Source organism: Grus americana, chromosome 11 (genome assembly GCF_028858705.1).
Source record: "Grus americana isolate bGruAme1 chromosome 11, bGruAme1.mat, whole genome shotgun sequence".
Lineage (NCBI taxonomy): Eukaryota > Metazoa > Chordata > Aves > Gruiformes > Gruidae > Grus > Grus americana.
In genome coordinates, this window is record NC_072862.1 from 10459514 (window position 1) to 10585655 (window position 126142).

A 126142-nucleotide genomic window follows, 5' to 3' on the forward strand; every position below is an offset into this window, starting at 1 on the left:
GGGCTCCCATGCCAGCACCAGCACGTGGGCTGTGCCGCAGCCGTGTCCCACGAGCAACGTGCACGGCTCCCCGTCCTTTCCCGGGGTTTCAGGGAAACATCTTGGATGAAATGTGCTCTTGCAAAAAGCAGAAGCATTTCACGCAAGGTTTCTTCATTGGCATGACGAGGCCTCCAGCCCCACTGATGGTTTTTGCTTGTTTCCTCTGTAAGCAGCAGCAACGCCTACATCTCCATAGAGGACCCGGGGGGGCCTCAGGACCCTTGAAGCAGGAGGAGAAATTCATGGCAAAACAGGCATCCCCCAGTGTGCTACAAGCCCCACGCCGTGGGCCAGCTCCTGCACGGGCGGGAAGAGGTGGGGACGGAGCAGAGACGCATGCTGCGGCACACCAGGGCTTGGGGCGCTTTGTTATTGAGCCGAGCCAGTTATTGCCAGCAGCTAAACAAACTAATAGGAAGGATATTTCCCCGGAGAGGGAGGAGGTTTCTGATTTAGACTGTGCTGTTTAAGCCCAGGCTCTTACCGCAGCTAAAATTTCCTTCCGAGGGCAATAATTATCCCAGTGCAAAGCCCAGGCCCATGTTTGCTTTTCTGCTCCCTTTCTGTAAGGTTTCGGTGTAGCAGCTGTGATTTCCTCCGGTGCACAGCCCAGCACCCCCTGCACCCGGGCTACATTCTGCACCTCTTGCCCAGCACTGGGGACCAGCACCGTGGGGGGGAGGCAAAGAAAAGCTCAGTGCAGAGTTTTCTGCAGAGAGCACCCTCGGGTATTAAACTAATTACCAGGGAGTAGCGTCGATCCCGTGGGGGCTCCGCTCCAGCCCTTCGCAAGCTGCAGTCCCAAAGGCAGTGCTGCCGCTGCTGGCCCCGTGTCTCCTCCGCTGGTTCTTGGATGGAAATTGCTTTAAAAGGTCCAAGAGAAGCTGTTCGGTTCTTCTAAGTGATGGGAATGGAAAAGAAAAAGGAAAAAGGAATGGGAACGCTTTTGTTCTTGGCTGCCAGGTAAACGAGGTTCAGCCTTGGAAAATGTATAGGGCTCTAGTGCTAACTGCAGAGCTGGAGTCTCCAAGGAGTGATTTCTTCCTTCAGAAACATAATAATAACAATAAATTATTAAAAAGAAAAAGGCCTAAATCCATATCTACAGTTAACTCAGGACTCCTTCAGAGTTCAGGACTGTTGCTGGATAAATAAATGCATATTTGGAAAGGGAACCTCCAGCCTCTTGCAAATGAGAGGCAGCGAAGCGGCACTCGAGGCCAGCCCACACGTGCAGCTCAGCCAGGGGGGAAAAAACCTGCCGGATCGGGTTATTCCGGATTTATCCCATGCAGGGGCACACTAGTCCTGGCTTCGTGCCCACCCACGCCCATCACCGTGCCCTCCACCGGCCCCACTGCCCCAGCAAACACGATGCGCTGGTTCAGTGCAAGTGCAGAGGGTCAGGCTGGTGCCCACCCTGGGAGAGGTTTTCCTCTTCTGGTACGGCAAAAAAGCAAGTGCCAAAGTGGAGAAAGCCTCCAAAGGAAATGCATGAGTTCACAGCCACAGGAATGACTTCCCCCCCGCCCCCCGCCCCCGCCATGGGACAGCTGCTCCCAACCGCTGCCGGCCACTGTGCCCCATGGGGCGGCACGCTGGGCAGCCAGATAAGGCTGGGGAGGTGCCGTGAGTCACGGAGGGCAGGGCCGGGCTGGGCAACCGCACCGCCGCGCTGCCGAGCGCAGGATGCCCCAGCTCCCCGGGATGCCCCGGCACCCACGCTGCCTGCGGAGAGGGACGGCGCGCCCGGGACACTGACCGGTACGTAGGCTTGTCCCGTCCCCCCTGCCTCACGGAAATGGGGTTTCTGGAGCATGACTGAAATAACGCATTTCTGCAGCACTTTTCTTTTGACTTGCTGGCAGGTTAAAGGGCTGCTCAGGGAAGGTTTTAGTTGTTCCTCCCTCTCGTAGCACGGAGGTGAAGGGGAAACCCCGCGCGTTGGCATACTTTCTGCAGGGTGCAGCTGTGCCGACTTCATAGACGGAATTAATGAAGTACTTGTGTTAACGGCTAGGGTTTCCGCCCTTTACGGGATATGTGGTAGAATCAGCTGTGTGATGTATGGTCCAGGTCAAACCCCTTTATCCCTCATGGCTTTGGGTGAACTTGCAGGGTGCTCACTATGCACTGTTCCAGCACACAACCCCGACTGCTGGGACACCTCCCAGGCGCCAACCGAGTGCCCTCGGGGTGCTGGCACCCAGGGCTTTGCTAGCTGCCAAAACTGCATTTCGGGTCCCCCCATATGTGCAATTACTAAAAACCAGAGCCCTTTGCCCTGGCTGCCCGGTGGAGGGACAGCCGCGTGGCCCACACTTACCCCGTGCGGTCAGCCCCGAGCAGCGCCTCTTCCCAGCAAACAGCTTGCTGCCCGCCCTGAGCACCGACACGCGTGTCCCTCCTCGTGCCCTGGGGTTTTGGCACAGGCCACTCTGGTATAACCTGCAATCCACGGCATGGGGATGCCCACGGAGCTGCCGGCCACCATTCCCACGCTGGGAGGGATGCGATCGCTCCCCTCCGTCTCTCACCACTGTCACAGCCCTTGAGTCAGTGCTTGGGAAAACCTCACCGGAGAGGCGAGTTCACAGCGACGTAGCTTTGGGCTCGGTGATGTGTACAGAGACCTGGACAAGCGGCCACCGATGGCAAATAAAAGAACAAGAGACCGAATCAGTAGCAGCCATGGATGGGTGATGCTCCTCCGGCAGCTGCAGGCAGCCAAGTGCTGGACGGGGCCATGCCTGCCCCGTAGCAGGCAGCGGGCAGCGATATACCTGCGGCAGGCACCGAAACCCACCTGCGCCCTTTGCACCGGCCCCATGGCCCGGCTTCCCCGGCGGCACGTCCAGGTGTCACGTCCCACCTTGGCTGCAGTCCTGCTCTCAGACGGGGCTCGGCCCCCAACCCCGCACCCCTACCCGCCACCATGTGCATCCTGTTTGCCTTCTGTTTCAGGATCAGGGCCTCACCCCGGTTAACTATTGACTTATGCTGGGGGCAGTTTCGCCATAAGATGTCCTCTCCAGCCATGTGGTGGGTGCAACAGCTGGCCAAGCATTTTTATGAGCTGAGGAATTTATAAGCCCTATGGCAAATAGCGTTCTCCTATTGAGTAACTCGGCAAAACTCAGTCGGCTTGACTCCTTTTGAGACTAAAAACGGCACTGTAGTATCTATCCTCCATTCTCCTGTGGTGGGACCAGCCCTGAACACATGGTGGATGTGCACCCACCCCGCACCAGGCCCTTTCTGTGTCCCCGTGTTTAGTTTTGCAGGAAAACCCTGACTTTGGAGGGGTGACTCAGTACGTGTGGGCAGGGGTGACATCTGGCAGCCACCTTCTTTGGAGCCACATCCCCACCCCACACCAAAATGATGTCTCATTCATGGTCAGGGACCTGCTGGGACAGGGATGTGTGGGGCTCAAAAGCAGCAAGAAAAACCCAAAACCAACAATGCCAGAAGTTTCTGGGGAAAAGAAGTGAAATTTTCCTCTGGTTCTGGGAGAAGACGGGAACATTCACTTGCCACATCCTGGAAAACCTCCCTGTGAGGGCAAGGATCTGCCCGGGTTTCTTCTTGGCAGCAAGAACTCAGCGCTGCCAAGTGGCACTTCAGCCCTGAGCAGGCTCAGGGTGCAGCCTTTGCCTTACAACGCCACAGAGTTCTTTAGCAATATTTGTCTGAGAACCTTTTTGTTCCTGGAATGGTTTTTAAGCAAATAAGTTTCAGGTTTATTAGACAAACAACTCTGTTTATCACCCACCACAGTTCCTTCCTTTCTCCCTCTCCTGCGAGCGGCACTCTGGCAGATGCCGGAGTACAGCCGTCTTTTTTTCCGGCACAATCTTGGCAACGACGACAACAACAAAAAAAATCAATTCAAACAATTAAAAGATAATATAATGGAAGTCCCAGGACAGGGCTACCCCTTTGTAATGCAATCAGGTTCCAGGAATTTCACCACCCAGGGAGTTCACCCAATAAATTTTACCTGGTATTAAGGTGAAGATAAATAGTCCAAATAAATAAATGACTTCCCTAAAGCGGTAGGGGTTATCGGTTTATATTTCCATTTCCCTCCCTCTGCAGCAAAATCAGTATGTGCATAGAAAAAACACAAATTTGGCAAAGGAGAGCACTGTGCGACAGGCCCCGGTGAGGCCAGTGTCCCCTGCATCGGCAGGGACCAGCCGGGGATGTTTTCCAAACCCAGGGCAGTTTTGCTCCACTCACTGTGTCCGAATCGTGGCGCGGGTCCGAATCCTCACCAGCCCCAGGCTCCGCTCATGGCATTTGGAGGGAAGCTCAACAGGCTCCAAAAAGCAAACCGATACCAATTTTGAAGACTTGGCAAGGGGAATTTTAAGGACTGCTCTTCTGCGCCATCACACCCGTCACCAGATCAGGCACTGGGCTGAAGAGCCAGGCGTGGGAGAGGCTCCCTGCATTTGAAAAGCAAAATTTCATGCAGAAAGGAGCAAAAGGCAACAGCCCAGTGCAGCATTTGTCCTCCAAAACCTTTAAACTCTCCATTTTCAGGTCTGTGGCTCTTCCACCAGCTCGGTGAAACAGGCTTGTTCGTGCCAGACGTGAGTTTAAAACCCATTTCAGGGATACGAGCTGGACTGGGCCAGGACAAGGTGGCACGGGGAGGGGCTGCGGGCGCTGCGGACCCCCGTGCCACCTCCTGCAGAGACGGATTCCTGCTCACGGCCACTCGCCCCTGGGAGGAATAGCTGCAGAGAGAAGTGAGATGCTGCGGGGAAGCAAGCGTGCTTAGCTGATACCCTATCAAAACCACACCGCCACGATACACCAGGGTACACAAATACCTTCCAAGGCTTCCTTTAAAATGCAGATAAGCCATGAGGCCGCTCTCCCACGGGAAGCCACTAGGTCCCACTGGAGCCTCTTCGGCAGCTCCTCCTTGCCATGGCCTCGTGGCAGACGGGGCGCAATGGAGGGGCCTCGTGGGCAGCAGTGCCGGGCTCCAGCTTCGGACAGCTGAAACGTCACTGCGGGGCTGCCCCTCCAGCCGGGCATTGGCCACCCTGGCCGGCTGCAAACTCCCTCTGGAGTCACAGGCCAAGCAGGAAAGCAGCAGCTTGCGTCCTGCAGTGCAGATCGGCTTGCTCCTTGTTTTTAAGGCTGCCTAAAAGCCCCTCACAGTGCTGCTGCAACGTGCCCCAGGGTGCAGGAGAAGCAAAGGGGGAGCATCCCACCAGGGCGCTGGGGGGGGGATGCCAGGTGCATCCCACCACAGTGTCGAGGGGAAGATGCCGGGTGCATCCCGCGAAGGGTGCTGAGGGGGGGACGCTGCACCACGGCCACGGTCAATCACGTGCCCACGGGCACTTTCCCTGAACTCAAGCCCTGGGAGGGGACCCAGAGCAGGGCTGGGCAGGAGACAAAGCTCTTCTCTCCTTCCTTGTGACGCAGCAGCCTGAAATCAACGTTCAGCCCAGCCCTGCTACAACCCCGTTGCTTTTTATTTACCTTTCAAACAGGAAAAGGAACCCTCAGCATAGCTCTTTTACAGATCTTCTATGCCAAGCCTCACTAAAGGGCTGCTTTAATTAACATTAGGCTCGTTAACTCTGAGCACACATCTCCCAGGTGACAAGTTGCCTTAGGACTCTGGGGTGGTTTCCAGGACGGACCTTCACCAGGCTGCATCCCCAAATTTCAAAGGTAGGAGTGGGTCCCCAGCCCCCAGGAGCCCTGTGCATGGGGCTGTCCCATCCGCCGGGGCTGGCAGCAGGAGGGAGGGAGGCAGATGGACTTGCTCGGGTAGGAAATAGTTCACTCTAAATTACAACCACTCCCCGTTCACATGGGTGAAGATGCTGCAGGATTTGGACAACTGGAAACATTTCTGTTCTTAAGTCGAGTGTCCCCAAACCTGGCTGCTCTGCCCAGATCAGCAGCGCTATCCTTCTTCCCTTCTCTTTCTGGTTTTCAGGAGGACAAGCGTGTTCCCACAGATTCCTCTGATGGGGCAAGGCCAAATCGCGGCTTGTCCTCAGCATTTTGCAGCCCCTGATATTTGAAACCTGGCTTTGCATAATCCCAGAAGGAAAGCAGAAGGAAATGCAGCAAAGTTATGATTGAAAATGTGCTCCTTGAGCTCATCACGATAGAAAAGCGTGATCCATTACTGAGAAAAGGACGTGAAACAGGATCGCACAGGGCAGCAGACAGTCACAGTGAAGAGGTCAGAGGCTTAAAAATTAAACAAGCTCAATCAGTGCAGCCTGCCACCACCGTACGGGAGCCAAGAGCTTGAGATCAGGGTGGGACCGAGCACACGTGCCTGACAGGAATTTACACATCTTTGGTGACTTCTTAGTTATTGCAAATATGCCTAAACGTAGCAATTATTTTTTAATCTAATATCTGCCTGGCTTTCGTGAGTTACAGGTATGCTTTATGGTATTTCCTTCTTTGTCCGCAGGGTGATTCGTGAGCGTTGGCCACCCCCTTGGTTGTGCTCTCTCTCATCATCACCATGCGGGTGACAGGTAAGGAGAAAGACAGAGATTTCCTTTGCCCATTTTTCTACAGTTCTTTATGCCTCCTCCTTGTTTACATGACCCCTTCCAAGCCCAGCTACCCTGACCTTCCCCTGCCAGTGCCATGGGAAAGAGCCTTTGTATAAGCATCAGGTTTTTAAAAGATTTGTGTAGATTTACGTCTGTTGTATTTTTCCCAGTGAAACCCTCTGTGGTTGAGAAGAGATGGCTATTGAGACGTTCCTAGTTCCATAAGAGCCATTCAGCCGCAATATAAGTATATTTTTCCATTCTTTCCATGCAGGACTGGAACGTTTTGCTCCGACGAGCGCTGCTTTAAAGCCAAATGCCAATCACATTTGTATTAGCAGCTGCTCGGCTGTAGCTAGTGACTAATTGGGGGATAACAGCCTTCCCAGTGCTGGGAACATAGGAAATATTTGGATTTACATAACTTTCTGACTAATTATCAGATTCACTTTAATGCAGACAGAAATATGAATAGTGCCTCCCAGTAGAAGGGTAATGCCTGTCTGAGCATCACCACATGCTCTAGAGATATTAATTAAGAGATCAGAGTCCTTTTGGAGGATGAAGAAAGGAGTGTTAGCTGCCTTCCCACCCCACGCAAGCGCTGGCTGTGCCTGGTAACCCTGGGATACATGGACCAAGTCCCCAAGAAGCCAGAGGGATGACCTAGTCCCCAGCCCACGCTGCTGCTGCTGCTCTCACTTGGCTCCTCTCCCACCCCTCACAGGCGTGATCCGGTATGTGGCACTGCTCATCACACTGCTGGGCACATGGTTCATCGTGCAGACGTACTTTGATCACAGATGGAAAGTCATCAGCCTGCGGAGCTGGCTCGGTGAGGTGCTGGTGGGGCTCCGGACGGGTCCGAAGGGAGGGTGCGGGCAGCCCCATTGCTAGCCAGACCCCAGAGCTGCGTATAGCTGCCACAAACATTTGCACTTGCAGTCCCTGGCCAAGGCTATAGCCACCAGCTCTGACCATCAGGGCAGGGAGGGGACAGCGCAGTGGGAAGCTGCCCCGGGGCATATGGCTCCAGGGTGCTTGCAGCCACGGGGAGCAATTTTGGCGAGCCGGTGCCTGAACAGCTGCTCCTGGCTCGGGGAAAAGCCAGCAGCTCTCCAGGATGTCTAACCCTCCCGCTTCTTACCCACAGGTACCACCAACAAGCTCAGCAGTGAGTACCGCTCTCGACTCCATCTTCATCACACAACACCATGCCAGGGCTGAGGGTGATGGTGGAAGCGTGATAGCTGCCCTCAAGAGCCCCTTTCCCAAGGCAAAAATCCCACCCTCCCAAACGCAGGGGAGTTTCATTATTGCACACAGAAGCAGTGTCTTTGGCGGGCTCTGCAAGTGCACAAACCTCCATGTGATCCCCCTGCCCCAGCAGAAACACCCCCAGGCCACAGGCTACAGCGGGTTGCTGGCCCCGTTGGGACAGTGTGGCACCGGTCCCTGCCCTGGCCAAGAATGGGGAAGCTCTGAGCAGAAAAGCCCTCAGGCGCTGGCCTTGAACGAGCGCCAGCTCCGAACGCTCCCTGGCACACACCCCGCTGCAATCCCCACGGCATCAGCCGCGCCGTCCCGCTGCTCCCACCCAGAGCGGCACCCAGGCCACCCCGTCCCACCCCACCTCAAGCCTCCGCACCATAAACCTCAAACAAGAAGCTGGTCCCAGCCACAGGACAAGACTCTTTCGTGCAAGTAACTGGTCCACGTGTTGCCCCCTTATTGGGCAACTGTGGCCCAGTGCCAGCCCTGCTCAGCCCCACAGGGACACGGCCGGTGTCCCCCCGTGGGGCCAACGCCATGGCTTCCAGCTCCGCTCCTCCCTCGCAGGTGAGCAGCTGCCCCGGCACAAGTGTGGGAACCAGAAGAGCTGCCCCCAGAACTATTTTGCCTTCAAGATCATCAGCGGCGCCGCAAACGTGGTGGGACCCTCCATCTGCTTCGACAACGTGGTGTAAGCAGCACACAGCGGGGATGGGGCAGCCGTAGCTCACCCGGGCTTGAACAAGGCGAGTTTGGCCTCTGCCGAGCACGTCTATAGCCATCACAGTGCATTTGTGGTTAAAAAAGCTTGGAAATAGTTTTCTTTGCTGCCGCTTCTGGGGATATTTTGCTGTCTGCACCTGCTTTACCCCATCACAGTTTCACTGGCACCAGCATCTCCAGGGCATCCCGGTGCTCTCTGCTTTCTTTTCCAGCCTCATGAGCAGCGTGAAAAACAACATTGGCAGAGGCCTGAACATCGCGCTGGTGAATGGTGAGTCGGGCGGGCACTAACCCCCCTGTCCCCACAGCCGGGGTCCCTCCCTGCCCCCCCCAGGAGGGAACAGGCCACCAGGGACCCCACCCCAGGCACCGTAGCTGAGCCAAAAGCAGTCCAGTGTTGTGTGGGGCGCACAGCCACAATTATGGTTGCAAGCACTGCCAGGAAGATGGGAACAAACTCACTTGGGTCATGCATGATGGTTCCATGAACAACACCAATCAACACATTGGCCATCGCAGCAAATACAACACACGGAGGGAAAAGCAAAGCATTTTGCAGCAGGAACCCCAAACTGGTGACCAGGCAAAGCCTAGAGCCACCCTAATGCAAACTCACTGTGCTCTGTTTTGAATTTTAACCTCTTAGGAACAAGCGGGCAGCTCCTGAAAGCTGACATATTCGACATGTACTCCGGAGGTAAGCGTGGTCACTTTGCTGCTTGGCGGCTTCCAGCCAGGGCTCACACCAGCACTGCTGGCTGCCGGCTATTTGGGCTGCTCCTCTGTCGTGTACTTAATGATAAAGTCTAGTGGACTTTGACCAGGACTGCCAGCTTGTGTGGCAAAATCTCGGCTTTCCCTGAGGCCATTGAGCCTGGAGTCCTCCTAATGCATCCGCATCCGAGGTTGGCTTCTTACTCCTTTTACATGCACCTAATAGCCTGAAAAGCATAATTCCACTAAAACGAATAAATGAGGGCACGTGGGACCTGAGAAAGGCTACTTTCTGACATCAGGTAGTTACACTAATCCCGAGATTTTGCAACTTTCAACTCAGTTTTTGAATGCTGGTGGTGGCTGAGCAGCACTCATTTCCCTGCCCTTCACAGGAGGATAAATGAGGAGGTCAGGGCATGGCAGGCAAGATGTGGCCCCCAGCAAGGTTGGGCACATGGAGCAGAACCTGGTGGCAGCAAAGACCACATCCCTGTGCCTTCCAGCTTCAAACAATCTTCCTAACAGCAAGATGCCGCCCTGAGCCGAGGCAGCACCCACTCACAGCCCGGCTGGCGCTCACTTGCAGGATGCTGTAAATCCCACCGTTGTTGCAAAGCTGTAACAAAAACCCTCCAGAGTTTTGGCAGGACTCCTCAAAAATCATATGTTAAAACCACCCCTACGGTGCTTTTGATTTACACTTTGCTCTTTGAGCCTTTTCAGGGATCCATCACCCTTTCTGCTTTTTGGTTTTGCAGCCTATTCTTAGTAACTCTGGAGTTTTAAGGAGAAACACCAATATCATGAGATTTCAGGCTGAGTTTGTGAGCGAGACACAAAGTGGGAGAGGCACTGGGAAGGAGACAGCAGTCGGCTCCTGTGCCACTAGATGGGGCATTGGACTCAAGCATCCCACGGATACGGGATGAGGAATAATTCCTGAAACGCCACCGAAGGCAGGATCACAGGGCAGGCAGCTCTGCAGCTCAACAAGCTCATTTCTGGTGTTGGGAAGTAAATTCAAGTAACAAGATTTCACAGGTAGTAAGCAAATTTTAGACACAAATTCTCCCCTGCAGTTGTTCTGCTGGCAGGAGGAAAGCGCCAGCCCAGGTGGGAACACAAGATGGGGAACGCAGCATCTGGGAGCCCATCCTTGCCCAGGCCCATGACCCCAAATCCTGGCCAGCACCAGCACAGCCAGGTTACTTCCCGCCGACCCGGAGGAGACTCTCCCATCTGCTACGCAGCAGTTCCTGCTCAATCCCTTTTTCTTTTCCTAATTCTCTTCTCTCCCAGACATTAACAAACTGGATACCTTCCTCCAAGACATCAAGCGTGGCACCATCGTGCTGGTGGCCAGCTACGATGACCCTGCTACAAAGTGAGTTTGGCCCCAGGAGCAACACCTGGCTCCCCAAAAGCCCGCAGCTGCGGGGAGCTGGAGGTGCTGAGAAGGGGACACCCACCTGGCACCACACTAACACCTTCTTACCCTCTTTCAGGATGAATGACAAAGTACGGGCACAGTTTGTGGAGCTGGGCAGCAGCCACGTGAACAACCTGGGCTTTCGGGACAACTGGGTCTTCTTGGGAGCGAAAGGGCTGAAGAACAAGAGCCCCTTTGAAGAGGTACGTGGCCCTTCCCTGCCACCAGCTCCAGAGGCTCCCATCCTCTTCACACCTCCTGAGCCACATCTCACTCACCTTTCTGCAGAAGATGTGGGCCAGCGGTGTTATCCCCCACCTCAAGCCAAGCTGCAAGTTTTGCCATGCTGCAAACTTGCACTGTTCCACCAACCTCCTCATTCATTTCTTTCTCTCTCTTTTTTTTTCCTGCAGCTCATCAAAAATGATAGGAAGACTAATAAATATGATGGCTGGCCTGAGATGCTGGAGCTGGAGGGCTGTGCCCCCAGGAAGATGGATTAGCATCAAGCCCCAGCCTGCTACAGAGGCAAGACCAGTCTTGCGGGGACACCAGCCCCGTCGCAGGGACACCAGCCCCACCACACCAACCCCAGCCCCCCACCGCCCGGTCACACAGCCCAGCAGCGGCTGCCCGCTCCCAGGGACTGGCCGTTTCACAGCAGGAGCTGTGCAGGGCTTGGAGAAGAGCTGTACAAGTGCCTGCAGAGCCTGAGCAAATGCCTGGCCAGGTTTCAGCTGTGTTGTTCTCATCTATGTGTCAATTTGGGGTATTTTATTTTTCTGTCTTTAAACCAAAAGCTTTTTAGAAGGTTTTTCAGATTTCTTAAATAAGGTATCTAATTATAAAACACTATAAAACTTCTCAGTTCCATTTTCAAGCATAATCCATGCTTTTCCCTGCAGGCACAGACACCACGTCCTCTGCCACCAGCCAGGCATGACCATCACCCTTCCCACAGCACTGCACATGGGTGCTCCCCCTCCCCACACAGCACAGGGCAAAGCCATCCCTGGGGATGCTCAGGCCTTGGTGGTTTCCCCCTGGAGCTCCTGCCAACCCTCTGCTGTCTCCTACAGCCCCAACAAGGCCAGAAGGCCACAGGGGTGGCTGGCAGCAATGTAGGTTAATATTTGCAGACCAAAGCATTTCCCCTACCCAGTTGCATCTTTCCTGGGTTAAATCCAAGCTAAAGCCTCCATGGCACATCCCCATCAAAGGTCAGGATAATGCCAGGGATGCCCCAACCCAACTTTGCCCTCAAAGAGGGAGGGAGGGATGTGCAAGTCTCTCAGGCAGCTGAAGTTTTGCAGCATAACCAATAGGTGGGAGCCTTTTACCAGGAGACCCAGAGCCAGCATCAGTCTGGAGAGATTCAACACACCTGAGCTGGCACCCCGCTGCAGGCACCCACGCACCCGCTTTGCTCCGGGAGCTGCACCCCAACCCGGGGCCAACCGACACCGCCGGGAGAGGAGAGATCCCTGCCCAAAGGCCAGCAAAGCCCCGCAGACCTCCTTCCAGGGTGGTTCCCATGCTGCTGCCCAACGCTGGGGGGGTCCTGGGGGAGTATCTACCCCCGGCTCGTGTCCGGGTGCATTCACGGACGCACCGTCTGTACCCAAAACCTCCCTGAGTGCAAGCACTGCTGAGATCAGATAAGCTTCATGGGTGATGGCCCAGGCTTATCTGTTATCACGGACACGGACAAATTTGCATCATATACAGACTTTAATTTCCTATGATTGTATCTGGGTTTTCCCTATTCTTTAAAGCAGACCAGGAGTTTTGCAGAACGTGAGGGTGGAGCACTGCTGCTGGAGGGCTTGGAGGTGCGCAGGGTAGCAGGTTGTCCTGCCCAGCCTGGCTGCCTCTAACAGCAGGGTTTGCCCCAGCACAGCTTCTGACAGGGAGTTCACATCGGTTATCTGAGCCCTCAGGTCACCCCAGGGGAGCAGAAGTGAGGAACATTGGCAGGATAAGACCAGGAAGAGACACAGCTTGTCCTGAGCCGGCCACCTTAGGGATGAAGCCCTGGATCCAAAACCCAGCACCACCACCTAAAACCAACAAGGCAACTGGTTTTCCCTAACGAAGGAAAAATCCCAAAATAAATTGTGTAACACCAGTAAGAACTTCCAAAGGCAAAACTGAAATAAAACCCCCAAACAGCCACTACCAAGGAATTCCCCAGTAGCTGTAGTATTTTATCCCAGCTTACCCTCCTGCGCTCTTCACGTGCACCTGACCGCACCGAGGGAAGCCTCCGCCATAAATCGATCCCCAAATCTGCTGCAGCAGCAGCAGTTAATCCCAAGCGCTGAATCATCCCTACCTATGGCAGCAGCGAGAAATAACACAACTTAACAGACACAACAGCCCTCACATCACGCAGCCCTGCCGCACTGCCAGCATAAATATGCCAACTATTTTAAGCCCCCTCAAAGGATCTAGAGTCGCTCGTAAGCCAAACTGAAAACAGCCTAAGAGCTGTACAGGCGGCTGCATGGGGTAAACCAGCGCACAGCATCAGCTGCAGCCCAGAAAACAACCAGCCCGTTTTTCAGCCACAGGAAAGTCTTCCTAGCCCTTTGCAATGCACATTAGAAATCTGGTTTAAAGCCAAAATAAAGGACATTTATGTTTCAGCATGCTACAGACAGTTAAAACCAGGTTTAAATCTATCGCTGAGTGGTTACTGAGGTACACCACTATTTTCAATAAATAGGGAGAGCTGAAAGTGCAAATCCTGTGCAGGGACCTTAACCAGCAGCCAGTGTGTTGAAGAGACATTCCTGCCAAAGTTACTGCGTCCTGATAAATAAATGGGAGCTTTTCAAAAGTCCAGAAGTCTGGGTGTTGGGCGCAGAAATATGGCTTCAGGAACCAAATTTAACTTGCTCATTTTTTAAAAAGATCTGGAAAGTGCAGTGGGTGCAGGGCCAGCAGTATCCAAATGAGTTTTTTATAGTGCCTTGGCGTTTTAAAAGCTGTATTCCTGCAGAGACAGGCACCTACCTGGCTGGTTTTCACCGTGCCGCATCCCCCAGAGACTTTGCCAAAAACAAGCCCTGACCTGCCCGGCCCCCCCAGGACACAGCTCCAGGTAACCTGGGCTCACCCGGGGGCCGCGGTGGGCTCCAGCAGCAAACAGGCAGCCCGGGGCATTCGCAGAAGCAAAGTTTGCAAAATCCAGTGCTGCAACAGGAACCAAGGGCCAGGATACAGACGGGAGGCAGAGCAATAATCCTGACTTGCTTTTGGGGTACGGATTTATTTTGGCAAAGCACCAAAGCAGCAGCTAGGAAGGATGCCACAGGCGAAGACCGATGGGTGCCGGGGCCCCGCAGCCGGGCGAATCCGCGTCCTGTGACATCTTGCCCTGTCAAGAGCAATTACTGTAATCTTCCACAGCCTCTCAAAATGCGGATCCCGGCTTAGAAACCGGGCATCCGCAGCATGAAAGCTGCCTTTGTGCTGGGGCAGAGCCTGGGCGCGAGCCAGCTGTTAGGTGCACGAAGAAAATGAGTTCTCCACGTGCTGGGAGAAGGGAGGAAAAGCAAGCTTTCCCGCCCGACCCCGCTGCAGACAGGCTGGATTTCACCCACGTCTCCCCACAGCGGCCACCGAGGAGCCGGGAGCTGCACAGCTGCGCATCCCCCCGGGAGTAACGGGGACAGCGACCACGGGGAGCCAGCCGGTCCCGCACCCCCGGTGAGCAGGGCACAGCCGACACATCGGACCATGGGGACGGCTCACGGGAAAAAGGTAACAGGGCAGTTTTATTCAGGGCTGCTGAAGTGGTGGCGGGATGATGGAGAAGGCACCATCTGCTCACGTGTTGCTTGTTTCGCCCTGCGTGTGCTGAGGCAGCTGACGGCAGCGAGGGATTAGAGGGAAGGGACCCGCTCCCGGGTGTGGTGTCACCCGTCAGGGCCAGATTAAGTAATTCCACCTGATGGGCTCAGCATCAGGGGCTGCCGGCACTCTCAGGACAGCGAGGAGGGGATCAGAGCATTGCATTAGGACAGGAAAAGTTTGGCTTTTAGGGAGAAGTGTCAGGCTTGCTCCAAGTGCATCCAGCAGCCCGCGAGCTGTCTCCCACAGATGCGGCGCAGAGCGAGCCCCAAGGATTTCTTGGCCTGTGAATTGCTGCCAGCTCCCTCCCGGGACAGGGAGGAGCCAGGCCAGGTCCCACCACACCCACGTGCATCTGCCTCTCCTCCAAAGCCCCCAGGAGAGCACCCACAACAGCTCCGAAAGGAAACAGGGCTTTAAGGAGTCAGAGCCACGTGGAGACAGCTAGAGATGGTTGTGCTGAGGATGCCGTTAGATGTCATTTTGCTTTCATGTCTGATGACACCAGTGCCTAGAGATACATCACCACTATTCGGTTGTGATGCCCTGATCCAGTATTAGGCTTCTGGAACTTGTCTCCCAGCTCTAAGACAGAGGCGTTCGTGCAGCACACTAGGTCAGTAACTTCTGTTGCAGTAGGGACAGTTGTGACCCTCTGCCCCAGGAGGGACCCTGCGTGCTCAGCTGAGCACGGTCTCTGTGGCTCACAGAGGTGTGGGCACATCCAAACCAGGTGCCTTGCAGAAGTTTGCAAATCTGCTGGGCTTTATTCCAAAACCAGAGCTAGACACTGTTGCAGGGGAAACATGCATAAAAGCAAGCCACTGGCCAGTGCTACCAAAACCCAGAAGGAAAATTGGGGCCGATGTGGGATGAGCAAACATTTACCTATCTTCCCCTCAGAGAAGTGCCGGGTACAGAAGGTGCTGCTCCCAGCCAGCCCTCTGTTTCTCCGGCACCCATCCGAGGTGCCGATGCCGCGCTGGCTCCCGCACACAGGGGAACCACGGTCAGGCTGGTGGGACGCAGCTCATGGCTGCGACGGCACACCCGGGAGGAGCCGCGCTCTGCCTGCAGCTAATCCCCAGACCTTTGCTCACGTGGCCGTGACCTTCAGGCCTTGGTGCGTTTGTTACGGGCATTACTGAAAGCAGGGAAATAAGCTGGTTAGGTCAGGTTTGGCTCAGCGCCATGCAGTTCAGCCCTGCTGCATTCAGAGTGATCTGCGCCAGCCTCCCGGCCCCCAGACTGCATGGCTTTGGGACGGCTTTCCCCATTGCTCCCTCTTTCCAAAACACCACAATCCCACCGCAGCCCAGCACTGAATGGTCTGGCTTTGAAATGCTCCCAGGAGCTCGGGCTTTCCCATCACACCAGCTTGCCCTCAGCTTGCTGGTAGCCCCCAAAACGCTCTGAGACAGTTTTACTTTCACAGGTGCCAAAAGGTCAGAGATTTACTCCCATTTCAGCCTCCCAAACATTGCCCAGGTTAACAAAAGCCTGTGGCACTGGCACGGCTGGCACCAAGTGGGGACGTGTGTGGTGGCTCCCGGGTCAGTGCTTTACCCTTGGGCTGAAGCTGCTGGGGGATGGAAGAGAGACAGCTCCTTCTGCTGCAGTTCCAGGGTGGGCATGAACAGCAGGCTCCAGCCCTCCAAGGAGCAGGTTGGGTCCAGATGATGGGCAGGAAAACTCCTTCCCCCAGCCCGTGAAGAACCAGCCCAGCTCAGGGGCTCTGCCAGGCACAACCCCATCCACCAGCTACATCCCAGAGGGGACCCACACGGGAGCACAGAGCAGGAGGAAGGCTCAGCACCCCTCGCCAGCACTGCCTGCATTAGCAGTCTCAGCTGCACCCCTTTTAAGCTCAGACCAGAGCAGCACTCCAAGGGGATTACAGTAGTGGATTGTGGAGCACAAGGCAATCCCCAGTTCCACAACAAAAGGGACCGGAAAGGCTGCCAGCGTGGCTCCAAGGACATTTCTACTTTCAAAGGCTGCAGCTGCTCCCAAAAAACCTGTTCTGGTATCACCACTGTCCCGTGGGTACAAACCAACAGCAGGGCTCCAGCAGGATGTAGTCCCCTGCCAGGGTACCCTTCACTTCAAGGCAAGGACTTGGATGGGGCCGGCTCAGGGGTGCTGTGGAGCTGGGGCCAATTCCCCACCGATTCCTCTGCTCTGCAGAGCACCAGCTCCACCAGGCACAGGAATGCGGCTAACATCCCTCTCACCACAGCAAACCACGTTCAAATCATCCTGCAAGCGCAGCCTCCCCGGCAGCAGGCTCCCCAAGGTGCCTGGGCGGATGCTCCCAGCCCCCCAGGCAGCAGACGGGGTTGTTTCCAGGCACCTGCACCTCTCCGTTGCTTTTCTCAAGGCAGGGTTTGCATAGCGGCTGTTTCCCCAGGGAAAGTTTTCTGTCCCCAAATTCCCAAGAGCGTCAGTTTACACTAATGTCAGATGAGCAGAGATTAGCCTTGCCGAGCAGGGAGCTTTGCTCTGCGGCTGGTTTAAAACAACAAAAGGCGGCACACCAGCGCCAGGGAGAGAGGCTCTGCTTGTTCTGGCCAGCCACGGTACCTGGCTGCCCATGCTGAAAACTAGGGCTTCGAGAGCATCCTTTAAAACTCCTCCGAGTGTTGCAGAAAGACAGGACCAGCATTTCTGGGAGCTGCTGGTGGGATTTCCCCATGAACACAACTCACCTTGCTGGTAGGTTATCACACAGCCTGGCCAGAGAAGTGCTTTCACCTGTGTCCCACTCTCTGGTCTTTCATCCACCCTTCTCTTCAGGGCACAAGGGAGGTGGCCCAGGACATTCACCATGTTCCCCAGCTGTCCCAGCACAGCTTGCCCAGAGCAGAGTCCCATTTCAGATAGACTTTGGCTTCCGCCAACCTCCTCCACCGACACACTTAGCTGCACTTCATGGAGTTTTCTCACCAAACACACACGTTATTCACACAATAGCAGAGGCGAAGGCTACAAAAATCAACGCTTCAGCCTTACAGAATGAAAAGCAAGTCCTAAAAAAATTCCTCTGCAAAAGGGTGGAAGGGGGAATAATTCTTTTGCTCTGCCCCCCGTTAGCAGGAGGAGGCTCTCAAACAAGTAGATAAGTGCCACTGCCCTTCCACCAGCTCTGGGGTCATAACAGAGTCATGTTCCTACTAAGCATCTCTGTAGAAGTCAGTTATCTTGGCTGTCAAGAGAATGGTCTCATTTTTAAAGAGGCATTTGTTTGCTGCTTACAGGACAGGGAGAGAATAAGAGCTAGAATTTGTGATTTTCGGAATTTTCCACCCATCCTGAAGGAGGCGGGAAGCAGCAGTCATTTTCCCAGCATCACTTAACACTGAGCAAGGGACTCCCTTCCCCAGATGCCCCCACACAGGTGAACCCCTGCAAGCAGGCATCCCTCCCATGGGACTAACCCTGACAGTTCAGCACCACATGCACATATCCTGCTTGGCATCACCCCAGCACCAAGTCCACACATGCAGGGTAACTCCAGCTATGGCAGTGTCCACCACGCTCAGCACCATCACTTTTCTTGACTAGGACCAGCTGCAAAAGCCATGGTCCAACGGGGAGCAGAGGTCCAAAATGCCAAGGTGACATTTAAAGAAAAATTTTAAGAAGTCTATATTATTAAATGAAAGCCGTAGATTGACCAAGAAGCTGGTTCTTGCCATTCAAGAGCTTAGAAACTCTTATCCCGACTACAAAATCCTGGACCCTTGTTTTGGAAAGCACAGGAACGAGTAAGGCAAACAAGAGGAGCTGTGTCTGTGGCTGGCAGAGGAGAGGTTTATAATGAGAAAGAAAAGGGCTGTTTCATGCTGGTGCAGCAGAGCACAGGGAAGAAGCTGCCATGAAGGGACCGGCATGGTGGCTGTCCTGGTACAGGGACACCGATCACACGATGCCAAAGGAGGCAGCCCCAGGACTTGTCATCACCAGCATCTTCCCTTCAGCTACCGGCACAAGCAGCAGCTGGAATTGAAACCACTTCAAAACAAGATGAGGAATAAGGCTGAAATTTCTCCCAGAAGGGATGGAAGAGTTCGACCACAGAAGGAGAAAGAGGGATGAAACAGCTTGTGACACCCAGGAGAGGCTCCGTGGTCCAGCAGCCCCTCTCACATGAGGGGGAACACCATAGGGATGCAGCAGGCTGGGACACCGCTGCCCCATCATGCTCCACAGACCGGCAGGCACAGCGGGATTTTCCTGGCTCTCCCTGACAGCTATTTCAGAAAGCCGGTAGCCGGTGTCCCTGCCAGCTCTTTCAAAGCATCCCCGTGCCCAGGCAGCACAAGAGCCCCCCAGGGGACCCCGCCTGCTCTGCTGCTGGAGCAGCAGACGTCCCCTCTCACCGGCCAGGGCTGCCGCTCTGCTTTCAGCAAGAGGGGCTGCGGGTGCCAAGGCCCATGAGCAGAACAAGTCCCACTGACAGTCACTGAATGCCACCAGTTGTTTGGTGGCACTGGCCCCGGGAGCAAATCCAAAAATCAGATGATGACCGGGAACCACAACGTTTCAGTGTCCTGGAGCACTGCGTGGCTCAGGAAAAAGGGTTTGCTGTGCACTACCTGCAACAAGCATCAGTTCAGTGGGACAGGAACAAGAACTGATTACTTTGCATACAAGAAAAGTCCTAAGTGCCTCAAGAGAGTGAGATCATTGATGAAAAGCCCATTTCTGGGCAAAAGTAACATACACCAAGAAAATAACAGCTCAGGCTGATGAGATGGCAAACACCTGTAAGTCCTGTCATCTGTCTGACACAGCACAGCCCAGAATGGGAGAGGTCCCAAAACCTCCACAGAAGCCTTCTGAGGTGACTTTATCCTGCCTCTTCTTGCCTTCCTCTTCTTCAACCCTTTAAAATCCCACACATAATGACATCTGGGGACTCTGATTAAGCAGAGACACTGCTCCAGACTTTTGTAGCTTTCAAAGAAAGTAAAATAAAATGGTGTAGCACTCCAGCCCCTAGAAGCCAAACTCATTACAGTGGGTTGTTCTAGATCCCAGAAAGAGATCACAGCTTTATTTCTTACCTCTTCATCATAAGTACCCAGGCAGAACAAGTAAACCAGCTCTAACACCCAACATAACCCACTCCCTGCCTCCAGAGAGGGTGGTGGTTTGGTCCTGAGAAGGCTTATATGGGCTCAGTGCAGGCAGGGAACTAATTTGGACACAGCTGCCCCAGTTTAAGGCTCTGCCTTCCCCAGCCTGTACTGCTGCTTCTGCAGCCTATGTGCTGTACCCTTCATCATGGTGCAAAACCAGCTGCCGTGATACCCATGCCGACTCTCTAGACAGCTGACTTGGCCCTGAAGCAGCACAGGGGTGTGCACACAAGCACAGGACGTACAGCCCCCCATGCCAGTAAGGCAACCGAGCACATCTCACCAATTCGTGTACGAGAAGCTGTGATACAGGGGTGTGATCTGTGGTTGAAGATGCCGGGCATGGGCATGATGCAGAGGAGCATGCTGCCAGCGCCTCCCGAGGAAGGGCAGAGGCTGGCCAGCACCGGTACACGCTGCCTGCAGCATCTGGGGCTGCGAGGGAGCCGTGGGGGAGGGCTCGGACTGAAGGGAGGTGCACGATGCACTTGTGGGGAGACCAGGAAGATTACCGCATGGGAAATGCAGCAGCTGCCAGGTCTGGGATGGCTCAGCAGTCCTCAAATAAAAATGGATTAAAGCAATTAAAGACTTCGCTGCTTTGGTCTGCTCCAGGGGCGCTTATTTGTGCGGCGCCTGCTGCCTCCTCATGAACCCTGCGACAACAGGGACGTTTCACCTCTTCCTCCGCTGCCTCCTCCGGTTGCAGCCTGTGGTGGTGGGCAGCCTGGCGAGTGGCATCTCATCCCAGATAACAGCCAAACCTCCTCCTTTTTGGCCCCTTCCCTTGGGGTGCCCCCACATGGGACCCGGCTGACTGCCACTGGCACACACTGCCCACAGGGAACAGACGACCGACCCCGCTCTGCCTTGCCAGCCTGCTACCGGCAGTGCCTGGGGCTGCAGGGCCATTCCTGCCATTATTTTTCCCAAACCCCATTTCTCCAAACCAAGGACCAATTCTAGTGACCCTGGCCAGGTAAAGAGCACAACAAGGTGTCATTAGACAAGCAGATTTCTGATGGCAGCACCGTCCTTGGCGCCTAACAGATAGTCCCTAACTGTGAAATGGAGTAATGATGCCGCTGCAGCCTGGTGGCTGTAGGACAGCATGGCACAGGGCCAGAAATAAGTATTGTCCCTATTATTCATGTGGCATAAGACTCCATTTTTGCAAAACACCATTCTTCAAGGCACTATAGAGTATCTTAATGGTCTCTCTGCAGCATGACAGCAATTCTCTCCAAAACTGCTGGAGCCTTTTTGTGCCAGTGACTGATGCTCTTCCCATGCAGTCAGCAGCTTCCCCAGAAATAGTGGAGCAGTCTTTCACATCGTCAGTGGTACCATACCTACAGCACAGGGCAAAAATAAGCTCCTGAAACAGGTAAAAATTGGTTTATCCATAGCAAAAGCTTAACTGCTGCTAACAACATTGAGGTAGGCAATTCAGGTATTGCCAACAGATAGCGGGGCGAGAATTTGGCTCTGTCCTGGCATGCAACAGCGTTATGTGTTCTGCACGTAGCATGAGAGCAAATTAAAAAGCAGTGAACTGCAGGTGAGGATTTCCTTAGGACCAAGGGAGAACAGCAGGTCCATTGGCATCACGCTGATGGACGCGGTGCTCTGATTTGTGCTGGGGAGCTGCCGAGAGCCTCCCCGTGCCCTTCACAGGGGGACGTCAGGCTTCGCAGTCAGCTTGAATGCTGACAAACGAGCCTTGCACGCTGGCTGCTGTAGAGCTGAGCCCTGGCACTGATGGATCTCATTGATCTGCAGGAAATTTTCAGCTGAGGTCTGGCACGTCGTGCTCCATCTCCCCAGCCGCGGGGCACCGTGCAGCTGGGGAGCAGCATTTGCTCGGGCCTCGGCAGGGAGTTCAGCGGAGGTCCCTGTCCTGGGGCTGGTAGCTACAGTGAGCTCCTGTCCCCATGCTGCTGCTTCCCTGCTTTTGCTCTTTTTTGCACTTTTTTCTGGGCAGTCTGTGAAATTGGATTCAATTTGCCAGTTTTCCTGGCTGCAGGAGGGCTGTGCTTGCCTTCTGAGGCCAGCCCCACCGTGAGGATTTGAGAAAGGAGCGGGCAAAGACAGGCAGAGGTCAGCGCAGCACTCATCTGTGTCAAATTGTGGTTTGTTTATGAATAAAATAACACACAGCGCTATTCGAAGCATTTGCAATTTTCCACTCGACCAGGCAGCAAAGTGGCCACCTGGCTGGTGCTCCCCGAGAGCGGCACGGGAGCTGCGGTAACATGAGCCTGACCCCGTACCCTGACCAAGAGCCCAACCTCCTTCTGCAAGCCTAAATTTACAAATGGCTTTTGTCAGTATATCCCCGACGCTGCTGGTCACCCTCGTGACGGTGGCTGTAAGCATCCGCCCTGAGCTCCGCTTTAGCCGAAAAAATGCTGCAGATTTGTAGAGGTTAAAAGACCAGACATGAAATGTTACACCAATAACTTGATATTTCTTAAAGCCCTTTGCAATATGATAGCGAAATCAGCTATGGTTGTGGCCAGGGACCAGGAGTAATACAAGCTCACAGCTTCGCTTGAAACACCTGCTCAGCCCCGGGCAGGTGTGTACGGAGGGCTGGACAAGGGGAGCAGAGCGGCGGGCAGCCCGGCACAGGGAGCGATGGGGCTGGGTGCTGGGCTGGATGCCGTGGTGGTTCGGAGGGGTCGATGCGGGGTTTGGCCAGGTGCCACCCTCTGCTCCCCCCCTGCTAAGACCCCTTCCTGTGACAAAGGCAGCGCGGCGGCAGCAGATTTCATAGCTGCTGGCTCAGTAGCGCCGGGATGTGCCTGGACACCGAATCCTGGGTGCCTGCCAGTCCCGATTGCAAAACCTGCCAAAATAACAGTGTCCCATAATGAGCTGGGAGCAGAGGAATGTGCACGGTCAAGCTCCCTGCCGGGGAGTAACCCTCCCAAACCCAGCATTGCTCTGCCCCTGCAAGAGAGAGAAACCCACCGTTTCTCGCAACAGCCCTGACAGCAGCTACGTCGTGACGACCACCGGGAAGGCAGAGCCCAGTCTGCCAGCTCCGGAGGGAGGGTGGTGTTGTACTGCCTTTCCTAGCCCTCAAGAAATTCTGGAAATTCATCCAAACTGCAGCACTCCCTCTGGCCAAGGCCAGCAAGGAATTAGGAGTGATATTAGGGACATGCTGCTGATTTTCTCTGTGTTTCTCCTTAGCAAGAAAATGGTGTCATCTCAGCAAACATGTGCACCGGCTTGCTGAGTCAAATAAGCCTCAGTACCTTACAAGGCAAGACTTTGCAGCAAAACAATCGAGCTGACAGATTTTTGTGCATTGACATCACAGATGGGAAAAAGTCTTACTAATCCTCCAAAGTTTCTTCCAGTGGATGATTTCACTGAGGTCTCTGGATCAGTCCCAGCTGCTGCAAATGAGCACAGATAGCCCAGAATTCAGCAATACCACAGGCAATTTAGGCAACAGCTTAGATGGTATCTCAGCATCCAGGATCATGTAAGAGATGTTTTCACACAGAGCACTGGGAGCAGCAAGAGGGTATTTGGGGCTAATTGAGAGCAGTGGTAAAGTACAATTTGGCTAACCTCTAAATCACATGTTTTGTGGCTTCGTCACACACGGAAATGCTGGCTTCGATCTGCCAGCCGTCAATGCCTTGTTCCAGGTCATGACAACTTCTTTTAAAGCCTCTGGGTTAAGAAATAAGACTATTTTACTCAATGGCTACGTTCATTCACTGAACACTGGTGTCAGCAGCTGCTACGGCAACTTATAGACAAAGTACCTTTCTCTGAGCACATCTACGCCCAAATAGGTTGGGCAACTTCCAGCCCTGCTAATGGTGCCTCCCTCCCAAAACCAGGTCTGCGAGAGGTTCACATCGGTTCTCAGCCTGGGTGGCATTTTGCCCGCTTTAATACCTCTTTATCACCATTATCTGATTGCAGCAATTTCTTGCCTCATTTATTAGCTCAGGCTTTGGCTGTAATGCATTATAGATGCTACGATACTGCACCTTAATGGCACCTGCATTGATCTGAACCTGCCTGAAGCCATTCTCCTCGCCCTTTCCGTGGCTCACACTCTGACCGCCCTGACGGCTCATTTCCCTAACTGCTTTCATCAAAGCACAAACATAGTCCCAAATTACTGGCTATCAATTTTGCTGCAAGTAAATATTAGAGCGCCCACGTGTAGGACAAGTAACACTGATTAATGGTTTATACAGGGAGGCTGGCTTTAAGCTGGAGGAGGAGCATTGCACTCCATGAGTGGGGAGCCGTGGAGGAGGATGCTTGCTTAGAGCTGGTGGTTCAAAGCAGCCTAAACCTGCAAAACTGCCTCCAGACATTTGCTGCAGGAACTCTTCACGGTGCATCAGAGCTGGGGCCAGGAACAGTCCTGCTGGGATATAATGATGCCCAGGATGTTTTGGAGTAACGTAGAACACCGAAAGTACAACATGAGACTACTTACTATTTATACTTTATGTTCCTTCATTGCGTTTAACCCCAAATAATAGCCAGGCTAATTCCAGCTAAAGTGGTAGGTGTCCTCACTGACATGGCCGAAGCAGGCTGGGGATCCCAGGCAGGAGCTGGCCTGCAGGTTGGAAGTGGTACCTGCTCCATCAGCAGTGTCTCCAGGATCCTCCCTCTCTTGCTGGGGAAATCCCTGGCCAGGGCCATTGCGGGCTGGCGCTGCTGCCATGGTGGAAGCACCGGGTGGGCTTGGGGCAGCTCCTCCTTCACCCCGCTGGCACACTTGCATCTGTCCCACTCACCTGCAGAGGGGCACGGTGTTACTGTCCGATGCCAGATTGTATTTCTACTGTTTATTCCTGGCAAGATGCAGTCACACTGCATGCAGAAGTGATTTTCACATGGAAATAGGAGGTTTTGGGAAAGAGCAGGCATTTTCTACGCATTGACTGTGATACATCCTCTCTGTCTGAGCCGTCACTGCGACAAACAAAGCCCTCCGATTTCTGGAGTGCCCATCCCCGTGCCCAGCCGTGTTAGGGACAGAGTCCCGTCCCCTGCTTTGTGCTGTGGGGAGCAGGCGAAAGTCTTTATCATCTGGGCAATCATTAACTCCCCCCTGTGAGCCAGGGAGGCGCGAGCAGCCGTCCTGCTCTGCAAACACACTAATGGCTCGAGCGGAGATTAGCAGGACTGTGTTTCTACCACAGAGGTGACGGGGTATCAGGGACCAGCCAACACGTCCCCTGCCCTTGGCTTTGCCACCACCAAGGTCACTGTCACAGTGCAACCAGCACGACTTCTTAGGTTGTAGGAGGATTACATGAAGTTTGTGCTGGGGGCCAGGGCACATGGAGCAGAAGGGAGGGCTGGGCTGCCCGGCCGGTCCCCGCCATTGCAGGCAGCACCTCAGCCAATGTCTAGCATTAACCCAGCGGAGGAAATGTTTAACCAGGCTCCAAGACGTCCCTGCAGCAGACAGTGAAACAGTGTCTGCCTTCAATTCCCAGCCCCGGGTGACTTCAGCAGGGCCAGAATTTTGTCTGCAGATCGGGAGCCCGGCCACGACTGGCAGAGATGCTGCACTCCCAACCCTGTGCTGAGAGCGGAGATTTAATAAAGATACAGGCAGGCAGGGCTAGGCAGAGCTGTCTGCTCTGTAATTCACAGCTTGCATCAAGGCTCCTCAGCTCTGTGGCCAGACGGACAGCAAGCCTGTCTCGGCGGCGGCGTTATCTCACTGTCATTGCATTCATGTCGGGCTGGCTGTATTACACAACCACGGAGAAGCCAGTATTTGTGTTGGGTACTCACTTGACATGTGGGGGGGGGTTTAATACACAGGAGACGTGTCCACACAAGAAAGCTCCTGGTGCCGCAGCAATTGGTGAGAGAAATGACAGCCAGCATCACTAGCAAAGTAACTCAGCAGCTAAAAGTCAATCTAATGCACCGCACTAGGAAGGAGGACCTGGCTGTGGGCTCCCCCAGAGCCATCTTCCCCTTCCCAGCATTCATTAATTAACCGTACAGCCACCCATCAGTGACACATCCAGCACGGTGTCATTTTCTGTTTACGTGCACCTTGAATAAAAATACCATGTCACTTCCTCAGCAGGGCAGAGTCCAAGTCCCAAGAAATGAGCCCTCTGTGGCCACACGTGCCCGTGAGCTGTGCCAGAGCTGTGCCAGAACCGTGCCAGAGCCATGCCAGAGCCACCCGGCTCTTCTGCCGGTTCCTGGCACAGGGACTCCCCTGGGCTCGCTCCCCTGGGGTGACACCTCCAAACAAGACCCCCACCTCCAAAACCCCCGCAGCATTCGCAGCAGCACGGGGCCGTGCGGGGCACAGGAGACGCAATGAGTGACACCGGGATGAGCTCCCCATGTCACCTTCTCCTGGGACGTGAAAGCCACTTCATAAGAAACAGTTGGTGAATGACGCAACTCCTTGTCTGCAGGAGCCACTCCAGATAAATATCACCCAGCAATCAACCGCCTTCACACAATAACCTTCAGGGAGCTGCAGGGGGAACACAAAGGCTTTTTGTTAATCCCAGATACTTGGGAGCACAGGGCAAGATTGCTTACTAATTTAGATAGCAAAGAGAATTGTTGTGCAAGGAACTCCTGGAAAAACAGTTTGGCCATGAAAAGTCCTTTGGTTCAGGATGGGAGGCCCTAAGCACCCCACAAACTCACCTGCCTGCAGACAGGAGCCCAGATGTGCAGCTGGTCAGGCACAAGGGCGCATCGGACAGAAATACGTCCAGAAAATTTAGCTGTCCTTTTTCCAATTTGTTTTACTTAGTCAAAAGCAGGTGCTGGTGGATCACAGCCCTTTTCCACTCCCGCATCTACCAGCCATAACCACACTTACTCAGGAGCTCAAAGCAGACTCAAGCTGATGCTCCTTCCCCCCTTCGACACCTCTCCAGTGAACTCACAGCCTGTTCAAAGGCGACCCAAGAGGAGTAGTACAGACGTGCATCCATCTCTTTTTCAGTTCGAAATTGAGACAAATGGTTTTTTGGAGTGTGCAATGAGCAGCCAGGCTATGGGGCAATGGGCAGTGTGAGAGCAATCTGCACGGCCACGAAAAGCTCATGGGGCACATGTGGGCTGCAAGGCAGGTTGCAGTTTGAGCAGACAAACTGTACAGCCTCCTGACTTAAAGCCCTCTCCTCTGCCACAGCCTTGGCCTAGGGGAAAGAGCTGTACAGGACCTTCAAAACCTTTCCATGTCTAACCCACAGCTGGTTGGGCCAGGCTGACCATGCACACACAAACACACGTACACACATACCACACACAGGGGAATGCAGACCAGCCTGCCTCTCATCTCCTGCTCTTGAGGCTCCACATCAATTAAATGTAACAGCTCCTGGTCAGGAGGTTAAAAAAAAAAAAAAAAAATTAATGGCAACTCTTCCTACGTTTCATCTCCTGTAACAGAGCAATATCTGTGGAATCCTTTTCCATTTCTCGCTCTTTTCTTCCAGAAAGAATATTCCCTTCAGCCCAAGTGTGCGAGTGGAAGCAAGAAGCCTGGGAGCAGCGGCTCGGGTGAGTGCCAGCATCCCGTGCTGCCCTACGGAGGCTTTGCGGGGCGAGCTGGGAGAGGCTGGGGCTTCTGCTCACACCCAGCACTGCTGAGCCCTTGGCTGGAAAACGTGGCTGGGATGGGGGATACAATGCTGGGATGTGGAGAGGAGCTAAATGTGGACAGGTGAAAATAAGTGAATAAGCAGCCTCATGCCTGCAGCAGCCTGGCCCCTTTCTCCAGTCCTTCAGGGGGACGGGAGCATCAGGCCAAGACATGGCTGTGCCTGTATGTGCACCCATGGGTGCAGGGGCATGGGAATGTGGCTGGGACCTGCACCTCAGGGGTGCCCCCCAGCTTACCTTACCCCCTTTCTCTGGGTGGAAATGGTTTTGCCCCATCCCTGCCCACCTCCTGGGACTGAAACAATGGGCATCTGCAGGCTGGCACAGGGTGACCTGGACAGAGCTGGACCACAGTGCCCATCTAAGAGCCAAAGGAGCTGCCAGGGTGGTTTAACTCCTTCTCCTCCCTCAGCTTTGCAGCCTCTGGTTTCCCAGGCCGTGACAATTCAGGGATGGCCAACACGGTACCTCCAGGCACAGCGAGGATGGGGATGAGGCGTCCAATCCAGGCAGGGGCTGCATCTCAGCTGGATGAGACCTGGGGCAGCGGGAGCCCAGGGCAGCGATGCAGCAGCATCACACAGCCCTGGTGCCACCAGGATGCCCGGTGGCCCCCGTGCAGGGGCTGCCTCTCCCTCCTGCAGCCCTTACCCACAGGGTGCAGCAGCTGCTCCCCCAGGACCGTGCAGCAGTTGGTAGATGACGGGGTGTTGCAACACGCCGGGGAATAATCACGATAACTCGAGCGGTTGCCCTGGTGCCGGGCTTGGCTGTTGCAGTGGTTGCTAAAGAGAGTGGGCGTGCGGCTTCCTCTGGGGCGATCTGATTTCTCCGAGAGAATGGTTAAGGCACGCTTAGGAGAAATAGTCCTCCGTGGAGCAGGGACGCGACCTCTCTGCCGGCAGCAGCGGCCGTGCTGAGTGGGATGCTCGGGCGCCCGGGCATGCACAGAGCTGTTTGCTTTGGGGGGTAAAAACAATCAGCTTGTTCCTCTGTCCTGGGAAAATATCATCTGGCAACGAAGAGCAAAGGCAGCAAGTTTGCAGGGCGGCAGAGAGACCTTTGAGACCAGCACTGAGGAGTGGGCAAGGCCACTGGCTGCAGCTGGCCAAGCTCCGTCCCTCGGTGGGGTCCCCGTGGGGTGACAAGAGCGACAGGGAGGGAGCGCCAGTGCGGCAGCCGCCTCCACGTGACACTCCATCCCCGCTCCCGTCAGAGAGACCTGGCAGGAGCCAGGCAGCTTCGTCGGACCCGGCCAAAAAGTCATGCAGGCACGAGCGCAGCCGGGCAGAAGCGGCAACCTCAGCCCCCACAGCCCCATGTCGTGGGGCGCGGGGCAGCACCTGCCCCCCGGGCTCCCCAGGGCCACTCTGCGGAAATCAGGTAAGCCCAGGGCCCCCGAGCTGCCCCGGGGGTCCCCGCGTCTCTGCCGGCTCCCCCTGCGGGGACGGGCTGCTGAGCCCCCGTGGGATTAGTCTGCACTGCATACCTGTTTACGCACAGGTGACTTTGGACCCTGTTTTAAATTTTGTTTGAGCTATCATGTTACTTTAATACTTTAGTAGCTGGTTTAGAAGCTGCCCTTCAGCTTCTGCCTTTCAAAACGACCCGTGTCCCACAAGAAATTCCCCAAGCAAACCCAGGCTGCGATTCAAACCTTCTTGGAGAGGCTTTGGGCTGGACAGGGGGCACTTGCTAATACAATCCCTGCAAATCAATCTGGGAGGATTTCCTCTCTATTCAACAAAATACCTTTGAGCTACCTTAAAACATTCATTAATGATTGATGCGCGTCTCCATCGTAGGCAGGCAAAAGCACAGATACAATATTTGATGAGATATTAAAACTAAGTTTGGGATTACTGAGAAAGACTGCTAAGCGTCTGTCGCTGCTTAACAAAACTAAACAAGCCACTCCACTTGCCACTTGTAAAAGGCACGGGGCTGACGTCCCTTGGGAATTAAGAGAGTGGGATCCCAGCCTTGTTATCTTTGCTTATCACAGTCCAAGGTAATTAAATGAAATGATTAACCATCACACCCAATCCTGCCTGCCTGCAGGCAGAGGGGAGCTTGCTGCTGCCTGACTGTACAAGCATTTCCAGCATTAGGGTACCGGTAACTTCTACACACCAGACAGCTCAGCTAGCCCCAAACCTGCCGGGATTTCTCTCTTCCAAATACGTGTGCATGGGTGCAAAGCTCAGCAGGTGACTGTGGTGACATCCAGGGTCCTTTACTTTTGGGGTGATGGCAGCTGGTGGCATGTGAGCAGCCCGGGCTCAGCCCAGTGCCCGCTCTGTGCCTCCCCTTCGGCGGCTGCCGGTGCTGGTGTAAAGGGGGGTCCTGGCCCCACGGGCTGCAGTGCCAGCACGGCGCTCAGCAAGGGTGGGCAGGACTGGGGGCACTGGTTGGACTGGGGAGGCTGGGTATGGTGGTGGGCAGCACAGGTTATACTGGTCAGAGAACACTGGCTGTATTGGTGAGGAGCAGTGGTGGGGAGCACTTGCTGTACTAGAGGAGAGCAGTGGCTGCACTGGTGAGGAGCACTGGGTGTACTGGTGGGGAGCACTGCCTGTACTGGTGGGAGCCCCATCCCCTGCATGTGCTCAGCAGAGAGGCAGAGGCAGGAACGGTGACTTGTGGCAGTGGGGCTGGGAGCTGCAGGGCCATGTCCCCCTGCCCTGTTCTACATTTCCATTAGGGTTTTCTTTCCCTTTCCAACCCCGCGACCTCATGGGGTTTATTCCTGAACGTCAGGGCTGAGCGAAGGCGAGAGGACCTGGGGCGTACGCGCCTGCTGCCCCAGGCAGCCACTCGATAGCTGGGAACTGCTTTGACAGTGGCCACATCGAGTTACATTCACCCTATTGCATTATAAATACCAGAATTAGCCTTGCTTAATTATTTAAAACTATAGATTAAAAGCAGACAAAGGCTCTTTGCCTCCTTTCTGGAGCACGTGTATCATTTATCAGTGATACGGTCGCCTGGTGACAAGCAAGGGGGAATGTGCCAGATCCATCGGTACAAGATGCTCCCGAGCTGCCGGCACAGCAGAAACCAGAGGAGAGGAAAATCATGGTGAGGATGGGAGCTGGTACCATCTTGCCCAGGGAGGGTAACAATTAGCATCTGCTAATCTTTGGCTTGTGTTATTATTATTATTATTATTATTATTATTATCATCATCATCATCATCATCATCATCATCATTAAAATCATCCATCACCAAGGCAGTAAGCCACAACAGTCATGAAGCTAATGTGAAGGAATGACAGGTATTTTGTTGTGTGCTCGGCTGCATAGCAGCCACACGCAGATTAGTTGGGGTGTTCGGGTGCATTTTGTGGGCTCAGCTGCAGGGACTTGCTTGCCAATGGGCTTCCAGTCACTGCGAGCCCAAAGCTTCACCCCCGCATTGGGCAGCACCCGCGTCTCACCCTCTAAAGCCAGCACCTGGGTGCCTTGTTCTGCCCTGAACCTACCGACCACGCAGAAAGTGGCTTCCGAAAGCAAGTGCCCAGCTTCGCTCATGCTCCTGGCGCAGGTCCTCCCCAACGTGGTCACACACCCAAAAGCTGCTCTTGCCATGCAAAGCTTCGGAGCTCACGGAGACTGACACGCAATTGTTTCCCTGCCCCATGATGCCAACTCCAGCTATTCTGTGTTCCTAAAATACAATTCATTAATGTTAGGAAAATTGTGCAAATTAGCAAATGCCATGAATTCAAGAATCCAGAACAAAAGACAAACTTTCAGCTTAATTCTTTGTAGGACTTAACAAACAGCATGACCGCTTCTGCCATTACAGTCTCATGGGAGAAGCTGTAGGGCCAAGCTCCAGCACCAGTTCAGACAGTGGAAGTGCATTGACTGAAAGTTCATGCTCTAAAATGAAAAAAAAAAAAAAAAGTTAATTTCTGTTTAAGAGGTAGAAGTGTGCATGTACCGGTGCTTAAAAGGAACTCAGGCTAGTTTAAAGATCCCATGCATCTCCACCTGCACGTGCAAACCCTTGCAGGGGGGTGAAGACAGGCTCGCTCCTCTCAGCCTTCCCGAGGAGGAGGAGGGTGAGGGATGGTACCCTCATCCTGGGGAAAGGAGGGCTCCCTGGGGAGTGGATGCCATCAGGGGCTGTAGCCCAGAAAAGCCAACATTCCCTGCCATGACTGCAGTTAAATATGTCAGAAACATTATTTCCCAGGCTCGGGTTACTGGTGTAAATAGCTTTAAACTAGCTGTGCTGACCCGGGCTGAGTGTGTTGGTTTTGCAGCCACCTTACTTGCAGGATGTGTATGACCAGCTTCTTTCAGCAGCCTTTCATTTATCTGTTGGTTTCTTAAAAATGACATGTTCATGAATAAACCCCAGGCATCCAGAAAACCAGAGGTTCTTCTCCGTAGCCACAGTTTTAAGTGGTCACTTCTGCCCAGGAAACGGTCCCTTGGGTCAGTGGTTTTACAAACCCAGATCCAGGGCTCTGACTCTGGGCATCTTCAGGTTTTTGCCCAGTCTCATCCCTTCTACCAAGTAACAGGGTTTCCTCACAGAATTACAAATAACAATGTCCTCTGAGTTCGGATCCCATTCCCAGAATAATGCCTTCTGCCTGTTTTTACATGGATGGCATTTCAAAGAGGCTCATTCTCTGCTCAGAAAGTGATTCCCATACAATATTTTTAACAAGAGTGGTTTGGTCATCATCTGCCCCTATTGACAAACCTCTCCCGAGATGCTCTAGTCGGTAAATCAGTTCTCAAATGACACAGCAGAAATAAAAGACTGCAAATTATGTTCGCTTTATAGATTTCAGCTAAAGCTAAACACTGACCTGTGCTGCAGAAGACTGTATCGAGAGCTTTGCGAGTTAAGGATGCTGAGAACCAACGGGGCAGCGTTGCACGGGGCAGGGCACGCTGCGGAGCGGGGCTGCCGCAGTGCTGAAGGAAGAGAAACTGGGTTTGCAGCTGGCGTGGAAAAGGGCCGAGGGATGTGGAGGGAAAGGTGAGCGGGTCGCAGAGGGGCAGGACATCGAAGAGAGCTTGGCAAAACAAAAATCAAGGGGGAGGAGGTGTTTCACGTGAAATCCTGCAAAAAGCAGCTGAACACTGGTGTCCTGCTGCACCCTCCGTTCTCCCATACAGTCACAAGTCGAGAGGTGCTGGGTAGGAGCCCAGACCTCCATCCCGCACCTTTCTAAACTCAACAGCTATGGATGAATTTTCTTTTCAATCTCTTTTATTTTTTTCCCCTTGTGAAGAACGGCTGGAGCCAGGCAGGCAGCTGTAAGCAAAGCTGCATCCTCGGGTTACCTGCCCTTTCCAGGGCTGTTAATCCCCTTAACATTCCTGGGGATTATTTCCATCCCGACAGGACGGTGAAGCAGGCTGCCAGTGGCGGCACAAGGAGCAGCAGGCAGCACGCGGTCCCGATGCAGAGGAGCTCACAGGGCAACCCACCACGGAGAGACAAGTCGCTTCATCCTAAATAAATGCTCTGTGAAGGACATCTCCTCCGAGCAGGGGAAAACCAAAAAGCAGCAGCAGCAGCAAAGGGAAGCGTAGCTCAGCTCTGGCCACGGCTGAGCCCCCGTGCCCGATGCCTGTGCCAGGGCATGAGCCAGTCTTCCTCCTCCTCCTCCTCTCCAGGAGCAGGCTAAAACCTTTCTCCTTGCCCTGGGGTGCACAAAAGCCACTCAGCACCCCAAGCAGCACACCATGTTTTACACTCCTGGTCGGGTATATTTCACCTATTATTTACAACATTCAGGCTTTCAAAGGTGTTTGATGTTGCACCAAAACTGCCTGATATCCTGCTCCCCAAAAGATTGGGGCTGAGCATAATCAGGAGTGGAAACAATTTCCCCCAGGACTGCAGGCTGATGATTTTATCAGAAGTCTCCCAGGAACTGGGGGATTTATAAGCATTTCCAGGCGGTCTGAGCAGGAATTTGGGTCTTGCAGAACAGACCAAGATATTAAAATGTCGTTTTTCTCCTCCAGCCAGTCCCACACCCTGGGGCAGGAGGGTGGTCTGTCTCTGGGCCATCTCAAAGACGTTGAATGTTCTCTGTGGGATCTCCTAGAAAACTAATCAAGACTGGGAGCTGGTTTCACAGCTGTGGTTGGGAGAGAAGAGAATGCCACGCGTGAAGTCCAAGTATCTGCCAGTGGCCCTGGCCTCCTCATCCAGGCAATCTTACTTTTTACTTATAGGAAAGTCACTCGGAAACATACCTTTCCTAGAAAGCCTCAGGCTTCTAGAAATGAGGAAAGGGAAAATATTTAAAAACAAGCAAAAGACTGAGTATGCCGAAGCAAACGCAGCTACTTTTTCTAAGCAACATTCCAGATCTATTTAAAAGGTCACACTGTCTTTCTGAGTACAGCAGAAGGTATTAAAATGCACATGTATTTTTGTGTTTATATCTTGCCAAGAACAATATAAAAATGTCTAACACCTTTTGCTGATTTATGATGGTGGCCAAGGAGGTGCCAGAGCAGAGCCTTGTTCATTGATCTACGGCTGAATCATGCAAAAACAGACATCCTGCTGTAAATCCACTGCAGAGACCTGCCTTGATTTATACCACCAGCACTATAAATAATGACAAAAAGCAGCCTGATAGCAGTCTGTCTCCCCTTACATGGACATGAATTACATCAGGTCTTGAAGATGATAGATCTACTCCACGAGAAACATTTTGCACTGGGTCCCTATCTGCCAACCTGCAGGAGACAGGATGCCCTGTCCTTACTCCCAGCATAACCCCAAGCTTTGTTTCAGGCGCACCAATATTTTTATATTCTCATTTTTTCTTTTTCTGCTCAATGCAAATAGACATTCCTTGAATTGTTCCAGACTAAGGTGTTCCGAAGATTTAAAGTGCTGTTCTTGTAGTGAGGTTCAAGGCTTCTTCCAGTTCTGGTCAGGGACAAGGTGAGGGCTTTGACTTTGCCCTGGGGCAGTAGTTTGGACACCCACTGGAAGCCAAACCCTCGAGGTCGGTGTCTGCACACCCCTAGGCACATCTAGCCCAGTGAAAACCAAGCTCAGAGCGACCTGCTGTGTCCTGGCCCCTGCAGTACTGTTCAGGCAAATTGAACTCATTGTGAGGACTTTTGCATGCTGATTTAACAGCTGCCTGGCCAGAAACGCTTCCAGTCAGCTTCAGTTCCTCCCACTCCTTCCTTCTCAGTAATTTCTTCATTTCTACTAGTTTCAGGGCAAAGATTCCCATCTGCCTTCAAGTAAATAGGTTGATAAATTGCTGCTTCTTTGCAAGCCTCAGCCATGCAACGTTAGATTGCTGCAATCTGGAAATAACCACATTAAGCGATTCAAAACCTTCAGGCTCCCCATGGCGCTCCCCAAAATACTGCATAAGCAGGGTGTCCCCCAAGGCAGGGAGGGACCCTTCTCTGATCATCCTGGGTGTCTGGGGGGTGGAAACGCCACAAGACCAAACTGAAGGGCCGGATGACACCATGCAATAGCCTTGTACGCTGCTGGGCGTTATTAGCTCTATGCAGATGTGGGGACAGCCTGCCCCAAGTGAACCTCCTGGGATCTGGGTCTTGGAGGGAGGGAAGAAGGGACTCCCACTCCTGAGATGTGAAAGGAAACCCATACATCATGGAGCCAGGGGGAAAACAGTACTTTATAAGTAACAGTGCTGCACCAGTGCCCCAAGAGCTAGTACAGCATAGCAGCAGGGCTCAAGAGCTACTTGGTACAGCAAAAACCCACCAAAGTCACGCCTTACAGCCATTTACAGCATCCAGGTTGGTCATTGAGACTTGGCTGGCCATGTAATCCTTCCACGCTCACTGCTCGCTGCATTATCCCCTAGCAGAGCACAAGAGGTGGATTAAACACGGACAAATCCAAGATCAATGCGCCCCAGCCCTTCTCCTGCCATGCGACAGGGTTTGGTACCCAGCACACAAGCAAGCAGCTCTGGTCTAAATGACGGCAGAGGAAGAGTGGGAGAAGGGTGACAGGATAACGCAGTGACACTGAGGCTGTTAGTATCACTGTCCAAAACTGGTGTTTCCATTAAAAACACTTGGCATTTTATTTAAGTTACTCCATGGAGAGACTTTTTTGTTTGAAGAATGAAGACATTGCTTTGCCATTTGAAATGGGAATTCATCCATTTCATTCATGCCAAAACAAACCTTTGCTTTTGTACCTTCCTTCCTCAACTTTTGTCTGCCTCTTCTCCTGTGAAAAAAGACCAAAAAAGGGAAGAAGTAGAAGAAGAAAAAAACCAAAGCAATTTTATCCCAGTGAAAACCTGACATGTTTTCTCATTGTTCAAAACCTGGCTTTCATTTAACAAAAATTAGCCATGAAATTGTGCTGCCTTAACCCTTGGCTGTTCTTCACTCCCTGCATCTCTCTGGAAGGCAGCATTGAGCCCATAGTTACAACCCTGTGGAGTCCGGCCCCGCAGCGCTTTGAGTCAGCCTGGCACTCGCCATCAAACCACACCACCTTCCCTTCTGCCAGCAGTGATGTATGATCCTAGAGGAAAATAATTTGATACAAGAAATCACTGGTTCCAGCTTCCAAGTGCCCTTTAAATATGTACTGAACTATTTACCACAATTACACTTATGTAATGGGCTCTGATTTGTTTTTCTTTGTTCCCAAAGCAGTAGGGCACTGGCCACATTAACATTCAATGAGAAGTTGTTTGATATTGAATCATTTCTTCAGCAGTATTATTTCTTACACAATTCTGTTTGATTGCAATCCACTTTACATTTGGTAAGTACTTACTATGAAAGAATGACCTAGCCTGCTTTCTCTTGCCTTTTTTTATTGATTTCTCTTTTAAAAGGGTTTTATTCCTTTTTATACATGAGATTGCAATGAGAGAGAGAGGCAACATTACCGAACAACTGTTTTCCTTGCTGCTCCACCAACCCAAATAACTTCACACTAGGCCCACAAAAATACCGTAATAACGAGACTCTTGCAGACATGGAGCTGCCTACACCCTTTTCCTGGGACTTTTTGTTCCTACTGGTAAAATTCCAAATTGTTCAAGTGAATAGCCAGGAATAAAGTGCTCCTTCTGAGCCCTTGATTAGACCATACACTGAATAATTGTAGGCAGCCCCACTGTGCTCCGCATTTAAAGACACAGCCCGCCGCATGCAGTTTGTCTTATAACTTGTGCTTTGCACTCACTTTGTATAGGGGTTTTTGTAAAGGAGAAATGCAGAGCACTTAGAAAATACCAACAGTGAACATGCCCTGTGGTTTGCCTGAAAGCCAAGCTGCCATCACTTCTAAAACAGTGGGCTCTTGTTCTTACATCCAGAACATACAAATTATTACAGCATGATCACATACTGCATGGGCAAATTACGCTTTTCTTGGCATTGGGCTCAATCTTGATCATTGCGCCAGCAGGATATCAGCAAAATCTTTCCTTGACAAGACGTTTCAGATGCAGCAGCACTTCCTCAGGCTTGTGTTTCGGAAGCCCCTCAAATCCCACAGCATCCCCTTGTGCTAAGGGACCGACATCCTCAGGCAGGACGACCGAAGCAGCAGCTCAGCACAGTCCACAACCATGGCTGTTTCCAGTTTTAGTTAGACCTATCTTGCATTAATTAATCCTTGGCACTAAATGCTGCAGCCGCTGAAGCGAGCGGCTGGCGAGTAATTTAAGTGATCTAATTAATATGTGTCTCATCAACGCAAATTTTTTTAAAACCTCTAAAAAGCCTGCACCAGCACGTGGAAGCACGTGCACGCAGACGCTGACACGAGTGTCGAGCAGCTGGGGCAGGCACCATCTCTTCCCCTCTGTTCCCACACCACAGCCGGGTGAGACTTCTCATGCAAACACCTCTCTCTTCTTCCAGCATCGATGTACACTGAAATACAGCGGGAGCGACCCGATGGTGGGAATATCCTGACTCACCCAGACTACATAGATGGAAACCCAGACCTCATCAAACCTAAAAAGCTCCTAAATCCTGTAAAAGCCTCGAAGAGCCACCAAGAGCTGCACAGAGAGCTGCTGATGAACCACAAAAGGTAAGAGGAGGTCGCAGCCTGCTGCTGGCATGGTCCGAGAGGAGCTGAGCCATCGGAGCTCAGCAGCTGAGGCACAAGTGCCAGCGACAGCCTGCGAGTTGGAAGGGCATGATAAATCCCTCCACTTGCAAACAAACCCAGAGTAAAACTTGCTGTAGCCCTTTCCTCTTTTCTCTGACGTGACATTTTCTTTTAAAACAAAAGCAGAACGAAAAGCCCCCTGCTCTGCCACCCCGAAGCATCGGCTAGCACTTTTCGGAGCTGCTCGCTATTGCCACCCACCTCAAGCCACAAGCACTGGAAGATGCGAGGCATCCCTACAGCCCCTTTCTCGGTGTGCCATGTGTGTTTTCTCCCTGGTCCTGTTTTTTCTATCTCCACTGCTGACTTGCCAAATCCCCAGCACCGTACAGCATTCCTGTGTGCTTTAAGATCAACCCAGAGGCAGTAAGAGGTGCAGGCTGGACGGAGCCATTGAAAGCTGGGATAGCATCAGTGTGAGATCTTCTGTACAAGGAAAAGGCTAATCACTGTCTCCCTAGCAATCAAATGAGTAAAGATAGGCTAGAATTCACATTCCTGATTTCCTACCCTATCACCCCAGTCTAACTCTTTGGGGGTACAGATACAACATCAGGATAATGACACCAGGGACTGAGAACCGATAACCACATCATTCCTTTGCGGCAGCTGTCTGAACGTCGGTGCAATAAAAGCATATTCAGTTCAGAGCTTTTTTAGAACAGCAAGAAATCTGCTGGCTTTATATTGACATTTTCTGAATACCCTGAAATATTCTGTCATGATAGCACTTTGACCATCTAATTAAAAGGAGCACAGCCTCTGTTCAAGAGGACTACAGTCATTACAAGAACCAGACACATATATTAATTCGGCAAACAATCGAGCCTGCCGGCAGGGTGCATTAATCAATACTGGCACTGGCTGGGCTTGGGTTTGATTTGATTTTTCACAGAATCAGAAGAATTACAGGGACCGTGCCCAGGCCATTCTCCAGCATCGAGGCAGGGGTAACTATACCAGCCAGATACTTTTAAAACTCGCTGGTTTGAGAGTGACCATATCCTGCCTAGCGACACTGCTCAGTCTAAAGGCTCCCCCACCAGCATTGGCTTTGATCTCGCAGAACGTTAATCCAGCCTAACCATGATGGACCAGAGCATCAAGAAATTCCTGCAATGGATGTAGCAGAGACAAACGGTGGCAGACAGGGTACAGACCCCATGGCACCAGGTTCAGCTGAATTTCGAACTGGCAAATACAAAGTGCATCATCACTTTGTACTCAAGCCCTATGCCTGCCACGGTGATATATCCACATGTGCCATCAGATATCGTCGGGGGCAGCCCCATTGTAGCCATTCTCCAACTCCTGACCACTCTCATTTTAGTTCTGTACATCTCGGGCATCAATTTAAACCTGCTTCGGCTCTGGCCTCCCAAATATTTTTCAGCAAATCTGTGAAACAAACCCTACTGCAAACAGTAATCTATCGCTGCTGGTTTCTTGTCACTCAAATCCACCAGTTTTGCTTCCTGCTACATTACTCTAGGGTGAGAGAGGGGAGAGGGGAAGCGAGAAGGATCTACAGCTTGCTCCTGTTTCTGCTTTGCTGTTGGTTTTTTCCCTGAAGCAGCAGGGCGAAGCAACTCAAATCAGCAGCTTGTGTAACAAAACCCTTACCTTAGTCAACACCTCTGGGTACTAACAACACAGGCTGATTAAATCAAAGAGTAGTAACAAATCCACAGGCAACATTGCAAGCTGTGTCTCCAGCAAGCCAAGGCAGGTTTTCTCTCTCTCAAGCCTTGGGAAAAGCATCTCTACAACATCTGAGTTCTTCCTGACTTGAAAAAACATCATGAAAGCTCTGGGGCTAATGCTACGGCTACTTTGTCCCATCATAAAGCAAAAAAACAGAAAAAACCAACAGCAATCATCATGAAAAGTGGCACTGGAAGGATGCAAGCACTGGTCCCCAGCCATTTTGTGATAGCACAGAGGTTTGCTGCATCTGGAGACCATTTCCCTCTCCTGCCTGCCAGTTCGATTTCTGATGATGTGGGATACCACCTCAGTGTCCGCCACCCTGCCAAAGAAGCTCGGTAGTCCACAGGGTTTGATGTCTCTGCTTTCAAACAACCTTAGCGAGCAGAAACCAACCAGCCTTTGGTCAACAGAACCCTCCCGGTGCTGAGCATGAGCTTTGCATTAACAGCACACGACAACCTGCCATGCCCTGGGCAAGCCCTTAGCACAGATGTGGGGAGGTCCCCTCCTCGCCTCAAAACAGACCTTCACTCAGAGAAACACCAAACACTCCACGTTTTACAATGAGACTTGTAAATACTCTCAGCCCATTGATTTACATGAGTGTTAAACCCAGCCCACAAAAGTGGTCAGGCCCCACTCCTTCCCGTGTGTGACAGCTATGAGGTCTTCAACTCGTTCTCCTCAAAAATACAACTTCCGTCAACTACTTCTAGTTCTGCATTTTCTTGCAAGATGACTTACATTCCAGCTCCTATTGCAGAAGACAGCTTGCGTAAATGTGGCCTCAACCTCTTCTTCATAATCTGTTCTTCAGTGACATGGAACTCTGTGCGGTTGCAATGAAGTCTCCCGAAATTCAGCAAATGTTTAACTTCTCAGGAGCTTCAGGTTTTTGCCTCTCTCTGACAAAGACTCAGTGGGACAAAGAGTGACTTAGTGATTTAAGTCAGGAAGCTGATGGATTTTATGAAGGCAGATTTCTTTTGACACAGAGGAGATGAGTTGGTCAGACCACTATCCTGGAAGGGCAGGAACCATCCCACGACCACACAGGAGCACATCTGGACTTGTTCCACATTCAAGGGAAGGTGGCTGGGGTCAGCTGCAGGAGGTAAATCTTAGTGTCTAAATTCAGGCATGGCATGGCAAGTGTTAGGTTTCTGAATTTTGTTTGGAGAACTTCTTTCATCTCTTTACCACATATTTATGCCTTGCCTACACATCCTTGCCATGTCCCCTTTCCTGTCAACCCACCCCTCGCAGAACAGGGCTCAGAGCAGCCCCACGTCACCTGAGATGCTTTGGGCAGCTGAAGGGGAGCCGGGCGCCTGCGCTCTGACTTCCAGGAAAAAGGACATTTCATTTTGGCCTCTTGACCCAAACTCTCCATGTCAAAAGGGGGATCGCTAGCCCTCAGCTCTGAAGCAAAGCTGGGATGCAACTGGGAGGAAAGGAACTGCCAGGACAATTATTGCAGATCAATGACTACCCCTGCTGGTGGAAAAAAAATCGTCATTATTTAAAATGCCCTCAACGCAGCTGAATCTGTCACTGACATAATTCAAACTAGTAACAGCAGGAGCCAGCCGAAGGTCCCATATCCATACCCAGCCCAGAATGTTGCAGCACCTCAATGTAACGGGATTAGCAAAACCTCCAGCATCACAAGCCCCACACACGGACAGCAAATGCTGTGCCCAGCCGAGGTCAGCAGCCTGAGGCACCATCCCAGCAGTAAGGTGCTCCCAGTAACACCCTCAAAGCCTTGTGGATGGGTTTGTGGACCAGGTCTCCCATGTTTCCATTTAGGACTGAGAAGAGTTTTGGGGTTGCCAGGCTGGCAGTGGTTACACCCCAGGGTGCAGGTGCTCCAGCCCTGATTTATCTGCTTTTTTACAGAGGCTTGGGTGTGGAGAGCAAGCCAGAGCTGCAGCGGGTACTTGAGCACCGGCGGCGAAACCAGCTCATCAGACAGAAGAAGGAAGAGGAAGAGGCAAAGAAATTGCAGTCTCCTTTTGAAAAAGAGCTGTTAAAGAGGCACCAGAGGCTGGATCAGGTAGAACCGAGTTTTGGGTCATCCCCGGGTTATCCTAACCACCTTGCACGAGGCACAGACCACAGGGGAGATGGGTGGGCTGAGGCTCAACCCAAGGTATAATGTTGCTGCCCCTTCACAAAACAGGAGCCACAGTACATCCCTCTCTGCTGCCCCATGCAGCTGCAGCACCCTCATCCTCACAGTGGGATTCACCTCGTTCATACCACCTCGCCCAGGACCCCTGCCACGCACCACTGGCCCTGGGTCTCCTCCAGGTCCCACGTGGTGTCCTTGGGGCGTGCTTTCCAGTTCAGAGCGCCCCAAATTGCATCGGGGCTGTTGCAGCACCCACCCCAGGGGTGCTCAGGACCCTGGGGTGCAGGGTGAGAGGATGCAGAAGTGCTGGAAGGTGCAAACCCTGCTGCAATCACACCCAGGCTGCTTTTAGGAGCAGTTACTGGAATGCACTCCGGCCAAAAATATGCCTGGGGAGAGCAATATTCAGCATGAGCACTTGTCAGCGGCACAGCCGTGCCCCAGGTGCTGTCTGCACCTGCCCTCTTACCCAAACCAGTGCAAGCAGGATGCCAGCTTGTTGTCGCTGAAAAGAAAGTCATTCCCCATCCTACTTGCCAGTAATTGCACTGCAAATGGATGAAACTAGCTTATTTAATTAATGACACAACTCTTCCCTTGCAATAGTACCAGCCAAGCCAAGATTACTTGAAAATCAAAGCCCAGCACTGTCAGAGAAGAACAAGGAATATGAAATAAGGTGGTTTAGGGACAGATCCATAAAGAGTTCACGTATAAAAGTGAGGCAGTACAGCGACTTACCCTCCCTTAGATGATAACCTTATGCTGAGAGCTTTTCCCAGGCTCACAGGCCTCCTTCGCCAGGAAGGATTTAAATCTCCTCCTCCCTCCTCCATGCCAGGTCTGAAGTGAAGCACTCCCCTGCTTTTTTTGCTGGAGATGTTCCTCCCTGGAGGAAAAGAAATAAATAGTGTTTCAGTTGGCCAGAAGAAAAAGAGACTCGGGGTGAACGTGGCTCTGGCGTAATGGTTTGGAAAAAGAGAGCACCAACATGTACACTGCACACTCATTCAGCTTTGGCAATAATAAGTGGACACCCAGCAATAATGAAGCCCACTGTTTTAATGTTGCTAACACACTTTGGTCCTTTAGCATGCACAGATAACAGTGACTCGTCTTTCTTACAGTTGGAGAAAGAGCAGGAGAAGCAGGAAGACCATGCACCAGAATTCATTAAAGTCAAGGAAAACCTGAGAAGAACATCGACGGTGACTGGGGACGAGAAAGCAGCGTAGCTTCTGCCAAAACCCAACAGGGATCCTACCAAGGCCGGCGCTAACATATACACGCTGACATCTCTGTACATGGTGGACACTGCGTCGTTGGGGCTACTCACAGTTATTAACACTTGCTCCAGCAGAAGGCACAAAAAAGGTTTTCCCAGCCCAGGAAGTTATCACTGCGGAAAAGGTGCAGTATTCACCGAAGAAGTACTCACACGAGGAGATGCAGAAAGAAATTGTTATTTTTCCCCCCGGACTGTGGGTTCACGCTAACCTCCAGCTAACTCTCAGTTAACCCTTGAGACACAGCGACCTTTTAAGCCAGGGAAGTCTGCAGAGGGATGGTTTGGGGGACCCCTGCTTTGTCCTGGAGGCAGGCTCACCAGGCAGGGGGTGACAGGAGGGCAGCTGCAGCTCTGGGAACCTCCTGGAAACCTGGCACGTAACTAAAAGGGACAATCTGTGTATTACTGAGAACAGCCCAGGTGACCGTAATGGCTTTCCCAAGGGTCACTGGTATTGCACCAGTGTGCGAGCCGAGCCTGGCTGAGGCTGTGTGTGTCCCAGCAGCTCACCCATACTATTAGAAAAATCAGCCTCTGTGTGCCCATACCAATGCAGCACAGGCGGGTGCAACTGTTCTTCATGAGCACCTTTAAACTGCATTTCAAACCCGTTCGAAATAGCTATTTAGGCACTTCTGCACTCAGGCAGAAAATACATCGGACCATACCATGAACACCCCAAGTGGGAGGCAAACGCTCCGTGCAGAAAGCAATGGCTGGGTGTTTTCAGCGTGGGTGTTCATGGAAGCGTGCAGTGACCAGACGGCAGATCCCTGTGGATGTAACAGACAGACAAACTGCTCCTTGCCCCTGGACTACTGAGCTTCAGCCCATGTGGTAATGGGGTAATGTCATACTGGTGTCAGGCTGCTGCCCTGTTCGCCCCGCACACAGCTGACGTCTGTAGGCACCAGGGGCTACGGGGCATGTAGGTAGCGATGTAAAACTATTTGTCAGTAGTTCTCATCCCCTTTTCCAGAGGTCAGAGCTGCCTCATTTCAGTTGCCACCTTGCAAAGCTAAAGATCTTCCTGTTGCTGGTATAGCAAAGCCGAGACAGATGGTGCATTTGCACCATGCGTGGACAGAGCCTACTACATTTATGGGGCACCTGTGCCCTGAGGTGGCCACATCCAGAGCTACAATTGCTCCTTCAGGAAGATCTCAGCTTCTTGCTCTCACATCAGCCCTGATACAAAGCCTAAACAGCATAACTCACCAACTGCCTTGGAACACTGGCTCGAGTGGCAAGCTTCCACGGACCCAGTCAGCTGGGAAGGTAATACCTGGTTAAACAATACCTACTGTCCACATCTTCAGTGGATCCATACATAAATTAAGGGAAACTGGGCATTTATCACATATTTATTAAAAAGTTACTAATCTATTCCCTACTGTCCCTGGTCCAGTGGGATGTTCCATTTCAGAGGGCTGTTGCTCAACCTGGCAGCTTGAGTAAAACCTCTGAGCCACAGCACGCATCAAGAGCAGTGACACAGCTATGGGACTTCTGTGACAGATTGGACTATAAAAGCACCTAACTCAGTTTCAGTCCTTCAGCCCCATCTCACAGCGCTGTCTCTGTGGTAGTTTTTAAGCCCCTTGTTCATCATGCTTATCCTAAACAAGTTTTTACTTCAGAAATCCAGTGCATATGGTCACTATGGGTCAAACAAGATCTGAAAGGATCTATTATGTCCTTTCTAACTGAAACTTTTCACATAGGTTGTGATTAAAGCCATGAGGAAGAAGCAGCATCGACCATTTTTTCAGGGGGGGGGGGAAAAAAGCCCAATTTCTCCAAGAAAAAAAGTGTTGCTAAGGATGCTTGTACACAGCTGTAAAGCATGCTGTATGATACTCTATAGATAACATCGTTTAAATAACAAGCCAGAATTACTGTGCTGGGTTTCGTGAGGGGTTACAGCACAGATTAAGTAACCTTGATCAAAGAGCTCAAAAAAAGATTCAGCAAATTAATTTGCAGTTTTGCCACAGATGGAAACACACTCCAGGAGAGGCAATCTGTCACTCCATATGCACCAGTGAAATCAGTGTTACCAGCTCACCCGGGCTGGGACAGGGGCATTTATGCAAGTCCTTGGGTGGGAGCCTCCGGTGAGGTCGGGGTAAGCTGAGTGCTCACATCAGCAATGAAAAGGTTGAAAATATTTTGCTGCAGTCTTCTTGAGTATGCAAATATTATCTGGGGAGGGAAAAAAAAATCAAGGTGTCTCCCTTTGATGTGGTGTCCACCAAGCACAGAGTGGGGCTGCACACCGATGCGGTCCGTGATTGCTTAGGGGTGTCTGGATCATTTTCAGCAGGTGTCCAGAAGGGAGACAGAGGGCCAGGTCATACTGTCCTAACTCGGGCTGAGCTAACAGAGCCACAAGAAACCCTTCCAGCAGTGGAGACACAGCAGAAAGCCCTGACCCGGCTGCCCACCGGCACCCCGTGGGCTGTGAGCCGGGACCCAGCCGCACATCGGCACACCAACCCACCAAACCGGCCGCAGCAGCCGGCACCAGGAGCTGCCACAGGGCCGGGACGGGCTGTAGCAGCCCCATGGCACGCAGCGGGGCACACGGCGCTTCGTCCCCGGAAAGAGCTGCAGGCTCCAGCCCTCCGTGACAGCACATGGGAAACGATGCTTTTACTGTTCAAGCCTTGGCTTAAAAATCACAGGGTTTTCCAACACAGCTCTTCTCACCCCTGCGAACTGATAACCACCTCCCTGGCTGGGCTCAGACCGAGAGCCCGTACAACTTCACCAATGCTCTTCTGCTTCATGGCGCAGCAGCATGGAGGTGGCACCTGAAAAAAAACATCAGTGTAAGCATCACCAGGAAGATTTTGGGGTATCTTTGTGTCTCTTTTTCTTTGAAATTAATTCCTCCCTATGACCCTAAAATACATTCCCGAATAAACGTGGTATATCCAGAAGATACAGATTATCAGAGTGTTGATGGAAGACGATTTTTTGCACTGTGTATGTTGCCTGTGTGGTGTATAGTCTATATTCTGTGTTGGTGTTTATACATTTTTACAAAAATATATGTTATGCAACTCTACTTAATTAACTCACACTGTTTAATGTGGACACTGCTGAAGAAATAAGCTAAACGATGATTGTATATTTTGCTCTTTTCCACAAGGAACTGAAAAAGCTCCGAGGATACAAGCAGACAACAGCCAAATAAACTGAGTGAACATAAAAATCAGTGAAGTCTGACAGCAAGTCCTTTGTTAGTGCTGTGTTAACTTACTCACCAACGAGCTGTTTTCATCATCCGTACTCACTGCTGCATCCATTGCTTATTCCTAGACTTCATCACAATTTCCTGAAAGTTTAAGGGCACAAAAATCGTAGAATCAGGCTTTGTGCACTGAAACTTCCCATATGTTCGATTTCTACCTGGTCACAGGTGCCCACCTGCCTGGCAGGGTAAGACCCACAAAGCCAAGGAAACAAATTGCCCTTGGATTGAATTTTGAACTGAAAGGCAATCCCCACGCTAGTGAGCTCACTTGGTTATTTTTAAACATTTTTAAAGTGTTTTAGCAGCAACTAAAGACCACAGATGGAGTAGATAAAAAGAGAGGATGCTTCACACGTGCAGGCCACACACACCGTGCTCCCCAAGAGCCAGGACTGCAACTGAATGCAGCAGAGCAAACGGGAAGGACTTCTCTGTCTCACTAGAGATATCCTTAACTGCAGAGACACCAACTCCCCGCTCAGAACAAGGCAGAGACGGTGCTCGGGTGCGTTTCTCTGGCACCGGGTATCTGCCGGGGTTGCCACACCGGGAGGTACACGGCGTTCCTGACCCTCCGCACCCTGCAGCACTGATGTGGGCAGTCAGCTCATCATTTGGGATGAGGGTTCGTTGACTAAACCTGTTCATCAGGTCAGGTTTCCAAAAGGTTTTCCCACCTTGTTGCCGCTTATAATAATGGCTCGCTTGTTATCCCACCATGGTGGGTCACGTACTTCATTTCCTGGCACAAACCACACAAAGGGAAACGTCTTTGCCGGAGAGCATGGCCTTTGGTGAGACACGAGACCAGGGAACTCAGGCAGGACTTTGTACAATGCTTTATCACCCTTTCACAGCCCCAGCCAGCGAGGTTTTGATGGGCTGTGCCCAAAGACTGCTTACACTAATCCCACACCTCAGCAATTATCAGCAACATAACAATTGTGGTGTGGTCCAACACACCATGACCAGGTGATCTTGTGGATTTTGTCGGTTCCCACCATAGCCCACGAGCTCTCTGGGCACCGTGCAGGCACGAGGAGCTGAGGTGCACAGGAACGCTGCTGGGCGTGCAGCTCCAGTGGCACTCCAGCTCACACTTCCCAAACACAGACCGGCAATGACCCACCCGGGCAGCACCTGAGCCTGCCCGAACGTGAGCCTGCATGAACATCAGGTTGCAAACAGGTTCGGGGACAGGCTTCTTCGAACCTCTCCTCCCTCACTCTTCCTTCAGGAGACCCAAACCCACTAGCTGAACCACAAGCAGCACTCGGGAAGCACAAGGGTGAGCGGTTCTGACTCCAGCAGAAGGAAACAGCAGAGCATATAGAGAAAGCCCGTGGATCACCTCAGAAAGATTCTGCTGCCTCCTAAGCGCTGGCAACCCAGAGTCACCGTAGGATGTGATGCTGTGCAGTACGGAACGGGATGCCAAGCAGCACGTCCATAGGACACCCTATTGCTCTGGGAGGGCGACAGAGCCACACAGCATCTTTAATCTGCCAGACTCATCCCTAACACACCATCCACTGCCCATAAGCACACTCATTGCATCACAGTCAGCTGTTTTGACTTATTGCTGTTCCTCGTGACTGCTGGGCTTGGTTCACTCAGGCTTAAGCTTAGAATTATAGTTTTGCAAAACTACATCTGATTTCCCATCCTTTGTTTAACTTCCCGTGTTAAAGCAACTCCATGGTCCGGTGAAGCCCACCTGCTTCACCTCCTTCCCTCACAAAGCAATTTCCAGTGCGAGACAAGCAGGTCTGAAGCAGCAGCAAAGAGACATCGATGAACTGCGGGCAGGAGGGACTCCTCTCCCGCCTGGCTCATACCAATGTAGCCAGGGAGTGTGAGGTGCCAGCTCCCGCTCGCTGGACACCGGCACAGACTGCAGCAGGGACAGACTCGGGCCGGCCAGAGATGAAGGCAGCACGCACCCCCCCGGCAACCTCCTCCCCCCCAGCACAGCACAGCCTGCGAGGCACACCCCAGGTCTCCTGGCTTGCACCCCAAACTGCAGAAAGGGCTGAGGGCAGTGTCGTGACCAAGCTGGGAAAACCTTGAGCAAGTCAAATCTGCAGGCAAAGAGTAGTGAGAGCCCAAGGGGTGCTCTGCTCCATTCTGAGCAGACACACACACAAAAAAAAAAAAAAAAAAAAAAAAAAATACTGGGACAAGGGCATGGTGCCACTTTGGTGATAGAAGTGGAAGTGCAGCCTCCAACACACAAATAGCCTGAAGTGAGATCAGAAAAATGACATATTTTTTTAAATGCAGAGGACGCTCCCACCCTTTTGGCACTGGGAGCTGCAGGGTTTTATGCCTAGCAGGCGCCGAGGCCGCTGCCAGCGGAGGCCAGCTCCAGCACGCTGCTGCGCACACGCAGAAACACCCACGGGCCGAGTCAAGCTCCATTGGCCCCGGGGACAAGGTCCATGCAGCGGGGACACCGGGAGCACAGCCCAGGCAGGTAGGCAGCAGCCAGACAGCTCCTGAAGGACGCCTGGGACAAGGTACGTGGGGACTTGCATTTGCACGTAGCGGACAGACAGATTTTTCTTACACAGCCTCACAGAAGAGGGAGCTGGCGGCTGAGCCATCCCCGCGCTCCAGCGCAGAGTCCAGCACTTCCCGGGACAGCTGAAGGGCAGGTCTGGGTTACTCCAAAACACGCTGCTTTGAGGCTTTTCTCCTTCCCAAAACAGTAAGACGCCCTGAACTAAAGGTCTGAGTATCAGAAAAACAAGAAAAAAACCCACCATATTTACAAGAGTTTCCAGAGTTTACATTTCTTAGAGTATTAAAAAAAGTTCAGGAAGTCAGGCAGCCCCTTCAAGGGAAAAATCTGCTTTATTTCTGCTTTATTTTCCACATACCATTCTTTTTTTTTTTAATTAGTATCCTGCGACAAATCCTGCTAACACAGGAATTACAAGGTTAGGAGTTAATGTAAAGCCGAGCCCCGTGGGAAGCAGGACGGAGGCAGCGCGGGCAGAGCTGCTGCGAGCGCGGGTCCGGGAGCCTCTGAGCCGGCACCCGTGGGGTAGGCAGCAGCACCCAGCGGGGGGGGGGGGGGCAGGGCCAGAAACTCCCTTAAACATTAACACACACTTGTGGGATATTCCAGCAGTAACTTCTCATAAAATATTGGGGACAGACTGGTCAAAGAAAAATATTTTGTGGTTAAAAAAAAAAAATAATCATAAAACCTGCATTTTGAGCTCTTAAGAGTGCCCTAAATTTTCATTGTCCGTATCATTCCAATAAGGACAAGACAGTGCCTAAACATTCACGCAACCCCTGTTTGTGTGGTGGTTTTTTTTTTAAACTAACATGGGGATGTGCCTATGTACGTACAAAGTACAGTCCTACAGCTGTTCTGCTGAGCACAGTGCCCTGCAACAGCTGCGGCGCAGGGAGCCATGCCCCAGACTGCCCGTGCCGGCACATCTTGGCCAACCTACTGAACCTAACCGTTCCTCGCTGTGCCCAACACCTTCACCAACCACCCACTGAAGGGGTGGCCAGCACCTAATGAGCCCCATCCCTTCCCAGAGCAGCTCAGCCTCCAGCATGGCTCTGCTAGAGACCGGCAAGTACTCGCAGGGCTCGGTCCTCGGCAGTGTGAATCCCGACCTCGCTAGCGAGAGGCAAATGGCCTCCTTCAGCGTGGAAAAGCTCACAGCCTGGCTGGACGGCGGTGCGGAGCACACTCGGATGCGCAGGGCGGTGGGTGAGTGAGGCTTCGAGGTCCGTGGCTGCGGGCTGGTATGGGGCACGCCTGCGTCCCCGCTGCTTCTGCCCCTCCTTTGCATGGTGGGTTTTGTGCTCCCCAGGTATTTGCTTATCGCCCATCTCTCAAAAAAATGGGTGTGTGGAGTTGGAGTCTCTGCTAGCGTAAATCAACACGACTCCTCCGCAGCCACTCCCGCTGTCTGAAGCTTTTCCCCTTCCCTGCTCCAATCCCCAGTCTCGCTGGCAAGACTGGTTAAACTGGAACACAAGGGTGACAGGGGTGGGCATCTCTGTGCGAGGGGGATGCGCGCCGGGGCCAGCGCTGCTGCGTGGCGACGCTCGCCATGCGTGAACCACAGCCAACGACCCTCCTCGGCACATCAGGCTCGTCCAGGTGGGGAATTCCTCGTGTGGGTTGGCTCGGCCAGGCTGAGCTGCTCCTACTTGTGATGGGTGTGGTGAGAAATGACTGCGTACTCAGAAGGAACAGATTTTTTTTAAAAAAAAAAAAAAAAAAAAAAAAAAAGCAAGTTCTTTTGCCTCTGTAACTATTCCCATATGATAACCTTACCAAATGAAAACGGCACAGGCCACTGGGATTGCACGCTGCAGAGTGCAACTGGAGTTCAGTAAAACCTTAAATATGCACAGACTTAAAGGTTTCAAGGCAAAAAGGGAGCAGCGAAAGCGTTCAGGCTGACACAGAAAGAGCAAACCCCAGAGTCGCTTTGCAACTCTGCGAAAGACTGGTGAAGTCCCGAGCCGAAGTGCTGGTGCTGAGTGGGACGCCCGGCAGCTCCGGCTGTTAACCACCCTCTGGGCAAAACCTGGCTAACCTCGGCTCTTGCTGCCGTCACAGCCCGGGAACAGCCATCGGAGACAGAGGGATCCACGGCATTTTCTGTCAGAGGCACAAAGTCACCTCCGACGCCCTGACCAGGGACGGTGCCTGACCCCGCAGGGTCACTATTCCCAGTTAACAGACCCCTCTCAGCCCACTCGCCTCCCCTCTCCTCCTCCTTCCCCACACCCACCGCTTCTCAGAGTTAGGCACTGGCAAAATAAAACCTGCCTGCAGTCACCCTAAAAAGTCACAGCATCGGTACGCACGCCCCCAGACCTGCCCGTGCCGTCGGAGCGGGGCTCGAGGCACCGCCTGCACCTCCCCAGCCCCAGGAGAACCAACTCCTCTGTGTTGCGTTGCAGTCGAAGCCATCGAACGTGACCCTGTATTTAGCAGAGAAAACCAGTACTTCCAGAGCCAGAATGAGAGGTACGAAGCGGCAGTCAGAAAGGCTGTTCATCTCCAGGAAAAGATGCACGAGATGGGATGGACTGAGAATGGACCTGAATTTAAGTACATTTACAGGTGATTTTTATTTCTTTTTTTTTTTTAACGTATAACTAATTTTGTTAAAAGTTTTGTATACCAACAAGAATCGTTTTTAGCAAAGGCTGGGAGAGGCCAACAGTTTCCCAGAAAAGGTTTTGATACAAACGTGCTGCAGGTTTTTACTTTAGCAGCATGCTCAGGCAAAGGGAAAACAATGATAAACGGCAGGGAACTTCTCAAAGAGCAGCACATGGATACAGAGCGATAGATCACAGCAGTTCACATCCCCAACGTGCTATTTCCACTTCAGCAAGCTCCTGACTTGTGCTACAGCTCTCATACCACCCCTCAGACATTTTTAAATGTATAACCAGAATTAAGAGTGGTGCTGTTTCAGTTATGCTACTGACTTCCAGAGAGAGAAAATGTCATTTTTAATTTATCTAGAAAATCCATATTGTATGTTAAAAAAGAAAAAGAAAAAAAATAGTTTGTAGGTAAATGGAATAAAATATTTTTCACAATCCTTTCCTTAAAAAAAATTTCTTAACACTTTGCATGGGGTTAAGCTCCACATTTGAATTTTAATTGCTTATCCTTCTTTCGTTCCCCCTTTGCTAACTAAAAGTACCAGTTTGCTGTTGGCCGGTGCACACTGTTAGCTTGGTGGGGTTACATACCTAGTAAGGAGTGCAAGTTCAAAAGGGCGATGCCTGAACCTTACAAATCACTGCTGACACGCAAAGTCACTTTCCAATATTTAATCATATGAAGGGTTATAATTTTTATGCTAAGCTTTTCACCACCTACAGTGAGCAGGACTGATAAAGGGGGAAATCTTCCATCAGGAGCTCTTGGACCCAATCATTATATTTGCAATAAAAAAGCAACTCTCCACTCCTCCCTCAGAAGAAAAAAAGAAATCCCAGGGGATTTTTAAAAACCTGACAAAACTCAACCGCCTCTCCCACCTAGGTTTGCTTTCACCAGCCCCCCCGCCCGATGCCAAGCGCTGCGGCAGGGCCAGCCCTGTGCTGCCAGGTTTTGCTGGATTGAGAGCAGGACAGCTCTCCTCTGATGAAACACCAGGTGAGCACCAAGCTCGTACTGACAAAGCCCTGGTGCCTCCTGGTGCCAGACACAGTGAATCACTTGCACAGATTTAAAAGCCAGCTTTTTTCAATCGCTGTTAAGGTAACATTATTTCTGGATGGGCTGCCAAGGGTTCATTAAGTCTTTTCTCTGTTAATCAAAGCAATTTCCCTTTAACGTCTTTGTTCGTATTATTCCCCCCACTTTTTCAGCATGACTGATTCTCTCTCAGGGCCACTATAAAAGAAAGGGCACAGTCATTTGTTAAAAATAAAAGCTATCTATCTGGAATGAGATGCTCACTAGAGCACTGCAGTAAAGCAACGCACTAACAGCCATACAAAGCTACCGAGAACAGCGCAGCCACTTATTTCTAGGTGTACTTATATCTGTGAGGTGATTCAACCATGTTCTGAGGAATCCCAGAAAGAGGGGCTATATTCCTCATATTTTCTTGGGATTTCTTGCACACACACACACACGAAAAACCCCCCAACCTTAAAAGAAATGAGTTTCTGATTTGCACCATACTTACTGTAACTAGTCCCCATACACAGCTTCTGGAGTAGTGCTTTTTAGGATGTATGAGGAGATGGAGATGCCGAAGGACCTGACCAGACAATAAACCAGAGGTTACAAGGATGTATTTAAATTTTTCCACAGGAAAAAACATCCAAACATCTGAAGTCAGGTCAAATCTCCACAAACCCCAGTATGGTTCACTGACAGTGAGTGACAGCAAACACCCAGGGAATAGTACAGCAACAAACCCAACGTGCTGAGGTATCTCCCCAGAATGGGGAGGGGAGGGTTCAGGAAATCCAGGTCTCAGGTGCCTACTTACGTAATTCAGTCTACACAGCGAATTGCCAGGGTCTGGGGGTTTTAGGGTAGGGTGGTGGGGTTTTTTTTTAGCTCAGCCTTAAAATGTGACTTAAATAATCAGGAAAAAAGAATCCTATGAAGCAAAATAAAGATACAAAGGGCTCACAGGCTATCAGAGCCACAGGAGCTTTGGAGCTGGGCTGTGTTTTTAGGAGCTCAGCATCTGCTATTCAGAACAGATCACTCCTCCAACAGCAAGTGAAATAATGAGCTAGCAACATTTCATAACTATGTTATGAAAGAAGGAACAAAAGCAGCTTGGAAGAGCATTTACCCTGCAATACTGTCTGGGTGCTGGACATTGGGTAAGGTATGACGACGTAGAAATCAAAAGGCAGCAGGTGGTACTGTCTGGTGACCACTGCGGCATCACTGCCTCGTTCGTCGCATCCCAGGAACTTCATCCATGTAAAAATACCCCTTGTGCCTTCTCCACAGGGCAGTGTCAGGAGACATTGCATTTCTCCTTCACCGCATCTTCATGAGAAGTATTTCAGTGCTGGGCTCCGACAAACAGATCGCCAAATGGATGCCTCTCGCCACTCAGTATCAGCTCATTGGAAGTTATGCCCAGACCGAACTGGGGCACGGTAAGGCTGCAAAGAAAACTCAGCGTTTCTGTAGGACAAAAGGCTCTGGCCCAGGTTCTCGGGGGAACTTGAGTTGAAGCTGCCCGTGCTTCACCGGGGCACAGGGGGAAAATGCCCCCTGCATGTTAGAGGTTGATGTCCTCAGCGTTCCTCTGCAGGCTGGAGATGCGCTGGCTTTGGTTTTGCCAGTGTGGAAAAAATAATGAGCGAGGGTGAAAGCTCATGGTTAGATACCAGGCTGTCACCATCGGTGGAGGGGATCAGCCAAGCAGCTTGTCCAGGTTGATGGTTGTCACCATGAACCAGGCAGCTTGCCCGAGTACCATGTGGCTCAAGAGATCTTTGCAGGAGATGGTGTGGGGTTGGTGCAGGCATCGTCCCACAGTTCTCATCAGGAAGGTAAACCACAAAACCCTGGTAGTACCCACACCAGCCTTGAGGGGTCCTCCATTCTCTCCATCCTTGTGATACTCCAGGAGATTGTATTAATTTTTTTTTTCTTTAAGGAACTTATCTTCAGGGTTTGGAAACAACAGCAGTCTTTGATATTACTACGCAGGAGTTTATACTGAACACACCAAAGATCTCTGCCATGAAGTGGTGGCCTGGAGACAGTAAGTACCACACACAATATTTTGGTTTTCCTCATTTGCCTCCTTCAGTTACTCAGTCTGCCCTGCTCAAGCTCTGTGTTTGAGGGCCCGGGTGCTAGCAGAGGACTTCAGTAAGAGATGCACACATGGAGAGGAAAGTGAGAGACCAAAGGGGTTTGTACAAGTTCAAAGGCCAGAACAGTGCCACCATCATCTATCGAAAGCCCTTGGGCAGCAGGGCTGGAGAACTTTGCCCAGGGAAACTCCTGCCTCTGCAGGAATCAATCTTCTCTTCTTTGTAATTAATATTCAGATGACCAAAAACTGCAGGGAGGTCATCAACGTAAAGGATCAGCATAAAGGATTCAAGTCATCAGCCAGCCTCAGCATAAAGGATTCAAGTGTGCAATTCATGGCTCCCTTCAGGAAGGTATTTCACAGAAAATAGCTGGCGTTACTCTCTCAGCCACAGCACATCCCACTCTCTCAGCACAGCAAGAACTTTAGCTACTTATTTTTTCTCATCTGCTGATGCAAACTGTTCATCCAAGCCTCACGGGCAGCAACAGAGGCAGAAGGATAACACAACTTCTGAGAGCCAAGAGCAAGCTCAGAGCACAGATTTAGGCAGTCTCCAGCTTCCAGCATCTGTGGATCACGCCTACGCTGACCCGTACGTCAGCGAGACCTAACGCACAATTAGCACCAACTGCTATTAACTGGGGAAGTCTTTGTACTGTACGTTGTCTTAAGGGAACAGGGCTGTTTTTCTTCTCGCAGTGGGAAGGTCAGCGACCCACACAGTGGTCTTTGCTCAGCTGTACGTCCACGGGAAGTGCTACGGTGTGCATCCCTTCATCGTGCAGATACGCAGCCTTCAGGACCATTCACTCTGCCCAGGTAAATGACTCCAGACATCACAGCACTCGTGCAGGTGCTTTGCCTATTTTGTCTTTAAATGTTTTCTAAAGCATTGGGCCCAGGGAGAGTGAGCACCAAGGCAAATACCCAAGGCATAGCTATCATTAACCCCAACCTGTTCATCTAAAGGAAGATTTATTGCATGCTAAGCCCTCTTCTTAACCAGAACCCCGGGCTACTCTGATCACCTCTACATTAACACCTCAGTTCTGACCCAGCCAACGCCAGTAACAGACGGATCACAGAAAAACCATGAGGCATTCAAATGCCTGTTTCATCCCTCAGGCAAGATCACCCATGCTGGGGTAGAAGCAGAGCTGAACGCACCCTTCTTTGAGATCCCCAGCCTGCTGCAAAATGGGGAGAAAAAAGTTGAAGTGGAAGTAAGCAGGCCATGTTTTCTCCCGCTGCAGGCATAACTGCAGGAGACATTGGTCCCAAGATGAATTTTGAGCACATTGACAATGGGTACCTCATGCTGCAGAATGTGCGCGTCCCCAGGGAGAACATGCTGAACAAGTTTTGCGAGGTACGTACACACTCACATCACAGGAGCGCCCATCAGACTCTCATTGCCCAGCCAGAGAGATGACAGGGACCTGCTTAAATTTAGGACAAAAAATCTTCCTTTGAGGTGTCTGCGAGTCTCTGCAGTTTTAGCAAGGGCAGAAGTTACCTGAATCCGAAATGAAACTTGGTGTCAGGAATTCCACGTTCAGAGGATGGGGATCACGGGGCAGGCAGAACCTATCTGAGCCAGGAGCAATAAGAGTTTGTCTCTTCAGATGGATGTTTGATCCATCATACATAAAAATACTTAGTTTTGCATTCAATTAAGGATTTCAATGTCCATTTTTTATTCTATGCATAGAGATTACACAGCCATCCTAGTACTAAAGTATCGAAGAATCTAACATCCTCTCTGTACTCCAGGTTCAACCAGACGGCACCTATGTAAGATGGGGATCACAGAAGATTAATTATTTCACAATGACTACAGTGCGCATTTCCCTCATTTCAGACGAAGTTGTAATACCTCTCATGAAAGCTTGCACCATTGCCATCCGATACTCTGCGGTTCGCCGGCAGTCCAAGTTAAAGCCTGGGTAATGCCACGCAAGTCCGCAGCGGTGGGAAGGGGACCGTACACCATCTTCCCCCACGCCAGTCTGTATTTCTGCTCTTCATCTTATCTTTCAGCACATCACCGGCTTATTTCCTGGCCCAGATAGGGTATTACAAACATGCTCCCCCGTTATTTACATTAATGAACGTCAAAGTACAAGAGAATGTTTACAGTTCTTTCTGAGATAAGTTTCACAGTTTGAATAGCTCAGTGGTTCATACAGGCAACTTATTTTTCTTAAAACTGGCCTTCCCGTGTAATCCCATAACTCAGCAGAATCCAGACGAAGCAGACAAGTTGCTGAATTCCATTGCATCCTACTAGCAGGCATGACACTAAAATACCTTCCAACATCCCCAATTCCAATATCCACACTTTACAACACTGAATTTTATTACTCTGGTAAGAATCCCTGTAATTTTTAAATAGGTATTTTAATTTGAATGGATTTCAAAAATTTCTGCTTAAATATCCTTTCAAAAGCAAGAAGATCCTAATGAGAAGGCGGTTTGGTTCAAACACAAACCAAACACAAGAGCACAGCATGCTGAACTGCTGTAATAACCAATTCCATCATTCGAAGTCCTGGGTGTACTAACCACAGCAAAAGCAATGAAGAGCATCTTAAAAAAGCTCAGAAAGCTTAAAATAATTTAGACTCAAAGATCCAGCTTGAAAAGCAAAAGCTTTTCAGAGTGCAGTGCCACCGCCCCCCCTACAACACCAAACAACTTGCTGTCCTCAAAGGCTTCATCCTCTTCCTCTCCTGCAGTCCCCGTTCCCCCTCTGCACGGACGGATCACACAGAGACTTTTCCACTCTGGTAGGCTGGTTCACCAACAGGGCAGAAAAATCACTTTTTTTTTTTTTTTTCCTAGTCAGGCTTGCTTCTCTAACAGCTTAGCAAGCTGGGCAGGTTTGCTGCCACAACATCAGCTCAGTCCTGTTCACATACTGCTTCTTGGTAATGAAAAATGCCGGTTTTCATTATGCAACAGGTAAACTAACAGTAGCTATGTCTGTGTCTGCACTTTCCCTACTTCATCAGCTGTCTTCCAACAGGGAACAAGAAGCAAAAATCCTTGACTACCAGACCCAGCAAGAGAAATTGTTGCCCCAGTTGGCAGCAGCCTATGCCTTTCATCTCACCAACAACTACCTGCAGGAGCTATTCAAAAAGGGGTACAGCGAGATCCAGAAGAACAACTTCGACAGGCTGCCAGAGGTGAGCTGCAGCAGGATTCGCTCCTACAGCTGGTTTGCACCTAGGTTGCGCTTCTCGTCTCTGAATACCAAAGTATTTTAGCAAACTGGACAAGCATTCCTCTCACCACCAGGTAACTGGAGAAAGAGGGAGCACTAAGAGATCAAATGGCTTGCCCTAGGTCCACAGCCAGTCAGCAATAGCATTTGCTTTACTGTCCCAAATTTTTGGCTTTGGGAACTATTGCAGAGTGAAAAGTCCTTGAAAAGCATGTGTGTTTATAAAAACCTTGTTCCAAGTAGCTGGTGGTGCAAAGCGTTATTTCACAACTTCACCTACAAATGCACATGCAAATATTCACTTCTGAGCCAAAACAAAAATGTGACTTTTTAGATAGACCATAAGATTTTGCAACTGGAGGCCTGAAATGAAAACACGCTCTGAAACAAGGGCAGCCAAAGCCACTGCTGGTTGAGAGAAACCCAAAAATGCATAAACTGACCACAGTGTGCCCAGCACGAGGGTGTGCAGCATCCCAGCAGAAACCAAAGGCCAGGTTCAGGGAGCAGCTGGGTGATGCACCAGCACACAAAGGAGGATCCAACAGGGATTTCATGCCCAGAAATTGCACAAAATTAAGAAAGGAAACTTACTGGAGAATTGCTTTAGAACACTTTCACCATTAACCCTGCCTTTTATTTTTAAACAGCTCCACGCACTTTCTTCGGGCTTTAAAGCCACCATTACTCAGTACTGCACTGCAGCAGTGGAGATCTGCCTCCGGGCATGCGGGGGACACGGCTACTCCTTGCTGAGTGGACTCCCTTCCTTGTATACAAAAATACTTGCCTCTTGTATTTACGAAGGGGAAAACACCATTTTGCTCCTGCAAACTGCCAGGTAACAATTCAAATTTGTTCATCTAAAAGCCTGCTCCCTCATTTACTCAACCTCTACCAGTTCTTCTCCAAAACCAGTAAAACCAGCTACTCCTTTCTCACAGCACCTTCTAAAAATACAACTCAGGACATAAACTATTCATGTCTTCTGTCTAACAGGCATGGAGGTGTGTGGGAATCGGATTATCTCTTCTATTTTTGGTTTGGGGATGTACGCAGGTGCTGTTCTGCATAACCTCATTTTCCTCTTTGTCTAGTAGCACAGCAATATCATTGCTATACAAGTTTTGCTTTTTTTTTTTTTAAGCAACCGATGTAACGTGATATTGGTAAAGAGAGGTTGATTCAGAGTAGGCAAAGTTGTTGGATACTGAAAGCGGATGAGTCATGCTCCAAGAACACCGCTGTCCTCTGAACACACAGACTGGTGATTATCTGGAGTAGATGAAATACAAGAGAAAGAAACCACAGCTGCTTGAACTTTTAATAACGTGCTTTTACTAGAAGGAGAAAACCAGTGCACTTCCCAGGGACAGAGGTGCTACCACAAAGCTCTGTGCTTGCATGCACAAATTTCTGCACTCGTGACTGCCCCTTCTTGCAAGATCAATAGCAAGGTCACGAGAAACGCTGTAACCTTTTACTTCCAGACCTGGTCAGTCTAGGTGAGGTCATAACAAAGGTGCCAAAACCAGTAAGTGAGCAGGGAACGCTCTTTGGACACATGTTTAGCTCCAAGAAAGGCTCTCATGTTTGTTAACATAAGGTGACCGTGTGTTGGGGATCACAGGGTAAGACCAGACCACCATTAAGACTCCCGGAGCATTAAGACTCAGGCTGCAAAGTTGATAACGTATCTTATCACCGTGCTGCTGAGACTGCTAATAGCCACAGCAAGTTTCTTCCTAAAAATTCATTGCTTCAGATTGCTGTAGTATTAAATATGGTAGACAGGCTACCTCTGAGACTCATCACTGATGAGGTTATTGTGCATAACACGCAAAACAAACGGTCATTACTTGTTCAAGTCCATTCTGGACCACCGCTGGATGGGTCACACCTTGCTGCTCCTCACCCAAGCCCACTTTACTTTTTGCACGACCATTTGCTGTGCGGGGATCACAACCATAGCCTGCTCTGACTGCTACCCTCTTCCCAGGTTCCTGATCAAATGTTTCATGGCAGCCAGCGCTGGCCAGCCCGTTCCACCATCTGTCACTTATCTGGCTGCAGCGAAACCCGGGAAGTGTCCAGCCAAGAACAAGTTGGATTTTCTCAGTCCAGATATTTACACTGAGGCCTATCAACACACGGCATTCAGGTCAGTACGGAGGACGGGAGACAGAGTTTCTCTCTCTGACATCAGAAATGTGTTAAGAGCTCAGCTTCTGCCTTGCTTTAAAGGGAGGTAAAATAACATGAGTTACACAAGAACTGACACCATCTGCTCCCAAAAGAGAAAAGGAAGACTCACACAGGACTAACAGCCATGTCAAATGTTCAATAGGAAGCTTTCATATTCAGAACATCAGAAGTTTTTAAGCCACGTGCTACCTAACAGCTATATTCCATAGAGCTGATTCTATACCGAGCTGATGGCACTATTTAAGTGTATCCCAGACCACATCACTATGTTGCCATCCAGTAAAACCTGTAGGCAACTGGACCCCATGCCATTCTATCCAAAAAGTTAAAATTTCACATACCTGAGAAACTGATGTTTGTTTTCAATTAACACCACAGCAAACACAGCCTCTCACTCTGTCTGTAGCCTTTCAACTACACACTCAACTACTCAACACAGATAAAGAGTGTCATGAGTGGTCTCATTAGTGTAATGTGCACGTTTATGGGCCATATAGGAGTCACCGCTGAAAACCAGGTAAACAGATGGACAGCCCTGCTGTCATTCCAATCAGTGTAAAACCAGAGCCGTTCTTCCAAAAGCTTTGGTGTCGATGGGGGCAGGATTTGGATCCCTGTGTAGAAAAATAGAAACATAATGTAATATCCATCTGATATTACCACTGCTTTATTTTGCTTTGCAAACTCTCCTTACACACAACCCAAGAAAAATTCAGCAGACCCCCTGGTAAACTACCCTGGAAGCTGAGAAGGCAGAAATCCTTCAGTACCGGGGTGGTCTGGCTGCTTTTCCCAATTTGTACTTAGATTTTGCATTACCCAAGTTCACTCATACTGAGTGTAGATAAATTCAAATGTCAGAAATGCCATTTTGCCATACAATGACACATGAGCCCGAGTATGAAATGAGTGCGTGTGGGCTGTTATATTCATATGCAATATGCTTTTTCAATTTTCCAGACTCATAAGCAGCACAGCGGTGAAACTACAGGACTTGATTCAGTCAGGAGTCAAAAAGCACGACGCGTGGAACCAGTGCACAGTGCAGCTGGTGCAGGCTGCAAAGGTTAGTAAAATTTATCTGCTTATTTGATGTTTGTCTTTATGATACAATATGCAACAGAAACAGCACGATTAGCTTGAAGTCTCAGTGCTCTTTATTGTTTTCTGTGAGCATCTAAGGGACACCACAGAGATCAGGGCATCGCTGTGGCCTGCGTGGTAGAAAAATCATAGTAAGAAGCAACTCCTGATCTGAAGAACTTGCTGTCTGAATAGGCCAGGTAGAAAAAGAGTAGAGGGACTAGAAATGAAAGGGAGGGGAAAAAAAAACCCCAAACCGAAGAAACATTCATGGTTATGCTGCCACTACCAGCAGAATCAGACTTCCCATCCCCTCCCAACTAGATGCCACCATCTCCAGCTAACGCTCATTTTTTGGTAAGAATCCAGCGTTTCTGGCTCCCAGATGAAAGCCTCCCCAAAGCCACCCTACTCAAAGCTGGTGGAGTCACAGCAAGGGTTAAGCGCGCCTGGTATTTCTTACATCCACCACTCCCACAAGGAAAGGTAACTGCAGGGGAAAAAAAGGGATAAGTGCAATGTTAATTACTGCTGAAAGAAAAATCAAATCAGCAAAGTCAAATTAATAGCAGACACAAAACCAACTCCGAATTCATATGGATTAGGCAACCAGCATGCCTTCAGCTGAAATAGGATCAGGACAGCAGCATTTGCTCCCCAAAACAGGGGTTAATACAGAACTAAGCAGAAAAGAAAGCAAGAGGGGAGAAAAGCCCTAAATTTAAATGAAAACCAGAACCACTAATACACTTCAGTATCTCCAAAAAACAAAATCCTTTTTTTAATATGCAATTAAGCACAATTCCTCTACAATTATGGTGAAGTCCTTCTTTCCTTCCTTCCTAAACTGAGGGAAGGAAGACTTTGAAACAGATCCATGGCTTATTTTAACTTCATTCAGTTGCTAATGGAAAACATCTTGCTGTAATCTACAGTTCAGCCAGAGCCAACCCAAACCAAAACGGACTTAGCAAGAAGCCCCTGACAGGGAAAAAGGAACGCTGCACGCACCTAACTGTGGCGATACCATCTCGGTGATTTCATAGTAGGGAACAGCCCCCTTGTAGTCAGTCAATTAGGTGAAGTCCTTGATGAGTCAAACGCTTTCTCAGCAACAGCCAAGATCCTTCCAAAACCATTGGAAGCGTTGATCCGCTCATACTGGTAAGCGCGGTTATAATCCTTCAAAACAAGAACTCTCTGAGTAAGGGAGCAAACACTTGATCTCAGCAGCAGCATGCTTTGGTGTCACCTCTCTGCCGTGCGTCACCCCCCATTTTCAATTACACAGACTCAGTGGAAGCAGCAAGGATTCAAAGCTGTAAGCTTGAAAGAGCAGAGAAACTGTAATTGCCTCAAAAATAAAGGAGAGCTCCTATAAACAAAGTGACATTTTTAAAAAAAAAATTACTTTCCCAATAATTGTTTAAATGCAAATATATTTTTAGTGGAATGAAACTGAAGCAAAATGTTCCTATTCAGAGATTACCTCTAGAACAGGCTCTGACCGGCACTACCCACGCACAAACCTGAACAAGCTGTTCCGTCCTGCACCCACTCAAAGGGGTGGCCAAGGTCTCTGGACCAAAGAGCAGGGAAGACCACGTGTCAGAGGAGGAGCTGGAATCCAGCTCTCTCTGACAGGTGAGGAGGAGCACCTAGACACGGGACTAGTCAGAAATAAACTGTTTCCGAAGAGCTTAACATATGCAGGGGGCTGGCTGTGGTATTGTCAGTGGCAATTGTGCTTCTAGACTCTTCAGAAAATGGGATCTGGGTCCCCAACGCTTCTTAGGTACTTCAGGGAGAGGAAGAGTCACCCAAAACCCTCGAGTTTCCCCCATAAATTTAAAACCTTGATAGCCTGCTGCCTTCTTGGGGCACCTCTGTATTTACTTCTTATTCCACGCCTTCCCTGGAGACTCACCCAGACAACTGGCACGGCAGCTATGTGCACTGACACCCGCCAGCTCTCAGCTGAGTGGCTCAGACGCTGCGTACAGACTCCACACAGGTTAATTGCTTGAGTAGACACCCAGCTTCTCAGGCAGGTTCTGCAGTCCACGCTGGCCTCCACGCTGCTCAACTGTGCCGGCAGGAAGAGCTGCAGCGCAGGTGTGCCGCGCTTACACCCACAGCCGGGAGGAGAACTGTACCACAGGGGAGTGAACCCATGCACATGCCAACACCACCAACCACCCGCAGTAACGTCAGCATAGCCAGAGTCACCCCCACGAACAGGCAGAGTCAGTCTGCTTCGTTTGCTCTGGACCTCAGCTAATATTTCTGTAACTTGTGAGACACTCTACCGCTGTCTGAGCCAGAAATTATCAGTTTACCTAAAACCACAAAAGCGAGAGGTACGTTTGGTTGTTCTGTGACAACAGATGTTTTCAGAGCCGAAGCCCTATAGACACTGAGCCCAACGTACCATGAGCCCAAGGTCTTCAACAAAAGAGTTTTCTCCTGTTGGTGTATAACCAAGATTCACACAAGCACATTCCAATGTGTTTCCATCACACAAACTCTTTGGGGCATTCATCAGAAATATTTAGAATAAGTACTACCATGATTTCTGAAGCGGTTTTCTAGAGTTTACAAATACCGCAGTGTTGACTGTTTACACCCCCAATTCTCTCTGTACTGTTGCTGTAGGACATGAATGCAAAAGGCTTGGTCAACCAGCAAACAAAGAATACAGACTGGAAAAGTGCCAGGGAAATGAAAAGGATTTATATTCTTTGCAAGAATGTTTGAGTCATTTGGCCTACTAAAAGTGTTTTGAGGTGCATTCACTGTTGATTGCGTTTGTTTCCCAGGCTCACTGCCACTACATCACTGTGAAAAACTTTGCAGAAACTGTGGAAAAACTTGAGACCAAGGCTGGCATCCAGAAGATTATGAAACATCTTTGTGACCTGTTTGCATTACACGGGATCTTCTCGAACACAGGAGTCTTCTTGCATGACGGATACATATCCGGAGCTCAAATGGACATGGTCACGGCATTGTACCTGGACCTCCTGGCTGTCATTCGGTAAGCTGCTCAAGCGTGAGAGGAAACACACAGCTATTCAGTTTGTCCCTGCGATAGATACAAACCGGTGCTGCTGTACCTATGGCAACATCTCCAAAGTCAATTCACCTCACTCAGTTTCTATTTTCGTTGCCTGGCAGCACTAGAAATTGATTGAAACATCTACACAGAGCTTGTTTTCACAGCAAAACAGACCTAAGTGTCCAGCTCCTCTGCAATCTCTAAATTAAGGTTCTGTAATATGAAATCTTAAATTATAAATCAAAACCTCCCATTTGCAGTAGAGCAAATGCAGGAAAATAGGTAGTCAGAGCAGCAGTGGCAGGAGGCAGCCACAGAAACTGATCATACGCTGCAGAATCTGCTTAAGCCGCAGCTAATACAGCCTACTCTGTTGCCACGGCTGACTTGCAACTGGTACCCAAACAATCCTGCCTACAGTTAGTTCAGATGCATCTGCTTGACACCGTTTATTACTAAGTGACTTCTGAGATATGCTAAGTTTTTAACTTACCACAACACTCACAAAGGTTTTTTAGAAAGGGTTCATCTTTCCATACTCAGCGTTGTTGGTGCAGAGAAGCAAGTTACTACTGTGTGTAAAATTCTACTTAAGTCACCTAGAGAGAAGCAAGGATACACCGTGACCAAGAACTGAACAGGACTGAGCCAAACAGCAAGCATTTTCAGAACTGATCACAGAATTCAAGTTAAACAATAAGCTTAACATAATGTTTTCAAAAAGCCTACCACATTGTTGTCTCTGGAATTCATTGCAGCTTCTCTGGGTTAACCCAAGCCTAGTTAACAGGATTCAAGAATGGAGTGGGTGTTTATCTGGGTAAAGTCAGTTATTTACAATTAGGAGAAAGCATACCAACACCTCCCGGTCTGTAACAAAACCCCAGCCTTTCCCAAACCCCCAAACAGTCCTTCCTTCCCCAAAACAAACTGGTAGATGCAAATGCCAACATCTGAGCAAACCACTCACACCTCAGGTGTGGGGGAAGGACAGCACGACTTCCTATACTCAGGACAATGGGAGGACGAGGAAAAAGAAACCATCTCCTGCTTAGGAGAAGACGCTGTCATTACAGACTTGTCCTTATGCTCTAGCTATCTCCTGCTGACTGCTCTCAGACTGGCCGCTGGACTAGATGGACCCTTGGTGTGGTTCAGGGTTGCTTTGTTCTTACAGACACAAAGAGAGTAGAAAACCTTGACACTCCATGATGAGGTAATGGAAATACTCAAGAGTAGATGAAGGTTGGAGATCAGCAAAGATTTCACATCAATCTAATAGCAACCTTATTCCTTATTCTATTTTGTAAGACAAACACATAAGAAAAGCAAAACACACACAAAAAAAAAAAACCCCAAAGCAAGAACTGGCAGAGTTTGCTGAGAAAAAATCTGACATGAGATTGAGTCCTAAATTAGGGAATTACAGGTGGACACCAGGTGATTACAAGACCCTGCATATAGCCATTCAGTAGTACAGACTGCTCAGGGCATTAGTAGAACATGCCTCTGAGGAATCAACACAAGCAGGATCTTCCCCACAGCGTGTGCAAGGGGAAAAACTGGCACAAGCATTTTAGACTGAGGAACCTGGACAACTGACTTTCAAGTTTTCCTCTGACTTATTTTCCTCCCTTACAAAGCAATACCTGCTTCAGTAATATCCACGTCATTCATCTACTCCTTAGGAAGGATGCCGTTCCGTTAGTGGACGCATTTGACTTCACAGATAAGAACCTGAATTCTGCGCTCGGCAGTTACGACGGGCAGGTTTACCAACGGCTTTACGAGTGGGCTCAGAAGTCACCGACGAACAAGCAGGTATGGGCGCTGGATTACAGCCAGGCAGCTTCTGCATTAGCCAGAGCAGAAATTGTCTGCTTTTCTTCTAATAAAAGCAATACAGATAAAAAGTGGAGTAAGAACCTTTAACTCTTAGTATCTCACTTTGAACAATGACCTGTGATACTCCAATTATGCCGCCTATAGTCTTAGCTCCGACATTTAACCTAACGACGAGTTACAGCCCCCAGAGTAGTGGAGCTTGTACCAGGAAGCCAGACTGCCACGTGCCACCAACATGGTTTTGGCAATATTGTACAAAATAAGCTAAAACAAAAATCTGTTTTCATAGTTTACCTAATTGCAGCATATTTTGCATACACTGCTACTTTTACTAGTGTGATACTTAATTTTTTTAATAATATGTTTAACCAGAAAGAGTATAAACGTTAAACAAGGCAATTTCATCCTTCATGGTCTTTAGCACTTTACTTTCACTTCTTAATTCATCCATATTGTGGAGTAATGTGAAATTCTGCACGATGTAAATAGCTATTGCTCTGTTTGAAAACTCATTTTGCCTTAAGTGAGATTTTTACTGTGGTAATCAGCAACCCTTTGAAATTCTACAGCTGAACACAAAATTTGCCTTCAGCAAACATTCAAGTTCAAGCATTTTTTTAATTTTTTTTTTAAGTTAAATAGTATGCTGTTCCATTTGGGATGAATATTGTGTGCTGGTTATGAAGGACAGCACATACTGTAGGGAAAGAGATCTTGCACATAGCTGAAGTAGCTGGCTGTTTGGTTTCGTTTTGGGTGGGTTTTTTTTAAACAGTCTAGCTTTCCATATTTCAGAGATCATTCTTCAGAAAAAAATTATAGCCTTTTTCTTCTTCTTAATTACCATTAATTCCCTTCCATCTTCTTCTGAACAGATGAGCCCAGCCTATGAGAGGTATTTGAAGCCACTTCTTCACAACACACTATCAAAATTATGAAGACCGTGATTTAAGTGAAGGCCACATATTTCCTCCTGTTCTTTGTGCAGCAGTACATTTATGAAGCATCAGTAATGACTAATCAGAATTAATAATCAGTTGCTTACTTGAAGTTGAAACAAGTACGAAACAAGATTCTTAGCCAGCCATTTGCATTTAATCAGCCCAACAATGCTGAGTAGTACCCGCTGCTACGAGGCGATAGTCAGAAACAGCTTAGGGTTTGCTGGTTTCTAACTTGAATTGTCCTGATAGCATCAAACTATGCCAGTTGGCTTTCCTATTCTTTTTCTAAATCCACTGTATGATGATTAAGGAAAAAAAAAAAAAATCACATTATGAGCTCCCTCTCAGTGTGTTATAACTGTACAGTGCCTTCAAAAAAAACCCCACAAACCAAAACAAACATCTTACTGATACACCCAAGGGAGGTAAAATGATGCTCCTTGGTTTCTAGGAACAACTTGTTCTCTTAGATCAAGAGGTATATTAGAAAGTACATCTGCTTGGACAATTAAAACACTTGCTCAGCAGTGGAGTATTCCTGGCTAATGGAGATTCAGACAAAGCCAATACCAACTCCAGTCTGCAGAATTTACTTTCCCATTAATAGAGCCGCTCGTACTGTCTTCCTATAAATCTTGGGCTCCAATAAAGTATATTATTTGGAATACTGCTTCTCTAATTATTATACTTCATAATTATGGAAAGGGCAGACTGATCCAGGCCAGTCATTAGTTTGCTAGCAAATGAAGTGTTGCAAAGAACATCTTGTGATTATAATTCAATGCCAGTTAACACAGATATTTCTTACCACATGTTGCAGGAAAGAAACAACCACTTTTCCTGAGCTTTATCAGTTCAGCTTTTCTTTCCCCCCTTACAGGAAGAATAAAGCTTTACTACCTCTATTACAAAAGTCAAAACCCCTACAATGTATGACGAGGGGGAGACAAAATATGACAAATACATGAGAGAGATGAGATGGAGAGTTCCCGCCTTCCAGAACCCCATAGAAATCCAGACCCCTCTTACATCCCAAAGAGCAAAGCAGCTGTGGTAAGAAATACTTGTGACAAGAACTTCACGGGAGAACATGATCCATTCATCAAAACGGCTATCAACCCTCTTATTCCCAACAGCACTCAAGTTAGATCATAACCAGAAATTCTATTAATAACTATGAAAAGTGCCCACGATAAGCAGAAATGGCTAATCAAAATTGAGTAAAACCACAGAACTTGAGTGCCTTGACTCAAACATCATCAGAAACAGCACTCCGCAGTTAAAATTATATATATAGTCACTAGATAAATCGCTGACAAACGAGACAACGCTATTTAGCAGCTACAAGTATCTAGACTCTGTGTTCCCTCCATCCCTATCCCTTTAGCCGGTACAAATACTTGCCATCCTTCTGTTAGTCACAATGCAGTTTTGAAAACACAAGCTTTTTCTATAATGAGGACAGTTGAATCAACTGATTAAGACAAAAAAGGAAAAAAGTACATCTGATTAAGACAAAAAAGGAAAAAAGTACATCAGTAATGGAGGAGAATGGAGCCCTACCAGTGCATCTGAACTACTCTGCAGAACAGCAAAACAGGTTTGGGGTGGGTTTTTTGTTTGGTTGGTTTGGGGTTTTTTAAGTATTAGAATTCTAGAAGACAAAACAACTACAAAATAATATTCTGTATTTCACATTTTTATTAGCTTCTTGCTGGCAGGCATTACACTTGGGAATAATATTGCACCAGGCATTAAAAATATGAATTCTACCACAGGGACATTTTGCCTTTAGAATCCAATATAAATATTTCTAATCATATTTCCATGGCTACAGATAATATTTGGTTGCTTGATTTATATGCATAGAAAGAAACAGTTGTCATAACTGTAAGAAACTGTACTTATCAAGTACTTTTAAAGGGTGGGATTTGTTTTCCTAGAATATTACAATACTGTTTATTGATTTAGAAACTAAATTAGTCTACATGATAGCAGCTTTTTGCCAACTGCATCTTAATTTTTTTGTTTCTTGCTCCCAGTATCATAGCATTAGATGGATTAGAAACCATTTAAACGGAGGTAATTTTAGCACTTTAAGTTCCATCAGAGAATTGTGTTAATGACACAAAATACCCTATTGTACTAATTTCTTCGGACTCCCTCTTTCAAACAAAAAGGTGTCTTGACTGAACAGGCACATGCATTTTTTTTCTGAACAGGACAAAAGGACAGAGCTGCTAGAGAACGAAACTCCTCCAGTCCTTACTGATAAACAATAAATAGTCGTATAAAAAAAAAAGCGCACGTTGTTGCTTTAGTCAAAATCCAGACTCTTTCGGGTTTACTGTCCAATTAAGTTCCTAATCACTGAAGTGGCTCCTGTGGAGTCAGAATCAGTCATCTGTTTTTCGCGCCAGTCTACAGAAAGTCCAGTTATGCTCCACTGTGTTTTCATTGGCACGCTCGCTCATATGATGAACTCTGGTATTCCTGATCGTGAAGCCTTGCTTTGTGATGTACTCCATCAGATGGACTCTGAGCGACACTTCCTGGTGGTAATCGCATGGCCCAAAAGTGAAGGAAACCTGGCAGTCCCTGGTGTCCATCATATGCTTATTCCACTTTGTGAAGTGGTTTGAAATGCCTTCCAGTAAGGAATGGACTTTCGTCGTGATAGTGAGCTGCGTGATGATTACGGCCACCGGGTTGGAGTACTTGGAAAGCTTCCGGGTGCTGGACAGCTCCACCACCTCCTCAAAGGTATCCACGGGATACAGCGGCTTGGGGTCATTAAGACACTGAATTAACGGTTCAATCTGATAGAAGTCCGCTTCCTTCCGCAGTAGGTCGAACTCCTTGAAGTCCAGTGGCAAAGTGAGCTCTGAGGTCCTTAAAAAGTTAAGAACATAACGGAAAAGTGGTCCATCTCTGTCAATAAAATAATTGCCCTGAGAGTCCCTGGCAGTGGGGAAGTCTCCCCTGAACATGGCCCCAAGCATCGAGTCAGGATATCTCGTTAGAGTTGTGAGGGATGTCGTGTACATGTGTCCACCCACATTTAGCGTGACTGGATCAGTCATCTAGAAAGAGAGAAATTGCAGAGTTTATCAAGCCACCATAAGAAGATTCAATCACCTCACCGACACACGTGGCAAATACTGGTTGAAAATTGCAGGCTCTGGAGAGAATCACGCTTCTCCCATTCGAAGCCTTTAAGCGGTGTTTAAACCCAAACAAATCCAAGCCACCTAGCAACAAGGCACAACTGGCAACTAGACAGGATGATACTTAACATTCAGAACGCACATTTCCAGAATGCTTTAGAAATCTGAACAACCGAGCTACTGTCACAGAAGCAAGTTTTGCATTTGGGCAACAAGGTTTTTCCTATTCTACAGATGGGCAAATGAGAACAGAGAGATTTCCTGAAGAACAAGTTAGTCTGAATGAGGCCCATCAGTGTTCCTTGCTTTCACAATCTGTCTCTCATTCTAGAACAAACAAACAAAAAAACCAAAAAAATCAGCTGAACAAGTCTTAAGACCCTCTCTCTCCCTCAAAAGAGGATAAGAGTGCAAGTTTAGACACAAGACCAAGAGCTCACCATCAAAATAATCCATGCACTGGTTAAGAGGCATCATTAAGACAAGCAAACAAAAAAGAACTTTCAGCTTTTACCTCTAAAAAGAAATATTTATTAGCAAATTAGCATGCCGCATAGAAGAGGAGCAGCAGAGCACAAACCAGTCTGCATCAGCTTCCAGATAGCACATGAGGAAGCAAGAGAGAAAGGAACATAAATCCCATCTGGCCACCAACCCTACCAACCAGGACTGAGGCCAGCCAGAGAAAAGAGACATATGCACGGCAGCAGAATGTTTAGCAGAAGAGGAGAGGAGAAAAATAAGATGCATTTGTCTAGTTTGAAACAGGGTTTGCAAGGAAAAATATTTTTCTTTATAAATAAAATTATAAAGTCCTTGAAATTATATGTAGGGAGCACTTTCAGCCTTTGTGTGTTAGGAAAACAGTAACAGTGAGCTTAAGGCGTCAATTAAGCACTCACTGATTGTACCTAGAAAATACGAGTCTGTGCTCTCCCCACAAATAGCATGTGAGGTGAAGCACTCCACAGAATCTAAGTAAGTTGTCATAACACGCACAGGTTTTCTTTTCACATGACTGAAGCTCTGGATCTACACAAGACAGATCTGGAAGGATTCTTACTGCAGGATCTTGAAAGCCCAGTTGTACCACACAGCGCACACTCACACAGGCTCACTTACCATATATCCCCAGTCTCCATTATCCATCTGTTCAATCGCTTGAACCGTGGTATTCCAAGTTTAACAGAAGGCTGCTGAAAGGATACGCAATTTACCTCTTATTATCTCCCTGCAGGAGAAAGCACACACAAAAACACAAAGAACAAAACATGGCAGGCCATCAGTACCTACAAGAACAACTGAAAGGAATGCTTTCTAATCAAAGGCAGGCTCTCTGCCAGGAGAGCATTCAGTTACAAAACCACATTAGCAGGAGAATCTACAAACGAGCTTTTCCCTCCTCCCTTCACGCTACCCACAGGACTGCCTCCAGAGCACACGGGTAATCACTCCGCTAGCTGTCTGACCATCCCAGTTGTGTTAAAAAACAAGCAATGTGCCTCTGAGGATAACGTACATTCACAAATGGGCTACCTTTCACCTGGGAAACTGTGAGTACTTTGAGATGTGCTTTTCCGAATTAAAAAAAGTTTATTTAGCCACCATTGAAGTTATGCACGTGATCCATTAATATTAGTCAAAATTCCCATGCTCCAGTTTCAAACTGCACAGATGAATAAATGAAGCATGAAAGTCAATGAAGAGTAAGAAGGAAAAAAAAAAATCTCACTGCGGAATTAATAATTCAGTAGTAGAGAACTGGAACTGATAGCAAGAACATTAATCTACAGACAAAGAGCACGAATGGACTTCACAGACACACACTCTCAAATCTCTTTAGGGACAAGCCAGAGGACATCAAACATGTTTTGAACAATGCTCTAACAAAAGCAATTGGAGAAGTGGTTCATGCCATAACTTCCCAGAAGATGCTGAGCTGCTGACTTGCATAATAAGGGGACTCTTTCCACATGAGTACAGCAAGGGAAACCCACAGCCCGGGTTGTGCAACCCGAAGAGGGGGAAGTAATGACCCCAGACACCATTGGAGATTTTCCAAAAGTGGCCCATTGACCATGTCAAGCGATGCCTGGACAGGGAAGCCAGTCGTCAGAAAGCCTTTATCCCTACCCAAAGCCTGCCGCTCTGCTAGAACTGCTGAAAATTTAGGTCAGTCTGTTTTAAGTAGGGTACAGCTTCTCAGCTTTGTTTATTTTTACATCTCAAAGACCACACAGTTACCAAGATTTCTGCTCCCATCCTTTTTACTACCAAATTTCAACACGCACTCACCCAGCTAGAAGCAGCATGAAGATTTAGCTGAGCCAGAGCCCTACATTCTAAAACAGACAAACGTTCACAGTTAATTCCCAACCAAAAGGATTACTCGCCCCTCTCGTTCCTAGCAAAGGAGGTCGGTCTCATTCACCACAGAACAAGGCAGCACATCCCACCTCTCTGGGCTCTGCTACCCTGCCCAAAGCCACAGCCTGGGCACAACAGCATCCAGTGTCAGGCCTTCAGGGGCCAGCAGCACAAGCACAGCCTCAGCTGCATCTCAGATGTACTACAGAGTAGAAGAAATAAAATCAGTATACAAAAATCATAAGGTCAGACAAGAGAAGATTAAAGAATACTAAAATACAGAACTAGTCATACCAGGATCCTATTTTTACAAATTAGAGACAGAGTATGCCTCAAGAAAGTACATTAAAGCACACCCCTCCGACAGCAGATAAACCTGGAATGCCAGCTCTTTTGCCAACTTCTGTAATTATTATTTTAACTGCTCACAAATCAAGAAGTGAATTCATTCAAGTTTTCTTTATTTGGAATTGTCATTCAAATACAGCTCACTAACTTTTATTGACAGCCCAGACCTTTGAAATTCCAGCCCTTATAGGTGTTACTCTGGTCAAGTACAACAGCAATATTACATGCAGATGCATTAACACCATAGAGAGAGACTGGTGCAGGGTTCTGATATTCAAGGAAAACATTCACTTAAAAATGAAATGGTGCAGCCAGACAGAAACTTCACTGGTAATCAGGGTAGAAGAGATCTGCAGTCTTAATCAAACTAACTGGAATTATACATTCAGAATATTTCAAAGACAGACAGCTGTCCATCAGAGTTATTTAAACTGATGGACAGATACTATGTAATTCTGGCCAGTACCTAAGTCCACACTACAGACGAATCAAGACTTCCTTTATCAGGAAAAGAAACAGATGACACCGCCTGTCTGTACGGGGGCATGGACTAATCTTTGATCACTGCACTACTATGTAACACCAGAGTGAATAATTTACAAGAGCAATTAGCTGAAACAAACCCAGCCCTCAACATATAAGTGGCATCGAGAAGTCTCACTGACCTTTGTGTAAGGACCCAGAATCACTAGGCATGCACAAACCTCCCTGGCAAAGCCAGTGCTGCAGCAAGATGCACAACGCGACGGGATGATTCCAGGAGGCCATCCTAAAATGCCTGAGCGTGACCACAACTACCCGCTGCTTCCCTCATCAGCCTGAGAGCTCTGAATTTCTAGACAACTTCACAGGCAAAAATAGCTCTGTTCAGGTACAACCTGCGATAAGGACTAGCAAAACCACATCACAACAAGGGTGGGGACACACACCTTTCATGACATACACCCTTTCAACGATGCTTTAAATTCTTCCTCAATGAAATACAGTGATGCATTGGTGGGGGTAGGCAGACACTCATGCCATCCATACCTCGGGATGGGCAGCCTCAAGCCAGCTCTCGTCCCTGTGTCACACAATTACCACCGCACCCAGGGACAGCATCGCTAACGTGGCTCCTTGCATCCAGACAGCAGATAACAGATGACATGCAGCCGCATCCCAAGACAGCCTGCCTTTAATAACCATAAGAAATACTCATTTAAGATGAAATTCAGCCAGACAAACTGCTGACACCATTTAAGCCAAACAGGATATCATTCTGTGGTGACAGCAGAAGTCCACTGATTGTGTCAGACCACAGTCCTGCTTTCATTAAGCTGCTTCTGCGAATGGGGAGAAGATACACAGCATTAATGCGGTCATCACGGCTGCTGCCACCGCAGCCCAACACCAAGCACATCCAAAACTAGAAAGGCACAATGAGAAGCGAGTACCTTTGAAGAAAAGCACTCAAGTCATCATTTTATATTTAATACACTAAATGGGATATCTGCATTTATAAAACGCTCACTCTTACTTCATATATTACAACTCAGCGGATTACAAGGCTATTTACCAGAAACACTACTGCAACAGGTAGTCCCATCAACTTCAGCAGGACTTCTGCCAGAACAGAGCAGCTAACGCGCAACCATTTTGCAAGCTGAAATTAAGAGAAAACGAATGACAGTCAGCTGAACATCTGCGTCTGTGAACACACACACACACGTGGGCTCAGGATGGGCCAGGGGATGCCAGCAGCGCTGCCAAGTGTCCGCACTGCTGGGACCACACGTGCAGCATTTGGTCACAGCCACAGGCTACACTCTGCACCTGAAGAAAACCACTGCCCCAGTGTCATGCAGTTACTTGAAGGAGGAGCAGAAATACACCTAACGGTTAAAAGAGGCACACACCACCTGATTTGATGTTTTTCACCTAGTTTTTCCAATAAAAGAATTAAATGATTTACTCATGGCACTAGCCTTTAATGGACAGTTTGGTATCAACATTACAACACAAGCTGTTAAACTCCACACAAACTGTTTAACCTCAATAGTTACCTTCGATTTCTAGGTCAATACAGGAATTCTACAAATGGCAACTTAGAAATTAGAAAGAGCAAAGCTAGAACTCTACTTATACAGATAAATATACTTGGTATTTCAAGCTACTCACCCACTTAGTGAGCTCCCTGCCTCTCACTTTCAGATCTCCAAAGATGAGAAAAAGAAACTTCTGCCCTCAGCACCGCTACACTGTACATGCACAACCTCTCTACTCCCCAGCCAGTCATAACATTTGAAAGGCAAGTTTTTATTGTAAATCATTATCGGTGACTCACCTGAACTGACAAAAACTAAGCTAGCACCAGTGATGACTGTACTTCACCAAACTGTACAGCAAGATGATAGTCTGCAGAGCAAATCCATGAGGATCCAGCACCAGACTACCCTAACCAAGGGAGTGAGGAGGAGGTAAGCTCTTAAAACAACCAATTACCAAATTTTCTGGTAATTCAACAGATCAACTTCACTAAAGAGAGTATCCATCACTTTCTACATATGTCAAGTTTCTAATGACTAATGCGGTCTATTAAAAATTAACTTAGGTCTTGCTTTTCTTTGGTTGCTTTTTACTAATACTTCGTCTTCGCCTCAGGCAGGAGGGAAAAACACTCACACTAGCCACTCAGCATTTTCACTCCTTTATGTCTAATTGCTTCACTATAAATTCCAAGCTCCTGAAGTTTCCTTCCCTCCCCTGAGGAGCTCTATGACATCCCGGTTTAAGCCGAGGTTCCAAACTTTTATTTTCACTGCTACTTGTTTGAAATGCCCACATCATGCTACGACTTTGGCCCTCCTCTCAGGAAAGCCAGAAGACAATACACGTATCCAGCCTGGTCCTGCTGGCCCTGTGCTGCTGAAGGAACCCCAGGCACCCAGGCTTTCAGCACCCATGACAACAGTTGGGTTTTACCCAGGTACGTTGCTTCTGTGAAACTAACTGGTAGTTGTCTGTACGTGGAAACGTGTCCGAACAGTTTTGGAGGAAAGCAGGTGTCAGAAACACCAAGCCTCCCTGCGCACACCAACAGGGCTTGGCACGTGCATGGACCAAGGAGCAGCAGCAAGACAGGGGCAGAAATCCTTCCTGCGAGCCCAGGCCGGAGGGGGGCCCAGGCCTGCAGCAGGAGCCGGGAAGTGCCGGTTTCCATCACAGAGGAGCCAGAGAGCTCACGGTGGAAGAACTCTCCCCAGGATCACAATGATTCAGCAAAGATGCTGGAAATGAGCCCAGACATTTTGCCTCCCCCCCTGCAAGTGACCCAAGAGCCCAGACCCTCACCCCTACCCCAAACCAGTGCCCCAGTTCCACCTCCTCTCCCGGGTGGGGCAGGAGGACCCACTTCCTTCCCTACGTGGGGTGAGACCCACGTACCCCAGACCCTCCCCGCCAGAGATGACCACCGGGCACCCCAGCTCCCAGCCCGGGACCCTCTCCGCTCCTTCCCCCAGCCCACCGGGGAACAGGACCCAAGCACCAGCTGTCCCACCCCCAAGCTAACACCGAGGCCCCGGCATCCTGCCCCGCAGCCCTCCTCCAGTACCGAAAAGGCCCCGGCAGCCCAGCCCCGTACCCTGCTCCTCACCCCCACCCGGGACGCGGCCATCCCGCCTTAACGCGCTCCCCCACAGAGGATGCAGGCACCCCGCCCCACACGGGCCCCGGGCGCCCGGCCCCTCAGCGCTCCCTCTCGAACCAGGGCAAGCCCCGGGCGCTCGGCCCCGCGCTCCCCCCCCAGCCCCGAGGCGGCCCGGCCCAGCCCGGCCCGGCCCGGCACTCACGGGCGCAGCTCCCGGCGCTGAGGCAGAGCCCGGCGGCGGCGGGGACAACTGAGCGCGAGCCCGGAGTTCAGCCGCCGGTACGGGCGGGGGCGGGGCGAGGGTGTGTCTTACTCAAGCCCCGCCCCGGGCCACGCCCCCTCCGCTCGGTGTGGGGGAGGAGCGGGTGCCGCCGGGCCGCGAAGCGCCTCAGCGCCGCCCCCGTTCGCCTCAGGGCCGCCAGCCGGGTGGGCGCGTTCGGCGGCCGCCTCGGCCCTGCGGCCCCGCGCCCGGCCGCAGCGTCACCGAGGGGGTTGGGAGGGGCTCAGCCCGGGCAGCCCCGTCCCCAAAAGGCGAAGCCGTGGCCGCGGGGGGGGACGCTTGAGCCCGGGCCATGCGCCTCCCCGTCAACGCAGGGCGGGCGCACGGTTGTCCCCAGCGGACACTGCCACCGCCGCTACTGCTGCGGGGAACCGGAAGTGGCGTGCAAAGCTCGCGCCTCCCGCTGTCGCGCGCGCCGGTTCTCGCGAGAGCTCGGGGAGGGCGGAGCGAGGCCGCTGGCAGGGCGCGTGGGGGCGGGGCCTATCGTCACCGGCGGCGCGCGTCACAGCGTTCCCTCCGCGCTAGAGGACACGGCCAAGATGGCGGCGTCTGCGGCGGCACTGCGGCACCTGGCCTCGCTGGGCGCCCGCCTCCCGCCGCAGGGCCGCGCCGCCGGGCGGCTGCTCCAGCAGCGCAGGGGGATCCGCCTCTCCGCGCCCGCCGCCATACAGGTAGCGGGGCCGCCGCGGGGAGGGGTGCCCCGAACACGGGGGGTTGGGGGAAACGGGCCCGTTCCCTCCGGGGGAAGTGTCCGGCCCCGGGGCGGGCGGTGAGGTGCGGTGACTCCCCGCAGGTGACGGTGCGGGACGCGCTGAACCAGGCGCTGGATGAGGAGCTGGAGCGGGACGAGCGCGTCTTCCTGCTGGGCGAGGAGGTGGCCCAGTATGATGGCGCCTACAAGGTGGGTGGCTGCCGTTACCGGTCCGGGGAAGGGCCTCAGGCGGGCCCTGACTCCTCTCTCCTGCCCCGCAGATCTCTAGGGGCCTCTGGAAGAAGTACGGGGACAAGAGGGTGATCGACACCCCGATATCAGAGGTATGGCTGCCCCAGTCTCCTACCCTGGCGATCCCGTCACCAGCCGCTCCCCCGGTGCTTACCCCTGGTTTCCTTCTCTTCTAGATGGGCTTCACGGGAATCGCTGTCGGTGCTGCTATGGTTTGTGCATTTGCATTCCTTCCAAATCAAACATTTAAACTACTTTTGTGTAAAAACATACCAAGATATATTTTAATATATTTAATAGGCGGGGTTGAGACCAGTGTGTGAATTCATGACGTTCAACTTCTCCATGCAAGCCATTGATCAGGTTATAAACTCCGCTGCCAAGACCTGTTACATGTCTGCCGGAGCAATCGCTGTTCCCATTGTGTTCCGGGGCCCCAACGGGGCATCGGCTGGAGTCGCGGCTCAGCACTCGCAGTGCTTCGCAGCTTGGTACGGGCACTGCCCCGGACTGAAAGTTGTTAGTCCTTGGAGCTCGGAAGATGCCAAAGGTCTGCTGAAAGCATCAATCCGGGATGATAATCCAGGTGAACATAGGCAGATCATGGCAATACCTAGCACTCCATCCTGAAAAGAATGTCTGTTTTCTCCTCCTGCCCCATTTAAAACAAACAAAAAAAGATTGATAAACCCTAAAACACTTAAGGTTGCTTTACTGCAGCTTTAGGGTATTTACAGAGGCACAGAAGCATTTATGCTTTCCCCAACAGTCACTTGCCTTGCTAGCAGTAGACTAATTTTGTGCTGTTGGCAGCAATCAGGAAACTTAGAAGCATTTATCAATGTATTGTAAAGGGGTTAAAAACAACGAAGATGGGTCAGGAGGAGTTCTGTATGTGCAGTGTCTATGTAACTCATTGTTATAGATCACAAAATTCACACGGTACAGAGTGTCACTAATTAAAAGCAGGGCAACCTTTGTCTTTGTTTCTCACAAACATGCATGCAAAATCTAAGACCTTTCTAAAACTAAACATCGTGTACCAAAAGTTAAATATCTGATCTCATTTAAGCCTAATTGTAGACAATTTTTTAAATAATTCAGCATTGCAGTAAAGACACTGATTTTTATTTTTCTTTAATTGCTTCTGCAAACATACTCAAGTCCTTGATGCCTGGAGGGGCTCAGTATCCTGAGCTAGTCTGCTGCAGTACCGTTAATCGTCAGTACAGTCCTCTGCCTGCAGACGTACACATTAATGCAAGTGTGTTTTCTTTTAGTTGTGATGCTGGAAAATGAATTACTCTATGGTGTTCCCTTTGAGATGTCTGAACAGGCACAGTCAAAGGATTTCATTGTTCCAATTGGAAAAGCTAAAATAGAAAGGCAAGGTAAGCTGAGAATAGAGTTTGTTTCCTTATTAACTGAACTGCTTGGGGACTTTTTTTTTTTTTTTTTAGCCTTTTTGCCATTCAGAATACTGCTGGCATGGGGCACAAAAAATATTTCAAATCTTAAGTGTTCCAATGTTATTTTAACCTGTAGTATACTTAAGTGTTCTGTTGCCCATATAAAGAAAAATCATTTGATTATCTGTTATCTCATCTAAAACCACGCCTTTCTAAAAGATTTGCTCCGTAGTATAGAGATGGAATATATGATGTCTGAAAAACTTTTTTCCTCACCTTAGTATGTAATTTTTGTCAAAAATGCAAGAGATCACTGTAGTATTTCAGCCCATTTGTTCATAATTTACCACTGAATTATATGAATGTTTGAAAAGGATAATCTGAAAACTATATTAAATTATCTCTTCAGTTCCCTGAATTAAAGGGTAAAGTTTGTATCTTAGCATAGTCCTTCCACTACCGTGCTATGGTTGGGCATAGAATACTTAGCATTTCAAATAAACATAAAGAACTTAGATTTTAGAAGAGAACCCTTGAAGGAGCCTGAGGTCTAGAGAAAAGCTTTAAATTTAAAGTTGTTTTCTTCTTTTTGAACACTTGTTTCTGTTCTAGGAACTCATGTTACATTAGTTTCACACTCAAGACCCGTTGGACACTGTTTGGAAGCAGCTGCTGTACTTGCCAAAGAAGGCGTAGAGTGTGAGGTGCGTGGGGTTTCTGTTGGCTCTTTCCCTGGAGTGGGAAAAAAAAGCAGAGGGTCTTCTCATTCAGGCTCTGCAAAACTTCAGTGTAATAACTACAGGCTTCTTTTCCTGGTAAATGCCTTGACAGTCAGCCAAGCACATGCATTTCATGTTTCTGCATCTGACCTTTCATCACAAAATTAAGGCAGAACCGCTAACGATTTTCAGATTGACCCAGCTGCATGGTAAGCAGAACGATGACAGTATGTATCAGTATCTCGATGCAGCAAGACTCACCTACCTGGGATTTTCCAGGAGCCACCAGAAACTGTTCCACAGAGTCTCTGCCAGGATAAAACGTTAGAAATTTTATTAAGTCTTGTCTTGAAAGTCAGAGTAGATGAAAATGCTGAAGGACAAAACTCACTGAGTCTGGTTTTTGGGGTTTTTTTTCAGGTTATAAATCTGCGTACCATTCGACCAATGGATATTGAAACAGTGGAAGCCAGTGTTGTAAAGACAAACCATCTTGTAACTGTAGAAGGAGGTTGGCCGCAATTTGGAGTAGGAGCTGAAATCTGTGCCAGGATCATGGAAGGTACCAAGTTTTGCAATGCGTTGATCTCATTGCCTAGTCTAAATCCTGACAACTTCTTGATAAAGCCAGATGAAGGCAAAGTTAGGGTTTGAGGAGCTTGATCCTAGCTGTCTCGCTCTAGAGATTTTCACAGGGTAGATCCAGCTCGTAGTATGTTGTAATTCTTATCCCAGGAACTTGACTATGTGAGAAGCAGGATGGAAACTTTTTGTCTGAACCACAGTACATGAAGATAAACGAGCAGGAACAGCTCTCAGGACTATTAGAGCTACAGGAACAAAATTGTTTAATAGATTAAGATTCAGAAATTGAATTGAGAGAAAACAGTCGTGCATGGCAACCTGACAACTGTCTTCTGTTTCAGGATCTGCCTTTAACTACTTGGATGCTCCAGCTGTACGTGTTACTGGTGCAGATGTTCCTATGCCTTATGCAAAAATTTTAGAAGATAACTGCATACCTCAAGTGAAGGATATAATATTCGCAGTGAAGAAAACTTTAAATATCTAAGTTGTAAATACATGTTTTATAGTTCTGCTTTAAATAGTTGTGTAGGGCAAGATGTATGCATAACTTTGTTGTATAACTACATGAACTTTTGTACAGTGGGGAAAGTATAGCAACCTCCCAGAATATTTGTGGGGTTACCCTGTAAGCCACACTTCGTATAAGCAACAATGTGGTAATGCTTGTTTGTTCACAGTACAGGTGCGTTAGTGCTATTCTGTGTGGAGAAAGCTGATTCAAAATTCAGAGTGAGGAAAAAAAAATCCTCCATTTGTGCTTGGCTTGTAGTTATCAGCCAAGCTGTGTTAAACTGGCTGTAGTGGTGGTGAAGAACTGCGGTGAGCTGAAGTCCAGCCTTGGAATGCCATATGGCTCTCTAGGAGCCCATGGTCACAAGGCTTATTAAAGGTGAATGATCAAACTCCAGGGAGTGAAGCCTTGCTTTTCAGTTCAAGTTAAGTGCAGCTATCTGCACAAAGTGGCTTTGGAAGCTTGCAGTATGGGCTAAGAGATGGCTAACTTCTTCAGTTCGAAGAGCTCTCTGCTCATGTGGGAAAGCTTCTGCACAAGAAGAATGAAGATCCTGATCCTCTTCAGGATGTGATGGGAAACACTACCTGATTTTTCTTCACTGGCTGCTACATACAGTGATAAAAAATACTTGCCCGGATGCTTTGCTTTATGTATGTTTTTAACTCATCACATGGGCTAACAACAGCATGCTCAAATTATAGTTCTTACAGTACAAAATAAGTTATTTTATTCAGACACACTGAATGTGCAGCGGCAGCACAGATTGTGTTTGAAGAGCTGGTAAACAGTCGCCACAGCCTTTAGGCGGATCAGCGTGTGTCAGGGTTTAGCTGAGGGTCTAGTCCCGACAGGCAGGGTTCAGCTTTGTCCAGCAGCCTCTGGTACGGTGTGAAAGCTGCCTGGAGCAGCCTTCGCAGCGTGGCTGGCTCGGTGCCCCACGCCAGGCTGCCTTTCCCTGAGCTGCTGGAGAGGAGATACTTACCACTGTAAGCAGACAGAGAGCTCAGGTCCCATTTCAGTTGAGAGCCAGGAATACCTTTTGGGGCATTTCCTTTTAGCAGGAGTGCTGTTAGGTTCTTAGAAGTCTGGCTTGCAGGGGAAATCCTAGCTGAATATACCCACCACCACGCAGCTGAAGGAATTCCATTAACTTTTTAATAAAAATGACTGAATATCACAGGTTACATGAAACTTTGTACAGACATTCTCTGCATAGTAACAAACACTGATGTACTTGAATTTAAAAAATGGATTATCTATAATCCTTTAAAGTGCAATTTGTTTAAGGTTTTAAATCAAAAATTATCTTTCAATAAAGTTTAAGCTGTAGAATTAACTTGAAGTAACTTTCATTTAACTAAATCAAGAATAATATCCCAGTGCCCTATTAACTCCCATTTCAACTGTTTCCTCATATGAAAACACTTTCCCTTAGAGTTACAGGTAGGATGTCCATTTAAACGAGTTTAATGAAACAGCACTTTTACTCCACCAGCAAATATGGTGGGAATAAGATTTAATTCTCCAGTTCCCTCACCTGTGCAGTATGCTTCAAGGGTTGGGGGGAGGGTGGTGGATTTTCTAAAGCAAAACTTGCTGATTCAGTGCAGCAAGAATTAAGATGAATGACAATTGCATGAAAAGCATTGGAAAACTGAGCAGACTAAAACTACATTCCTGTAATTTGGAAAAAAAAAAAAGGGAGTGGAGTAGAGCTTGAAAAAAATGCATTAATTCACCATGATCATAGTCATTCCTACTTTCAGATTTTTATTCAGCTATATAGAAGTTGCTTTACCCCTGAAACTGTAGCTAGAGAACAAAGTTCTTGAAACCAAGCAAAGAACGGAGTACTTCGCATGGCAGCACAATTCAGACAGGGTAGTGCTGCTACTCAAGGAAAGCTGAAATAGGGGTAAACGGAGCTGCAGTGTGATTAGCCACTATGCTGGTGGATCGGCTGCCAGTCAGGAGGGCCTTGTTCCTGGACGGCACAGGAGGGGGAGAGGGAATTCAATCCTGGCGTGACCAGTGGCCTCAGCTGATCCTGGGAGCACTGTAGTCGCAAGTTTGTGTTTTCTTCAGAGTTCCTTTCTGAAAGTTTTGAATGGAGCTGAGTAAGGCTCCTCGGCTTGCACTGACATCGGCCTGCGGGTTTGGCTGTGTTGGCACCTCTGTACTCAGAGGAGGAGCTGCTGGTGGCAGGGGCGGCGGTGGCGGTGCTGGGGGTATCGATGATGCTCCTGTTGAGTTGAGGAGAAAAGATGTAGTTTGATTACGTCAAGAAGGTCCTGCCGCAGAGGACTGCGGCCACTTAGCTGGACTTGGTCAGTCCTGCACTAGTCACGTCATTCCTTGAATGCCAGTGGAGTGTGAAGAACAGAACAGATGAAAATAATGCCAAAGTGATCAAACTCCTCTATCTGCAGGTGAGTTGTGTTGTCTGAGACACCTTTGAAACAAAGCCCGAAGTGCCTCAGTACTTGGGATGCAAAACATGACTCAAATGTGATCTTGCAGTGAGGCAAATGGAGATCACTTAACAGGACTTCCCAGCTTCAGCTTCTCTTGTTTGTCCCCAGTGAAGCAGTTTGCTCCTTGGGTCATGAACAGTAACAAAGACTGGAAGCAAATCTTGCTACCTGTTCTTATTTACATGACTAACTTCACATTCTTACAAAGCACCACATTGCTGTGGTATCTGTGGTGACTGCTTGGTCAGATTACATTCCATTTTTATAGTACTAACTGCAGATAGAGTTTTCTGGAAGCATTTTACACTTCCAGGGTACTGTCACGGACTTTCTCCCAACACATTTTAACAAACACTTGTTTCACAGGGTGAATGAGTCACCGCCACCTGCACTCACACCGCCTCCCGTGCTCCCCCCAGTCACCTTTGCACCCTGTCCCTTGCCTTCTACCCCCTCACATCCTTCTCATGCTTCTCATCCTGCCTCAGCCTCACGTCCTGACTCCCTGGGAAGCCAGAGCCCATGGGCAGCTAGCCCGGCAGTGAAGGCCTGCCTGGAGGTGGTTCCCGGCAGCTCGGATCCACAGGTGGCCTTATTTGCCCTAAGCAGCTCTCCCAAACCCCCGATCTTGTGCAACCTGCTGCTGCACATTGCACCATCAGTTCTACGCAAGGATAATCAGATCCATGCTGGAATAAGAGCAAAGGGCTTCAGAGGTGACCACTTGCTGTTCCACAAGACATCCACGTGAAGGTGATGTTTGCAGCACATCACCAGCTATTGGGGAATGATGGGCCTGTCTTGTCTCACATATTCTGGAATGAGCAGGGGCATAATGATTAATGCCTTCGGACTATTCAACAGTGAATTTTAACTTATGATCACCTACTTCATAAGTTATTCCATAGTAAGAGTAGAGAGACAGATGGCACCTGTAGTATAACGCTTGCTTTTGGTAGCTCTAACCTACAAAGAGGAATGTACTGGTGAGCGGCAAGACCTATGATACAACACAAGGCAACGTGAGGCCAACCAAGAGACCGTGGTTACTGAAGTAGAACTGCTTGCTATGAAGTAAGCAAATACTAAGCAGTTAAAGGACATTATGCCACACGAACTCGAGAGGTATTCGATGAAGGATAAAGCTCAGCTACGGAAAACAAAAAGCAGGCAAAGTTCTCTGTGCTCCGCTTCACTCTCAATTCCTCACTAACACTTGCTCTCAGACTAACAAGTAATAGTAAAAAAATGTAACTGCTGTAATTAAAAAAAGCAGTTGTTATACTAGATGAAAGTCGTAACTCAAAGCTCCCTCATTTTCTATTTATACCAGTCTTTGAAGAAAGACTTTTCCTGTATGGGAGCGAGCTCAAAATGCAGAGTGTTCACACAAAGCATCCAATTTTGCCAGTGTACATTAATACATGCTGTGATTTAGTACTTCCAACTCTTTGGGAGAAATTCTCATTGGCATGAAAACCACCTGTGACAACAGAAGATGGAAGCACATATTGGGCTCATCTTCACTCTCCTCCTTTCCAGAGGAAATACTCAAGTCCTAGCAGAAATATCGGAGATCAACTGAAACAACTTAACATGCCTGTTGCATGTGGATCAACTGCTCTTAAGTAATCAAAACATTACACAATGTTAGCACAAACTGAAATAAATTACATATTGATGCCTTGGCCATCTAACTTACCCAAATCTACTTTTTACACTAGCCAAAGCTGTAAGTCCATTTATTATTAGAAATACTGGAAAACCACCCCCTGGGTGAGAGTCCTCCTGTTTCTCACGTGTGTACAGACTGCCAGCAAAGGTCAGCAAAGCAAATCTTGACACTTTGCCAAAGGAAGAACAAGACCAAGAACAGCTCAAGTAACACTTTTGTGGTTAAAGTGGTCAGAGCAGAACACTGTAGGACTGGCGCACCAATACTATCCCCAAACTGATGGGATGAACTGCTGTAAAAGAGCCAAGAGCAGCCAATCATTAATGAAATGGCTTGAAAGAGATGCAAGAACTGCAGAGAACAAAGACAAGATTTTTGGCTGGAATTGCAAGGTGAGATTGAAGAGGCTATGCAAGCAATTGTGCAAGATACAATAGGGAATGACCATGAAAACAGTGGCCAGGATTCTGTATGGAATACATATACAACGGTAACATATGCAGTGAAAGAAGGTACACATTTGGCAGAGAGAGGGACACAAAAAGCCACAAAGTGCTGGGATCACTAAGTATTATTCAGTCAAGATTCCATGTGTTACATTCAAATTTTGGTTTGGTTATTTTACAATGGGGGCAAAAAAGACAGGGAAATAGGGACAGAGGCCACCTTCCTTCCTGGAAAGTTGTTAAATCCTCAGGACTAACTATCATTGCAACTGAGCTGCTGACAACATCATACAGTTGGGAGACTGATTACAGACCGTGATACTCTTACATCTAAGCTTTGCCTTAAATCATAAACACACACAGTTTTTAGGATGGTATCTGACTAGCTGTGAGCATTACATATTGAACCCATTAATTAAGAGCATGGTTCTGAAAAAAAAATCTTAGAATCAATTAATTTCAAATAGTCAATCAAAACCAAGCTGTCCTTCCCTTTGTGACATGAGTGGTACAAAGGAAATCTTAGTTCATACTGGTGTACTCATATGCAACTACATCTACAGGTTAAATTGTTCTGTCCAACAGTGAAATCTTTTCCTGTATTTACTAGAAAAAAACATCTAAGTGCTCAGCTATAACTAGACCTTTTCAATACATATGTTGGAGGAAGTTGCCTGCAAACACACATTTCACTCATTCGTGCAACTGTAAGAATAAAACACTCAAACAAGAACTTACCAAGGGGTTTTTACAGGGACATTTTTGTTAAGAGAGTGTGTTAAAAGGAATAGGAAGTAAATCAGATGCTGTAAACTTGATGCCTGAATTAAAACAAAAACTTAATTATGAATTTAAAGTGACAATAATTGTACAAACAGCATTAAAAACTTGGCTGAGAATGGGATGCAAACAAAGAAAATCATTTTAGTGATAGAGTTTTTAAAGATGCTGTATTTCATTAAAATAATCCATAAGAATGTTTAGATCTCTTTCTTCCATGCCCTCCCAATACTAAGCAAGTTCAAAATTTGCATTCAACTTTCCCATACAGAAACAGAGCATCTTTAAAGAGATAAATCAGCATTAGCTTACTTTTCGGAAAATTCACGTTCAAAATGATGCATGCTCTATTGAAGACAGCAGAGAAAGAGAGAGGACACAAGTTAATCATCCGGTTCTCGTGTCAAAGTAAGAAAAACAGATACTGTTAGCTGAAAAGTTAGTACAAAAATCAATACATTCTTATTCACTGACAAATATAAGGATAGCAGATTGACTATTTCATATTACATATACAATACTTTGATTCTGAATAACGAACAATGATTTTCCATGCTATAAGCATTATTATACTTGATGAACAAATACAACACACATGCTTTCAGTTGCACATGCCATAATTCAAGCTTTACAGTATTAAAGAGAGATTTAGCAAGAAATCTGCAGGAAGATTAGCCATAGAAGATGAAATCCATTCCATTCAAGGAACACTTCCTGTCATATTAACACCTGTATTTACACTTACGCTGCATGGATCAGAGACACTCAAGAAGAGCACTTACTAAAGCATTCAAATTGTCTTACAGACAGGTGAAGGGCAGAAAAGATGCACCATATGGGTGTCTATGAAACGTGTCATACTGAAGGATTCAGAACAACTGGCACAGAAGAAGATAGCTAAAGTTAAGTACAACTCTTTCACTTTATTCCCTGCAGGGAAGCAAAAACGATGCCCTATAAACTTTTCTCTATTGTAAGAGAGCTTGCTGGTATTTTATGGGCTTATTGGATTTAGAGAAGATGCAGTGAAGTTTTAAATAACCCATACCACAGTGCTCTGCATCCCTTCTGATCCTAGCCACAGCTCACAGCCACAAAGAAAAATAACAGATTTTCAAGAAAGCAAAGAATTGTGCAAGTGGAGAAAAAGAGTCAAACATTCTAGTGGAAGGTGTCCCTGCCTGCAGCAGGGGGGTTGGAACTAGATGGTCTTTGAGGTCCCTTCCAACCCAAACCATTCTATGATTCTATGATTCAAGGAAGAACGTCAGAAACGCAGGAAGTTACATTAGAATCACTTGCCATGATCTAAATAATGTATTTCAAAGATGTTATTTAGCTGAGTATCTGCAACAAAACCAGCCCAAAACATTCTAGTCAATGAGAAAAGCCCACGAGAGCCTATGTTTCTAGTAGACACCTTTCCCCTCAGAGCAGGTCATGCATTCAGCTGCAGCCACCATTATGAAGCCAGGTGAAGCCAGCAATCAGTAGGTTTTTTGACTATACCAAGCTCTCTACTGCAAGCTAGGTCTCACGAGGCCTTTGTTCAGAGACAAAGCACCTCTCAACGTGTGAGAACTTCCCTGGAGCATGTTCCTCTCTGTGGGACACTGGTCTCTGGCTCTGCACTTACCCACACACTACACTAATGTGGTTGGTTCAGGCCAGGAGAAGGGCAAGAGCTTCTGTCGGGTACGCTTTTCCATGTTAGCCGTTGTTTTGCCATGGCATCGTATCAGCAAGATGCTTTGACATACCACGATTCGAACACAACCAAACCAGAGACAGACTGAAAGCCTCATTCCCCTTCTGACAGTCATCTCACCACACTGATACCCACAAGCAATTTTGGTTTAGAGGTAAATATCCTTTGTAAGCACAAGGAAACTGGAAGAGAGAGATACAAGCTATAGAAGCATCAGTTGTCACAAAGAATGTCCTACCATGGGGCCAGTGAGTCTTTCATCAAGTTAGTTATAGCAGACTTGCTTAGAATAGATGAAAATACAACATTGCTGGTGAAAAAAAAAAAAAAAAAAAAAAAAACAAAACCAAAAAAAACCAGGCACACTAGCTTTCTCTTAGAACTACTATCTGAAGTTTCTCCTATGAATTCTACTCACAAAAGCAATCCTGAAATGATGGTGTTTGCCTTTACACCCGCTCAAACGCATCAAAGCCACCGACACACTAAAGCACAGTTTGAATGGGGGTAGGGCCACGTGCACCGTGTCAGACGGGGCTGATCGCCACCAGTCACCATGAGCACGCTGGCAGCAGGATGACCGACATGCTGTGATAATGTGGGTCGAACAACAAGTTTTGAGCACAAACTTGAGCCATTTTTAGCCATTTGAGCCACATCTGCACATAAACCTGCATCACAGGCTCAAAACTTGAAAAAGCTTTCAACCAAGTTCCAACACGTTAAAGTTAAAAACATAAGTAAAAGGCAGTTTTATTGCAAGAGGGAAAAAAAGTGTTTTGTAAACATCTGTCCATTTTGGAGGCACAAGGTTTTCTTTTGCATTTTCAGCTACTTCCTTATTAAAGCATACACAACTTGAAATAAACCCTCCAGCTAAGAGTTGGAGAACAGCGCTATCATTGTGCAACACAATAACAGTAATTCTCTTGTTTAGACTAACTGGGAGAAGTTTGTTCATAAAATATACACTTCAACATACCCTCAACTTGAAGGAGAAATGACTGATTTGAATTACATCACACAGACTGCAGTGTCCTTTGAAAGACCATCCACAGCAAACACAAATTTGATTGCATCACTTTAGTTAACAAGCTGTGCTGCGTAACGAGTTCCTGGGACTAGAAATCATATGGCATGAGTCATTGTAACAAGCAGCAAAGCTATGGACTGCTTCCCTTCTAGAAATGCATTCCATTAACACCTTTTGCTGTTAATGTTTGCCAGTGCTCCTCTTCGAGCCTTTCAGACTGAAGCACATCCACTATCACTCAATATTCAGATTTCTAATCAAAGTTTCATGAGCATTTCTATTGCCCACTCAAGCAGATTCTTCACCACTTCCCACCACCTGTCCTAAACATCAGCAAAACTGTTCGCACAGCTACACAGCAAACTGGAAAACAGAACTGGCCAAAAATAATAAAGATACTGGTTTTAACCCAAATCAGTCTCTGACCTGTTTCTACCAGTTCTACTGGTGTTATCAACGGGCTGTAGCAGAACAGGGGAGATTTATGCAGCCTAAGCCACTGAATTTGTCACACCCAAAAATCCTGAAACTACATCACAACAGTACAGGTGTAAAGAGACAATACATGGAAACAAGGGATCAACAAACAGTACTTCAGAGTCAACAGACCATTAGCATCAGAACAAATGCATACTGCAATACCAGGCCCAGAAAGTGTCTGGAATGTAGAAATATCGGTAGGACTGGAGTAATAGAGACTTTGAAGCAAGTACTTATACTCAATGGGTAAATCATATCATGTACATCTCAAGAAAGGTTATTAAACGAAAGAGAAGAGTATTAAAAGGTTCTCTAAGGCCTTCAAATGAGAGCACATGCCCACGCACAGGCTGACACAAGATAAATGTCATCTCTGTGTTCCATCCCTGAAAACCACCATCCCTTAACCATCCTTAGGAATAAACACCCACAGCTGAGGGGCCAGGGGGAATAAAAAACAAAGAAAAAGACAAACACTGTAATGACTCTTGAACTTACCTGCTGTAGAGGGCGGAGTGGGAGATGATGGAGATGTTAAGGGGGAACTCGCCCCAGAGCCTGCTAAATAAAACAACAGTGTAGTAACTGTACAGTAACAGTAACAGTAGTAGAACTGTGACATTAAAACTCAACACAGTCAGACAAGACCAATTGTTGGAAACAGGCTAACTTTATTGACTGAAGATCCAATCCTGCTTCCACTGAAATCTTGCGAAAGATTCCCATTCATAGGAACAGTGTCACTCAGACCCGATCTGAACAGTGAGGCTTTACAGTGCACAGTGTCAGAGGAGGTCCAAACACATAAGCAGCACACTCAACAGTATTCCTCAATGGGAAACACTTCCTTCCTGTTGCTTAGGCTGTTGGATTTCAGCGTCCAAATTCTGTCCTCCTTAAGAGTTGTGCCACTGCATGGATGGCACCCCATTTCTCCTTCTAAGAGATGATTTTCAGTCAGTTGCTGCACTCCACAAGTTACTCCAATATCTGACTATTCCCCAACAGGCTGCTTTTGGACACATTTTAGCCAAGCAAGTCAACTCCGTTAAACTGTTTGGCAGTACCGACCATTCCTTTTAACTAAATGAAGACCTCTCAAAGGTTCTGTTGGTTTAGAATTTGGCACTGAAGCAGCAATTACACACATAATTTTCTCATTCATCTTAACACCTTACTAAGGAATACAGATGACAACAGAGTTTCTCTCTGAAGGCTGCATTATTAAATGGCCCAAATAATGGATGTTATCGTTATTTCCCTCAAATGTCAAACAGATTGAAAAGACTGATTTAATTATTTATTTATTGAGGAATGGGACACAAGAGAGGACACATTGTTTTGTATTAGGCAGCTGAAAATCTAACACTGACAATATTTTTAAGCCCTCAATTCAATACCCAAACCACTGGTATCAGGCTTTGGTAGTCCAATATTAATGTGTAAATTGATGGTAACCTTGGATCTTTCAAGCCAGAAAATGACAGCAACAACAAAGACCTTGACATAGCTGTGTAAAAGCAAGTTCTTCTCTCTGTAGTTACCTGAGTTATTTGAGTTGCTGTATTTTGCTGAGTGTTCTTCCCCACTTTCATAGGCAGAGCGTTTTGACTTCTTTAAACAAAGCAGAAGAAATAAGGCGGGAGTGAATAAATGCTTTCCGTGATAAGGACTAATCTGACACACAGATTTCTAACAGTCACCCACTGTATCACACAAGGTTTATCAATGCCCAACATCCCTCTCCCCACCCAAAATGTGCTGCCATGATGACAACAGCAGCAAAGCTGTTCTGCGCTCAGTATCTCCAGGCAAGCAAGCAGAGCAACTCCAGTGCCCTCTGACCACAAGGGAAAGGCAGAAAACTGAGCCGCCAAAAAGGAAGAGAAGTGCAGACAGCATGCTGCAGGAGCAGACTAAAAAAGGCTCCAACACCCTCACAGGGCAGCAGGAAGTAGCACAGGCTCTGTCATCTGTGTATGAGGTGCTAACTAAGTCTGTTTTCATACAGCAACCTCAAACAGATTAAACCAATATGCAAGCCAGCTACCATCATAACTTAAACTTCTTTGGAATGTATTGTTTAGCTACAGAAGTGAAAACAATCAGGAAGTAGTACAGAAAAACACAGGACAAAATAGAGCAGCATACACGTGCTACGCATTCAAAAAACACACACCTCTCTCTGTGTGAGAAATCCATTTAAAGATTGCTTACCTTTCGTGCCAAGATCTTCCTTTTCTTTTTTTCTTCTTCTGAGCCATGATGAGATTGAGCTCTTGTCAGCCTTCTGTGCTGGTGAATCTTCAAAATTAAGAGAAAAACAGAAAAAGACCATGTTAAGATCTTAAATGTTCTCAGACAAGGCATATGTTTGGGATGCAAGAAAACACCCTGCAGTCACTGACATGTTTAGGTTTTTTTCATTTTTAGTTTTTATCTTTACTGTTGCTGGAGGAGGATGGAGCCTCGTTCTGCAGTTAAAATGATCCTTTAATTTAGGAGCCACTGCCTGTGAAGTTGTACCCCTTAAAACAGTGAAATGCCATACAGCCAACGGCTGTTCTACAACTCCTCATACTGCATTTTTGGGAAAGTGAATCTGTTGATGAAAGGCTTTATTACCCAAAATCACTCTGAGTGAGTAAAAACTCACTTTTCCCATGTAAAAGTGATAAGAAGAAATGCAATGTCTGTAAGAAATACAGTAAAGAAATGCAGACGTTACCAATTTCTGTTCTTCTGTTAATCGTTTTTCTATGCATTCCTTGAAGGTTTTCAATGCCTCTTTTAGCTTAGTAGGAATCTAATACAGAATGGGGAAAAAAATCATAGCACAAAACATGATAAAGGATAACATAACTTCACTGCTCAAAACTCACCATTCATCTGATCATGTTGCCCATCTAAAGCCCCAAGTTCTGACACTATTCCCTTAGTAAAGGGGAAAAGAAGACTCCAGATGCATGTTTTCCACTCCAAACCTAGGGACAGATCTAACAACAGGGACAAAGAAACACTGAATAATGGAAAGGATACTCTAATGACAGGGACAGCTAACTGTTTTGATACTCCGGGCACATCCACAAGCTGCCATGAGGCCAACAACACAAGATGCACCGCACATGCCCCGCAGAAGTGCTCGGGGGCAGCTCCCCAATGGGAGCAGATGCAGCTCCCAGGAAGTCCCAGCACTGCAGCGCTGGAGCTGGCAACAACGTGCTGATGGTGTCACCCAGCAAAATCAGTTTCCACAGGTCTTGGTAATTTGTTTCCTCTCGCTGCAAGGGACTCACGTTACTTTGAGCCTCCACGCAGACAGAGCGCCATCATCAGTCATGCAAATTAGCTCCGGCACAGGAATTAAGCTTGAACGCTCATGGGTCACACTGTGCCCCGCTTCCAAGGGGTGACAGAATGTTCTTGGGTACAATTCACCAAGGGAATCCAAATACTGATGGCAATCACCATAAAGCCAACTCTCCTCTACTCTGTTTGTCAATTAATGCATAGCTTACCCACAGCCTGGCCCTTCTACAAACATCAGCGAATCAATGTTCAACTCTACCTTAAACTGTGGTTTCTCTGAATTTGTTAGCAGGACGTCACTGAATAATCTGTGAGTGGACAAAAAAAGAAAAAGGAATATTATTCCCAAGAGACAGGCAGAACCACAGCGAGAATACTACTGGTACTGTTCACTTAACTCCCTCTTTCTCCTTTTCTTTCTCTGTCCTCATCCCTAGGCCACTGCTTGTTGGTTTGTTGGGGTTGTTTTTCCACGGGTTTTAATGTACTGCTTTTTACTTTCCAAGCACTGCCATAAAATTAGCAGCATCCAACCCTCAGAATGTAGCCACTACTGATGGCAGAGTTAGCAAGACTGTGTAAAGTATTTAGAAAGCTGATAGAGTAAGTACAATTATCAAAGGCAAAAGAACGCCTTTTCCTTAAAAGTATATGGATCCTTTCATGACAAAAGAATATCAGGGACTTTATTTTAAATTTCACCTAAACAAAATCATTGCTCTTTTAAAGAAAACTCTCTGAACATAACTGTTGTTTTAGCATTAACAAAAAAACACGTGAAACAGTGAGTGAACTTAACATTTGAAAGTATCTGCATTCTTGTGTGTACTCTGGCAAAGGCTACTAAAGCAAGTATTCTAATATTTTTGCTCTCCCCTTTATGGTATCAGCAGCAACAGCATAAACGATTAATCCTTTTCCATCCAAAATAAAGACACTAGAGGGCAATGGTAGTCTGAAAATAAACTGGTTAGTCCATTTGAAGATACTTTGTTCTGGAGAACATACTAGAAAACTGTCCCAGAAAGAGATCTCAAGCCTGGCTCCGAGATAAAGATTTCAGAGATTTTTTGTTACTGTTCACTATGGAAAATTATCACAGGCCTATACTAGGGAAAACAAATCCAAGTCTAGAATCAAGCCTATAAGAATAGCATTCCATGAAAAATTCAGGTATAAATCAAATTTTTAAAGACTTTTAAAAAACCCCACAAATGTTCGCTCTTGTTTACAGGGCATTTTTCTGACTCTTTCTGATTAATGTCCTTGCAAAATTAAGCAAACTCATAGATTATATGGTTACAATGCATAATAAATAATAAAGCTTAATAAATATTTAAATTACATTAAAGGCATTGTACATCTACATAGAACAGTTGTGAAGAGTATTGGTATGAAGGGAATGCAGTATAATATCCCACATATCAGATACAGCTGGGCATGGATTGTTTGTTCAACATCTTTTAACACGTGTATATTCCTGTATTCACAGAGGGTTTTTTTATAGTTTTTCCTCCCCTGCTTACATTCTTCGCTCTACTTCCCACCTCCTTTAAGAGCAGAGGAAGGGAGGAGTAGGAGGAACTGAAGGCTGAGACAAGCCTGCAGTGTCTCTTCCCAACTGGGAAACATGAGCCTTGGAGCACGCTCTAAGCTTACTGCAATCTGTATACTCTGAGATCAGACTCAGATTTAGGTATGGCCAATCCAGCAATTATAAGGTCGTGACTCTGGCACCTCATATTAAGAAAAAATAAAAGAACTCCCCACCAGGAACTGTGGTTCTACACTCAGCATGCTGGTGACATGTCGCAGCACAGTGACAACAGACAATTTCCCTGGTAATACTGTCTCCTAATTGCAGGAAGGGCGGCACTGCAGACAGGTATGATCTCTAGCTCAGTCATGCACTGACATTGCTCCCTTTCTGCATCCTAGTCTTACCCCATACCTGCCCTTAATACTTCACTCCATCACAGCCCGTAAGGAAATTTAGTCTGTGCTTCAGCGAATCCCTAAGCCAGCCCTGCAAGAAACCAGCCAGAACTTCTACATAACATTTCATACCTAGACTCAGGCTAAATGTCACTGCAGAGCAAAGCAAGACACCTATTTTGCTAGTCATGAGTAGATTTTGCTATCAGTTCACTTAAGTAGGTCTGAAGGGGACATGCAAAAAGACTCCTTATTCTAAATGCTTTAAAACAATCTGTACATTATCTTAATCATGCCTGCACTACTTTAATAGCAGGATCGATTTAAACCATAGCACCATGCTAAATAAAATGCATTCATAACAGCTCCAATGCAGCAAGCGACAAAGAAATGTTAAATAAGCATCTATTATATTCACAAGGGATGGGTTCTATAAAACCTATCAGTTTTAAAGCTTCATTTGGGATACACTATACATGCCTCAGAATGAGGAGCAAATCTTTCCAATAAGGAACAAGAGCAAAAAGGTTCTTCCTCCTAATATAATTAAAAACATGGCTATGAGTATAAAACAAGTAAAACAAGACTTACGGCATCTGTAAGAGCCGTGAAACAGTTGGCATGCCATTCTTCATAGCTTCAGAGGTCAGAATGGATTCCAACACAGACACTACCAAAGAAAGAATAAGAATGAACACATTTTTGCACGGCAGGATAGCAAATGATTTAGAATGAATGTCTGGCACTGCTGTGTGATGTTCCCCTAAGTATTGCATCAACTAAGCAGTGATGAAGCTCTGCGGCATGTGGTTTTTATTATAATGTTACTATTACACATATAAACTTTTCAAGAATGTTAGACATGAGGCAAGGGAATCCAGACATTTAATTACTTACTGTGCACTGCTTTATCACTCAGTTAAAAAGTTTTATTTATATGCTACATATATTTCAGGAAGAACACATTTTCTATGTTTAGAAATTACTAACTAATTCTTTCCAGTCACAGGCTGCAAAGATCTTAGGCTGATGTCTCACAGCACTTCAGCTTCGGTAAAAGGTAAGAGTACCCAGGAAGCTTGGGCTGACATTGTCTCGATTGCATACTAACCAACAAACACTGATGGTGCAGGAGGGAAGCTGTCTACTGGAATCGTATCTGGGGGTCTTCCATATGTCATTTCATACAGTAAGTGTCCAAAGCAATGTACATCAACACCTTCTAAAGTCTGTGGAGAAACAAAAATACAAAAAAACAACTTGGTAGAACTAATCAGTTTTTCACAACTGTTTTGAAAACATGCAAAAAAGTGGTCTTGCATTTAAAAACAGAAAAGAGGAACGATTAAGACAGTTCCTAACCACAACCTGCATAACTTCAGCTCAAATGAAATCTTCATGCCTCAAGCTAAAGAAGCTACTGCTGTCTTTCTGGACATGACGATGCAAATGCAATAGCAGTATAGTCATGTTCTGTAAAAACACCTGAAGTAGTAAACTCTTTTCACACACAGCAGTTTAGAGCGCTGTACATTGATACAAATCACAACCAAGCACATTTTCCGAGCTAAGTCAAACAGCAAAGAACGAGATTCCTAATACAACCAGCTGTCACTTTACAGGGAGGTAGATAAAAAGACAGCAAAAATGCATACCAAACAAACCTAGGGGAGTCTCTCACTGCTCCTTAGGTTTGTACAAGCTGTACATACATGCTAAGCTCCCAGACAGCATATTTCCAAGATTTTTTAAATCATGTTTAAACAGAAATGGCTCCTCTTACTGGAAGAGGCTTAGAGCTTTCATGGCACTAACAGATTTGGACTAACCATGAACTTTTGATCGTTTCTTTGACAACACAGTAGAACTTGTTTAGCAAGGTCAGCAAGCAGCTCTCTCGTGATACCGAACAGAATTTATTACAACGAGCACTTAAAGGCAGGGAAAGACACTGGCTAAAAGACTACATTGCTGCAACAGGGCAAATTTGTTTTCATATTTTTGTAGGAAGATAATATTTTGCCTTCAAACAAATAAGAAACAGCTTTTAACAGCTAGACGTCTGCAAGCATCTAATCAATTTTCACAGTACCCACCAAAGACAAGGCTGATTACTACTCCCAGCTAAGACCTAGTAGTAAGCTGTGCTCATATAGACATACAAGTGAAAGAGTGTGGCACACTATGCACATTCCTATGAAATACAAAACCAGGGTGGAAAGAGATCATAAAACAACTGCAGTTCACCTCTATTTGTGCCAGCAGTGCTGTCACGAAAACACTCACCTGCACTCCCCTTCTACCTGCTTACCTTTGGCCTCAGCCTCCCTCCAGTGTGCTGCAACAAAACTTCTGTGCAGCCAGACAGTGATTTGGAGGAAGCAGAAAAGGGATTTGATGGAGAAAAGCTCAGATTAAAGAAAGGGGGTCGAGAGAGGTTTTTTTAATTCTAGTCAGTTCTCCACAAATAGAAGTTGAGGATAAAGGGATGCATAAGCATCAGCTGAATTAATTGTCGGAATCTTACATTAATTTTCCGAAACTGTGAAAAGTACGATCGATAAAATGATGGAAGTCCCAACAAGGAATTTTCTAGATCCAGTAACTTGCAGGTGTCCCCGTCCAACATCACATTGGCAGAGTGAAGATGGCCGTAAGGAAATCCTTTCTCATGCAAGAATTTTAATACCTGAAAAAAATCCAAGACAGAAGCATTGTCACAAGATACTCTGATGATCTCAAGATCTTAAATGCTCCAGTACTACAGCAGATACATAATAAATGAGGCCCCTGTTTGGAATGCTTGCTCAACTTGATCTTCTATCTACATCATCTTTGGCTGACTATTCATTTCCATTTCACTGGTAACATTTGTCACAAAACAAATGTTTGATGCTGATCCTCAAAGCAGGCTTACAGACACTGCCCATAGAAACTAAAATTCACAATTCTACTGAATATTATAGTTTGAATAAGAATTAAAAAACCCCACATTAATGGCAGTGAATTTATGGCACCTGTTCTGCAGGCTATGAATTACTACTTTTCCTTTTCCTGCAGGGAAAAAAAACCCTACATTATCACCTCTCTCCCACTTCAGCTCCACATATACCAACTGCCTTTTCTGTTTTTTTTTTTTTTTGGTCAGAAATGGCCTCATGCAAACATATCCAAGTTCAACTCCTAGCAGCTAATCTCAATTTACATTTAGCTTTGAAGTTTGCTGCCGAAATGAAGCTTGTGCGCTCAATAGTTTGTCCACTTTTTCTAGTTAAACCAGTTGGCTTCAAAAAAAAAAATAAAGGCTGGTAAATAAAGCAAACAGAAAAAATACCTCTAATATTTGCCTTCCATATGTTTTTATTTGCTGAAGTTCAAGACCTTGAATTTTTTTAGGATTGCAATACTTCTTCAGGAATGGGTCTTTTGGCTTTGCCTTTAAAAGAAACACACATATCATGTATCATGCCCAGAAAAGCCAGTAATTGGCTTTTATAAAAGCCAGTTTTGTAAGCCATACTATGGTCATTCCAGCAAACATTCTACCATTTAAGTTGAGGGTGGCAGGAGGGAGACATTACCTTATAAATAAGGTCCTTTAGTGTCCCTTTTTCACTGAATGGTCTAATAACCAGCGCTGAAGATTCATTGGCAGTGGCAAAAGTGATTTTGTAAATATAGGGATGCTACCAAAAGAAGAAACTGTAGGTAAGTTTTAGATGACAGATTCTATAATTAATTTTTGCTCGATTCACAAGAAAAGATCTGCCTGAATGGTATGTTTAAAGTAAAAAATTGGATTCTGTCAGTGACATTTGCTCAAGTTATTCAGTCTTAGCCTGGAGTAAATGCAAAGAAAACTTCACAAGAACATTGTTCAATTTCCACATAAATAATAAAAAAAAAAATCCACCATCATCTTTTAACAAAACAGACTGGCAGTTTAGACAAATGAAGGATCCAGCCCCATGAGCAGCTTTACTGCAGGTTTAAGTCACATTAAGCTAATAAAATCATTCATGGTTTTATAAGTGAAGCATATAAGGAAACTCAGCATTAATACCTGTCATAACAGTTTTATGTCTTCAGAAATTATTACAATGACTTCCTGCAACTTTGTGAGACCAAATGAGACAGCACAGTTGGAAATAAATTACACATGCAACACATACTTTAATTGAAGTTGCAAGTTAGGAACAGACCCCTTCTTCGTGTCCTATTTTAATACATCAGTTTCGGTCTGGTTTGGGGGTTGAAAAGCCTAGCGTTCAGCCTTGCCTCCTGTGTACATCTGCTGAGTTCCAAGACTGCACAGAGGTTTACCAGTTTACCATCCTTTTCAGCCAGTCTCTCACATGCTTAACATCCTTAAAGAGAAACTCCTTTTGGAGTCAAAAGCCAGTTTTTCAGACTGAGATGCCTATAGGATTCATAATGTGGCGTTACACGGGAGCTTAAATTGTACCGCCTCCGTTGTACCTCTGCTAAGATATTCCTGTCTTAAGTTCAAAGAACTGAAAAAATAATGACACTCATTGCACTGCTTTATGCGCTGCTGCCTGAGAATATCCCCAGCACACGGGTTAGCAATTACACAATCCAACAGGCTAAAAGTGTTGAGGAGCTGAAACAAAAGCTCGTGATCTCACACTTCTGCACAAGAAGGAAAAAGAAACAATTAGCAACAACTCTGAATCTCCTGTAATAATCCTGAAGGATTATTATTTGTGCTGAGATCATGTTACCTCATATTGTGTGGGAAACATAATTAAAAGGTTCGCACATCTTTAAATGAAAGCAACTCCAAAATTACAAACTATGTCTACTAGGCTACATGTGCTTTTGCAAGATCAGTCCTTGACAAGCACTTTTGTGCTGGCACAATTTAAAAGTCTTCAAGTAATACTCACAGAACAGGAAGAAAGAAGTTTCACAGCATACTGTAAGTCTTTGTCAGACAAGTATTTATCAGGGCCAAGATCAGCCTGGAAATAAATAGGAAAAGAATGGCATCATAATAGATGTTGCATTCCATAAAGAAAATGTGATCTATATTCTGCTCTCACAAATTAAGACAGCTGCTTGAAGGTGTATTTTGAAGAGCAAGCAAGGAAATTATGCATACAGAATGAAACTTGAAGAGGGTGATTAAGGCCATGGTTTCACAGTAGAAAGTATCTGACAGTAAATAAGCATCATTCCCTCCTTCCTCCCCTGTATCTGACATGCATTACTACCACTGAATGAACTCTGCCAACCCCAAACTTGGGGACTGTGTGCATTGTGAGCTGCTAAGGCTTATAACCCCACCTTCTTCCTCTCCAGGAAAAAAAAAACAAACCCAAAAAACCTTTCCTCCTACCGCAAGGGAAGTTCTCCAGTGAACTCTCACAAACAGCTATGCTGATATAATTAAGAGGGCAGCACATTTCAGCACAGGAACACAAGCAAGTATTTAGTAACAACAAAAACTATTTGGTGTCAATACACGTCTACCTTAAAGGAGCAATTCATGCCTCTCTCACCTATTAGTTTGCCAGTAAAACTAAAGATCCAAGTAAGGAAACCCACCACTTTAAAAAGGATCACCTTGCTATTTTCAGTAATCGAATTTATACTACGGTCCACAGCCACATCATTATAACTGAAGAAAGAAGAGGTGCAGGAATGGGAACAAATGACCAGGCACAGAAACTTGGAAACTGGATTTGCCACCAGAGGAAAGAAACATAAGAAGTTCCCACACCACACATCCACCTAAGGGTTTTCAAGGCTCTTTCAAAGCCCAAGTTCTTAAGTCTCTCCGTCACTCACGCATGGTAGTCAATATAAATGAAATAAGCCAGGTTCATTAAGAAAGACTTGAGTATGAGATGAAAGTATATATACCCAGCTTAACATTAGCCGTTCCTTTGGTTGATTCTTAATCTTCATTAAGAAATATTTCTTACGTATTCGCCAACCTACAAAAGAAGAGTCATCAACAGCTTTAATTAAAACACTGCTAAATCACACGGTTTACAGGCAAGACAAGGTCTGCAAGCAAAGTTAGTATGGTGATCTTAGGACAACTCATATAATTGGAAGAAAAAAAATCAGACAAGTTTCCATGCATACATACTCGTCTTACCTATATCTTTTAATGGTTCTACCACTTCCCACTTTGGCTCCGATCGGAAGAACATTGAAACATGCTGTAAGGCAATTTCTGGAAAGAAAAAAAACAACAAACATTTTTTAAGAGACTATTGAAGGTGATTATCCACATGCTAGGTAAGGTTCAATGCCAGAAGGAAGCCTGCAGGAATTCAGACTTAAAGTCAGCAAAATCACTTTAAAAGGAAATCAGATAAAACACAGTTAAAGGGCATTTGCATTTTTAACCTGAGAACTCAAATCCACAGAGAAACAGAAAGCACTGCCTTCAAAAAACTTTGCTTACTGAGTTTGCATTCTATCTCTACTAGATCGACGTTTCCAAATCCAATGCTCACACCGAAGATTTCCCACACTAGATTAGATCACGAAATGTTTCAGCTATACCTGTAAAAGTGCTAACTTTTACATCTCTTTAATGCACATCTACATCGCCATTACTACATGTACACTAATCAGTTCTGTTTCACTGCGTGTTCTGTCCTCTTCTGTGCAGGCAAAGGTATTTTGCTAGCTATCATGATCCAACACACATTTGGTGGGGGAGGAATACTCTTCTGATTACTGAATTCTCCCACAGCTGGGAACACAACTGGTTTATTCATGAAGCGGTTTGAGGGGAAATCTCAGTGAGAAATGGTGACAGCAGGGGGAGAAAGGGAATCATGCCAACAAGGAGTTTTCTCTAACATGGCTTATCTTGGCATAGAAACACAGCAAAAAGGTAAGGATGCAGTGATCTTTCTGCACTGTATCTTCTCTCTCCAAAAATAGGCTAGGAAAAAAAAGAGAAGGAACAGTAAAATAAACATCAGCTTACTGCTCCAGAATTTAAGAAATTATAAAATGATGGTGTCTCCAAAGACCACAGGCACCGACTTGTTTGCTACTAACTTCCCAGCAACTCACTGAAATAACATTCTTGATGAAAGTGCTCAAAATTAACACAGAAGTCACAGTGTCTCCTTCAGGATTTAAATTGCTTGCTCAGCATTAGCCAGACAAACTGCATCCTTAAAGAGTTACTTATAATTTACAACTCCACCACAGCTTATCATAAACATCCGGGAAATGTCCTTTGCACTTTGAAGCTGAAGACACAAGAATGTTACATAAAGGGAGAGCAAAAAGACAAGTGAAAAGGAAGCAGTAAGTTCCTGCTTCAGTAGGCTCTGTTTTTATGAAAACAAGCTTTGCATTTTGCAAAGAGTCAGTCTGCCCACAAACTAAATCTGTGGAGTGTGTTTCATCAGTAAGAGGAAGGTTTTTTTCAGTCCATAGGACAAATATTTAACAATTTCCAATGGGTGAAGCTGAAGTCAGATAAATTCAAAGAAGAAATATTTAATAACGAAGAGAACTGATCAGTGGGATATCATTTTAAGGGATGCAGTGATTTTCCAATATTTAGGGGGAGAGGGTGTGTGACTTATTCAAGCCTTGAAGAAGTACTCAACCTAGCTCAAACAATTAGTTCTAGGAAGTCTCACAACGCAAAGTGATAGTGGGAACTAGACAAGATGACCACAATTGTTCCTGTTGATTTGAAAAACCTCAGAACCACAACAAATGCAAGATACAGTGTTCAGAAGACTGGCTGTGTTAACAGAACACAGAGCTGACAACTTAACTCCACCACACTCCAGTAGACAAGTAATTTCCAAACCCCAACCCTCCCCATTTATCACGAACTGTGAAAAAGTAGATATTGCTCTCACCAACCCCTCTCCCCCCAAGTTGTGCTTATATACATCTTGACCCTATCACTCCTCTGTAAAATAATTCAAATATTTAGATTTGACAATCGCAGCATGATTCATGCACAGAGCTGGAGAAACATTATCATAAATAATCACATACACAGCATGGTAATTTTAAAGGTTATTCTCCCCTCCGCCCCTCCATGCTTCAGTGTAAATCCTTGCCAGCATTAATGGAAGATACACACACACACACACACAAAGTGAAACTGTAATGCAGTTTTGCAATTCCTCACTTACCAGTGTAGTTTACAGAATAGCTGTTTGGGTCCAAGAATTTTTTTACCAGTTCACAGTTAGACAGTATGTGATGGGTAGTAATTACATCGAGATAGGCCTGGAGTCCCTTCTGTCTTTCAGCTATGAATTCACGCTCCATATTTCCAATCAATTTTTTTGGAGGAAGAGGTAGACTTAAAGTTGAGATCTTAAAAAGAGAGGAAAAATTACTAATCTTGCTCTCAAAATGCCTCGGGGCTATAAACCAGCAACCCAGAAAGTAAAAGACTCTCAGCAGCAAGCTAACTACTGGATAAGTCTTTTTGCACTGTGTATATACAAGCTTTTATGTTTTTTCTAAGTACTGTTATCAGGGTGAGCTAGTCAGACAACAGCTCGTATCCCACTGTGAAGAGATTAGTAAATGGAATGACACTGAAAATGAGAGGAGATAAATTTTTGCTAGTGAGTCATGTATTTAAGATCACTACACAAAACTTCCAGATACTAAATGGCTACAATTTTCACCCGAATCCTTTCTATGACATACCTCTGCCACAGCACAAAAACAATTCACACCTTACCATTTTCTCCAGGTAAGATTTATGCTTTATTTCATGAAGTGCAGATCAATGACTTTCCTTTGCCTCTACTGCCTTTATATGTACTATAAAGCCCTTACTGTCAGTATTTAAAATCTGTAATTTCAAATATAGTGCAACTTTTCCATTTTCTCTTCTGAATTTGTTGCTGTACAGTTTTTAAACAGCTATACATCTTTCAACCCAGGAATAGCCGCAATCTACCAGTGGATGTGCAGTAGCTGGTTTATGTTGACATAAGTGATCCAAAACCTCAGATAAAACCAGAGAAATACTTCGAAATAGGACGATGAAAAAAACGTACAGAAATTCAAAGCCTTATGTAAGTCAGATCAGAGAGATCATCTTTAGAAAACAAAACTAGGTTGCACACAGTGTTTACATTCAATTACATCATGTGAATTGCCAGAATAAATTTTTCATGTTGTTAACACATCGTTGTCCTGCAGATCAAAGCACCTGCCTTGGGTACGCTGAATCTCCACGGGAGTTATCTTTAAGAAATGTGTACTGCAGGAATCAATTACACCAGATGCAATAACCTCATTTCTAAAGCAAACAGTTCACCAGGGAGAAGACTAGGACTTTCGGTGTTTGAACAGCTTTCATTTTAACTAGTGGAAAAAGTAAAGGATTAGTTCAACAAACTGGGGCAGAAGTAGCAATCCCTTTCCTTGTTTTCCTCCTCCTTTTGAACACAGTAGTTGTGTCCCCCCTAACCTTAGCACTTCTACTTCTTCTGTTTCTGACTGCAAATCATGGGCTGAAAAAGAGCTACGGCTACGCCTGAATTACAGGAGATGTTAATAAAAATCATCCTATCCACTGAGCATTTTTAATGCTCTTTTACGCCCAACGGAAAAAAAAATATCCAGGAATAAACCCAAAAGCAATAATATACCACTTAAAACTAATTTGGTGAATTACTGGCTGTAACACCAGAGGCATACAAAAGTGTCATTTGGCAGACCACTCTAACTTCAATTCAAAAACAAGTTTCTAAACAAAACCGAAATCCATTTCTGGTATTACTCACTTGAAAAGCACATCAAATCATAATCACCTTTACCTTCTTTAGCTACCATAAGAGAGAAAAGGACTCTAGTTCAGATGTTTTCAAACCACTACTATTTGTTTTAAAATTTATTTCAATAAACCACACGTCTGCTATTTTTCAGCAGAAAAATAGTAACGTTGGCCCCCAAGTTTTTGTAGCTCTCTGCCAAAACACACAGCACAGTGAGAACACTGTCTATCACAGAACACCTCACTGAGGTCCTGACCTTGCAAAGACCTCGCATACTTTTAAACGTGAGCAGCACTTCTCAGTGGCCCCCGCTCAGCACTGGAGCTAGGATGGGCTTCGCCACAGAAGAACCTGGGAATTAACATTCTTATCTTCAAACCACAGCCCGCTCAGGAATGTCTGTTCAAAAGCTGCAATAAAATGCTTCACAAAAGCCAGATATCTTGCTGCAAATACTGTACCAGTAGTTCACTTAAAACAGCAGTGCAGACAATGATCTCCGCACATCTTTGTCAAATAAGCGAAGAGTAAGAAATGCAGGACAGTCTGGAGGGGGCTTTTCAATCCAGTACACAGCGGTGAGCTCAGGGAATCTGGCTCGAAACTTTCTGAGGCAGATCACAGGCATGCGCCTCCTCATTATTTCCAAGGTCTTTGGTAGGACTGCATCCCCTAGGCCAGACAGTTTGGAAATTCTCGATCCTTACTATTATTGCATTGGTAGTAGCAAATTAACAGCAGAAAAGTTGCATTCCAACTCAACTGCAGCTATGTGTTCAAACACAGACACTCAAACCTACAGAGAGGTCAAGTATGCCAGAAGAACTGGAAGAACTTGAGGCTTTACACCCAAAAGAAGCTCCAGCAGTTTTTCCAGCAACATTTAGTTTTGAAGAAGGGGGTTTGGTATTTTCTTATTGCTTGTTGCTTTATACTGGTTGTGGGGGGGGGGGGTTTGCTTTGCTTGGAGTTTTGTTTGTTTGTTTACTCTAATTTCAATATACACAAGACAAAAGTTTAAAGAGTTTAAATACAAGTGATGGGACCTGAATATTGTGATGAAATATTGTTGCTTAGAGTTCTGGATGGAAAGAACTGAGGAGTGTTGCATGTCTTAACGGATCAGAAAACTTCAGCTCCAGCATCACAAAGAGCAATTTATAAAAAACTCCAAGACAGTGGGCGAAGAGAGTAATTTTAAACACGCTTCTCGCCAGCTACTGTCTGCTGTCTCTCAAGCCCTGGCATACGGAACTGGGCTGGAGGAGCACTGGTGTTTGTCAGAAGCAGAGTTGTGCATCTTTGATAAAGGCTTAAAAGTCTTCCTGCCCTTCTGCTGGGCACATAGGGAAGAATTACACCTCTTAGGGCAGCTCTCTGTACCAGCCAGTAAAGGTTACCTTCACGCAGAGATACATCTTTGCCTTTCCGGACTCTGGAAAGCAGAAACAGGAGTTTGAACATCAGGGGGTGAGCAGTAGCTTTCACTGAAGACGACCAAGTGCTAAAGAACATGGCCTGTTAATTTAGCCACCCTCTGCATATCCTCCTATCCAAGTCAGAGGTATGTCTTGACGATTCCGTTTGATCTGACCTAGCCGTCCAAGCAGCTGATGTTTTTGTCCCAGATCTTGATATCTTATATCTGTAAAATCTCTCTCTTGTTTCAAATTCCTCCTTATCCCACTCTGCAAGTCACTGTCAAATAATTTCCTGAACCCTCCACTTTTATCATTCACCTCTGTCTCAGATACAAAGGCCTTTTCTTTCCCTACTACATCATACATAACCTATTTACCTTCACTTTCTAGACTTTCCACCTAGGCCTAACCTTTCAGTACCCGTCATTTCTGAATTTTAAGTCTTAAAGGTCCATTGCCTTTTCTACTAAAGTTGCCTCATTTGAAAGTTAAATGAGAAGGCAACAAAGCTTTTTCATGCCTTAACACATTCTATTCCCCACGGTTAAGAGGGGCTTATTATAGGCAGCTGCAAAAGTGAACTCTTTCTTCTTTTTAAAACTTTCTCAAAATTCCCTGTCTGTGATCTCTATCAAAACTTGACTATGGTTAAGACTACAGTGACCACTATGTACTGTGACGGACTAGTCTAATCTTAAACCCTGGATTTCTTTGGAGCAGGAGGCATCTTTGTACTGCATTTATTCAGCACATCACACAAGAGGTTTCTAGGTCATGACAAAAGTTCCTACCTGCTACTGCACATTCAAGAAAATAATTCCACGACGCAACCATGTTGCATCTGTTGATTAATTTGCTCCCACATCCACCTTCTAGCATAGGAATCAGTTACAGCAGCCTAGCAGAGTGCACAATTCAACATCCTTACATGGTTTTGCTCACTGAGGTTCATCAAGCAGATAGCTGATGTGATGGAGGGGCGGAAGGGGGGAGAGGAAGTGGAAGCAGTATTAAGCTCTTCAATTCACACATTTAACAGGGGGTGTGGGGGAATTCAAAGACACAAAAATCTATCCTCAAGTCACAGAAGTGTTCACTTTTTATCTTGCTTGCATAGTACTGTGGAAATCCCAAGTAACAAGTTTCACTCCTGTAGATGCTAGTCACTGCTGCTTCCCCCCTTTTCCCAAACACACTCATATACCCTTCTTTTTCCCACACAAACTAAAAAGAAATAATTGTCCTAAAAAGCAAAAGAAAACACACAGTAAGTCCAGTGTTTAACTAAGGAACACTTTCCAGTGATACAGAAAACCATCACATGATAAGCAGCATCTGGTAGCGCTCTTAGATGAATATAAATACTGAGACACATAGCACACTTCAATGCTGAATTTATAAGGTTGGTATGTGCCTTGGCTTTCTTCAAATCAAAGGAGGAGCAAATAATAACACATAAAACCGGAACAAGTCACAGTACTGAAGGGAAAAGATTCAGTATCTGCCAATTTCCTCCATTTCTATATAAATTGGTTCTGTTGATGCTAAAATTACAATTTTACAAGAGAAAACATAAGAGTGAAAAAGTATACAGTCAAGTTACATTTAAAGCCACAGTTTCTCCTTACAGCTATGTGAATTTGTATTTTTTTCTTCACTGTAATATATAAAAATATCACAAGCCATTTTAAATATATCCTTTTAAATGACATTTTATATTTATATATCAAGGGTGAAAGTTACCTGCAAGCTATTATTAAGCAAGTCAAAGTCACTGTATCGCCTCACAATCTGCAAGAAGACAGAGAACAGGAAACATATTACTTTTCCCATTAGCATTTTACTCTTCAAAATCCCATCAGAGAAAAGTAATTCCCATTTATAAGCTTCTTTTAACCATTTTTTTACAAACGCATAACTGCTGGATTTATGTCACTTTGCCACAAAGCAGCGTTTTTAATCAGAATGAAAATGCCTTTCTAAACATTATCTTAAAATAGCTTACAAAATATTTATGAACAAAGGTGTCCGCAAACAAAGCATTTTTGCCATATTAGATTCAACAACTTTGCACAGTCATCTTCATTACTACTGCTAGGTTGTGTTGGTCACGTATCAGTAAGGCTGTGATTTTAGCACTAAGGCAGGCAAACTGGCATTTGAGATTTGAAAGTGATGGTCGTACCGAAACACAGTAGTAACACGACAGGCACTTTTCCTGGAATATTCACAATAGCAGCAGACAACATGCCTTCTGAAGCTGGCAGCAATAATGTTGTTTTGCTCAGCTTTTGACCAAAAGTATTCAAGCACTTCATGTTCTCAATTCCAAACCAACATTTCCCTCTTCAGCTCAGATTTAAAAAGCTAGGAAGAGACAATTTTCAAATTCTTCCTAAAAAGGCATCCCGGTTACATGAATCACAGTTTAAGAAATTACCTGCCAGCTGTTTTCTGCTGAAACTCCTCTCTGAACACGGATTATGTATTCCTAAAAAAAGGAAAAAGTTATTAGAAATGAGAACTAATGAGCTGAAGAAAGTTATTAGGTACTTCTCCAAATATGGCCACTACCCAATTAGGAAACATTCGGAAACAGCAAATTCAGATCCAGATTGTATGAGCCTAGGCAAAGGTCCGAGCCGGGTTTGCTCAGACCCATCACTAGCAGCTGGCTGTCTCAGCTTCACGGAGCAGAAGACAAAGAGAGGACCAAGAGCTCACAGACCTGTGCCGCACTTCAACAGTTTCATTTAGTTAAGGAAAAAGATACTAAGAGCATACTCATCACACATCTCTACCGACAACAGCTGAAGAAACCTCTACTCACCTCACCTCCAATATCTAACAAGTAGCCCCCAGGAATTATTGCCACCATCATAAGGGAATAAAATGCCAGTAAATACCTACAGCTGCCCAACCTCTAATTATTTTTGTACAAGAAAGGTTACCACAAAAGCTTTGGGGTGTGCTTGAGTAACTAGAATGTATCAGTTTCTTATGATGATAAATTATTCATTTATAATGCATACTTAATGTTAATTATTTATCTATTAACTATGCAGATATATCAGATTTAAATCTCAGTGAAACATTTTTAAATTTTAAGAATTAATAATTCTCCCACCATAATTACATTGATAAAGTACAACTCTTTTCAGTCTCCTCATTTCAAGTTCCATTGTACCTTTTGTAAACAAATACATGGTCAATACAGCAATATTATTATTTGAGATTTATCTAATTATCTCAAGATTAGATACCAAGTATTTTGTACACCTACTCAGACCGCTTCAAGGAAGCCATGATTTTGCTTACCCCCACTCTGGTTTTGGAAACAGCTCTAAAAACACTTTTGACATTTCAAAGATCATAAATGAGGCAAGTCCTTTTCCTAGAAAGCCTATAATCTCCATTTTAGATATTGTTTAATTAGCAAGGAAATAAAATTAATCTGGGCTAAGTGTAGTAACAGATACTTCCTTTACCATTTGCATACACAAAGCTCTATAAACACAGCTCTTCTAAAGTCTTATTACACAGATAATCCCAACGCCACATAATTTACATTGAAAAACATGAAAATGCAGAGCCAGAAAGTAAGGTGCTGCCTAAGAAAACGCAAGTCTCAACACCGAAGAGAGCTGGAGAGGCCCCAGAGTCAGAAGAGGGGGAGGAAGCCACACAGGTACCTGTGCTTTTACACTTCCCTTCCAATTGTATCAGCCTGATGTTGCAGGAGACGTCTACGTCCCCGACACCTTTTAGGCACGTCCATCGTTCCCCGCTATGCTTGGCCGGTGTGGCAGGACCCACCGCCGGGGCTCAAAGTACCACTAAATCCCCCAGGTTTCCTCACTGAACGCGCTCAGTCGCACAGCACACCTGCAGCTACAAAATTCAAGGCGAGACCTAGAAATTCTAAACCAAATACGAATTGAAGCCGTGGCTCACAGTACTTGCTGGAACACCCAAAAAGCTCTTTGCATTTGTGCCAAGTGACGCGTGAGTACCCACCCAGTTATTGCCTGCAGTGCAGCAAGCATCACATGATAAATCATTTGTTATTCAGCTCAGACGACTTCATTCACCCTGGTACAAAGTTTCACATGTATTTTATGTAAAGTGCTGAATAATTTTTCAATTTCAAATGCCACCTAATTTGCTTAGATCAATAGGAGTCTTACACAAAGGACAGATCAGAGCACTATGCACAATTTTTTGCAGATATTAAAATTAATGCTGCATTCCAAACTATCACAAGTAGACGATGAAAGAACAGCAAATAAACAAAGGCATTCCCAGCACCTTGAGTTTATATACTAAATTTGTCCATTCTGTAACAGTAACTGTACCTGGCATGTACCTGCATACCAACTAGGTAATTCAATTAATTGAGTGTTTGATCCATGAAATATTATAAATTCAGCTTCACAGTTAAAACTCCACTTTATTAGTAACTTCTTTCAGGCACTGAGAAGCATCTTCTGGTTTTGGCAGTTGCCTTCAGAACCACAGAGAACTAATTCTCCTTTTTCAAATGAAATGAAATTAAAAGCTTGTACACTGAAAAATATAAACATACCATTGGATGCAAACAAAGTGGGGCATATTAGCGAATCCCTCCGTAGAATTAAATTCCCATTTAACATTTACCACGATGAAAAGTAAGTAGTGAAAATCAAGAATTGCGACTATTCCAGTCAAGAGGCAAAGGCAACGCTTATCAGATGACATTACCTTGTGTGTTCAACCTTAACTAATCCAGAATTTATTTACTAAATTTTTCTTCCAAAGCACAATGCCGCTCAGGCAAAAATGCTATTCTATTTTCTAAAATTCACTTAAAATACCTTTTATTATTAACAGCTGTCAAATATCTGTAGCAATTTTGAACTATCTAGCCTTCAGAACAAATCCAAGACCAGTAAGCATGCAAACCAAAGTGATTTCAAACACTTCACGTGCTAGCAGCTTATCTGGAAATGACAGAAATCCAAGATGTCACAAAACAAAACACACAACTATTATGCTGGAATTAAAGTGTCCATTTTCAGAAAGTCAGCCTGACATGCTCTCTCTATATTCTCTTACCTATTTGAAATTATGATTAAGGTATTTTCCTGCAAAACAAGAAGCCCAAATCCTCATAAATACTAACAAAAATCCACAGAGCTGATTGCAATCCAACCAGTGTAATTATATTTGGAAACTGTGCCACAGAAACCATTTAAAGGGACACCTGGAAACCCAGATTCACCACCACCATGTGGCTTTTCCTGTTTTGTGATCATTGCTGCATTTTGGGAAGTAGGAAGAGACTACTTCACACACAGCCAAAAAACTGCAGCAACTGCTTATTCAGCAAGTCTCAAAGGAACGTTGGCTGTTTCTCTGAAAAACCATGTCAGTGATGATTCACCACGTTCAGTCATTCACATTTTCTAGGATTTTGAAAGAAGCAGAGTTATTGCTCAATCCCTTGTAGCACTTACTCTTTATCCAGCAATTAACCTTTTCTATTGCACCCCAAGAAAACACTCTCAGGCAGGCAGAACACACAAATTCATTACACAACCGTTGAAGCACCTTACTGCATACAACCACTCTGATCAATACGACAGTCGTCTCTTCTGGAGAGCCTGGCGACAAACAGCTCAGGGCTCAGAGCTCATTCTCACACTAAGATTGTATTACAAAACCAGATTAGGGCCACAACTATTTTTTCAACGCAGATTCGAGCATTTTCCCATCCAGTTCTGCTTTGGCACCCTAAAGCGCTAATCGAGCCCTCTCTTGACATCACAGGTTAACAACCTGAAACAAGAGAGCATCACTCTTCAGACGTAGTTGTTAGTTCTCTCTCCATCAGCTCTGACCGTAACAAAGAATTGGTCACCTCAACCGCTACCTTGTCAATACAAGTAGTGAAAAAGCCTAAGTGGTCTTCTGGGGTTTTTTCCTAAAGTTGATAACGAGATTGAAAGTCAAAGAATAGCCACAGTAGGAAAGCCACGATAAGAAATACAATCCCATTCCCAATATCTGCCATGGCTGCACATAATCAGCAGACCACGCACGCTGAGTTTTAGTGAGAAGTTGATACTTCCTATTGCCTCCGCACGGCAACAAGCTTGTGTTGGGATTATAATTAGCACCACTGATATATGCTTCCCATAGGACCAAAGAAGAGCTTTTAACTCTGCAAGGAAAAAGCCTAAATGCACAAAAGCCTTTATTACTCTGCCAAATTCTGTTTAGGAAAAATGTCTGAATTACAACAATTTTCTTCTGAGACAGCCTGATTTGATAGTGGGACTGTGACTGCGCCCGTAGGAAATAAATGAAGTGTAAGGCAAACAGATAGGCACACTCAGAATCATTTCTGTTTAGCTGCATCATCTAACACAGGAAAATATGATGGAAAAGGTTCGGAAAAGGTTCAGAAAAGGCTAGTAATTACCAGAGTTCACTCCTGCCAACAATTTTAGGGATCACCAACCAGGCTCAGTGAGGTATAGGTTAGCTACACTCATGCAGAAATTCCCATGGCATCTTTCACTCCTACATGAATGGCTTAAAATCGTTCCTACGACTCAGTTTACCAAACAACTTCAAAGGAGCCCAAACGGCTGCTAGTTGGCAAAGAAAGGTCTCAGCTTGCAGAAGAGAGACAGCCTCCCGGTACTGATTTTGCCCGTGGGCAGCAAACTACACAAGAGCTACCAACAAGACAGGCCATAAACCCATTCCCCCAGACAAGCTCCCCGAGTCCCTCCAGACTCCCACACAAGTAAGGTTTGTACACCCGCCGCTCTTCCCACCAATACTGCCAAGCCAGTTCCTGCCACAACCTTGATATTCCAGCAGCAGTTCGATATACATTTTTAAAGATGCCAAGCAAAGAGGTTTTACCTATGGGATCATTTCCTGGTTGCTCTGATTAGTCAAGAAAGCGGAAACCAGCGCTGGGAGGAGGAGGTCAGGAGTAGGGAATGCTGTATGACCCCAGTTGCCCACTGTCATTTCCTAAAATCTTCTTCCTACCACTACAGAGTGCTGGATAGAGTTTCTGAAAAAAAGAGTATTTTCCAAACACCCACATGGATCAGTGACAACCACGCTGCCTTTCTCCAATCCTTTGCCAATAAGAGTTTCACAATCACTGCCTGGGATTAACATTATCCTGAACTTACCTGTTTTCATGCAGAGCCAACAATTAGGTGGTTTTCCCCTCAAATTCACCAAGATTATTCCTGGTATTCCAGCACTTGTTAAAACATCAGCATCTCAGAGCTGCTCAGATAATTTTGTTAACATTCCTAGGTGAAAGTTACATAGCAAAGCATGTCCAAATATTTAACAATTGCTGTTTATCATCTTTCCTAGTTTTTGAAACAGAAAGCAAACAGGAAAGAAAGGCTTTTGCAGAGACAAAATAGGAAGGAACAAGTGGTGAATTTAGAGATTCATATAATAAAACGTAGAGTCTCGCCAATATTGGGTAATACATTCTGTTTTCCCAAGAAAACAGTCTCTAAATTTCTGGCTCAGGATAGTCGGTCTATTTTTCACAGATTTCTGCTGTACATCTGTTTAATCCAACAGGCTTGAAAAGCCAACCATTATAAAGATCCAGGTCACCTTCAGGTCACATCAACTAAAAGTTTGAAAGGGCTTTATTTTACAAGCATTAAAGAGAGAAAAGCCTAATTAAGCATGAATACAATCCCTGCTTAAGTAAGTTGGATTGGAACAGTTTCTAGTGAGAAGCTCTTTTAAATGTTTATTTAGAAAATCTCCCATATGAAAAGTAGCAACAAAATCAGGAAAACTGCTCAGGCTCAGGGACCACTTTGCTACAGGGCATAGTATTTATTTGCTATTGCACAACCTGCCGTTAAACCCATCTGAGGTATGGGCAGCAGCAGTGTTTACCTGCATTTTACACAATGCACGTGTTTGTCCAGGGACATTATACAGTTCCACACACACTGTATCGCCGGTGTAGTAATGAGTAAGCCATTCAACAAGTGAAAGCTATGAAGTAGGACAACTGCAGGAAAAAAAATAGGACACACATTTACGTGCAATGTAATGTGCTGAACAAGAAAAGCTCTGGAGAAAGACAAGAGAAATAACAGCTTTTCAGTACCCTGCATCACCATGGCCTTCACCAGAAAAGCAAAATACTATTTTTCAGGAAATAATAGCGAATAAAAATATTCTAATTACACTGCAAGATCTCTAAGGCAATGGATTCACTAAGGTATAACATGGCAACTAATACTTTGACTGCAATCTTTGCAGGAGCTACAAACACAATACTCATTTAGTAGGTCCACCAGTGGAAACCATAAGGTTGGGATAGCTAAAATTAGGTGAGATGAAACAACTATCTTTTTTGAGCTCAAGCTGTGGGAGGTGGTCAAGCTTACTCACTAAAACCGGTGGACGAACTGCATTTCCAAAACCCCAAACAAGTGAACACTAATAGTGCCCTTTCTAAAGCCACCCTAAAGGTAACTTCATGATTGTTTTCCCCAAAATTGAAGGTAACCTTGTAGAGATTGAAATCCTTATAAAGCAGATGTGCAAAGTCCTTTACAAGCTTTTAAAATAAATCCTAAAGTTCTAGAAACATATGGCTCCATTTTTGTATCACAGAACAATATAGGAAAAATATGAATGCTTTCTCAACGTTTTTCTAATCTAAAAGCTATGTGTCAACATTCATCATTGCTTACGGAAAACAAAAACCTCTGGAAGTATGTTACAAGAGGGATTTATTTCAGCTGTTCATTTCCAAATGCCTTTAAGACAACAATGTAGTGTAACAAAATTGGCTGTTTCACTACTTCAATTTCAACACGAAATGTATGAAAAAGGAAAATCACTTCAGAAAAGAGTTAAGGAATGTTTAGAAGTATATGTATAACTTGCTGGTGGTTTTACTGCTTTAAAGTGCTCTAAAACTTATACATACAGATGTGCAGTTCTTATTAAGGAATATGTCTAGATTGTTGTGGAAGAAAACAGCATCCTATTTTAAGGCCTAGAGAGAAAGCCACTCTCAAATAGTGAATATACAGATGAAATATTGCAATATGAAGTAAGTTCAACAGCCAGAATTTATTAAAGCTTTAGTGCTGAAAATGCCTCAGAACACAACATTTGGCATTAAGATGAGACACTTGCAAATGGCTTAATATACTGGATGTAATTCCACTCCTACTGAATCCAAGGAACACAATGGCAACAAAACAACTTCATTTTCTGCAAAACAGTTGGTACAGACAGATACCTACCAAGAACACTGAACCATGCCTATGGAAAGGTGCCCAACACTCTCCTGGGAGTTAGACAGTTACTCTTTTCTTATGCAGTGCTAGTGATTGAAGCATATAGCAGGAGACAAAATGAAGCCGATAGGGTTTGCTCATGTAATTTCAAGTCTATTAAGCGAGGTACCATTGGAATGCGCCTGCGATATAAATTTATTTGGCTTTCAAAATGAAAAGGACTCCATAAACACTGCACTATAGAATTATTTGTATGGAAATGCACATTTCGACAAAACTCAGACTGCTTGTAACACACTCAACTGGGAAACAACTTTTGTACAAAAGAAATGGCATCATTTTCATCTTCAATTATCATTGGAAATAAATGTGCAGAAAGAAAACCTCAGCTGACAATTTCTTTGTTGCAACACAAAAGCACGGAGATTATGTACCAGCTGAGATGTACTAACTCGAGCAAGAACTTCTGAGCTCTTCTGACTTGAAAGAAACATAAATAGCTTGTAAGCATATCAGAAAATTTTGCAGTTGATTTCCTAACTCTAAAACCCACAGTTACTAGGGGGGTGACACGCTCTTACTAAGCAAAAAGTGCAAACCCTCAAAAGAGTGTTTTAAATACTAGCTTTGTCTCTTAGGTTCCTGGAGAATTCAGGTAAGTACGTAGCAGTTTCGGGTTTTGTTTTCAGTTTTGTTTTTTTAGTTTCACCTTCATCCCCAGGAAACAGAAACTCGGCCTCTGCCAAGTAGAGCCCTTGATTCAATGCTATTAAGTTTACACTTACCCAGTCTGTTGTATTAAATCTAAATTAACAGAAGCTGCTTAGAACAATAGACAAGCAAACTATTCATTTGACACAAGCTTTGGTCTTCTGCTTGGTATTTCACTGTGCCCACAGAGCTTTTCCTGAAATTCTTCACCTTTTCCTCAGCTGGTTATTCAGAAGACTGGCTATTTTCAGCACCCGTATAAGGTTTACATTATTACTAGTTCAATCACCATGTTAAAGCTGCGTCTAACCTAGGCCTAGATCATCTTCAAATGAGTGACTCCATAAACAATGATCTACAGGGAAAAAAACCCAAACCTATAAATGCAAGTTTAAAGCAATTCTTGCAACACTAAGCAGCATGATGAAATCTTAATACATACTGCTGGCAAAAGAATAGAAAATTTATTCATGGATGCCTTTGTATTTCAGCTTTAGAACAAGTCTAGCATGTGAAGACCCAGTTCTCCAAACATTAGTTTGGGATGAAGAATTGTATAGATCTACATCTTTTGAAGGTATCGCTTTGAGGTGGGATGAGGAACAAACCCAAGAAGCATTCAGTTAACGACAACCTACTTCCTAACATCTATAATATAACAAAGTAAAATACAGTCTTAACGCCCCACAAAAGCAGTTCAACCCTTATTTCTTAGAGGGGCTTCATTCACACACCTCTTCAAACACAAGTATTTATTTGTGTGGCTTATTTAAACCAGGAAAGTTCAAATCAGGGGCAGCATCACCCACCAATAAACGAATTATTCAGATACCAGGGACATAAGGTGAAGTGTCCAAAATGACAAAATAGTTGACTTATACCAAATAAGAAACCAAGTCTGTGTTATAGCTTCCTGTATTTTGTTATCCCACACTGCCTCTATATAAACCATCTGTGCTACACACTCTTTAAGCCATCTTTCAACTATCAACAGGGCTTCTGCAGTAAAACAAACAATTACTAATAGATGTATCTTAGAGACAGATTTTAAATCAAAAGGCACCGTGCTCCAGAATTCTATTAACAAAAGATCAGAACAAATCAGTAGAGAATTTTTTCTGAACATCCATTGGTAACAGAATACAGAGATGAAAGATGGGGGGGGAGCAACATTTGCTATCACACTCACTCAGACAAGACAACACACACAGAGTCTGGATTGAAAAACTACTTCTAAGTGCTCATTCTAAAAGAATTTTGTGCCTTTTTCTTTTCTAACCAGAATCATGCAAACCAAAGGAAAGAACACAAAAAGCTATTGTCATTTGCACTATCAAAAAAAGTGTAATAAGGCATGATGGAAACCAGTTAACAATGAAACTGTAATCTGGACTGCAGATTACAGACTATTTCTCATAGGACTTGGCACATGCACCCCTCAGCTATTGAAACAGGTAAAAAGCACGAGGCTTGCCAGAAAATAAACCTCATCAGTTTCATTTATAATAGAAGTTGCAACAGTTGAGAGCCATAGCCTGCTAGATTCACAAGATCTTCCGGACAATCTCTCATATGTAACTTCTGTTCAGAGGAAGATAGGAACATTAGTTAATGCGAGCTCCTCACACAAAAAAAAACCACTTCTTAAGTGCGGATTACTTATAGGAAGAGCATTTAATAAGACAATCTACAGATTAGTTGTATATCCTGTTGTAAACCTACAATTATTGTCATTCAGGTTAAGAGTATTCACCAGCTGCAAGGAACCAGGAAGAGAGATCAACGCAGGAATCGGAGCTGTGCAAGGGGCAGAAGGAACACCTTCTCTCCATTTAAAACACGCTTCCCGCTAGCGTACCTGCTGCTGGAGTACCCCTGGCCTCCTCTTTAGCCCAGCATCCCCGCTCTCAGCTAAAGCAGGGATCAGCAATGACAGCCAGTTCTCGCTCCGATACACAGTATCGCTTGGTCATACCATAAGTGAACCTAGTTTTTAAAGTGGAAAATAACTGCAAACGGGATTATGAAATGTGGACTATTGCTGCACGCTCAAAGACCGTACAGTTCTTGTGGAGGCACCACGCATGTGTACTAGGCGTCCCAGAAGAATTAATCTGTGACATAAAAGCACGGCAGGGCTCATTCTGCTGAGTGTCATCACTGCCCACAACAAAGAGAGCGGGGCTGTACCCTCAGTTACATCTCTGCAGCTTTACAGCCTTCACTACAGTCGCACAGTAGCACCCGGAGGCAAATGTAGCTCGTTCAAACGTAACTTCATCTCAGCTACCGAAATGAGGCAGCCAGAACCCATCTCAGCTCCAAACACTGTAACAGACCCCGAGAAGAACAGAAATTACAACAACTTATTCAGCCAGAAGGCACAAGGCCTCCCTCAGGGCGGACGTGAGTCCCGGACAACCCGAAGCCCACGCACCGGGCGCGCCCCGCGAAGCACGCACGGTCCGTCACCGGGAGCTGTGGCCGGCTGCAGAAGGAAAACCCGCTCAACAGAAAGGGGAAGGACCCGAACGACTCCCGGGTCGCTGCAGGACACCAGGCAACGGCGGCACCGCCACACGCCCGTCGAGGGGCTCCCCGGGAGCTGAAACCCGCGCTCCTGGGGTCTCGGCCCCGCTGCCTCCCCCCCCCCAGCACCACACCAGCTGCCCAGGCCCCCCCGCAGCCCCAGCCCACCCCCCCCAAACTGCCCCGGCCCTGCCCCAGCGCCCTCCCCGCCTCCCGCCACCCTTGGCCTCGCTCCTGCCGGGCTGAGCCGCAGGCCCCCGCCCAGCCCCGCTTCCCCCCCCCCCCGCACCGCCCGTGCCCCGGCCCGGCCCGGCGTACCCCGGGCACCCTGCCCGGCGCCCCCGTTACCGGGCTCCCTCCCGTTCCCTCACCTCGCTCCCCTGCCCCTCCGCCCCGCGGCACCGGCCGCTCCCACCGCCCCCCGCGGCCCGGCCTGCCCGCCGACCGGCGCCCGCTCACCGTGTGCGAGTGCAGGCTTTGGCTCGCCTCGATCTGCGCTGTCAGCGGCACCGTGTCGTCCAGCAGCACCTTGCCGGCCGGCGGCTTCTCCATGAAGGCCATACCGGGGCGGAGAGCGGGGAGCCCGGCACCGCCAACCTGCTTCCCGGGGCAGCTCCCGGCGCGGCCGCCGCTGTCAACACGGCAGCGCCGCGACGCCGCCGCCGGGCCTTAGCGCCGCCGCCTCACCGCCTGCCGCCGTCCGCCAGGGGGCGCCGTGCCGCACCGCGCCCGGCCGCTCGGGGCAGGCCCGGCCTCGCGCTACGGCTCCCGCCCCCGGGATCGAGCGGGCGGCGGCGGGACGCGGTGCGGTGCGGTCCGTGTCCCGGGATCGGCGACGGGGCAAGGAGCTGCGGCCGGCAGGGAGCGCGACTGCCCGGTTGCTCGGCACCGCGAGAGCCGCCCCGCTGCCCAGGTCTTCCCTGCACGGTGCTCCGCGCCGCTCCGGCGGCACGAACGGCTGCGGCAGCGTCGGCGCGGGCTGCGGGAAGGGGATTAGCCCCGAGGTACTGCTGGGTCTCGCAGAGAGAGAGAGAGACGTAAAAGGGCTGGTGCGCTTACTGCTCTTTACCTTTTGGGGTTATTGTTGTAGCTGAACAATCATAAAAAAAATCAAATAGCATCCAGTATCTAACATTCTATTTGTAGATTTGTTAATTTTAATTTTTTTTTTCAAAACACAGATTTAAAGTTGTTGTTAAATTGAGTTCCACAACCTAGCTTTCATTGTAACGGTGTAGAAAACTCTTTATTTCAATGCTACTTAGCAGTTGGGACCCTACTGCCCATTGAACGCTTGTCCGCGTTTCCTCGTCCTTTTACACCATATACAGGAATTTGTGTCACTTAAGAAGCTGTAAGACTGCAGAGCTTGAGTTTGTTGTACGCTTGAAACAGGTACTGAAAGTAGCCTCATGTCTGTCTTGCGGCTCGACATCGACAGGAAAACAGGCTGCGTACTGTGGTGAGGCAGCTAAACCTCAGGCTGAACAGCAATCCTTCCAAACCATTTCTACAGCAACCCGAGAGGTCAGACACAGACTTGATTCCTTTTCTTAATAGGAATCAAATTAACATGACAAGTTCCCATCTAGAGGCAGGGGAACAAGGGAAGGAGCATGTCTGCATTGAAACTGGTTTGTATGGCAAAAGCCAGCAATCGGGCGGTGACCCAAGGCAGAAGAAAAGGAAAGGGGAAGTGAAGCAACTCAAACAGACGAGATGAGGAAAGCTCTCCCCAAGTACTGGTTCCATGTTGTGAACAGGCCATATCCTGCACTTTGAAAACAGAGGGCATAGGGAAGTCAAACATCTTAAACATCATCCCTCCCTCCAATGCAGTCTGACCTAACACCTGGATTTTGTTGTTTGTTGCATTTCAGAACATTGCGTCACACCCAGACACTGTAACTGTTTTACCAGTAGCCTCCATCACAAGCTTTCCTTCAACAGAAAACAACTTTGGTGGTTATTTGCAGCCAAGAAAAGTTACAAACGCATTTCTGCTGCAGAGAAGATATGGCAATAACAGATGTTTTGCCAGAAAATTATGAGCCACCAATTGAAGACAACCTGTGCTTTTTCTCCTGATGGTCCCCATTGTTCCTGATAAAAAGTTTCTTGGTGTATAATAATTTTATGTTGGTACTAAAATAATTTAACCCAGATGATTTAATAGTGAATTTACCAGAATCCTACTTTACCAGCAACGAAGGTACTTTCAGTGGGCAAAGGGGAACACACGTTCACAGTCAAATAAGGCGAGAGAAGCCATATACTACTCGATGTTGCCCCTGCCTGTCTTGCCCGCAGGAGCGTAAGGAGGCACCAAGTATCAGCAGTGACAGTATGGCTTTTTAAAAGCCTCCTTCCCTCTGCTTCTGGGAGGCAAAGTTTCAGGGCCATTTATCGTTAAAGGTAACTTTTTTGTTTGTTTATAATCAGGTTTTGTAAGGTATCCAAAGAATTTGAAAGTATTGTGAGAGCCACGTCAGGCAGAGTGTATTGTTTATGTGAAGGCTGACTACTACCTGTAGCAGAGCTAAGGAAGACGTTACTAGCTAGAACATGACAAAAGAACACAATGCACCAACATCAACTACAGCTGCCACATAGATTACGACAGATCTTGCAGTACGTGTGTGTCAATACCTCCACTTCTATTCTGCTTGTTAGACACAGCACTGTCCCCTCCATGCAGTGCCTGTTAGCAATACAGCTACTCTGTAAAGAGGGAACAAGTTTTAACTGAACTTAGCTAGTGTGGACTGCAATTTTCCCTAAAAGAACAGCCTCCATATAAACCCACTGCTCCAGACTTTCCACTGTAGCAGAAAGCAAAGGCTCGTCTAAATGTGCCGCTTTTGTCACAGTACGCGCCTAGTTCCGTTGGTTTCATCTTGGCAGTATGCAGGGAAAAATGAAAAGTGCTAAGTTTAATGCAGTTCTATCAACGTTAAGTTTGTGCACTCTCTTTGAAACATTGTGAGGGTTTTTTGTTGCAAATTTACTGGATTAAGTGATGTCCCGTAAAAAGACAGAGTCAAAACCAAGCGTATATCTCTGGCCTTTATAGTAAAGCAGCATAGGATCAACAGCTCTAACTGTCCGACACCATGACTTTCACCATCCCTTCCATAACAGTCTTTCCACTTTCTTTGACTTTACACGATACTGAAACGTGTGCAATAGAACCCTTCAGTCGTTTAACTTCCACAGCAGCTATGACTTCTTCACCAGTATACAAAGGAGCTGGAAATCGGATCTCCTGAGAAAGAAACACACAACCTTGACCAGGCATTTTAGTACCCAGAACTGCAGAAATAAGTCCATTGATCAAAACTCCATGCACAATAGTTCTCCCAAACCTAGATTTCTTTGCAAAATCTTCATTTAAATGCAAAGGATTTGTGTCACCTGTTAAATCAGAAAAAGTAACAACATCATTCTGTGTAAAAGCTTTTGTAAGCTCAGCTTTGTCTCCAACTTTTACGTGTAAATGCTGAGGGAAGGGACGTCCAAGCAGTGAGTTGATAACTGTTAGCTTTGTCAAGGCTCTTTGTCGGAAATCCCCTCCAGAAATTCCATACCTGAAGGGTTGCAACATCTCAAGTAACTTCTTCTTTGTACAAGCAAATCAACACGTGCATTCAGTCCAAGACTAGTTCTCTGCTGTTCCCAGATAACGCAAGAAGAAATGGAGATGTCTAATTTGGGTGGGAAACAAAAACAAAGCAAGAAACAAACTAAAGCATTTAAAAAAATAAACAAAATGCCATCAAATGCACTCAAAGTTGAAAATATTCAAATTCCCCTTTTAGAGAAAAGATTAAAAACTTAGAGCCATGCCCAAGCAGATTTTTGTTTAGCCATTGCTTTGGAGACAAAGAAGTCTTGGAACTCATTTTATTAAGTGGCATTCTCAGGAAAAAATAAGCTCTGGAAGTGCATGTTTGTGTATGCATTTTTAAATGAGAGCAGTTGACAGTGACTTCTAGAAAGGGAAGAAATGGGGTAGCGAAAATGAAAGATTGGACCAAGGTGTGGACCAAGAACAAAACTTTCCAGAACTTATTTTCTCACAGATGTATTAACAAGATCAGGACTTCTCGTTGGAATGAGACCAGAAAGTAATGAAACAGCAACTACTGTCACACTTTACAAGATTCATTATAAAATAAGAATAGCTTAAACACAGGCCTACACACTTGCACTGAAAAGCATTTCACACCCAAACCAAGACATTTTTGCACTTAGGCCATCTTTCTATGAAGAGGCAGAGTACCCAGCTAGCCAGGCAACCTTGGAGCAAGAACTGACGTTTGGGGGAAGCCATCCAGCCCCCGCAGGGCTTTACCTGCAGCACTCGAAAGGCACACCTCCTGTTCTGGTAGAAGCCCAACAACGTTAAGGCACTCCACAGCTTGACAAGGCCACTAAGTAAAAAGAAAATTAAATGCATTCATGAAGTTTGTTTTTCTCAGTTTTCCTACAGCATAAACTTCTTAAATAAAACCACGTTATATAAAGAGTAGCGAAACCTTAACTGAGTTTAACAGCAAGGAATTTCATCAATGAGTTCTAGTAGCGACACTGCCCTGAAGGGTTATTGCAATGACTGCAGTCTTTTGTCCTTGACACACAGAGAGACGTACTTTCGCTTTACTGGACCTGTTCTTGTTCTCTCTGTGTGTTTAAGCTTCTTCTTCCCCTAAATAACCTGCAGTTGTCTTCACCATTTAAATCCAGTAACCATTCTCATCTTTATTACAGAAAGAGATTTAAAGCTACATACTTCAATAGCACTTAGTTCCTGTTCTGTTTTAAAGCAGGAATAATGTACTGAGGCATATAGGTTACCAAATCTTAGCGAATTTTTATTTATTTTCTGCAGGCTGGATGCAGATGTCCTGCAAGTTCAGCTTAATTCTTCAAAGACCATAGCTTAAGAGTTCTGTTTTCTTATGAAAAATATTTTCATGGCAGTACCTGAAGTGTGTCCTACTGTACCTTACCTGCTAATAACTCTTAATATGGCAGACAGAGTTTTCTCCTCATATATTAAGACATCAACAGGCAAAGCTGCTCCAACCTATGAAAAAATAGGTTATTAAAGAAATACCATCCTATGCTGTTACGGTGGTTTATAAGTAAACAAATTAAGTGCCAGCACATGACATTATTAAAGGTGTTATAGTTACGCTCAAATCTCAGCTGAGTGTTTCAGCTACACCACCACTAGATTTTATGCAGCACCCCTCCTCTCAGAGCTCTTTAGGTAGAAGCCACTTTTAGTTCTACAGTACAGCTGGAGACGCAGGGACCCAACAGCGAGGTGACTTGCTGAAAGTCACCCAGCAATACCGTTAACACAGCAAGAATAGCACTGTGCACCTCCCCACCCAAGAAACTGTTCCCTTCCCATAGTTCTCCCTTTAAACCTTCACTACAGCAAAAGCATCAATATCTCAAATTCTATGAGCCAGATATGCTGGAGCCCCTTGACGACAGACGCCAAGACAAAACGTACAACCCCCGCTTCGTTAGGGGCACGTTACAACACGGGCTGGAGAGCAGGGAACAGGTTAACAGAGAGGGAAAGCGAAGACACTTATCCTGCCTCTGCACGCCCAGGCCTCCAGCCTGCCTCTTCAGCCGGGCCACCGCTCCCGCTCAGCCACTGCTCTGCGGCCGGACGGGCCGATCCCAGGGGGCAGAACCGACAGAAAACCGACCGCGGAAGCCCGGGGCACGCCGACCGCTCTCGCAAGGCTCTCCTGGGCTCAGCCCGAAGCCGCCGGTCGAGGGAAGAAGCCCAAGCCCAAGCCCGACCCCGGCCCCGACCCACCTCTCCGTGCAGCTCCCTCAGCGCCGACACCACCAGCTGCTTGAACTGCGCGACGCTGGGCCGTGCCCCGCCGTCCGGCAGCTCCCTGCGGGGAAGCAGAGCAGAGGGCAGGCTGGGCGCGGGCGCGGGCACGGGCACGCACGCGCACACGCACACACGCAGACCGACTCACTCACAGGCGGACACGCAGGTAGTGGTGCTCCGCGGCGCTCCGCAGCACCCGCCGCTCGAAGGTGGCGGCCGGCGGCTCCGCTCGCGCCATTCGCCCTCCAGGCCTCGCCCCGCCGCGCGCCCCCGCCCAGCCAATAGCGGCGCGGAACCGCCCGGCCTTCTACGGCGGCCTCGCGGGGTCAGCTCCCCGCCGAGCCCCGCCTCGGCGTCGCCATGGCGACCGGGCGGTGCTAACGTCTGCGGGCGGGAGGCGCCCGGTGGGAGCGCGTCGCCTCAAGCCCGGCCCGACTCTGCCCCCGTGTCCCGAGGCCTCTCCGTTACGCCAGAGCGGCTGCTGGGGAAGGCCGCCGCTCGGCACTGCTTCAGCCGGGGCCGAGGGACGGCCTGGGGGAAAGCCGCCGGCCTGGGGCACCGCAGCGTGCTGGAAGGTCCCAGTTACGCCGTCGAGGAGAGCAGCCGGTGGAGCCCCGTTGCTCGGAGCGGTGCTTGGCCTCGCAGCCCTGCGCCCTCAGGCCAGGCCTGTGCCCAGAGCCCCCAGCCCTGCCTGTGGGGAATGCCGAGCTTAGCCTTCATGGGGTGAGAAAGGCAACAAGCAGTCTGTGGGTCTGAAATTAATCTCTGGGAAGAGATGGGAACAGATGGTGTTTCCAAGTGCTACACGCAAGCTTTTAGCTTCAGAAAGACAAATATTGAACACTCCGCAATAAACACACAGCTGGAGAGGGGCTAGCAGAGATGCTCCCTCACTTCCCCTTTAAACAAATTATGTTGGGCCTGATGTAGTTCCTGGTGGAGTGTGTCACCTGGCACCGTACGCACCACAGGCATTGTGTTATCCTAACAGCTATTCTGTGGCGCACACAGCTGGAACAGATTTGAAAAGTACACAGAAGTAGGTTGGCAGTGTGTCTTTGCATCTTGCTGGTCAACACCGAGTTGAGGAGATAAAGTTTTAGTACCAGCATGAATGCTTGTAGCTGATCTGAGATTTTCAGAGAGAAAGAGGAAAAAGGATAGAAGCGTCTTTGCCAAAATGATGAAACATCATCCCTGGCACAAGAACTTTTTTTAAAAAAAAAGTAAGATTCTATAAAGGTTTATCCAGGAATTAATATTGACCCCAGCAGGGGAACACTGCAATAGCCTAATACCTGACACGCTTGAGTTAGGGCCCAAATCACAAGGCACCATTTGCCTTTGCCATCAAGCTGCTCAGTCTGTGCAGAGGAACTTAAGAGTGCAAGATGTTTTTCCTCTATTTGGATTTGGGGTTTTCTTTCTGCCCCAGGTGTTTGGCAAGCTTTGGACCTGAGCCCCAGCACACTGGCAGCCTACTCATGTGCTGGGCTGCAAAGGGCACGTCTTTCTCTTTTACAGGCACCAAGCTGTTCTCACCTTCCTGCTGCTGTGGCACAAAGCCTGGAGACAACCTATTTGTGTCAGCTAAAGCCCTTGGTGATTTTAAAGAGGTATTCATAAGAAAACAGCAACATATCTCAGAAAAGCCTGCCCCAAGAGGTTATCTAATCCACCCCTGCCTCAGATAGATACTGTAAACATTAAGCAAAGCTGGGTTACAACCATTCAGAGAAAAAAACCCAAAACAAATAGTACTGGAAGATTTTACGCTCCCCCAAGCGGTTTATTCCAGCCGTCTTCCAGACGGATTTTTTCCATGCTTAATCAGCAGCTTCCCTGCTGCAGCTTATGCCCTGTATTAATAGGCCTGTCCTAATCAATATGGGATCACTCCTCCTTGTTTGAATATTCCCTGCCCCCTTTCCCCTAGCCCTTCTTTCCATAGGAAAAGAAAAAATAAGTCCCAGTTTTTCCTTATTCTTCTGTAAAATGTAACATTTTCTGATATTTGTTTATCATGCTGCTGCCCTCTGTCCCTTTCAGGTGTCAGCATCATCTTTGAGTTAAAGTGCCCAAAGCAGAAGTACCATATTCTGGCAGAGGCGCTCTCATGATCAGCCCCACA

General features: G+C 47.0%; 8 protein-coding genes and 1 long non-coding RNA gene across 37 annotated transcripts; 4 read left to right on the forward strand and 5 right to left on the reverse strand.

Annotated features, from left to right (window-relative positions):
- Nucleotides 1-1652: 1652 nt before the first annotated feature.
- Nucleotides 1653-11599, forward strand: FAM3D (FAM3 metabolism regulating signaling molecule D). Of its 4 annotated transcripts, XM_054838209.1 has the most exons (11): nucleotides 1667-1806; nucleotides 4144-4593; nucleotides 6509-6575; nucleotides 7324-7431; nucleotides 7750-7770; nucleotides 8436-8559; nucleotides 8804-8862; nucleotides 9238-9288; nucleotides 10608-10692; nucleotides 10814-10940; nucleotides 11151-11599. In XM_054838209.1, the coding sequence occupies exons 3-11, from the start codon at nucleotides 6563-6565 to the stop codon at nucleotides 11238-11240; spliced, it is 678 nt and encodes a 225-aa protein (XP_054694184.1). In that variant the 5' UTR covers nucleotides 1667-1806; nucleotides 4144-4593; nucleotides 6509-6562; the 3' UTR covers nucleotides 11241-11599. The 4 variants fall into 4 exon arrangements, with proteins under 4 accessions (XP_054694182.1, XP_054694184.1, XP_054694185.1 ...); XM_054838207.1 differs by lacking the exon at nucleotides 4144-4593 and having other exon boundaries at nucleotides 1653-1806; XM_054838210.1 differs by lacking the exons at nucleotides 1667-1806; nucleotides 4144-4593 and adding an exon at nucleotides 4697-4874.
- A 2510-nt stretch (nucleotides 11600-14109) lies between these two features.
- On the forward strand, nucleotides 14110-45891 carry FAM107A (family with sequence similarity 107 member A). 3 transcript variants are annotated; one of them, XM_054838212.1, is made up of 5 exons: nucleotides 14110-14505; nucleotides 27227-27290; nucleotides 37281-37455; nucleotides 41149-41305; nucleotides 42511-45891. In XM_054838212.1, the coding sequence occupies exons 1-5, from the start codon at nucleotides 14482-14484 to the stop codon at nucleotides 42616-42618; spliced, it is 528 nt and encodes a 175-aa protein (XP_054694187.1). In that variant the 5' UTR covers nucleotides 14110-14481; the 3' UTR covers nucleotides 42619-45891. The 3 variants fall into 3 exon arrangements, 2 of the variants coding, with proteins under 2 accessions (XP_054694187.1, XP_054694188.1); XR_008578819.1 differs by lacking the exons at nucleotides 14110-14505; nucleotides 27227-27290 and adding an exon at nucleotides 28207-28775 and having other exon boundaries at nucleotides 42511-43949; nucleotides 44995-45878; XM_054838213.1 differs by lacking the exons at nucleotides 14110-14505; nucleotides 27227-27290 and adding an exon at nucleotides 28202-28775.
- Nucleotides 35590-62043, reverse strand: LOC129211322 (uncharacterized). The gene is made up of 6 exons (XR_008578821.1): nucleotides 61777-62043; nucleotides 60024-60296; nucleotides 45944-46014; nucleotides 45384-45487; nucleotides 42125-42272; nucleotides 35590-35622 (listed from the first exon to the last, which is right to left on the reverse strand). It is a non-coding gene; the product is annotated as an uncharacterized LOC129211322 (long non-coding RNA).
- Nucleotides 48316-67277, forward strand: ACOX2 (acyl-CoA oxidase 2). 9 transcript variants are annotated; one of them, XM_054838186.1, is made up of 16 exons: nucleotides 48341-48409; nucleotides 48507-48643; nucleotides 49495-49672; nucleotides 50881-51043; nucleotides 53423-53574; nucleotides 54081-54188; nucleotides 54948-55067; nucleotides 55502-55617; nucleotides 56022-56194; nucleotides 57277-57439; nucleotides 58128-58318; nucleotides 59477-59638; nucleotides 60643-60748; nucleotides 63585-63802; nucleotides 65512-65644; nucleotides 66544-67277. In XM_054838186.1, the coding sequence occupies exons 3-16, from the start codon at nucleotides 49513-49515 to the stop codon at nucleotides 66604-66606; spliced, it is 2028 nt and encodes a 675-aa protein (XP_054694161.1). In that variant the 5' UTR covers nucleotides 48341-48409; nucleotides 48507-48643; nucleotides 49495-49512; the 3' UTR covers nucleotides 66607-67277. The 9 variants fall into 9 exon arrangements, with proteins under 9 accessions (XP_054694159.1, XP_054694161.1, XP_054694165.1 ...); XM_054838190.1 differs by having other exon boundaries at nucleotides 48348-48409; nucleotides 48507-48590; XM_054838188.1 differs by having other exon boundaries at nucleotides 48357-48409; nucleotides 48488-48643.
- Nucleotides 67278-69008: 1731 nt separating this feature from the next.
- Nucleotides 69009-76458, reverse strand: KCTD6 (potassium channel tetramerization domain containing 6). Of its 8 annotated transcripts, XM_054838205.1 has the most exons (4): nucleotides 76325-76440; nucleotides 74050-74136; nucleotides 70902-71010; nucleotides 69009-69695 (listed from the first exon to the last, which is right to left on the reverse strand). In XM_054838205.1, the coding sequence occupies exons 3-4, from the start codon at nucleotides 70926-70928 to the stop codon at nucleotides 69009-69011; spliced, it is 714 nt and encodes a 237-aa protein (XP_054694180.1). In that variant the 5' UTR covers nucleotides 70929-71010; nucleotides 74050-74136; nucleotides 76325-76440. The 8 variants fall into 8 exon arrangements, with proteins under 8 accessions (XP_054694180.1, XP_054694173.1, XP_054694178.1 ...); XM_054838198.1 differs by lacking the exon at nucleotides 74050-74136 and having other exon boundaries at nucleotides 76325-76458; XM_054838203.1 differs by having other exon boundaries at nucleotides 70902-74136.
- A 483-nt stretch (nucleotides 76459-76941) lies between these two features.
- PDHB (pyruvate dehydrogenase E1 subunit beta) lies at nucleotides 76942-81911 on the forward strand. The gene is made up of 9 exons (XM_054838197.1): nucleotides 76942-77073; nucleotides 77196-77303; nucleotides 77375-77437; nucleotides 77522-77557; nucleotides 77646-77931; nucleotides 78626-78736; nucleotides 79367-79458; nucleotides 79894-80035; nucleotides 80400-81911. Exons 1-9 carry the CDS (start codon nucleotides 76942-76944, stop codon nucleotides 80543-80545), a joined length of 1116 nt encoding a protein of 371 aa, XP_054694172.1. The 3' UTR covers nucleotides 80546-81911.
- PXK (PX domain containing serine/threonine kinase like) lies at nucleotides 81713-118825 on the reverse strand. Of its 7 annotated transcripts, none has more exons than XR_008578818.1 (20): nucleotides 118602-118825; nucleotides 108041-108091; nucleotides 107344-107391; nucleotides 102572-102758; nucleotides 100546-100623; nucleotides 100305-100378; nucleotides 99326-99400; nucleotides 97997-98101; nucleotides 97750-97851; nucleotides 96943-97104; nucleotides 95527-95644; nucleotides 95007-95085; nucleotides 92740-92788; nucleotides 91900-91977; nucleotides 91389-91475; nucleotides 90716-90785; nucleotides 89670-89729; nucleotides 86263-86297; nucleotides 85909-85991; nucleotides 82799-82818 (listed from the first exon to the last, which is right to left on the reverse strand). XR_008578818.1 is itself a non-coding variant. In XM_054838195.1 (19 exons), exons 1-18 carry the CDS (start codon nucleotides 118701-118703, stop codon nucleotides 85936-85938), a joined length of 1581 nt encoding a protein of 526 aa, XP_054694170.1. In that variant the 5' UTR covers nucleotides 118704-118825; the 3' UTR covers nucleotides 82681-82818; nucleotides 85909-85935. The 7 variants fall into 7 exon arrangements, 5 of the variants coding, with proteins under 5 accessions (XP_054694168.1, XP_054694167.1, XP_054694170.1 ...); XR_008578817.1 differs by having other exon boundaries at nucleotides 89670-89732; XM_054838195.1 differs by lacking the exon at nucleotides 86263-86297 and having other exon boundaries at nucleotides 82681-82818.
- A 2366-nt stretch (nucleotides 118826-121191) lies between these two features.
- HTD2 (hydroxyacyl-thioester dehydratase type 2) lies at nucleotides 121192-121746 on the reverse strand. Its single transcript, XM_054838214.1, has one exon. It carries the CDS (start codon nucleotides 121744-121746, stop codon nucleotides 121240-121242), a length of 507 nt encoding a protein of 168 aa, XP_054694189.1. The 3' UTR covers nucleotides 121192-121239.
- On the reverse strand, nucleotides 121192-124300 carry RPP14 (ribonuclease P/MRP subunit p14). Of its 3 annotated transcripts, XR_008578820.1 has the most exons (6): nucleotides 124164-124300; nucleotides 123988-124072; nucleotides 123155-123231; nucleotides 122497-122575; nucleotides 121730-121846; nucleotides 121192-121407 (listed from the first exon to the last, which is right to left on the reverse strand). XR_008578820.1 is itself a non-coding variant. In XM_054838216.1 (5 exons), exons 1-5 carry the CDS (start codon nucleotides 124247-124249, stop codon nucleotides 121790-121792), a joined length of 384 nt encoding a protein of 127 aa, XP_054694191.1. In that variant the 5' UTR covers nucleotides 124250-124300; the 3' UTR covers nucleotides 121192-121789. The 3 variants fall into 3 exon arrangements, 2 of the variants coding, with proteins under 2 accessions (XP_054694191.1, XP_054694190.1); XM_054838216.1 differs by having other exon boundaries at nucleotides 121192-121846; XM_054838215.1 differs by having other exon boundaries at nucleotides 121192-122575.
- Between the last annotated feature and the right edge of the window lie 1842 nt (nucleotides 124301-126142).

What these genes read in the sequence shown, in the direction of transcription:
- ACOX2 (XM_054838182.1), top strand. Translation starts at nt 48,375, where the DNA reads ATGCAGCGGGGACACCGGGAGCACAGCCCAGGCAG. An exon ending in TCGGATGCGCAGGGCGGTGG is followed by an intron (nt 49,673 to 50,880) that starts GTGAGTGAGGCT and finishes GTTGCGTTGCAG; the next exon opens with TCGAAGCCATCGAACGTGAC. An exon ending in GACCTCCTGGCTGTCATTCG is followed by an intron (nt 63,803 to 65,511) that starts GTAAGCTGCTCA and finishes TCTACTCCTTAG; the next exon opens with GAAGGATGCCGTTCCGTTAG.
- FAM107A (XM_054838213.1), top strand. Translation starts at nt 28,658, where the DNA reads ATGCAGGCACGAGCGCAGCCGGGCAGAAGCGGCAACCTCAGCCCCCAC. An exon ending in CTGCTGATGAACCACAAAAG is followed by an intron (nt 37,456 to 41,148) that starts GTAAGAGGAGGT and finishes GCTTTTTTACAG; the next exon opens with AGGCTTGGGTGTGGAGAGCA. An exon ending in GGCACCAGAGGCTGGATCAG is followed by an intron (nt 41,306 to 42,510) that starts GTAGAACCGAGT and finishes TCTTTCTTACAG; the next exon opens with TTGGAGAAAGAGCAGGAGAA.
- HTD2 (XM_054838214.1), bottom strand. Translation starts at nt 121,746, where the DNA reads ATGTTGCAACCCTTCAGGTATGGAATTTCTGGAGGGGATTTCCGACAA.
- KCTD6 (XM_054838198.1), bottom strand. Translation starts at nt 70,928, where the DNA reads ATGGATAATGGAGACTGGGGATATATG. An exon ending in ATGGAGACTGGGGATATATG is followed by an intron (nt 69,696 to 70,901) that starts GTAAGTGAGCCT and finishes CTCTCTTTCTAG; the next exon opens with ATGACTGATCCAGTCACGCT.
- FAM3D (XM_054838207.1), top strand. An exon ending in CAGCCTGCGGAGCTGGCTCG is followed by an intron (nt 7,432 to 7,749) that starts GTGAGGTGCTGG and finishes TCTTACCCACAG; the next exon opens with GTACCACCAACAAGCTCAGC. An exon ending in TACGATGACCCTGCTACAAA is followed by an intron (nt 10,693 to 10,813) that starts GTGAGTTTGGCC and finishes ACCCTCTTTCAG; the next exon opens with GATGAATGACAAAGTACGGG.
- PDHB (XM_054838197.1), top strand. Translation starts at nt 76,942, where the DNA reads ATGGCGGCGTCTGCGGCGGCACTGCGGCACCTGGCCTCGCTGGGCGCC. An exon ending in TCGACACCCCGATATCAGAG is followed by an intron (nt 77,438 to 77,521) that starts GTATGGCTGCCC and finishes CTTCTCTTCTAG; the next exon opens with ATGGGCTTCACGGGAATCGC. An exon ending in AGCTAAAATAGAAAGGCAAG is followed by an intron (nt 78,737 to 79,366) that starts GTAAGCTGAGAA and finishes TTTCTGTTCTAG; the next exon opens with GAACTCATGTTACATTAGTT.
- RPP14 (XM_054838215.1), bottom strand. Translation starts at nt 124,249, where the DNA reads ATGGCGCGAGCGGAGCCGCCGGCCGCCACCTTCGAGCGGCGGGTGCTG. An exon ending in TGAGGGAGCTGCACGGAGAG is followed by an intron (nt 123,232 to 123,987) that starts GTGGGTCGGGGC and finishes ATTTTTTCATAG; the next exon opens with GTTGGAGCAGCTTTGCCTGT. An exon ending in ATATTAAGAGTTATTAGCAG is followed by an intron (nt 122,576 to 123,154) that starts GTAAGGTACAGT and finishes CTTTTTACTTAG; the next exon opens with TGGCCTTGTCAAGCTGTGGA.
- PXK (XM_054838192.1), bottom strand. Translation starts at nt 118,703, where the DNA reads ATGGCCTTCATGGAGAAGCCGCCGGCCGGCAAGGTGCTGCTGGACGAC. An exon ending in AACGGCTAATGTTAAGCTGG is followed by an intron (nt 99,401 to 100,304) that starts GTATATATACTT and finishes ATTTATTTCCAG; the next exon opens with GCTGATCTTGGCCCTGATAA. An exon ending in TAACAGAAGAACAGAAATTG is followed by an intron (nt 91,476 to 91,899) that starts GTAACGTCTGCA and finishes TTAATTTTGAAG; the next exon opens with ATTCACCAGCACAGAAGGCT.